At 35.8% G+C, this 144,179-nt stretch overlaps 1 protein-coding gene across 1 annotated transcript; it reads left to right on the top strand.

Moving 5' to 3' along the window:
* Window positions 1-42,648: 42,648 nt before the first annotated feature.
* LOC149552673 (DNA-directed RNA polymerase II subunit RPB1-like) lies at window positions 42,649-118,200 on the top strand. The gene is made up of 14 exons (XM_089788236.1): window positions 42,649-43,084; window positions 43,823-44,086; window positions 59,405-59,713; window positions 60,427-60,585; window positions 60,759-60,920; window positions 61,007-61,227; window positions 61,321-61,462; window positions 61,539-61,874; window positions 61,997-62,283; window positions 96,468-96,726; window positions 97,035-100,123; window positions 100,227-100,298; window positions 117,579-117,632; window positions 117,779-118,200. The coding sequence occupies exons 1-14, from the start codon at window positions 43,001-43,003 to the stop codon at window positions 117,879-117,881; spliced, it is 5,541 nt and encodes a 1,846-aa protein (XP_089644362.1). The 5' UTR covers window positions 42,649-43,000; the 3' UTR covers window positions 117,882-118,200.
* The last annotated feature ends 25,979 nt before the right edge of the window (window positions 118,201-144,179 follow it).

Raw genomic sequence — 144,179 nt, 5'->3', positions numbered from 1 at the left:
GTTTGAGGTTCTATTGCCTCCAAGAAATGATAGGGTTGGAGAGGCAATACATCCTCCTCCCATAATGGAACCACATTTAAGAACAATTAAGTGAAAAGTTTCTTGGAGAAATATCATATTTATCAACACTTTTTACTTCTTATTTCCCTAAATATTCTAATAAGGTTATTGAGAAAATCCTTAGAAAAAGGTTGATAAACACACTAGGGATTGGCATACCAAATACCTACACTTTATGGGCCTATAGAATGATTATCCATACTGTGACAAGAATAACACCTTAAAATCTAGTCTATGGATGATATGCAATTATGCCTTTAGAGCTAGAGATTCCTTCTTGTGAGATTCATTCAAGGGTGTAATTGACAAGGATACTTCTATAAAAAAATAACTACAAGAGTTGGAAATCTTATAAAAGAAATATATTAATGCTTTTGAATACATCATGACATATCACACAATTGTTAACAAAAGATACTATGGAAAAGTGATTGAGTGTTCCTTTTTTATTGATGATTTAGCTCTTTATGAAAATCATAGAAATGTGAATTCCCTAATAGGTGAAAAAAGAGAAGTTTAGTCCTAATTGTATAGGTCCTTACATTGTTATATAATTGTATGGCTCTAGTGTGTATATAATAACTAATATGAATGGTGTGCCTCGTAAGGAACCTATTAATATTATGCATCTGTGACATTATTATGCTTAGTTTTTATTATGTCATATTGTCCTCATGTGATTACATTTTCCTTTTTGAGTATTGTTTATGATTTTTCAAATTGGGGTGTATATTGTTTCCATTAAAATATTGTACTTTTACATGTTAGTGCATGTCTTCTATCATCGCCTCATATTTATTCCTTTGATTTTTATGCTATTAATTATATAAAAGAGTAATCATAGAGATCTAAGGTCAATTGCACTTCTTCCTTTTGGGAACATATCAAATTGGTGCAACATATACCTATATAGGTTGACTAGGTCAATGTGTACCTTGAGATCCACATTTTTTTTTAGGTTTATAAATTTTGTGTCTTGATTTTAGATCTAGTCACGATTTCTAATTTTTGGCTTCTACCTGCTATTTTCTAAGTACAAAGGTGTCTTTCCCTACACATTTTAGGTTAGTCACTTTCTTTCTCTTTTCCTTATGTCTTGGATCTAATTTCTTGCTTTGGTAGTGTTATGTGTGTTTTTCTTACATTTAAATCAATCAAACCTAGGCAAGTTAATCAATCTAGCACTTAATCAATATAATCACATTGCTAATCCAATGCTAATGAGAACTGCATGAAAGAGGACTTGATTGCATACTTCCTTGATATAATTTGGGTTTAGTATTGGCATCCATGCACCTCACTTAGGTTGTGCTAATCTAACTTGTGTTGTATTAAGAGTTATGTTTGGAAGGCCCTCTTTCTTTTTGTATTTGGTGTTCATTTTATTTTGGTGAACCTATCTTATGCACTTTTCTCTTTGAGGAGTTAGGTTTCTTTATCTCTTTTGTGCATCTAGACACCCTTTTCTCTTTTTTGCATTCATGGTATTTAGATCTTCTTGTGGTTAGATCTCCTTAGATTCTTCTTTGTGTGATCTCCCTTTGTATCTCTATATCATCCATTCTACTTTTGACATGAAGCTCTCTAAAATAACATGATTAGGATTTATTGTCTTCTTATATTTTATTCTCATCTCTCTTCATCGTGATCATGATTTTTGTAAAAAATGTTTTTATTTTATGAGTATCATGTTCCTTCATGCCTTACTTGAATATAGAATAATGATACTAGCTAACATTAGGGTTCCAAATCAAACTTCTCTAAAAAATGTTGTCAAGGTTTAATATTGTTTTCTAATCTCTATTTTGGATTGGATAAGAGGTTTAGTTGATGTTACTCCTATTCTTCCTCCTGTTAGTGAAAACACCTATAATGCAAATGATTAATATCACACACAATCTCTTCTTCATGACTTAGATGTTAAACAATTTTTAAAAGATTCCGCTCTGGTGTCATCACCTCAAGCTCCTAAAAATATAAAATATGTTTATTTTAAGAGAACTTCTACCATGCACTTCAATTCCAATGAAAAACCTATTTCTTCCAACTCATTAAAAGCTACCTTAAATATTGGATGGCATTATAATTAAATAAGGTTGCAATGGTTTACAACTTGGTATTTATGAACAAGCTATCAACGCTCTTATTAATTTTCCAAATACTAAGAATGGAGTGGATTATAAATAACAACACATTTTTACCCTAGTTACCACTATATTGAGTATTATCCAAGGCCTCCTTTGCATGTTCTTCTTCCTACTAAATTTGATGATCCTTGTTGTCCCCTAGTTTTCATGGAAGCTCAGCCTTGACTTAAACCTAAACCAAAATGGATAGATTTTCAAGTCCCTTTCACTTCTCTAATATACATCTATTTACAAAATGTGATTATTTTATATATTACATTCATGACAAGGTGGATCAAGGTCTTCTTCCTAAAACACCATATGTTATAGAATTTCCTCATAATTTTCCATATCTTGGCATAACAACAGTTCCTTCTGCCTTGTACCTCTACCCTAGGGGGAAATTATTATCTTTCTATCTCTCCCCTCTTTCCCTAGTATTTTCTTTTCCTCCATATTAAGAAACTCGTATAGAAGATCCTCTTCTTTTCATCTATTCTTCTTTGGGGGTAACATTTTTTATTATTTTGGATAAGATCCATCTCTTAGGAAACATCTTATTTGTCCAATCCTCTCTCAAATCTATTATCCCTTTGTTGGTCATTTCTTCTAAGATGAAGCACTAGGTAAACATAATTAGTTATCTGTCACCTCTTACTATCTATGGTGTTGCATTATTCTATGATCCATCTTGTTTGATATATGATGTATTTTTGGTGCAAGCTCTTATGGTCATTGCTTACAATTCTTCTTTATATCTTATAAGCTTTTATTTATCATTTTATAATCTTCCATGCACTAATCATTCTTCCTATTTCTTATTTGTGTTTTCTTATCTTTATACTTGGGGGACATGATTCCCTATACATTCTTTACATTTTTCTCTAAGGATCAACTTTCCTTTATGCAGTGGCCTTTGTTTATCAATTGACATTATTTTCCTATATGCAATCATTGTCTTGATTAGGATTCTCTCTTACAAGAGGTGTATGTCCTTGACCATCACCTCTTGTTTGTTTTTAAAAATATGTTCATTATAAACATTTATACTTTATTTGTGGTTAAAAAGTCATTCATCCTTCATCAAGAATTTGTATTTCACCTAGACACATGGGCTAGATGGGTGCATTCTTGTACTCATCCCCTCTTTCCTCATCAAGTTGTTATCTTTATTCAAACACTCCTCTTGAAGGTAGATATCTTGTTGAAAAGATCTCTTCCTTTCAAGGGTCTCTTCTCGTAGTAACATATCATTTCCTTAGCCTACAAGAGATAATGCTCTTTGCTAAGTTTGCAACATACATTATTGCTTAAGGATATCTCCTTGTTGGTAAGAGTAGTTATCCTTGATTCTCTTCCTTTTTATGTCCATGGCTACAAAGTCATCATAAGTATGGGGCATACATATGCCCTTTGTGTACTAAGTTTTAATTTTATGTACTACTTTTACATTGAAATATGTCACTCCCTAATGGGTATAAGTGACTCTTGTCCTTGATTCTCTTCCTTATGATGTCCATGGCTACAAAGTCATCATAAGGATGGGGGCATACATATGCCCTTTGTGTACTAAGTTTTACTTTTTATGTACTACTTTTACATTGAAATATGTCACTCCCTAATGGGTATAAGTGACTCTTGTCCATCTTAGGGAAATGCATTTACATACACACTTATGCCTATGAATAATGGACCCTTTTCCATCCAAAGAGAGTGCAAATACATTTACACACTGTGGTGATACTATGAAATTGATCAATGGGCCTATACACATACATGCAAAATCCACTAATGGACACACATGATTGGCTACTAGGCACGCAAACCTATTAGACTATTAAGTCCTACCTTTTTATTTTTCCTTTTGTGATCCATAGTATGACACACAAAACTTAACTTGGGAAAGATAATCGCACCTCTCTCTCTCCCTCTTGCTTTCGTGCTATTAGGATAGAATCATGGGGAATATCATCTTTTTATGATGCCTTTTTGTTTCCTATGTGATCTTTTATGCTTTTGTAATATCCTTTAAAACATGATATTAATGGGTAGAACATTTTCTTCAACTCAAGTCTCTTTCACTAATTAGTTTGGGTTTTGTACTAACCCCTTTTGAGTCATTTGATTTTGGTGTTGTTTTGTTTCTCTTTTCCTTTGTTTATTTTTCCTTTGTTTTCACATCCTCTTTTAATGGAATAGAGTTAGGATCCTAGGTTTTGGGGGCTTATATCCTTAATCTTAGTGATTTTATATCTCTTTGTAATTTATCATTTGCCTCCTCTATATTTTCTTCTTCTTCCTCTACCAAGAGTATGACTGTGGGGGCTAAACATATAATCATAGAATGTACGCACTTATTTTGAGACATTTTAGTCCTCCTTGGTGTGGATTTGGTCCCTTTCTCTTCTTCCAAGCTTGCTCAGATCTCTAGGTCATCACTCATTTGTTGGAATACTTTAGAATAACTGAGAGGAGGGTGAATTAGTTATCCAAGGTCCAGATGTGTAAATAAAAGTTTTCACAGCTTAGTGAACCCATAAGATTATCCAATCACTTAAAACTTGTAGGTTACTGTTAAATCAACTTGCGCCAGAAATGTAAACATGAAACATAATAGATTCATCAACACATTTGACAGAATGATTTATGTGGAAACCAAATTTGGGAAAAAACACTAGTAACATGCTACCCTTTTTCACTCTTTTGAAGTGATTCCCTATGAAAGGCCAACCCTATTAAAGGTCACAACATAGTGTTAAATGTGACCTTGTTAAAGGATTTCAATCACCTTGTTAGGATGAGCCTTGTTAGATTACCTTAGACCATTCACTTGGAATGTCACCTGGTTAAATGATTTACAAATGATTGTTAGGTTAATTTTAATCCAAAGGATTTTACTCTAGACTGATACAATTATTAGAGAGTAATAGTAAGGCTTGATCTGATAACAACTTACAACTCCATTTGCAGATCACAGATCTCTATTTTAGTCCTCCATTTTGCTTGACCTTCACTCATTTCAGCTCTATAACTTCTTCACCCTTCAGGCATTCATACCCTTAAGTCTTCTTGCTTAACATGCCAATGCAAACTCTTCTCTTAGGTCACTTGATGAAGCAAAACCCTTGACTCCTTGTCTTCCTTAGGTTCTTGCACATGACAACCTTGCTTCATGACCGACCATTCCCATAACTAGGAAATTAAGATCTTTTGCTGCTCATTCTCCATTGTCCAATTTAGGGTTAGGATAGATTAGGCAAGATTCAATGAATCTACCCCATTTTCCATATCTCTTCTAGAAACTTCTCCTTCAATCCTCTTTTAATTCACCTCAAAATGATTTACCTTGAATTCTGTGCCTCCAACTCATCAATCTTCTCTTCTTCCTAGTTCACACAATCCAAAAAAACAAACTTTTCAGCTCATATTCATCAAATTCATGATCTTTTAAATAATGTAGTAGCTTGACATTGTCTAGCTTCTAATACTCGGCACATACTATGTTGCTTGGCATCCTCTGTAAAGTTACTTGGCATGAACTAAAGTTTACTGGTGCTCAGCATCAACTAAACTTTACTTGGCATTCACTATTCTACCTGACATACACTAGAATAGACTTGTACTTGGCTCCAACTGATTTTCTACTCAGCTAGCACTGACTTTGCTCGGCACCTACTATCCACTTGGTCAAGCTTTGTAGACAAAGTTTGAGCAACTTGTTCTTCTAAAATTTCTTAATGTAACCATCCTTTGTAACCTTAAGTATATTATCAATACATTATGCTATCATTATCTTAATTGATTCTTGTACTCCTTTACATAATCATAACTCAAACTTTCCTCTAGGTGCTATTGTTACATCTTTTGATCAAATCCTCTTCATTAATCAAATAAGTGATAGTACTCAAATGATATAAGTAGTTGTCTTACCAACAAATAACAGGTTTGACATCAATGACAAAACAATGATTGAAACATTCTCAATAATCTCCCTCTTTCACAATCTTCTTCAATCTATTCTCAACAATCTCCCTCTTTGGCATTGATGGCAAACCAACTAATCGAGCAGATGACAAACAAAACTTGTTCAACCAAACTGACCAAGTTAAAATAGTAAGACCAACAAAATACCAAAAATTAAATAATTCCTTGTATTGAAATCTCTCCCTCTATCAACAACTTCCATCTTCTGAATAGGTTACAAAATTCTGTCTTATAACTCCTGTTGAATTACTACTTGCATCTCCCTCTTACTAGGATTTTTCTTTCTTTTGTTCTCCTAATCAATAACCATCTCCCTCTTTCTTGTATTTTCTCTTGATTAGAAATTATCTCTCTCAACAATTATCTCCCTCTTTGACAACAAGGCCAAAGACTTGTCATCTTAATATGTAGATATAAGCTTCTTCAGTTTCTCCTTCTGTCACTTTGCTTGTGACTGATTTGTAGTTTCAGTTCTTTGATTACTTTAGGCAGCTCCTAAAGTAAGATCCATTACATCAATGTGTAACATATGAAAATCAACTTGTTTGATTTAGGACACTCCTTTTCTTACTTAGATAGCCTCTGATAGGGGTATCACCCCTAGTTTACCTCTTAGATACTCGTGAGCATCCTTAGGTAATGCTTTTGTGAAGATATTAGCAATTTGCTCTTTGTGTTGACATATTCCATCTTTACCTCTTTATCTTGAACTAACTCTCTCAAGTAATGATACTTGATTGCAATGTGCTCAGTCTTTGTGTGCATCACAAGATTCTTTGATATATTGATAGCACTTGTATTATCACAATAAAGTGTCACTAGTTTTTTGATCTCTTCCTTCGTACCTTTGAGTAGTTGTTTGATCCATACAATGTTTGTAAAATTTACAGCAACAACAGCATATTCAACTTCAACAATAGATTGTCAAGTGCAGTTTTGTTCTTGCTAGTCCATGTAACAAGCTTCTTGCCTAAGAAAAATGCTCCTCCACTGGTGCTCTTTTTGTCATCAATGTTTCTAGCCCAATCAGCATCAATACAGGCTCTTAATTCAAATTTCTCATTTTTCTTATAATATAGACCAAACTCTTCTTTTCCTTTTAGATATCTCATTATTCTCTTTACAGCCATCGAATGCTTCTCCCTGGGATTAGCAAAGAATCTTGCAACTATCCCTACATATAATGCAATATCAGGTCTACTATGTACTACATATTGCAATTTGCCAATCATAGACCTATATAATTTTTGATTCACCTCAGTTGAATCATCATTCTTTGACAACTTGTGTCCTATCACCCTAGGTGTACTTACTGGTTTGGAATCCTCCAATCCAAAAGTATTCAATTTTTCCTTGACATATTTTGACTGAGTGATATATATACCATATTTCATCTAATATACTTGCAAACCCACAAAGAATTTGATCTCTCCAAACATAGACATCTCAAATTCTTGCTTCATTTCATTTGCAAAAGTCTTACATAAAACATTTTGTCCTCCAAATATGATATCATCAACAAAAAAATTAGATAACAAAATACCTTTACCTTTCTTTGTCTTCATGTATAGATTGTTGTTATCTTTAGTCCTTTCAAATCCAATCTTCATAAGATAATTATAAAGTCTCTTATACCATGCTCTTGGTGCTTGGTTCAAACCATAAAGAACTTTGTGTAATCTACATACCATGTTTTTATTGTTAAAGAAATCCTTCTGATTGTTCCATGTAAACTTCTTCCTCTAATATATCATTCAGAAATGCAGATTTAACATCCACTTGATAAACTTTGAAACCTTTGTATGCAGAATAAGCAAGTAAAGTTCTTACTCCTTCCAACCTTGCAACAGGAGAAAATATCTCTCTATAGTCAATTCCTTCTTCTTGTGCATATCCTTTGCAAACTAATCTTTCCTTGTTCCTTGTGACTTCACCATTTTCATCTAACTTGTTTCCAAATACCCACTTGGTGCCAATCACATTTTTGTCTGTTGCTCTATGAACTAGAGTCCATGTTTTGTTTTTCTCTATTTGTTCAATCTCTTCTTCCATGGCTTTACTCCAATCTACATCTTCTAAAGCATCTCTTATTGATTTAGGTTCCTTCATGCTCAAAAAACATGTGTCATTTATCAATTTGTTTCTTGTCATCGATTTAACATCTTTGTGCAATAGGATGATGTCTCTTGACATATTTGGACAATCTTGGTTGAGCTCTAGTTTCTTCATTTTTTCTTTCAGCTTAAGAATTACTGTGTGCATCTCTGTCAGGTAACTCAACATATCTTTCATGTACACTAATCTTAGAATCATAATGTGCTTCAACATCATTCTGTAACTCAGCATCTGAATGTAGCTCGGTTCCTGAATGTGACTCGACATTCATAGTATGTGACTTGATAGTCACTAAAACTTACTATTGATTTGTAGCATCTTCTTTAGTAGGCATACCTTCATAAAAGTATATAAATAATTTGTATTCTTTTGGTTCTTTCATAGGTTCAACCTCATATACTTCTGTATATTCATCAAAATTTACATTTTCACTTTCCACAACTCTGTTAGTGTTAAAATTTAAACACTTATAAGCTTTACTTCTTGTAGAATATCCTAAGAATATACCTTCTTCACTTTTTGCATCAAGTTTACCATTCTTGAAGTCTTTAAGAATGTAACACTTGCTTCCAAATACCTTAAAATATTTCACATTGGATGAGTATCCATACCATAGTTCAAAAGGTGTTGAATGAGTTGTTGGATACAATTGTATAATTGTGTGTTGTCTTTGATGTTACAAAAATATCATATCAGTTGTTAGTTAGTGCTTACCAAGCTCACTTGGTGAACAAGATAGTTATCTCTGTCCACCGAACGTTCCTAAAAGATTACTCTGTAAAGACAGTCTCTACCGAGCTCACTTTGGCATCAAAAGAAATTATGGCAGAAAGCAACATTAACCAAGTTCTCATGGTTAGTGAAGGAAAGTTGGTCAGAGTTAGTATTAACTGAGTTCACTCGGTTGCCAAAGGATTTTGTAAGTTCATAGTGTTAACCAAGCTTTTGTTGGTTAACACAAGAAATTATTTCAGGAACAGTGTTTACTGAGTTGGGTCGACTATCAAAGGATTTTGTTGATTTGGGATATGAAGTTTAATTGTTTCAAGTATTGATTCCAGTCAACTATGGTAATGATTATTGGTCATTGTAATTTGTATTGAGCCGACTTAACAATTTGAATGATATAAATATAAGGTCAAGTTGTGATTTTCAGTAGTATGCAAGTGTATTGATTGATTGAGAAGGAAAGTCTGTGAGTGAACTTGAAGGATGGTCAGATATCCTTGTGGAGCAGCAAAGTAATATTTGATTAGGAAGGATATAGAATGAAGCAGAATAGAGATCTGTAATCAGCAATTCAGTTGCATCTCAATCAAGTCATTTCATTGTTACTTTCTTACCATTGTAGCAATGATCTAAAATCTCTTAACAGAGTTGGTTTAACAGCCAGTCGTAAATCCTCTAACAAGGTGACAGTTCCATTGAATTGTTTTAAGACCTCTTACAAGGCCACTCCTAACAGGGTGATTAAATCCTCTAACAAGGTCACACCTAACAGTGTGTATTGTAACCTTTAACCAGGTTGGCTTCTAACAGGGCTCACTTCATAAGAGAGAAAACAGTAACTAGTTACATTGGTAGTTTTTCCCATATTAGGTTTCCACGTTAAATCCAGGTGTCTCATGTGTTTCATGTTATTTCTTTTATGCTTTCAAGTTAATCACTATGAATGTTTAAAATCAATTAAAAATAAATCACACTCTTCTTTTATCGAGTTAAAATATTTTCTGTGTGTTTACTAAATAACAGCAGCAATCAGTTTTATTGTTAACATCCAAGGGATCTAAAATATTTTAGTGGTAACTGATTCACCACCCCTCAGTTACTTCTTCTATATTTCCAACAATTGGTATCATATCTTTTGGTGCTTACAGGAAAGGTTTCAAGGACCTAAGCTAAAGATGAGGATGTCTTACAAGAGAGTAATTCCAAAGCTTAACAAAGACAACTTTTTAGCATGGTAGGGACTCATGAGACTTCACCTAGCTTCCATTAGTGATTCAGGATTGAAATACCTTGATGAAGAATACACAACTTCTACTAGTACATTATCTGTTGGAGATATTGCTGAGAAAAAGAACCATAACACCATGATGATAGATATTACATATGCTCTTAGCTATGATGAATTTAATGAAATCAAGGAATGCAAAACCGCTTTTAAAATGTGGAATAAGCTAAAGGACATCTATGTTGTTGATGACAATGTGAGGAGAGCCAAAGTAGAAAGCCTTCGAGGATAGTTTGATCAAATGAGAATGAGAGAGGATGAAAACATTGCCAAGTATGTTGAAAGAATCAAAGAAAACGTTAGTGCAATCAGAGCATCTGGAGGAGAAATCAAAGAAGAAACTGTTGTAAGTAAAGTTCTCAGAACATTGCTTCCTATTTATGCAATTGGAGTATCTGCTATTCAATAAAGGAAGTGTGAGACAAATCATACGATAACCTTCAATACCTTAGTAGGAATATTGATAGCTTTTGAGCTAGACAACTATGACAATTATGTTCTAGCTTCCAAGAATATTGAATCTACATTTAAGGCCAAGCTTTCACTTAAGGAGAAAGGCAAGAAAATAAAGGACATTTAGTTAGAAAGTGAAGAAGAATCAAAGGAAAGTTCTGATAGTGATCTTGAAGTTGTTGAAGCTTTACTTGCAAAGAAATATTCTAGAGGCAAAGGAAAATACAAAGGTAAAGTTCCCCTAATCTGTTTTTCATTGAAAGAAATTAGTCATATTGCTGCCAGGTGCCCAAACAAAGAAAGCAAGAACGAGAAGAGAAGAAAAGTCACAAGTGCAATGGCAAGAAAGATTTCAAAAATCACAAATCATTCAAGGACAGAGGTAAGAAGACTTGTTTTATGACTAAAGATTTTGATAACAATGAAGATGAAATAGTATACATTGTTGTGAAAGATGAATCTAATGAAGAAGAAGATAAGATGGCACTTATCTCTCATGTCATTAAGAATGACACATGGATCATAGACAGTGGATGTTCACATCATATGACTAGAGACAAAACAAAGTTTGAACACTTTGAAGACTATGATGGTGGTAGTGTAAGGTTTGGAAACAATGAACCTTGTTGCATAAAAGGGAGAGTTCGAACCTCAATAACTAAAGAACTTGTATGTGACAATGCCTACAGGGTTGAAGGACTAAAACATAATCTGATAAGTGTGGCACAACTTATCAACATTGGATTCAAGGTGGAATTTAGGCATGGCAAGGCAAGATTGCTAGATGACAAAGGCAATCTGATTGGATTAGGAAAACAAACAAAAGGTGACTTATTTTATCTTGATCTTGGTGATTGCTCATGTTTTATTGCTCAAGTTGAAGAAAGTTGGTTATGGCACAAAAGGTTATGCCATGTCAATCTTGATAGCATGGTGAAGATAAGCAAATTTAGAAAAGTGAGAGGTATTCCTAGTTTGAAGAAACCAGATGTTGGTTTATGCAAGAACTGTTAAATTGGCAAAATGGGAAAGACTAGTTTTAAAAGAAAAAACTATCAATCTGAAGATATCTTGAAAATTGTGCATACTAATTTGTGTGGACCTATTGGAATAGAAAGCTATAATGGAGAAAATTTCTTTATTCTTTTTGTTGATAACCATTCAAGAATGATGACTATTATATATATTAGAGAAAAGTTGAAAGCATTTGAGAAATTCAAATGGTATCTAGCAAGAATAGAAAAGGAAATAGGGAAAAGATTGAAATGCTTAAGATCAGATAGAGGTGGTGAATTCATCTCCAATGAATTCAACAACTTTTGCATTGAAAGAGGAATTAAAAGACAATTGTAAGCCCCCGGTACTCCTGAGCATAATGGAATAGCTGAAAGAAGAAATAGATCTATCATGGATTGTGCAAGGACTCTAATGATTGAAAAGAAAATTGCTATCAAATATTGGAAGGAAGCTATCAACATTGCAGTTCATGCCTTAAACTGAGTACAATTGAAGAATGACTCATATAAAGCTCCCTATGAATTATGGCATGGCTACAAACCCAATTTAAGTTACCTAAAAGTATTTGGAAGTAAATGTTATATCTTGAAAGAATCTAGAAAAGCCAAGTTTGATGTGAAAGGTGATGAAGGTATATTCTTAGGATATTCTTGCAGAAGTAAGGCATATAGATGTTTGAATTTGTCTACTCATAAAATCATAGAAAGTGCACATGTGAGAATTGATGAGTTTGCAGAAAGGACTGAAGAGGAAAGCAAGAAGGAACCGGAAGATTACAGGAAATTTGTTTACATTGAACCTGATACATTGTTAGACACATCTATCAACAAGGAGACTTCGACTTGCGAGTCTTCCTCAGTTACCAAGTTGCAAGAAGTTCAAACCGAATCACAAGGACCTGAGTCACATTCTAAAGCTACCAAGCCAATGCCTACCAAGTCTGAGCAACCAGAGCCAGAAGTTGAAATTCAAAATGAAGACAATACAATTCATTCAAAAGGTAAAGAACCTATATTGGCTAAGTATGTCAGAAGGCATCATGCACCAGATTAGATTATTGGAGATAAAATAGAAGGTACTATGACAAAAAGTAAGCTAAAAGGTACATGTTTACTTGTTGAATTTAAACCTAGAAGTGTTAAAGATGCATTGAAAAATGAAAGTTGGATGGAGGCTATGAATGAAGAAATTGAACAAATTGAGAAGAACAAAACCTGGACTCTTGTACCTAGGCCCAAAGACAAAAATGTGATTGGCACAAAATGGGTATTCAGGAATAAGTTGAATGAAGATGGTAAAGTATCAAGAAATAAAGCTAGACTGGTGTGTAAAGGATATTCTCAAGAAGAAGGAATTGATTATGGTGAAACTTTTGCTCCTATTGCAAGATTGGAAAGTGTCAAGACCTTACTTGCATATGCAACACATAAAGGATTCAAAGTATATCAGATGGATGTTAAATCTACATTTTTCAACGGTATTCTTAATGAAGAAGTCAACATTGAACAACCAGAAGGTTTTGTTGATCTAGACAAAAGGGACATGGTCTACAAATTACATAAAGCATTGTATGGTCTGAAACAAGCTCCTAGAGCATGGTATGAGAGGTTGCACAACTACCTTATACAGATTGGTTTTCAGATAACTAATGATAACAATAGTTTGTACATCAAGGAAGGACCAGATAACAAGATTGTATTGGCAAAGATATTTGTGGATGACACTCTATCTACAAGGAATGATGATCTATGCAAAGGTTTTTTAGAGAAAATGAACAAAGAGTTTGAAATGTCTATGTTTGGTGAGATTAAGTTCTTTGTTGGATTGTAGATACAACAAAGCAAGAATGACATCTACATCACTCAGTCTAAGTATATCAAGGAAATACTCAAGAAGTTTGACATGGAAGATTCAAAACCAGTTGGAACCCCCATGTGTACTAGATTAAAGCTTACCAAAGATGATGATTCAAAAGAGGTAGATCAGACCTTATACAAATCAATGATTGAAAAATTATAGTATGTAGTTCATACAAGGCCTGATATTGCTTTAGCAGTTGCGGTAGTGGCAAGATTCTCAGCTAAACCTAGAGAAAATCATATGATGGCAATCAAAAGACTCTTGAGATATTTGAAAGGCACTGAAGACTATGGTTTATGGTATAAACTTGGAGGAAATTTGGACCTAAAAGAATTTACTAATGCTGATTGGGCAGGAAATATTGATGATAGAAAAAGCACAAGCAGTGGAGCATTCTTTCTTGGTAAAAGGTTGGTATCTTGGACAAGCAAGAAGCAAAACTGCACAACCCAATCTACAACAGAAGCAGAATATGTTGCAACAACAGTGAATTGTTCTAATATTGTTTGGTTTAAACAGTTGTTGGAAGGCATGAAGGTTGAACTCAAAGAGTCAATTGTCATGTTATGTGATAACACCAGTGCAATTAACATATCAAAGAACCCATTAATGCATTCCAAAACCAAGCATATTGCTATAAAATATCATTTTGTCAGAGAATTGGTGTAGGATAAAGAAATCAGATTGGAATATGTTCACACAAAAGAATAGATTGCAGACATATTTACCAAGCCATTACCTAAGGATGCATTCTTGTATCTAAGAGGCAAGTTAGGGGTCATTCCCTTATCTGAAGCTCACTAAATAAAGTTTTAGTAATGCATCAACAGGAACCAAGTTGAAGATCAATCAGTTGATGTTGCATAGTCAAGAGAATATTGCATATGAATCAGTACTCAAGGTACATTGATACTAATTTGGTATGTGTTGTCAAAGAGGGAGAAGTTTATTGTCATATCTTTCTAAAATTTGTTTTGAGAAAAGTACACTATCATAAAAATTATGTAATTCCTTCACAGAGGGAGATTACTGCATCAAAGAAGAAATTTTTGGTAAAATCTAAGAGGGAGAAACTTTCTATTAGATAAAGTCTCATTTTCAAATTTCATTGTGCTATGACATGTTGTGTTGCCATCAATACCAAAGAGTGAGACTGTTGGATACAATTGTCTAATTGTGTGTAGTCTTTGATATTACACAAATGTCATATTAGTTGTCAGTTAGTGCTTACCGAGCTCACTTGGTCCAAAAGACAATTATCTCTATCCACTGAGTGTTCCTAAAAGATTACTCAGCGAAGACAGTGTCTACCATGCTCACTCGGACATTGAAGGAAATTATGGCAGAAAGCAGTGCCAACCAAGTTCTCATGGTTAGCAAAGGAAAGTTGGTCAGAGTTAATATTAATTGAGTTCACTTGGTTGCCAAAGGATTTTGCAAGTTTGCAGTGTTAACCAAGCTTCTATTGGTTAACACAGGAAATCATTTCAGGATTAGTGTTTACCGAGTTGGGTCGACTATCAAAGGATTTTGTTGATTTGGGATACAAAGTTTAATTGTTTCAAGTATTGATTCCAATCGACTATGGTAATGATTATTGGTCATTCTAATTTGTATTGAGCTGACTTGACAATCTGAATGATATAAATATAAGGTCAAGTTGTGATTTTCAGTAGTATGCAAGTGTATTGATTGATTGAGAAGGAAAGTGTGTGAGCGAACTTGAAGGATGGTCAGATATCCTTGTGGAGCAACAAAGTAATATTTGATTAGGAAGGATCTAGTATGAAGCAAAATAGAGGTCTGTAATCATCAATTCAGTTGCATCTCAATTAGATCATTTCATTGTTACTTTCTCACCATTGTAGCAGTGATCCAAAATCTCTTAATAGAGTTGGTTTAATAGCTAGTTGTAAATCCTCTAACAAGGTGATAGTTCCATTGAATTATTTTTAAACCTCTTACAAGGCCACTCCTAACAAGGTGATTAAATCCTCTAACAAGGTCACACCTAATAATGTGTATTGTAACCTTAAACCAAGTTGGCTCCTAATAGGGCTCACTTTAGAAGAGTGAAAACAATAACTAGTTAGATTGGTGGTTTTTCCCATATTGGGTTTCCACATTAAATCCAGGTGTCTCATGTGTTTCATGTTATTTCTTTTATGCTTGCAAGTTAATCACTGTGAATGTTTAAAATCAGTTAAAAGTAAATCACACTCTGTTTTTATTGAGTTAGAACATTTTCTATGTATTTACCGAATAACAACAACAATGAGTTTTATTGTTAACATCCAAGGAATCTGAAATATTTTAGTGGTAACTGATTCACCCCCCCCCTCTTAGTTACTTCTTCTATAATTACAACATGAGTACCTTTCTTGATTTGTACACAGTTCAAGGTATAGACAACTATACTTATAACTTCTCTCTAATATTTCAAAGCAATATTTTTCTCGATCATGAGTGTTCTAGCACAGTCCATTATGGACCTGTTTATCCTTTCAGCTATTCCATTTTGTGGAGGTGTTCTAGGGGCAGATGTCTATCTTTTGATTCCTCTATCATTACAGAACATCTCAAACTCATTTGATGTGAATTCTCCTCCTCTATCAGATCTCAAACACTTTAGACTTTTACCTATTTCTTTCTCAACTCTTGCTAAGTACCACTTAAACATTTGGAAAGCATTAGATTTTTATTTCAGAAACATAACTATCATCATTCTAGAATAGTCATCAACAAGTAGCATAATTTATTTATCTCCTTTGTAGCTTTGCACATCAATTGGACCACAAAAGTCAGTACGAACAATATCTAGTATTCCTTTAGAGGTATGAGCTTTACTCTTGAAACTTGACTTTGTCATTTTTCCTAACTAACATTGCTTGCACATTTTATTATTAGACTTCTTCAACTTAGGAAAACCTCTAACTTTTTTCATGTGACTAATATTGACTAGGTTATCAAGATTGACATGACATAATCTTTTGTGCCATAGCCATACATCATCAAATTTTACAACTAGACAAGTAGCATCCTCTATATCAAGATAGAATAGATCACTCCTAGTTTGATCACCTTTTCCAATTAGTTTCCCATCAGTGTCATATATCTTAGCAATCTTGTTTTCAAACTCAACCTTACATCCCAAATTATTCAGTTGTGACACACTCAACAAATTATAGTTAAGTCCTTCAACATAGTAAGCACTGTCACATAAAATCTTATCGATGAGTTTGATAGAACCTTTTCCTTTTATCAAACATGGTGCATCATTACCAAATCTTACACTATTTCTATCATAACAATTCAAGGTAATGAACTTACTTTTGTCTCCAGTCATGTGATGTGAACACCCACTATCAATGATCCATCTATCATTCTTGTTCACACAAGCCACAAGTGCAATTGCCTCATCTTCATCAGATTCATCCTTCATTGCAACATACACCACTTCATCATCATGTTCATCAAAATCAACCTTTGTTTCCTCTTTAGCAATATAGCATGACTTTTTGCCTTTGTTTTTGTAATTTTTGTTGTCTTCATTTTTTCTACCTTTGTACTTGTCACCACCTCTATAGTTCTTATTTTCTGGACATCTAGCAACAATATGACCAACTCATTGCAATTGAAACAAATGATAGGTAATTTACCTTTGAACTTGCCTCTGCCTCTGTGGAATCTTCTTACCAGTAGTGCTTCAAGTTGTTCATCCTCCTCATTTGTATCACTGTCACTAGACACATACTTTATCTTTTTATTCTTCTTCTCATCAGGTTCCTTCAATGACACCTTAGCTTTGAAAGCAGATTCAATCTTTCTAGGTTTGTAATTATCAAAGTTAGATAGCTCAAATGTAGTGAGCCTACCTACTAGACCTTTAGGTGATAGATCATTCCCTAGTATACATCTCAGTTCTTGAATTGCAAAAACTCTAATAGCATATATAGGCAATAGTGTCCTTAAAACTTTTCTTAGTATAATATCATCATCTAATTTACCATTAGCTCCTCTTATTACATTAACAAACTCTTTTATCCTTGCAACATATTGAGCAATATTTTCACCTTCTTCCATTTTGATATCATCAAACTTACCTCTAAGACTTTCAACTTTGGCTCTTAGAACATTGGTGTCTCCTCCATAGATGGTAGCTAGGACATCCCACATTTTCTTTACGCTATCAAGACCTTTGATATCATCAAATTCGGCATAGCTTAGGGTAGAGGCAATCTCCAACATTGCTTGGTTATGTTCTTTCTTTCTTTTTCATGTCCTTAGTAGTTGGGGCTCTAGCAGGGTCAACATGCTTGGTACTAATGGTATATTGTGCATAGTCTCCAAGTCCTCCAAGGTGTAGCTTCATCAAACTTTCCTATGCAGAAAATTTATCTCTATTAAGCTTGGGTACTTCTCTTTTTGACATCTTGATCTTTGTGCTTCTAGTACCTTCAAACTAGTCTTCTTAAGCAGATCGCTCTGATACCAATTGTTGGAATACTTTAGAATAATTGAGAGGGGGGTGAATTAGTTATCCAAGGTCTAGATGTATAAATAAAACTTTTCATAGCTCTGTGAACCCCATAAAACATTTATCATCATGCATGCATCCATAAGATTATGCAATCACTTAAAACTTGTAGGTTATCATTAAATCAACTTGCAAAAATGTAAACATGAAACATAATAGATCAATCAACACATTTGACACAATGATTTACTTGGAAACCCAATTTGGGAAAAACCACCAGTAACATGCTACCCTTTTTTACTCTTCTGAAGTGATGTCCTGTAAAAGGCCAACACTGTTAAATGTTACAATACACACTATTAAATGTGACCCTATTAAAGGATTTCAATCACCCTGTTAGGAGTGAGCCTTGTTAGAGGAATTTAGGCCATTCACTTGGAATGTCACCTAATTAAAGGATTTACAAATGACTGTTAGGTCAACCTTAATCCAAAGGATTTTACCCTAGACTAATACAATTATTAGAGAGTAACATGTTGCCCCACTTTTCATCTTGTACCCATTATGTAAAGTGGAAAATGGTCTTGTGTCTCCATTAGGTTTAGGTATGTTTGAGTTTTTTTCTTTTCCCCAAGCGCAAAGTCTCTCCATCAAGTTTTCATCTTCCTTCTTCTCCCGCATTACATAGTCGGCTGGGTTTCCCTTGTTGTCATGAGTTTTATGGGTAGTATAGGAACCTTCTGATGGATATTCTTGGGTCATATCATGATCTTTACAAAGTCATTTCCAAGAATGAACTTTCTCATGACTTATTATAGTTTGCACATAAAGAAAATGAAGTCTGCAAAAAACCTAGCATTGGCTTCTCCTTGGGAGAATTTCAAACTGTGAGAGTGATTTTTCGCAGAGGTTAACAAAAGAGGTATACAAGCTAAAACAAGGATGAAATTAGTTGTTTTATGGATATATTTTTCCTACATTGTAGTGTTCTACCTTGGGAGTTACTCAGAAACCATCATAATGATTAGAATAGCATTTGGTAGAAAACTCTAAAGTAGCTTCTCTACGGCAGGTTTTCGACCCAAGAAGTCAGTTTTCTGATAAATGCATTTGCAAGGGAGAAAAGCAAGTAAGTAGTTTCCTTTTTCATTTTCGTAGCCCTTTTAAGATTTTTCAAAGCTTAGAGACACATTGACTTAAAGGGCTAAGTGAAAATAAGAACAAAGGCAGAAAAATAGAAGTTGCCTTCTCCTCGGCGGGTTTTCAACCATTTGAAATAATTTTTCACATCCATTGAAAAATCACTTCTGCAAGCATGTTGGGCTCATAGAACAATCTCATGATGCTTAAAAAAGATAATGGAAGCCAATTGATCACATTTGGGAAGGAATCTTGAGCAAAATCTGGCTGGGCAGATTTTTCCCCATGGAGTACTCCGTTCTTAATTCTCTGCACCTTGGTGAAAAATGGGAAAGTAAGTCTATAATAAAGGAAAGTAACTGTTGGGCCAATGGCAATAGTGAAATGACATATAAAAATCCATTAGAAACCCCCACATTTACTAATCTAATAGATTTATCCTTTAATTCACTCATGTGGCACGAATCTTGCAGATTAATGGGTGGATTGGGATTTCTATATAGAGATGAGCATAACAGATTTTCAAATTACCACTTTCTTATTTGAACTATTGTGCTATTGAATTGAATAGTGATTTCAAAATCCTCATAGCTACAAATCTCTACTCTCTATACTATTTTCAATTTTAAGATTTATAGTTCATCTCTATCTCAGTTAAGATGGCAACAAGATTCGCTGGTTCTGATGGACTGGATGGGATTAAGTTGACATTGCAAAATGTTACAAATACTTCACTTTGCTTCTTCGACATGCAAGATTTCCAAAGAAGGTTGAAGACAGAGCCAATCCACCCAATAATAGAGAAACTCCAAGGAAGTAGGCTAGTGGAAGCAACTGGGTTTCTAGTAGCAATTCAAGCCCCCGAGCTAATCGTTGAATGCATTAACCATTACAATCCGGATACTAAAAAAATTCTATTGTTGGATCATACATTTTTTTATCTCAATTGACCAACAAATTGTAGTCAATTACCTCCGAATTCCAGAGCGGGAAGAATTTTTCAAATTGACCATGGGAGGAGCCATGTCCAAGTTCTCCTTGAAGAAGATGGTGTGGTGGAAAGAAATCACGAGGTCTTGGTTCCAAAAGCTAGGAGGACCTAAGAGTAAGGTTCCTAAGACCTTTTTTGGCATTGATCTCAAGCCCAAAATTTTGGACATCCTAGTTCTTTTGCATCGGTTGAAAGGTGAGGTAGAAGCACTCAATTTCGTAGAACAATATTTCTTTTTGGTGCAAATCATTTGTTTAGACACACATTATGTTGATTAGGTGTATGAGGCGAGTGAACATCTATCCAAAGCTCTTAGTGCTACAAAGTTCTACAATACCTTCTATATGTCTTCTTTCCTGATTTATATGTTGGCTTCTTTACAATTGTGGTCGGGCCTTCTCAAAATAGAGGATTTTCTGGATGATGTAAAAAGTTATGAATTTTATCCATGCTTGCAGTTATAGAATAGTTATGCAGAGTATGTTAGGGTTAATGACTCTTTTACAATGAGAATTTGTAGGGAGCTACAAGGATGCCCGAAGAGGAGGTTTAGCCCAGAAGTAATGGTAGCCATCAGTCAGTTTGGTAGCTTCTTCATTCAATTTTCATCCTTCTCATATTTGCATCTTGTAGCTTTCGACAGATTTCCTCTGAAGCTGCCCAGATACCCAAGTGACATGATTGTGCTCATACAGATCATAAGACAAGCTATCCAAGTGAATGTGTTGAGCGCCAGTCTAGGGAAGAAGGGATATGTGTTCACCATGAAGGTCGAGGCTTACAGTTGTGATTCTTGGTCTGATGCTAAAAACATGCTCAAGGTATTCGAGAATAAGTACAAATTGGAGGAATATGAAGTTGTGAGCCCCATGTTCAACCCAAATGGATATGTAAGGGAGGTGCTTCAAATTAGGAGTGTGATCAAACATGTCACTACTCTGGAGGATTATTGGGCAGATTGTAGAGATGAGTTGGAGAGTCATGTTCATGCATTTGCCAGACTCATGGTGGAACAAATAAAGACATGTGGCATTGATCTCAATGTAGAAGGATTAGAAGATGATGGTCAAAATATGTATAGCAATACATATCTGACTAAATTAAGGGGAATTCCTATCAGTTTCAAGCCATATGTGGATGTGGAGGAGAGTCTGGATATTATGATGGCAAGGATAATGAAGAGAACTGGGAAATGGGTTGAGTGGACAACCAAAAAGAGTCGGAGTAAGGGCGTAACCACTCAAGCCTCTCCAGCAGCTGCAACGCCTACTTCATCTCAAAGTGCTATAGTGGGTGTGACCATGGCTTCCACCCAAGGACTAGCTCAACCTATGAGAAGAGGTGATCAACCCCCAGATAAGAATGTTCCTATAGCCCCAACATGTCATGATGGTTCCTTGCCAGTTAAAGGAACCCAGACTGGCATTGAAGAGAAGAAAGCAGAAGAACCAAAGGACAGTGCTCCTACTCTAGTACCTTCCCCACGTACTACTCCTATTCCATCTCCTCACACTACCCCTATTCCTTCTCCGCATACCACTCCAATCCCATCCCCTCATCATAGCCCCGTGCCATCAGCAAGTGCTTCACTTTTGAGACCAAGTGGCTCCCCCATATAGATAGTAGACTTAGGGGATGGAAAAAGCAGCACCAGTGAGTCAACTAAATTAGATGAAGAGACGAAGAAGACTTCAAAGATGGAGAAGGGCTAGGATTCTTCTAGACTCATCTCAAAGGACTCAAAGATTCCTTTCTCTTCAACTGCTATAGCCATGACTCTAGTAAAGAAGAATAAGTTTAGCATCGAATCACTCGAAACAACTTCCAAGGTGATAGGAACTAATTCTTGGCTAGAAGATACTTTTAAAAGGAAAAGAAAGAGAAAGGATGAGAGTGTTTCTACAAAAGATACTATATCCCTTGCAGTTCGTTTTAGGATTGCATTGACAAAGGTTAAGAAGTAGAAGACTCTGCCCATACTTGGGCAAGATCTAGAAACGGGGCACTTGACAATGGAGATAGCAAAGCTGAATAAAGGAGGGAGAATCGAGGAGATGACTCCTGATGATTTTACTTTGCATTCAATCGACCTTGGGGAAGCCAGACATGATAAAAAAGTTGGCTTGTGGAGATCAAGTAATGAAGTGATAGAAGGACAATTAGAGAGTCTCAAATTGTCAAAGATCAAGATGAAGGCAGAAATAGAAGAATTGAACAAGTTTATTAGGCAACTAGTCACTCCACTAGCAACTATTTATAGTATCTCTATGACTTAGACTCCTAGTGCAGCTAAAGTGTAAGCTCTCATTTCCCAGCTCTAAGAAGATAGGCATTATGGGTAGATCGGTAGAGAGTGGATTGAGAGACTCAAATCAGAAGGAGTTTCTCTCATAGATCAAATTCGAAATGTTATCCTCAGACTGGAAACATAAAAGGATAACATATTATCTAACAGTAATACTCTGGCCAGAGAAAGAGTCAGGTGTGATGAATGCATCTCCCTTTTAAAGATGACCATCCAGATGAAAGAAAAGGAAGCAGTCAAAGCCAAGATTCTAAAGAAAGGGAATGAACCTTTGTTTGAATGGTTCCAAAGTATGCAATTCAAGCTAGAAATGATCCAAGAAGTTGAAAAGGGGCTCAAGGAGATAGAGGGTAAAATAAAGAAGACTCAAGATAGAGGATTTGAGCTGATGAGAGGGCTACACACTTACTCTCAAACCAGTGGTCAAGGAAAGGACCTCATTAGGGTAGAAGTGATGCAAAGTAACTTCTTTAATTTTTTGGATAATTTCTCTGCAGTGGCTTCCAGTAGCTAGAATAGAACTACAGAACTCCAAGCACTCAGTGGATGGATACATGTGGCTGCGGAGGAGTTGCCGGATCAATTGAATGTCATAAAAGAGTTGGCAAGGGAACATGCAAAATGGATTTTGAGATTCGCCAATATACACATGCCCAGTCATGAGGAGCTGATCCCAATAATGGTTGTTGCCAAGTCACATAGAGCAAAAACAAAAAAGGGGAAGAAGTCTAAATGATTCATGTTATGCCCTCTTTTTGTTTTCTTTTGTAATTTTGTAATATGACAAACTGGCACCTTGCTATTTATCACCCTTAAAAGATGAACCAATTAAACTTCCATTGTAACGATCATCTTAAAAACTCTATATGTATGAATTGAAAAGATTAATAAAAGGTCGGGAAATTTTTGGTGTGAAGTACTTTTTGTTGTAGAGACAATTGAATGGTATTTTATGTCAATCATTTTCTGTTCCAGTTAGTATTGTATTTAGTTCATGTTTTCTCTTTCATTTGAATTGGAACAAGGGAAGAATAGAGTTTTACCTCCCCTATTTTGAGGCAACGAATGAATGTGATAAGTATTGTTATAGTTCATTCAACGAAGAGATTCTGCTAGTATTTCCAATTTATTAGTCATAAGTTTAGATTTGAATTAGCTTAGTTCAACATCAGTTAATTATGTGGATGGAATTTATGGATTCATAAGATGTATGGATGCATAAATCTGTTTCAGTATTTAGAAGTTTTTATCTACCTAAGTTGGATTTTATTTAGGTCTAGCTTGGTTATCCCTCTACTGTTCTTGGGTTAGGAACATACCCCAAAGTAGTTTAGGAAGAAAACAAAATTCATTGCAAATCTATTGCAAGGAGTTGTACCTACCAATTCAGAGGAAAGCTAAAATATCCATAAGGAGCTTTCCAACTATTTGTGATCAGATATTGTTTTGAATTGGGCATTAAAGAGTAATAATCTGAAAGAACAAATCTGTTTACCAACATAACTGTAAGGCTTGATCTGATAACAACTTACAACTCCATTTGCAGATTAACATCTCTATTTTTGTCCTCCATTCTGCTTAGCCTTCACTCATTTCAACTCTGATAACTTGTTCACCCTTGAGGCATTCATACCCTTAAGCCTTCTTGCTTAACATGCCAATGCAAACTCTTCTCTTAGGTCACTTGATGAAGCAAAACCCTTGACTCCTTGTCTTCCTTAGGTTCTCACACATGACAATCTTGCTTTATGACCAGCCATTCCCATAAGGAAATTAAGATCTTTTGCTGCTCATTCTCCATCATCCAATTTAGGGTTAGGATAGATTAGGTAAGATTCAATGAATCTACCCCATATTCCATATCTCTTCTAGAAACTTCTCCTTCAATCCTCTTTGAATTCACCTTAAAATGGTTTACCTTGAATTTTGTGCCCCCAGCTCATCAATCTTATCTTCTTCTTGGTTCACACAATCCAAGAAAACAAACTTGTTGGCTTAGATTCAGTGAATTCACGATCTTTTAAATAATGTAATAGCTTGGCATTATCTAGCTTCGGATGCTCAACACATACTGTGTTGCTCGACATCCTCTATAAAATTACTAGGCACGAACTAAAGTTTACTGGTGCTCAGCATCAACTAAACTTTACTTGGCATCTATTATTATGCTTGACATACACTAGAATAGATTTTTACTCGACTCCAATTAATTTTCTACTTGGCTTGCACTAACTTTGCTCAACACCTACTATCCACTCGATCAAGCTTTGTAGATAAACTTTGTGTAATTTGTTCTTCTAAACTTTCTTAGTGTAACCAACCTTTGTAACTTTAATGTCCCCAGTTTAGTAGTTGACCAAGTGTGTGTGTGTGTGTTAGCCTTGTTCTACATGGTCTCGAGGGCTAACGAAGGGTTTAAAGGGATCCTGGAGTGTTTTGGCCTAGTCATTTCCAGTTTGGGCCAAAACGAAGTTGATTTACTCAGTTTCAGGCATACTTACTATTTTTAGTAAGTCAGCAGGACACAGTGCAGGTCAATTTTGGTGATTGGATTCGATACTCCTCGGTGAGAGCTTTCCAATGAGCTATCACTCGCATTATTCGAAGTCCGATTGCTAATACATTTTAATGCCTGAAGTTTTATTAAAGTAACGTCTAATTTAATTGTAAAATATTAAAGTGTTACTTTAATATTTATTTTATGGTGATGTGTACCCAAGGGAGACATAAGGGGTATTTTAATATATGTTTTATATATTACACATCTTTTATCCCACATTGCCCATATGAGTTGAGCGGACCCTTGGGAATAGAATAAAAGGAAGCATTTGTGGCTTCATTAGGCAGGTTGAACATGAGAAGAAATTGGTGTGTGAGTTGCAGCTTCGTTCTTGGCATTTGAGGACGTTTATCCTCTCTTGTAACATTCTAGACGTCATTCCCTTGGGGTTTGGCCTTTGGAATTCTTTGTTATTGGCTTCATTATCAGGCAGTTTAGTTCCATTTCTGGCTACAGGCAGATTTGGTATTTTGCTCATATCTTCTTCACTACTTGTCTGACGCTTATGCCGCTATGAGGGAATGGTATTACGAAGGTAGTGGACTGATTGAAGGACAAAGTATTGTAGCAGCAAGTTCGAAAGCATGGGCTGGAGTATTATGTCAATACTGCTGAAGTAATTATTTCTTTCTTGTTTATGTTGTATGATACCAATTCCATGCACAAAACACAACAAACAAATAAACATTTGATTTTCAGAGTTATAAGGGGTTTATAACATTAAATGGAGAAATAAGAGGTTGCATGCAAACTGTTTGACAAAATTCCTTTCAACAAATTGGTTTAGTTTTTTGGGACATCCAAGGGTGCCCATTATAGTAACCTTAAGTAGATTATCAATACATCATGTTATCACTGTCTTAACTGATTCTTGTACTCCTTTACATAATCATAACTCAACCTTTCCTCTAGGTGCTATTGCTACATCTTTTGATCAATTCTTGTTCATCAATCAAATAAGTGATAGTACTCAAATCATACAAGTAGTTGTCTTACCATTAAATAGTAGGTTTGACATCAGTGACAAAACAATGATTGAAACATTCTCAACAACCTCCCTCTTTTACAATATTCTTCAATCTATTCTCAACATCATTTCTATGCATGGCCCTTTGAGGTGCTATTTTATCACCCTTTTGTCCATATCTTATGGAACATTTATCATTTCCCATTTCCTTATGCACCATCCATAAGACTTTGGGACATCTATCCCTAAGATAATCCTGGTATAGGTTGACCAGGTTTGACCAATACTTATATAGGTTGACTAGGTAAACCTATACCCCATACTTGTATAGATCAACCAGGACAACCTATACACCAACCTTTTTTGGTCTCAAGGTCAAATTTTCCATAGATGTTTAATTTGTATAATTTGATGCCCTAATCGTCTCCCTTTATCTTTGATCCCAAAAACTAGTATGTAAGGGAGATTGGGCACTTCATTTTCATAAAACACACATGAGATATCAAACAAGAATATTATATACACTAAATCAAATCTCTCAAGGCATGCATCAAGCATTGTTCAAGCATTTATCAAGATCTATTATTTTCTTCTTCCATCAAGCTTCTTCTATCAACTAGGTGGTAGTGGGGTTTGGATTCTAAGGGGGATATCTTCCATATCTTCCATTTCTTTATTTAAGTTCTTCAATTCTTCATCAATCTCAATTATAAGCATTCTTATTCATGAGGTTTTTACATACATAGTTTCCTTTTGGGTTTTTGTGTTAAGTCGGGCCTTTTATATTAACATACTTAATCGCATCTACATTAGTATAATGTCTTTATTTTGTGTGCTCTTATTATTTGAATTTTGAATTTGAAGCTCTATTTGCAAGAATTCACATGATTCTTTCCTTTATTTAAGATTTGATTTGCCTTTTATGGTTATTAGTTTCCTTACACAAGTTATTTAAAAAATTGCAAGTTGTTTCTTGTTGAAGTGACCACAAATTTTGTACTTAAGGTGGATGGAATGATGGGGCAAGGTCTTGTTTAATAGTTTAAAGTGGTAAAATCTATGCAGGTAGTACTTGTCTTTGTAGTTATAATTTAGTGGAAATTGTTAAGACATTTTGGGTCGATATTTTTCATGTTAAAACATTTTGATTCTACTGTTCTTTGTGGTTGAGGTGACAAACATCATTTAAGGGTTAAATGATGACATGCATGTGATTATACATAATTTGTATTCAAGTCAAAAGATTTAGCATTTTTGTAGTGAATGACCCACTTTATCCCACATCAAAAACCATTAGTGAGATGGATTAGTTGCTTGTTTGATGTGAAAGAATCGAATATTATATTTGTTACATATAGAAAAACTAATACTTCTCATTATCTTATGCATATAGAAAGAAAATACTTATCATTATATGATGTATTTTATTTTATGAGGAATCAATGTTTTTATTTAACTTTTCAATCTATCATTGACATTTAATGGGGTCCAAATGGTTAAGTGTGGGCCGTTATTAGGTCTGCTAAAATCATGTATTCTAAACATGTACACTTATTAACTCCTCTTCCCTATATTGGTTTTTTGGTCAAGATTCATTATAAATATGAAATGAAAATAATATATTTTATGTATGTTCATGACACCAAACAATCTAAGAGATTTAAACATTGCAACACTAAGAAATTTCGATATTCCTTTCCATTTTTGATCTTTTGTTATGAATCATTAAAAAAATAATTATTTGGTTGATCTTATCTTCTTCAAATAAACTCTACATGTTATATGCTTTCAAGATGGCATCAAAATGAGCCCCAATATCATCATACCTTGCACATTTTGAGAGAAAATATAATTCCATTTCAATTGTACCCATCCTAAAAAACATGCCAGTTCTCTCCTCCCAAGCCTCCTTAGGCCTCTTCCATCTAATTGTCTTGCATCTAAGATGATCTGATCCAGTGCTCACTCGTGCTGATAATAGCCTTTCCTTTTTTTAATAGTAGCCCCAAGATATATTTTCTCACCATGCTCCCTAGTTGGGTTGGATTCTTGAATATAGTAAGTCTTTTTTCTACCACTATTATTAGTCCACATGACACTCTAAAACTTATAAAAAATAATTATGTCTACATTTGTGTTAGGACACTCATGTAGCTTATTGTTACACTTATCCAACTATTTTTTTTTCTTCATCCAAGTTTTTGTTCTATAGTTAAGAACCTCTCCTTTCACAACTTTCAACCAACGATGGTCATGCATGTTTTCAAATTTCTTTAAGTAACTAAGTAACTAAATTATTGCTAAAGCTTCTAATGGAAAAGTCAAAGCCATCGCTAAAAGAATTTCATAAGGAACAAAAGTTTTAACTTTGAGGTTTTTGTGATTAAACATTTTTAAATTCTGTCTAATTGTCTCTATCTATATTTTGACATGCTCCCTCCCCAAACTGCATATCCATAAAGAACCACCAAAATGATTGACAAACCAAAAAGAGTCTTCTTGGTTTTCCAAGCTTAAACTTGTGTTGTCCTGCATCTTTTTCAGAGAAAAAAAAGCATTATAGTCCCATGTATCCTTTTCACTCTACATCTCTCCCAATTGAGCTTATAAGGGAAGTCAATCCCAAGATACTTTTTGTACTATCTTAAAATGGATGCACTTAATTTTGAGACCTTTTATCCCTCCTCAATGTTGTTATCTCTTTCTCTCAATTCAGTTCATGCTTCTATATCTTTTATTGCCTTCTGATATGGTCCTTTAAGTGTTGCATTACTACATTTTTGGTCTTGTCTTCTAACGGACCCGATATTCCAAATTCTTTCTACACTTTATTTGAGACTTTTGAAGGTCCCTCCTCTTCTCTTCTTCAAGAATAGGTTGACCTATTCCATAAGAGGTTGACCTCTTCCCTAGTGATTGTAGAGCTTAGGGTCCAAATTACCTTGGGGTTGTGGATATTAATTTCATGTTTCCTAGTTGACTTGTATTGTTTTTAGCCCAGAAACTAGTATATAAGGAGGCTAGGGGCTTCTTTTTTACATACACACTCTTTATGATCAAACATCTAAGGTATTCAAGAGCTCAAGGTGTTCAAGCAAGTGAGAAAACAGCTCAAGCATTTTCCTATTTGAATCAAGCTTCTTCCTTCAAAGTGCTAGTGAATTTTGGATTCAAAGGAGGAGATCTATCATTCCAATCCATTCAAGTTCTTCTATAATTCATCCATAACATGTCACATACATTCTTGTGTATACTTTGATTTCCTTTTGGTTTCTTTGAGTCAAGATTATTACATTTACATACTTGATCATGTCTCAAATTCAATTACATCTACATAGGTAGTTATATATTTTATTTGATGTATTCAATCCTACTACATGTTAGGATTTCCTTTATCTTTACATTTATATTTAAATTCAAGGTTGATTCCTGAATCTAGGGCTTGACCAAGGCAAGCCCTCATCCACACCCCCTCCCCCCGCCTCCCAAAAAAAAACTCCAATTTACTATGTGTAGGAGCAAGATAGAGAATTTATGGTTGGTGATATGGAAATAAATCCTTCAAAGATTTTTGATGAATATGGGTTGACATTGTTACAGTGCCCCGAGAAGACAGTGAATCCATGGAAAACCTTCTAGAAGGATTTCCACCAAGTTGAACTATTCTATGAGCCTTGGTTGGAAAATCAAATTTTGGATTCTTTTTGGTTTTTTTGTTTTCTATAGAGATCTACAGTCAAATTTTTAGCTGTAGGTCCAAATCGACACTTTTCAAAGAAAAAAAACCCTTTCCTCTACATATTTCAAGGTGAGTCATCTATCTTTTATTTCAATTCACAACTTTAACATGATTTTGTATCTTAATTGAGTTGACTGTATACATTTGACACCTAGATTTACATTACTTAGCTAATTAGTTCAATTTTTCATTCACATTATCGTACACAGGCTAAAGAGAGTACTTCCTTATATTGCATTCCTCTCCACAGTTTGAATTCAGTATTGATATCCCTTCCTTCATTTGGGTCTTGCTACTCTAATTTGGATTCAAGAAGGAACCATTTTTGGAGATTCCCCCTTTCCCTGCACACATATTTGAATGCTTTAACAAGTGAAGTGGAGACCTACATCCTATTAAAATGCTTCCATTTCACACCTATTCTTTCACAAATTGCAACAAGTTGCCTTTAAAAAGGAATGCAATATGCTTTTCTCTTCTCGTAGAGAAAAAAACATGGCTTTGGTTTTGATAATATTCGCCTCATCCCAACTTCCCAAAAAATGTGCTCTAAGGCCCTGAATGATCTCTTAACTTTTAAGTTATTTTTATATCAATATAAGATCGTCAATGTACAAAAGAAGCTTCACCACATACCTTGTCAAGAACACTTTCCCCTTCTATTTTGCTTAACCAAGTTTCTAGTATAGCAATGTATAATCCAAATAAAGTAGTGGATAAAGGACATCCAAAATGTCACTAGAAAAACATCTAAACATTACTTCACTAATTTTAATTTTGGCTCTAACTTTGTCATATAATATGTGTATTATTGCTTTAAACTCATCTGTTATACCCAATTCTTTCATTAAATTCCATAACTTGTCTTTAGGCAGTTTGTCAAAGGTTTTCTTGAAGTCTAAAAAATAACAATAGCTTATTCTTTTTTATTGTCCCATATTTTATCTATTAAATATCGAAAAGTGATGCAATAGTCAATGGTGGAAGATTTAAATGCTGCTTGTCCTCTTACCCTTTTATTCTCACCTTTTGTCCAATTGCCAATTCTTTGTTCTATCATGCTACTAATAAGATTGCCAAAAAAAAAAAGATTACCCATAATAATGTAATAGCCAGATGTCTCGCTAAAGGAAAAATAACCACACTAGTAGTCTAATCCATTGGAAAATCACGAGTAAAATAAACATTAAAATATTGAAAATGTGTTAATCCTTAGTTTTTAGTCCTTCGGACCAAAACATTCGAGAGCTCTCTATCGATCTCCATGCAAATATGAGGGCCAAATAACGGTGTAGTAGTCTGTTGGAAGCATTTCAAATGTTTCATGTTGAATTTACTTTGTTTCTTCCTATTTGGCCTATGAGAAGGTGCCTACATTTTATTAGTCCTGCCTATTTATAGGCAAAGATTATAGTTTTCAATCAACTATTTTGTATTAATCTCTATTTTGGTAGTTGTGCAATTTTCAAAATTTGCCCTTTGTACTATGGTAAGCCTAAAATTTCATATTAAATGAAGATATTTAATGTAATTTTTTTGTTATTCTATTGGCTATATCCATTTTTGTTGGAAGTCCTTTTATTTTTCTTTAAAGAAATTCAAGTAAAAACGATATTGTGACATTTGGCAACGATGTCATTTAGAGTTGCTATATGGATAATAGTGTAATCTTCTCCACTTTATTTTTTTCATTAAATGTTATACTTGTATGCTTTTATGTGTTTTATAATCTTAATAAGCTCCATTAGTTAGTATTCTAATAGTAAATATTATAGTTTTTTTGTTTTTTTGTTTTTAATTTAAATTGATGTATAATTTGTAGTATCTATGATCATAGTGCAATTACCAACTAAATGTAAAATACTTGTTATTAATTTTTTAGATTATTATTTAGGTTTGAATAAATTTTATCTTTAATAAATTTTGGATATAAACTAATTAAAGATTCACTAATTTTCTAGTTTTTTTTAAATGATACATTTTCAAATATAAATAATAACTATTAAGTTTAATTCTTTATATAAATATTTTTATATAAGTTTATACACTTTTTCAAAAAATTGGCAATTTTTCATAAAAATTCTCTTTAAAAAATTGACAATTTTTCATAAAATATCTCTTTGTATCTTTTTAACTTTCACTCTCCATTTATATATATTTTATTTTTTACTTCCACTTTATTTTATTTATTTTGATCGGTAAACGACCAATGGCCATGATAATTGATTATTACTAGAATAAATACATACAATAGCGTTCCACTATTCAAACGTGCACTGGTAGGAAAGAACAGGGAAAGATAACCTCCAGTCTACCCCGGGACCATGGTCCTATATTATTACAACATAAAAGGGGCATACCCCAGTCAAATTATTCCTATCTCATCTTTTATAATGATTGAATTTACATACACTTCTTGGAGCATAAGCTCTTTGAAACATTACAAGTTTTCTTAACAAAGATCCATCACATTCTTTACATTTTGCATAGTTGCCAGATTCAAGCTTTCTTATCTATCCAACTTGCCAATCAAACTGGTTAATCATAAAACTTGCAAAATTCCTAAAACAACTACACTATTTAAATCTATATTTATATTTAAAAACTCATCTTGAATACCGAAGCTCCACACTATATCAAGAATAAACTAAAATACTCCCCTAAACTTGTCAAGATATATACCACAATTAGACCTGCCTTAAACAAAACTAAAAGCCAAAAATGAAATTCTCTATATAAGCCTCCATTATGAATTCAAATAGAGAGTTGAACTAAAATTGAAATTACCATAGTTGCATATTTGTTGTTAAAAGCCATCTAAAAGGAAGAGGCAATCAAGCCAAAACCACCTGTCTACATAGTATCAAAATCTATCCTATTTCAAAGGAATACCAGGTGGTATGGGCACACTACTGCCACCCATTCTCACTTCTGATATCAGGACATCAAAATTAGGCCCCTTAGCTATTACATATCATCCTTTAAATAAGCCCAACTAGAGGAGTTGTATGATATCCTAGTATCTATTGTATCATACTGAAACATCTCAACAAATACTTCAGTAGCCAAGCATACGAAATTAAACCCTCACAAATATCAATTAACCAATACTCAAACAAATATCCGTCATGATAAATATCTGTCGAAAGTAATACTAATAAGTGAATCAAATAACACCCTGGATGAGCTCAAATGAACTTAGAAAAAAATGATGTAATCCTGCTAAACAACATGCATCATTTCAGAATTTATTACTTGCGATCACCGTGTTGATTCTTGTTATTGCATTATCATTACTTGCCCTTGATACAAAGCATTGAAATAGAATTGACCTATAATGCAGCTAGCTTGTTTTACCTATCTCAATCATTTGAGAAATTAAAGGAAATCAAACCATTTTACAAGTATCGAGCATTATATCTAACTTGAGGACAAGAAAAAGAAAATTGTTGACATCCACTAAAAATCCCTAAATTCTAATGTAATTGTGGATCCTACCATAGTTAGAGCATAGAAACCCTAGAAATAAGAAGATATGCATACAATACCTAAAAAACCTTAACCCCTGCGGGCGTCCAAATCCAAATCACTTCAAAGACGCAAAAATATTAACCAAACTTCTTGTATTCCACATAGTATATATACATGATATAACTAAGTCCATTTCTCCATTCATCTAAATTTGTAAGCTTCTTAAATCTAAGATCAAAGTTCATACATCAAGATGTCATAACATATTGATCATTACATATACCTATCATATAAACAACGATCTATATGATATCTATCTACTGCTAGATTACTAACCCTATCTCAAAAATATAGCAAAATTCTTGAAAGGACACCAGTGATAACACCTTACTTCCAATACACCATGATAACTTCAAGGATATCATAAGGGTTCTCCACATAGAAGTTCGAAGGGAATTCGAAGTTAGATTTAGCCCTATTGGTTCTCTATGAGTTTGAAATGCAAAAGTTTAAGGCATCAAGATTGTCAAAGACCACTCCTAGTTAAATATGTGCATTGACCAATTTGAGGTAATTTGTTAATCATGCTCTACTTTTGTCCGCGATAATTTCTCTGCAGCGAAGTAAAAATTGAATGCTTGCCTCCATCTTGGGCCATTGACAATAAAAGGCATAGTTCTTAAGAATTACCAATGAAGGATAATGATAAGTCATTTCTAATTCAAGGGACCTCTAAGGAAGATTCATATATTTCTCTGGCATAGGAATTTGAAGCTTGTCATCTATGTCGTTAACTGCTTGCTCTAGACCCTTCCTCCATATTGGATCAAATATGTCATGACAGAGTCTAATGATGGCCCCCGCCTCAACCTTTTCTCTTGCCATGTAACCAATGAAAGAGCTAATGATATCACTATTAGTCCTCCATGTATATTGGTAATCAAAAACCCCTTCCCTAATGGTTCTACTCATGGCAATCCTAGTCATATCATCCACCAGATTGAGAATTTTGTTCCATCTCTCCAATTTAACATTTCCATAGAATGTCATTGTTCAATTTTTGGTAGCATGATAAGCACTGATATTAAATTCCATATTCAAGGAAAGAAATTATCAAATGACAGTGATGGAAGGCGACACCCAAGAAAAGACAAAGGCAAAGGAAGGTCCTAGAAACATGTTCTGTCGTGACGACATCAAATGATGTCACCTGCAAAATCTAAGCACGAGCTAGCCTTAACTGTAACATGATGATACAATCATGAGTAAAAGGCTAAAACTAGTAGGGTAGACAGGGATGAATAAATGTCCCACACCACTTCATGATGAGAAACAATCGGACTAAGGATCAGTTAAAATGCCACCACTAAAGATAGAGTAGGATATAATGATTAGAAACTTCAGAAAAGAGTCATTGTAAATAAAATAAAGATCAATATAAAAAGGTATTAAATATTAATATAGGAGGATATAAATAAATAAGTATAACTATAACTATATATATATATATATATATATATATATATATATATATATATAAAATATGTATGTATGTATATAAATCTGAATTTAAAAATATAAATATTAATTGATACATTTGAAGATGGATCTTGAGGAACAATTCTGCTAAGTGGCCATAATTAACCCAGAATAGTTGATATATCCTTGATAATCAAGGAATTGACCCCATTCGCCCCCAAATTTGCTAAATAATCCACTTTCAGATTACGTTCCCAGAAAATATGACAGATCCTGCTATCTGCAAACTTATCTAGAAGAAAGAGAACTTCTTCTAACTTAGAATTAAGTACCTAAGTAGGGGTTGTTCATTTTCTAATCGCATTTAAGATTATCTGCCAGTCTCCTTCTATGTTAACTTTTGATAAACTTAACTTATAACACAACTGAAGTCCTTAGTTCAAAGCCTCTAATTCTGCCTGATTGTTGGAAGTTGGTTGAATAGACATGGCTTTTTTGGCTACCTAGTGACCTGAATCATCATTAATGATGCATCTAATACCTATTGTACCTGGGTTACCTCTAGCTGCACCGTCTAAGTTGAGTTTGGCCCATCTTTTTGGAGGAGGACCCCATCTACATTTTCCCCTTGCCTCATTACTATTCTTTACATAGAATAGAGGAGGATTAATCAAGTTAGACCAATTCTTTTTGATTTGCCCATCACAAATGGAGAAGGGGCCTTCTTCTTTCTGAGCATTCCTAAGATGCAAATTAGTTGTTTCCACTATGCTAGCTTCCATTTTTATTATTAACTCTTCAGGCTTCAGTTCTAAGTTACAAAAAATACGTTGATTCCTTTCCTTCCAAATGTCCCATACTAGTCTGGAAGGACAAATGTTCCAAAGTTTATTATAAGTTCCCTTGACCAGGTTAGTAGGCCATTACTTGAGAAATTCAAAAAAAGATTTTGGGAAAGGAGTTGACCACCCCAACATGAATCTAAGTGATTCTCAGCATCTTTGGGAAAAAGGACAGTTAAATAAAATATGATCAGTGTCTTCACTATTTTGTTTACATAAAACACATCTAGATGGGCCTTGAAAACCAAGTTTATGTAACCTGTCCATGGTCAGAATTATATTTTGGAAAGCCAACCATAAAAAGAATCTTGCTTCTGGAAGGCATGAAGAATCCTAGTAGAGTTTAAGTGGAATATCCACTTTGTCCCATTTTTTAGAATCTAATAGTGCCCTATAACCATTTTTCACACTATACTTCCCATCATTTGAGGCTGCCCAAATAAGTTCATCTTTCTTCTCTGAATGTTTAATCCTCCTATCTTCTAAAAGTTTTTCATAATCTTTAATCATTTCAACATCCACACCCATACCATCCATAGATTTCCACACCCATTTAGATTCGCCTTCTACATAAACCACTGCCTTGTAATCACCGACTTTATTTCCCCATAGATTAATTAATTTGTCTCTAAGATCTTTAGGAACAAAGCTATGTCGTAAAAGGGGGTATCCTTCCCAAGAGCCCTCCTAAAACAAGGCCTCATCGCCCTTGCCTACATCCCAAGTCAAATACTTACAAACCAAATGGCAACATTTTATCATAAAGTTCCAACTCTCTGAGCCTCTAGGAGGATTTTTCATCCTAAAGATCGATAAGGGATCATCCACATTAAGATATTTATTGTATAGAATCTTAGCCCATTTGTGCTCTCTTTCCTTAAAGAGACACCAAATTAATTTCGCACCTAGGGCTTCATTTTGCCATTGTAAATTCTTGATCCCTAGCCCACCCAAATCCTTAGGTTTACAAATGTTCTCCCATTTGACAAGTGCCAATTTTTAATCTTCTTCACAATCCTTCCAAAGAAAATTCTGGAGTTTAGATTTGAATTTTAGGAGGTTCCGCTTGGATAAAGGGAGACAAGAGAGAGGGAAGGTTGGAATGGCAGATAAGACTAATATGATCTTGGTACTTTTTCCTACCTTTGTCAACCATTTATCCTTCTAGCAACTAAGCTTTGCATCCATTTTTTCCAAGGTATTGCACCATACCTTACTAGATTCTCTAAGGCAATTCCCAAATACTTACAGGGGAATAATTTTTTTTTGTATCCCATGACCTTGCATATTTGTTGTTCTTAATCAGATCTTGTATTAATAAAATAAATCTCAAATTTGAGCTCATTTACTTTCTACCCTAAGGCTTCCATATAAGCTTTAATGATGGCTTTTAGGCCAAGAGCTTCTTCAACTTTACTTTTTTCGAGTAGGATGGTATCGTCTGCATATGGTTGATGAGTAACGTTAGGCATATTTCTAGTAACAGTAATGCTTGAAATCTTTTGATTTTTATGCGCGTCAGCTACCACTCTCCCAAATGTCTCTACCACGATGATGTAAAGTGAGGGGGATAATGGGTCTCCTTGTCTAATACCTCTTGATATATCAAAAAAAACCTTCTGGTGTTCCATTAATGAGAACTGAGATTTTCGGAGTGGATATGAATTTGAAAATGAGGTTGATCCATTGGTGGGAGAACTCGAAGGCTTCAAGAATCTTACATAGGAACCTCCAATCAACCATGTCGTATACTTTTTGGATGTCCAATTTCATGAACATGCATACCTCTTTGTTCGTACAACCAGAATGAATTGTCTCTTGAATGGTAATAATGCCATATAGAATGGATCTACCTAGTACAAATCTTGTTTGTTCCTCCAATACTATTTTCAGAAGAATACCCTTAAGTCTATTTGCTAAGATCTTGGAAAAAACTTTATAAACAGTGTTATAGAGTGCGATCGGTTTGAAATCTCCCAGGGTCTCAAGTTCTAATTTTTTGCGAATCAAGGTGAGAAAGGAATGATTGATTTTTGATAAAAAAGCACCCCCATTTCTTGAGGCTTCAATTGCTTTTCATAGATCTATACCTATAATGTCCCAACATTTTTGATATAAGAAGGCCTGAAAGCCATCTGGGCTAGGAGATTTATTCGGATTCATATCAAAGACTACCGTCCTAACTTCTTCCAAGGTGATAGGTTTATTTAGAACCTTATTATCTTTAGATGTGATGATTTTTGGGATTACTTTGAGAAGATTATCTTGGGTTGTTCTATTTGATCCTTCATAATTGTTTAAAATATTCTGAAAGTATTCTACGAAGGTATCTGCAATTTCACTTGGTTTGTCAGTTAGAATGCCCAAGTGGTTTTTTATACAAGTTATTCTACTCTTTGATTTGTTATATAAAGTGGAATTGTGAAAATTTTTTGTATTCTAATCCCCTTCATCTAACCATGTCTCTCTTGATTTTTGTCTCCAAAAAATTTCCTCTTTGGATAATATATCCTCTTGCCTTGCTAATAATTCTCTTTCTAACAAATAGCTATCGTTGTTCATACCTTTCCTAATTACTTCTGAGTCTAAGTCCTTTAATTACTTTTCTATAGCTAATTTTTCTTTAATGATGTTATTGAAGTGTTCCTTATTTCATTTGAGAATTCATTCCTTAAGCATCTTCATTTTGGCGACAAAAATGAACATCTCCGAACCTACAAAGTTGTCTTGTGCCCACCATTCTTTAATATTATTGATGAAATTGGGGTCTAAAAATCACATTTCTCACATTTAAATGGATTCCTAGCTCAGGTTTATGTGGCTTTGAAAATCCAAATTTGATCAAAAAATGATCAGACCCAGCAATCGGCAACATAGAGGATTGAAAATTTGGATTATTAGCATCAAGGTCACCTTTAATCAAGAACCTATCAAGTTTTTTAACAATGTAAGCAAAATCCTTCCTCCTATTATTCCATGTGAAAGTCCCATTACTGGTCGATATATCAATCATGTTATAAGAATAACACCATTCTTTGAAATCTTTAGATGCTTATGATAATTGATGATTTCCACCTACTTTTTCATTAATATCTAAAATTGTGTTAAAGTCTCAACCTAATAAAAATAGGTTGCCCTTAAGATTATTCCTAAATAAGCCAATATCTTCCCAGACTAATTTTTTACCGAGATTACTAATTGGACCATAGACATTAATGAGAATAAACTTGAGATCTAATTTTAAACTCTGGACACTACCACTAATCTAGTTATTACTGATGTTTTGAATATCTATGGAAACCTTCCCGGGGTTCCAAAAGATACCTAAACCCCCTGAAGCTCCTATTGATTCTTGAAATACAGAATTCCAGAGACCTAACATCTTATCTAATTTAATTCCTTCTAATTTATTTAATTTAGTTTCCTGAATTAGAACAATATCAGATTCAAAGGATTTGAGGTTATGTTTTAATAACCTTTTTCTACTAGGGGTATTAAGACCCCTAGCATTCCATGTAGTTATCTTCATACCTCCCCGGGAAGGCACTTACCCTTCCCATTGTTGAATAACTAATCTATCTTTTGTTGTTCTCTACTATGCCCATCTACTTACCTGAGTTCCTTTAATGATCTTCTTCCTCTTTTACCTTTCATTTTGCCTCATATAGGTGATTTAAGACCTTCTTGATTCATATGAATCCCAAGTTGGTGTAAATTTGCTTTCGCCTTCTGAACAACAATAATCTTCTCACAAGTGTTCTTTTTGGTTTCTTCATTTTCGAGTTCTTTTAATATCTGTTTTATGAGACCAGCATGTTTCCCTAAATCTGAATCTAAACCCACTTTGCTATCATTGCTCATGTCCTTGTCCTTTTGTTCCGCAACTACCTTGCTCTTCCATCTGAGATTGGCTCATGTTATTATCCTCATTCTCGATGTTTAAAAGATCTTTTCTTAGATCTTCACAAGTGTAATTATTCCCACCTAATTTGAGGACTCTCTGAATTAAATCCTCCTTCTGAGCATCTGTTCTTTTTTCAATATTCTTAAAGCAAAATACTTGAACTAATTCATCAGTTAGGTGATTAAGGCTATCTTCTTCTGATTTTGATATGCTCAAATTCTCCATTACTGGATTCACAATACTCTCCCTGTTCAAGAAATCATGAAATTCCTTTATTGGAAACTTGTCTACTTTCTTTGTATCCATTTCCTTGTCCTTTTGGTTGCTGATTGGGGTAAATGATGAGTTTATTGCAGCAACTAGAGTTTGCCAAAACTTGTATAGGCTATTAGTAACCAGAGTTACTATTTTGTCATCAGGCTCCTATGGCTGACAATGCTCCATTTGGCTCTTTTCCTTCTAGATTTTATATTCCTCTTCATTTTTCCCAATTGGATCAAATAACAAAGAATTCTCTTTGTCCACTACATTGCTCTCTTTATTGTCTCCTATATCCTCTGCATGCTATAATTTTGAGATCACTCTGTGTTTGACATCTTCACTTTTGTGACTTAACTTAAACTTTGTAGACTTATCATTAGATGAGAACTCTGTCTCCATATGCTTTGCTATGGCAGTGTTGAATTTTTCCTTTTCCTTTTCTTTATATATCAACTGTTCCTGCAGATGCTAAGATTCTCTATCTCCATTGTTTTCCTTGACTGTGCCATTTTTTGCTATCTTATTCTGACCCCTACTACTTTTTGAAGCTTTTTTCTTTCCTTTAGATCTTCATTTCTTAATAGTGTTAAGATCATCAGTAATTTTTTGTTTCTCCTTATGGTCAGCCACTATGACTGATTTAAACTTAACTTTGTCTACTGGAGGATCCTTTGTCCATCTAGTGACTGTCCCTTCTGTACAAAATGGCTCTGTCTGGAACTCAAACTTCTCATGGGAAGTTGCAGAGATGTTCTGATCTAGGTAGCCTTGACTCCTCCTTTTTCTCATGATTCTCATCCATGGGATTTACTGTTGAAATCTAAAGTGAGAGGTAAAGTCTTGAATCTGATTTTGTTAATGCCATCTAATCTTATAATCTTTGATATTTTGCCTTCATAGATTTGCAGTTTTAGATCATATGTAGCTTTGTTAGTTATTACTTTCCTCTGCATCTATGTTGATTGATTAAACTTAGTTTTGATGAGCATTTTTAATTGTTACAGCATTGAAAGGTGGAATCAATACCAATAAGCTCTCCAGAGCAGATCCTATAGACCTAAGAATCTCTATTTGGAGAAGCTCTAGAGGTAAAGATTGGATATTAAACCACATTGGGATCATAAAGTCTAACCCTTCTACTCTAAAATCATGGGACCATTCTACAAATTTAACAACATGACCTTTAAAGAAGCACTCAGATACTAAAATGAATTCTTTCTTAACAGAATCATCCAAGCAATGCAAATAAAGAATCCTATCTGAGAAGTGAGATATATTTACCTGTTCATCACAATTTTCTTCTAACCAATCAGAGAGAAGGGGAAAATCTTTCAGAGGACCATTCCAAACTACAAAAATTCCTCTCTTTTGACATTCAAGCCAAGAATCTTTACTTCCTTATTGGAAATAAATATAGTGTTGTCTACAATTTTAATCGAAGATTGTGAATCATGATAACTCTTACGGTTTAACAGAGAAAGGGCATTTGCCATTGCATGACGATGATGCGAGGGGATGTATGAATTCGGGGTAGTAGTACTGGATGAAGGATGAAACCTAGACCTATCAGAATGTGGTGATTCAAAAGGCGGTTGAGATTCTAAACCTACTAGTTTTTGAGGCAATTCGCAAGAATGCGGACAAGCATACTTAATTAAATTGAAAACCCTGAATTGATTTTCCAGGCTCTCAATGGGAGAGAACAAATGAGGTCTGGAACTACCTGATAGATTTGAGAAGATACGAGGAATTTCGGTCACAGATGTCTAACCTTCTAATGTCTTTTGCTACAAACGTGCCCCCTGATGACTCTGATGGCTCTGTTGCTTTTCTTTGAAGTTCTCCAAGATGGAGAAGTTGTTTGCCATTTCAATGACATATTTAGATCTGTGCAAATCTTGGATGGTCGAATAAAATCGTGTTCTACTATGGTCGTTTGAAAAAGTTCGTGGAAAATTGCCATTCAAATAAGGCAACCTAGGGTTTTTGCTTCTATTTCTCTGATAATATGACTACCTTAACTTTTTTCGCTACTCTGTAAGAGTTCACCATCCTTTTATAAGTTTTACTTCCACTTTATTAGTTCCTACTAAAGGCAGGATACTATTGCTTTCATTCAATTCAATTTTTCAATTAAACTAACCAATCAACTCATAAGATTTAAAAGATTAAAAGAAACTTCAAATGTTTATATCTTTTTCTTATTTTTCATTATTTTATAAATCACATTTTTCATACACTCTATTGGACCATTCTATTTTTGATATCGAGAAAATACAATTTTCTCCAACAAAAATACAAATATTTTCTAACAATTCTATCATGCATTAATGAATCCATTAATTACAACTTTATCTTTTCCACATTTGTGACAAGTTCATTGATTTTCAAGAAAGTAATATTTTTATCTTCCACCTCATGCCACTTTGAACAAAAATAATGTCTAGTCAATATTAATTATCACAATTTTTTTTTTGCCAAGTTTAAATATAGATTTAAATATTTTATATTTCTTATTTTAGATATATTTATTAGTTTTACATTGATGTTTATTATTGTCAATTGTAAAATGCTATTTCTTTAAGTTTACTCTATGATTTACTACCTACTATTTTACAATCTTGCTCTTTTTTAAACCATTGTACAAATTGTTAAACTAATACTACCCCTCAAACTTACTTAATATATTTTGATAGTTTGAATTAAGTAATCAACAATTTATATTTTAAAATTGAATATTTCAATTTGTAATTAAACTGATAGAAATAATAGTTTATTCATATAATATAATTTCTATTGTTATTTACACATTTCTTAAAATAATATAATTATTATTAATATTTCCTTTTCATTATTGACACTCTGACATATTGGTCTGTGTCTATACTACACTAGGCGAGACTCTAGCTTCCCAAGCTCTTGTTTCACCATATAAATCCAATAAGTCGGAGAATAGATGTTCTTGCTCGTGATTAGGGTGCAGAGCAGCAAAACTGTTTTGTAAATTCTTTTTGGATCGTTTGAAATTTTAAGACAAGTTGTTTCCTGAGCACACCTAAATTTATCTTTATGTCGAACAACCAACCCTAACAGAGGTCTGCTCGCAGCAATACATGTGTTCTTACCTCGAGCTTGGGGTGATTGACAGGCCACACAAATATTCATAAACCATTTGTTACTTTTAATACTTGCAGGATTTGAGCATCTTAAGGGGTGTCTTGTTAAAGAGCTAACTATGGATACCCGATTTCCTTACTCCCCGGCCGAAGTGGCTAAGGTGAAAGTTGTGCAGTTCGGCATTATCAGTCCGGATGAAATTGTAAGTGGAAATTTCAGAGAAACTTGATTTTTTAAACCTGCGTAGCTGGAAAGATTTTTACTCTACTAGCTTTGAATGATCAAATTTAAAGGAGGAGACAAATGTGCCGCAAGTGAAAAGACGAGGAAATTTGATTGGCTCCATATACATAGTCAATACAGAATGGAGCATCATATAATCCAATTTGATTTTTATTTTCAGAAAAAGAGCTAAATAATTCATGAGACTGTCGGTCAGGTCGTTTAAGCCACAGTAAGGTTCACGTCTCAAATTACTGAAAAAATAAATAAACTTTGTTGGAGCTTGAAAGTTGAAAATACGGCCAAGTAAAGTTTTACTAGCAGAAAATGGCATGTTGGGCCCTAATTTAGTTAATAAAAATGTGTATTTCATGTATTCTAAATCATGTACTTTGACCTTACTAGCAGACAGTATATTATCTACGTTTCAAAGCAGAAAGTGTAGTTATCTATTTGAAACAACACTGCTTAATGTTCAGAATTGATTCTAGATTTCCAAATATGAAACCCATTATATTAGGCGCTCAAAATATTTACTGGTCGAATCGGAATCTGTAAAAAGATACGTTTAGAAATTTAAATGTGCTGGTTAACCCCTAATTCTAGCTTTTTTCTTGTAACTATCATGTGAAGTGTTAGGAAAATCAAGGTTATGTAATTTGCATTTGGTTTATTAACGAGGATTGAAACTGGAGTGGGATTTCGATTGTTTTGGCAGAGGCAAATGTCCGTTGCACAAATTGAGTACAGTGAAACTTATGAGCGTGGGAAGCCTAAGCTTGGGGGACTGAGTGATCCACGTTTGGGCACCATTGATAGAAAAATAAAGTGTGAAACATGTTCTGCTGGCATGGCCGAATGCCCTGGGCATTTTGGACATCTCGAGCTTGCCAAGCCTATGTATCATATTGGTTTTTTGAAGACCATTCTTTCAATTTTGCGATGTGTATGCTTCAATTGCTCAAGGATTCTTGCTGTTGAGGTATGTTGCTATCTTCTGTAAAGTTTTTTTATTTATATATACAGTCAAACTCAAAATGCAGTTTATGAAATGATTGCAATAAAATTGGGAAACAGATCTCTTTTTTTAAGGAATTAAGTAAATAATGGAGTTCCCAGCTATCTTTAATATCGAGGCTAGATAGTAATTATAATAGTTTTGAGATGACAGACAAGTTTCTATAATGTTCTGAGCAGTAAAACAAACAAGATTCATACAAATATGCCATTGAATGCATCTTTGGCAATATTGTAAGTTAAGAAGTTGCCTATTGTACATCATCTCTAAAAAAAATCTACAATCCTCGCATTCAAACCTCCATTTATTACAAAAGAAGCAGTCAAATTCCAATTATAGGCAATATTTTGTTGTCAAGACTCAGCACACCTAGGTTGACTATAGCTTATGGTATTCGAGCCAAAAACTGCCTAACAATTAATTCCTTGTCAATTTCTCCCAAATCACCTTGTTGGAGTAAACAAATACATCCTTTCAACAAGTTAACACGTCTAGGCTTAATATTATATTTCAATCGATCTGTTTGATGCAGTCATTTGGGATACAAACCACAAAGTCTAAGCTTTTTTGCTTCTTCGATGCACTTGTATTTGAAATCATGGCAGATGAATAATGTTAAATTCTGAACCAGAATATATAGCTTGCAATAGACTGAAATGCAACACATAATAGAACAAAGATCACAGGAGACTTATCCTGAGGAAACCCTCCACTTGAGGGCGAATATCCAGCCCATGGAATGATGATGCCATTATTTAGTTCTCAAAAAACAAATACAAAGTTTCTTGCTTATGGTTGAAGTCTTTAAACAGTCAATCAATAAGCATGTCTTGATTTTTCTTCAGATATCTCATTCTGTAATATATTGAACTCAATACAAATAAAAGTAATTCTCAGAAAAACATAATGATCTATAAATAGATTGGATACATAATAATCACATATTGCTTCAGGACTTCTTTTGAGTGTTCCTCAAATGGATACAAATAGTATCACTAAACTTGGCACACAACCGCACAGCCAGCTTTCGATAGACAACCACACAGACAGCTCTCAATACATAGACAGCCACACAGAGAGGTCACAATACACAGCTACACAGTCAGCTCTCAATAGCTTTTGATACGCAACCAAGCAAGGAGCTCTCGATACACAACCAAGCAAAGAGCTCTTGATACACACCAAGCAAGGAGCTCTCAATCTACATCCGGTGAAAACATACACTATTCTCTCGTTCTTGAACCACACTATATGTTCTATTAAAACATCGCATGAAGGTAACCAAACACCTGACATGGTGAAACCTCTCATACACAGGCCTTGACTGCCAATGTAGGAATGTGAATAGGCTGTCAGTGACGCAAGCCTTGACTGCTGATGCACACATCATGGATAGTAAAGGAAAGAAACCTGATGAGCTCATCAACACAAGCAGGGATAAGATATGGAGGCAGTGATGAACATATTAATTCCAATCAAACATGCAAAACTAATGAAAAACAGTTCTCAATGCAACGGTTCAGCTCTTCAAGAAAATCTATAGTGAACGACGGTTACGGAAGGAATCATTGAAGGTGGCAGATCAATAGAATAAGGCAAATATCCTTCCACTGTAAAAGTCTTCAAGCCACACTGCTAAGCCATAAGAAAGAAACATGGATAGATACATAGACATGATAGAGTCTCTGTCAATAATTAGAACCAGCTCTCGATAATACATAACAGAGGAACAAGAAATGAGAGAACCATTAACACAAGTGATCAAACCAAAGCATGATAACCACAATCCAGCATAACAAATATATATCTGAGAACCTTACAGCAGGTCATAACAGGTAATTTGTCTCCCTTGCTGCTACATAACTTCATCCACAAAGTCATTTGGGATACAAACTGCAAAGTCCAAGCTTTTTTGTTTCTTCGATGCACTTGTATTTGAAATCATGGCACGTGAATAAACCCAACCAAATGATTAGGTTCAATGAATGCTACTGCAATGCTATAATTATTCCCTTTCCAGATTTTATTTCTGTGCCACTTCTCCTCAAGTAGGCACTAAATTCACCGAAGGCTTCTTTAAGACCATGTACTTGACTCAAATCCATGCATTTATGCTTGAGAGAAACAACTTCTACATGATAATTTCTTTGTGACACATGGCACAAATCTGTTACATGTGATGCTACAGCTCCAGCATCAGTGTGTGATGTCATTTCAGTTCATATTTATACTGTGTGTGGTGCCTGTCATCTCTCTGGGTCCAACAGAGGAAGAAGGCCCACAATAATTTCCTTCTCTTTGCTGTGCCTAGGATTATAAAAGGTCTCTGCAAGAACAGGGTCTTTGTTTGCAACCAAAATTCTCATCACATATGCCTGTGCTGTACTTATAGCACCCACCAAGTCCATCAAGTCTCGATTAGTTGAAGCTCACTGATAATCAATGGGGAATCTCCCTTTACATTGAATTTCTTCCTATTGCAAAGTTCCATGCATCTCCTGCCATTATTGCGGTCTCCATCGAACTGACTTTTTGTTGTAGGACCTCACAACTTAGCAGTCCTTGAGTGTGATTCTGCCTCACTGCCTTAATCTGCCCCAACCTAACAGGCAATAATTCTTTATCTCTACAAATTCTTCCGAGTTCCTCCATAGCCACAAGCCACTGCTTCAAGTACAGGATATTTGATTTTGCAACATTTAAAACTGTAGTGCCTACCCCTAGTTTACTTTTCATGTTATATTGCCAAATTCTTTTAAGCCAGCTTTTATGGTTATGTGTTATGATTTAGTGGTACTTGGTTACCTGATTTGATTGGTGCTATTTCATACTGATGCAGTGCAAGGCAGGAGAATCCCCAATGGAGATGTCCTAACCCCCAACAAATAACCGCACAGCGGAAATAATACAACAATGCAAAATCTGATACCAATTCACAACTCTTTATTCATAATAACTGATTACATGCAATGTGCCGGGTTGTAAGGCCTTCTCAGTTACGGCCAAATACAATAACAATTACAATAATAGTTTTGCAAGTTCCCTCAAGATCCAACTCAATTCCTAGCTAGCCTAGATCTGTAACATAACAACAATCTGGTAGAAACTTCCAAGATCTCAACTTGTGCTCGCAAGCCACCAAACAACCTGCTTGTTTCTAAACTGCAGCCACTAGCTCTTATTCACAAACTCCCATTCCAGATTCCAATTCGAATCTTTTCTCTCCAGTTCCCACATTGAATTGAATTGCCTTCCTTATATAGCCAGCTAAGCCACAAGTCGGCTAGTCAAGCATTTAATTACAATATAGGCCCACCTAGGAAGAGTAAACCAAAACTATAACAAATAGAAACAAAATTTAATACAAAGTTATATTTAGGTCCACACATGACCCAATAACATGTCCCCAACTTAACAAGATCCCATTTCATCCTACGAAAATGTGCAAGACGAAAAACTCCACACATTTCTGCAAAAACTGCCCGGAAATCGATACCCAAGCAAAACGGCGATATCTCCTCACTCGATTGAATCAATACTTGTGCTCTTAATTGAAGGTAGTAATCTAGGTCCTCTACAACCCCTTAAGTGCGCAAAGGCTGATTCATTAAAGATAACTGCGTATTAATCACGAAAGTTATGCACAAGAATCAGATGCGTAAACTGACAGAAATTGATGTTAGCATGAATTCTGATGCTACGAGGGAGCATTGCAAAACGTTGATATGATGTATTCATGACTGTGTTTGTTATTGATGACAACATAGTAATAAGTTTGTAAAGACTGACAGAGCAGCAGGCTGTGATTTTTGTATTAAGAACAATATATTACTTATCTGTTCATGCACAATTTCCATCGCATACTACAGTATGTCTTTGTTACAAGGGTAAGTGCACAAAACCTAATTTGACAGTGTACGGAAGATATGATTGATCTACAAAGAACCGTATGGAAACAGAGTATTAGGAAAGCAATTCCTATTGTGTGATTGCTACAGTTCATCACAAATCTAGTGAAAGATTGCGCAGTTAACTGGAGACAATATACTAGCCGTTGATGACGATAGAGAGTGTGCATGTACGAAAGTCGCATGTGTGAAAGTTTTTTTATAACTGTGAGCCGACAGCGTTAATTAAATGTGTATTCATTTAATTCTCGTATTATAATTAAGTAGGAAGCCGACTCAAGGATTTATTATTGAGCATGGTATAAAGAAAAGATGTTTTCTGTGTTTAACACATAGAGAATAGATAAGACTTGTGAATTATTGAGCAGTAGAGCGCTACAGAAGCAGAGTGACTTACTAATGCGTGTAAGTGACCTTAAGGGTTATTGTTACTGACTACAAAGTTCCAGATCTGATTGCATAGTTTGAAGGAGAAGAAGTTCGATGTATTGGACATAGGAAGAAGTAAAAGCTCATTTCACATCTATTATTCTGAAAGGAATAGTACCAAGGTCAATTGGACAATGGGTTTGTTGATTTGATTCTGAAGCTGTTTGGATAGTGGGTTCAACTGCCTTCCACAACTTCTGACAGGGTTGGAATCTCCTTACAGGGATTCAAAGTCTCCTAATAGGGGACTCATATGTACTGAATGTTATTAATTAGACTCCTAACAGGGTCTAGCCTTTCACAAGGAACATTTATATTAGTACATCATCTTGTGGGTATCATTCCCACCGGGGTTTTCCCTAGTCAACATATCTGGTGTCACTGTGTATATCTATCTTTCATGATTGCTGATTACATTGCTCACATGATTAAGTTGGATTAAGGTTGATATTGAGTTTGATAATTGTATAACTGATTCACGCCCCCCCCCTAGTTATATTGTGAACATTAGTTACTAACAATTGGTATTAGAGCGTCAGGTCCTTCAAGAAAGGGTTTAAAAACCTAAGGAGATCTATGGCAAATATGTTTAGAAAGGAAAGTACGAAATTTGATGGCACCAATTTCAACAACTCCCCCCCTTCAGTTATATTGTGAACATTAATTACTAACAATTGGTATCAGAGCGTCAGGTCCTTGAAGAAAGGGTTTAAAAACCTAAGGAGATCTATGGCAAATATGTTTAGAAAGGAAAGTCCGAAATTTGATGGCACCAATTTCAACAACTGGAAGGACAAGATGAAAACTCATCTTTTGTGCATGGGTCCAGGATATTGGCTTGTAACCAAGGTATCTAAGGAGATTGTAGAAGAAGATGATCTTGAAAGTTGTACCAAGGAGTAGAGAGAAGTATTTATGTGCAACATAAGGACAAGAGAAGCAATATTGTTACCTCTACCTGAAAGTGAGTACAGTCAGGTAAAGCTAATCAAAACATTTAATGAAATTTGGAGAACTTTAGAAGCTAACTATGAGGGTGATACACATGTAAAAAGAGTTAGATTACAAAACTTGCATTGTGCATTTTAAGATGCTAGAATGATGGAAGATGAATTTGTAAGAAGCTATATTGGCAGAATATCTGAGATTGTTGCAGGAATCAAATCTTATGAAGGAACCAAATCCGATGATGAAGTCATATGGAAGATCTTGAAAAGTCTGACACCACCTTTTAAGACAGTAACATAGATGATTCAGCTGATGATACCCTGTACCGAAAATTTCACCAAAGAAACATTGCTTGGTAGATTGGAAGCTGCAGAATTCGATCTGAAACAATCTAGTGAATTAGCAAAAGTTGAGACAACATTCAATGCATTAAGTGTTAAACCTGGTCTAGCAAAGAATACAAGAGCACAAGAAGACATCGGCAACAGCAGCAAAACTGTTGAGGAAAAGATCAAGGGAGTAGCTCTTCTTGTGGAAAGAGAAAAAGATGGTAAGAACATTTTTAAGTGTTGGACATGCAATGAATATGGTCATTATGCATCTAAGTGTCCTAAAAGAGAAAAGAAGTATAAGGGAAGATTCAAACCTAGAAGACCTAGGAATTGCTTATATGCTAATGAAGAAGAAGAAGAAGAAGAAGAATATGGTCAAAGCAAAAGTGAAGATGAATTGGGATTCGTAGCTATGAAGGAGGATGATCTTGACAAAGAAATTAGAGAAGAAAGTGCATTGATTTCACAAGTTGAAAGGAAAGATTGGATCATTGATAGTGGTTGTTCACATCACATGACTGGTGATATGAGCAAATTTGTCAAATTCAAAAGCCATGATGGAGGGATTGTCAGAATAGGGAACAATGCAGCCTGACACATTACAAGAATTGGATCTATCACACTTGATGGTAAAACAAATACTGATGATGTTTACTTTGTTGATGGATCAAAACATAACTTGTTAAGTGTTGGACAGCTTGTGGACAAAGGTTGCCAATTATAGTTTGGTAATGACACATGCATCATCAAGGACAAGGGAGGAAAATTGTTTGGTACTGGCACAAGAACCAGAGGTAATGTATTTCAGCCGAACATATTCAAAGAAGAAAGTCCTGCATCTGACAAAAGAAAATTTGATACCCGACTTATGGAAATTCCTGGTGAGTTATCAGATTTGTGTAAAGAATAGAATATTGAGTTTACAGATCCAGAATCCTTTTGTTGCATAGAAAGAAACAACAACACAAGCAAAGATAGATCCAGAACAAAAGATGATACAAAGATAAAAGAAGGTATTGATCTGCTTACAAGGAGAGAACCTGAATGTATGAAGTTTCTTGTTTGTTGGACGTGTAAAGAGTTTGGTCATTTTTCAAGTAAATGTCCTAAGAGGTTGAGAAAAACTAGAAAGAGTTTTCTTTTTGATAAAGATGGAGAATTCTTGAGTGATTGTGATAAGGTTAAGAAAAAGGAAGTAGTAGAAGAGATAGCTTTGGTAACTATTGTTGATCTAGAGGCTAACCATGAAAATATGGAAGTCATCACAAATAATGACTTGCAAAACAATGTGTTGAGAGAAAGAAATTAGACTAGAGTATGTTAACACCAAGGAACAAATTGCAGACATTTTCACAAAGGCCTTACCAAAGGATACATTTGAGTACCTAAGAGGTATGCTTGGGGTTATGCCCCTCTCTACTTCAAAATAGAAGATGCAAAAGTGCATCATTCTAGGGAATAGAGCACCATTGTTAGATTGGACTAAATGCTGATGCTTCCTCAATGGGGGATTATCTATGATGAATAGAGTCAACAAAGGACTCTTGGTAATTGGTAATTGGTATGCAACAATGTCTCCAAACACTTGAGTTGTTTATGGATTTATATACAAAAGTTGTAAAGCATTAGACCGGCTTGTGGTTGTGCTGGTAAATTATTTTATCTTCGAGCAATTGAACCATTTGTGTATTACCGTTGACATTGATGTCAATGGGGGAGAGAGTGACATGAAAAACATTCTATGTAGTTCAATTGGGAAGAAAGCAGAACATGATGATGAAGAAGATGTATATTTAGTATTCTTGGAACTTAGATGTTTTTCATCTATGTTGCCATCAATGCCAAAGGGGGAGATTGTTAGCATGAATGCTGATGCTATGGGGGAGCGTTGCAGAACGTTGATATGATGTATTCATGACTCTGTTTGTCATTGATGACAACATAGTAATAAGTTTGTAAAGATTGAAAGAGCAGGAGACTGTGATTTTTGTATTAAGAACAATATATTACTTATCTATTAATGCTCAATTTCGAGTGCATATTACAGTATGTCTTTGTTACAAGGGTACATGCGCAGAACCTAATTTGACAATGTATGGAAGATATGATTGCTCTCCAGAGAACCGTATGGAAACAGAGTATTAGGAAAGTGGTTCCTATTGTGTGATTGCTGCAGTTCATCACAAATGTAGTGAAAGGTTGCGCAGTTAATTGGAGACAGTATACTTGGCCATTGATGAAGATAGAGAGTGCGCATGTACAGAAGTCGCACGTTTGAAAGTTTGTTTATAACTGTGAGCCGACAACATTAATTAAATGTGTATTCATTCAATTAACGTATTATAATTAAGTGGGAAGCCGACTCAAGGATTTATTATTGAGCATGGTATAAAGCAAAGATGTTTTCCGTGTTTAACACATAGAGAATAGATAAGACATGCGAATTATTGAGCAACAGAGCGCTACAAAAGCAGAGTGACTTACCAATGCATGGAAGTGACCTTAAGGGTTATTATTACTGAGTACAGAGTTCTAGATCTGATTGCATGGTTTGAAGGAGAAGAAGTCCGACATATTGGACAGAGGAAGAAGTAAAAGCTTGTTTCACATCTATTATTTTGAAAGGAATAGTACCAAGGTCAATTGGACAGTGGGTTCGTTGATCTGATCCTGAAGCTGTTTGGACAGTGGGTTTAGCTGCGTTCCACAACTCCTTACAGGGATTCAGAGTCTCCTAACAAGGGCTCATTTGTACTGAATGTGATTAATCAGACTCCTAACAGGGTCTAGCCTTTCACAAGGAACATTTATATTAGTATATCATCTTGTGGGTATCATTCCCATTGGGGTTTTCCCTCTGATCAAGGGCTTCCCTAGTCAACTTATTTGGTGTCTCTGTGTATATCTATCTTTCATGATTGCTGATTACATTGCTCACATGATTAAGTTGGATTAAAGTTGATATTGAGTTTGATAATTGTATAATTGATTCACCCCCCCCCTCAGTTATATTGTGAACATTAATTACTAACAATTGATACTCCAGGAGAATTGTCATATCTCCCAACTCGTAATTAATTAGGATTTGTGCCTTTGACAGAAGGTAGTACTCTAGGCCCTCTTCAATCCCTGAAGTGCGCATCATCTCATTCATTAAGGATAATTAGTTATGCCACCCGCAAGTTGCCTACGGAAACTAGAAAAATATAGCTCCAGCTGTGAGGTAAAACAACTCTAACTTCAAGTCAATCCATCCAATCTCTATGCACTCATGAGAAAAGGTTCCCCAATGTGTCTCCAACACATTCCCAATCATGTAAGCCATAACTCCACCAAAATCCAAGCTCGATGCTCATGCATCACGTACTTAAATTATATATTTGATGAGCTACTTGATACTCGGTTATTTCATGTGTACATGGTTGTTTTTTCGATGATGATGCATTGTATGTTTCATATAGTGATTTTAGTTGTTTTCATAATGACAGTTAGATGGATGATTTATATACGGTTTTTATGGTTACCCCATACTTGCATGTGTATGGTGTACATGTGTGTTTTACTTTATGTTTGATGTTTCTGATGTGGTTGAGGGAGGGAATCGTAGTCACCTGCTAGTCGGAATTTACACGATGTACCACTCCCCACCATTGCTTGTTTAGGTTAGATATATATATGCATATGTACATGTTCGACTTTTATTCAAATTGTAGGTATTGGGCACCGACTTCCTTGAATTGCCAGAATGAGCATCCCTTATCGCAGTATCTCAATGGTAAAAGAGGGGAGCTTAAGTCCAAATCATAAACCTAAGCCAATTGTCCTAAAATATAGGACAAGTATCTGAGTTAACCACCTTTCTGGATTCGTCAAGTGACGTGAATTTGAGATTTTGATCTTTGAGTTTGAATTCGTGTTGTCTTTTAAATAAATTTTCCTTTTCAGTTTGTGGGTTTGCTGTGATTTTTAGTTATAATTAAATTAAACAAAGATATATTAAATGATTTAATTAAACAAAAAATTTATAAAGAAAAAATCAAATTTTAATTAGATTTAATTAATTAGGAAATTAATTAAATAGAGGAAATAAATTTAAAGATTTAATTAAAAGACCAAATTTGGCGTAATTATATTTATCTAATCTAATAATAATAAATTTAGAAGTTTCATTTTAAAACCGAAACCCTAGGTTGAGAAAATTCTTTAATAGGAGATTAGAGCTCATTTCTCCACACACAGATTTAGAGGAGCAATTTTTGGAAGGGTTGTGGAAGACGGGAATTATTGCATTCGTCGATCATTCATTAGATTTTAGCATCAGATCGAGGTAGGAATTCTATAGAGTTTATCACAGTAAATTTTTTGATTTACCTTTCTTTTCTTTGTGCCAGTTATATGGATCTTTGTTATGGAAATCATATTTTAAAATTGAAAACCTTGTTCTCAAAACAATCGCTCTTCATAGTTGAATCATTTGAGAGGAAAGTAAATTGAAAACCTCATTAGAAGATTGATTTTAGAAAAGAAAAGATAAGGTTAGGGTTTGAAAACAAGAATCAGAATTGTATTGAACGGATTTGATTGTTTGAAATTACTCTTCGTATCAAATTTTAGATCGTTTGTTTGAAATACTACCACAATAAATATCTTTTACTGTGATTATTATTCGGATTTTTTTTTAAACTAGTATTGGCTGGGCACTGGAGGATTTGTTTGTTAAAAAAATAATAAATTAAAAAAAACAATTTTTTTATTGGAAGACAGAGGCCATTTATTGCAGCTTGCAATAATAGCCTCTGTCTTCCAATATAAATGGCCTCTTGCCTCCCCCCTCCCCCCCTGTTGCCTTCATTGTAGCTTGGCTGCGAAGCCGAAGCTACTACAACAACTGAGGCTGTCGCGACGACTTCTAAAGGACCGCATGCTGGCAGCCAACCGTTAGGGCTATTTTATTATTATCATTAATTTTTAAATTATTTTATATTAAAATAAATATTATTTTATTAAGATTCTAATAATTATTATTAAATTTTAATATTATTTAATTAAAAATTTATTATATAGTTCAATATTAATAAATTAAAAATTGAAAATTGTATTTCAAATTTAATTAAGTGTAATTTAATAAAATTTTAAGGTTAATTTTTTTGATCGGTAAAAGGCTGAAGCCATTTGATATATATATTAAAAAGAGGAAAAATTACATAATGTTATCTTCGTTCAAACAGGCACTGGTATGAAAGAATGGAGAAGAAAACCTCTAGTCTTGCACGGGACTTTTGTCCTACACTCTTTTACAAATTTTAAAAGGGGTATACTCTAGTTTACATGAAATTTCTTTAAACTTAAATAAAATTTGATCAAATATTAACTTTGTGAGTATTTGCCTCCTACTTTCCACAATTAGCGGAGTGACATAGGATATATCACATTCTATAAATAATAATGCTGGAAAGGGTTAGAGGTCCCTGTGGCCGTCGAATTGAACAAAGTAATATAAGCTTTCCTCTTCTTGCCTGCTGCCATTAACTTCAAACTCGTTTAAAAATGTTAGCATTATTAGAAATCCAAAATATGTTATCTTGCTTGGTCACAATTATGCAAAATAGTTTAACTTGCTTGGCAATATTATTATGCTTATCATATGTAATTCTTATACTCCGTTGACTGACATTTTTAGATATGAACAGATATATACCTAAAGTTCTAGCAGAAAATAATCCCCATAAGCCAGAGCTCTATACTACATTTGAAAATAGGTTAATTGCTAAAATTTTAAATTCTTTTGCAGAAACTTATGATAAGCAGGAATTAATTTACCAGTTTAAATTCATATTTACAAGGGGAAGAATTCCGGCTATATGAAGTTACTAATCGAAAGATGAAAATAGAAGCAGAGACAATGCTATAAACTAGAGATTAAAAGAGAAAGGCAAGAAAAGAAGCAGGGATCGACAATATCTAATAAATGACAACCTCTGCAACAGGGAGGAAGGGCCAGCCAGAGGAAAAACTGAAATGATTTAAACGAAGAGAGTTAAGAGACTAAGGGAGAAGATTAAACAAGATATCGATTAAGCATTAAAATGCAGATTAGTGATCTGCCCAAGTCTAAAACCATATCGAAACAGTGTAAGATTAAGATTCGTTAAAACGAGTACTAAAGAAAACAATCAAAGAAACATCTCTACCTCTGCCTGGTGCTCATCCATAGTAAAATTTACTAAAATGCTTAAATCTAAGCTCTAAAATTTTCATAAAATCCGATTCAGATTATTTAAAAAGTTGAGATGAAATTTGATACTATTAAATGGTAATTAAAATTTAATGATTAAATTTTAATTACCATTTAATAGTATTAAATTTTGTTTTATTTTTAAAATGAAATTTATTATATATTAAGGTAATTATTATTGGATTGTTATAATTGGATCTTTTGAAATACTAGTAAATGGGTTTTATTGGTGGAGTTAAATGCAAGAATTTTTCCACATAGATTATCATTGGATTGATATAAACATTTATTTTATTTGGTAAACATAGAAGATTGAGATTAAACGTGAAGCTTTTATTTTGATTGATCCAACCTGGAAACCGGTATCACCTAGAATAATTTCAAAAGCGAAAACTTGAAACCTTGCCTCGAATTGAAACTTTAGAGAATTATTATGGAAAACTGAAAACGGCTAAATAACTACACTTGTCTTAATTTGCATGATGAGATGTTATGTTTTATTTCATGATGTGGTTTGAGAAGACCTAGTATTTTGACCAGAGGCTTGGGAGGTGTTTGATTTATGATGTTGTTATGTAATATTGTGATTTTCGTGATTTAACCTTTGAAGAATTGAGCAGTTATTTATTGTGATTTGCAGTTGCTTGTATAGAACTGATGTAGACACTGTGATTTTATGAGATTCTTTGTTACAAGCTTAGAGTATGTTATCTTTGTGTATGCTGGGAAGTGGCTTGCAATGGAGGCTGAAGCCCTAAAGAGGCTGCCTGGGTAACCCAGTGTAAGTTGTATTTTAAGTGATAACATAATATTAATGGGGTTAAAATGAATTAACAAGAGTTAGTGTATCACCTCGCCCATGCCTCGAGTGCTAGTACAGGCTAGGATGGGAGTAGAGTGTATGCTTGGTTGTGACCTTGCCTCGTTAGTATGCCTTGTCTTAAAGAAAGGATACTGATGCCACATAGAGTCACTAGGGGGTTGGAGTCCAGAGATGCTGTCAGGGTAACCTTAGAGTTGGCTCATGCGATGACACTTGCCCACTTACATATTTGGTTTCCTACGTGTCTTTGTTGCCTTTGGGATTAGATGTTACTTGTGTACTTGGTACCTTTGAGATAGATTGCTATTTGGATTCCTTGACCTAGATTCCTGTTACGACTTTTGGATTGTTATCCGTTTGAGACTTGAGATTATCTCCTCAGCACGGTGGGAGTGGGCCATTTAGGTTCCACGAGGTCTGGTGGTAGTGTTTCTTATACCATTGAGATCCGATAGTTGGATGCCGATGTTGGATGTATTTGTACAGTTGTTCCATTCTTTTGCTCTTGTGATTATGTTCTATGGTCATATTCTCTGATTTACTGTACTTTGATTTTTTGAGATTCTATGAGATGTATCTTATCGTGATGTATATTCTTTTAGCATTTCATACCCTGTGACTTATGGATGATTATGCATTTTGGTTATGCCATGTGGCATCTTATGTACTTATATATTATTTCTTATGATTTTGTACTTATGGATTTTCTATGATGTGGACTTTGTTTATTTATCATATTGAATCTTAATAAAACTTATGTGTGCGATTCAACGTCATGGAACCCTTGAGTGATGTAACTGTTATTGTTTTGCTTATGTATGTATGTGAGTTATTGTTTCCACTATGTTATCTCTTGTTGTTTTAATCTTTCAAAAAAATAACGTTTTCAGCAAACTTAGTGACTTAATGGGTTAATTTCTTTTTGGTTCCGTGGCGGGGCATTACAAAAACTTTCATGACATTACTGTTTGTTGAGAAACTCTAGGTAAAGATAGAACTAGGGCATGAAGAATTTCTGTACTATTCCCATAAATTTTTGAAAATAGTGAAAAGTCTGTCATGACTTATTCTTGCTCCTCCTAGATTGGCTACCTAGCACATTGTTTCCTCTATAAGCTATCTCTGGCAATATTCTGAGTGATCTAATCACGATTGAGATTGCACAGTTGTTTGCACCCAGCTGTGTAGACATTGTCCCTGGTAGTGCCAAAATACATGTTTGCTAGTTACATAATAACCTGCTGAGCCATGACTTCTGCTAAACGGGGAGTACGCACTAGTTTTGATCTTTCTCCTGTTGCATCTGAAAATCTGTATGTTCCCTTATTTACAGGCTCTCGATAACGAGGAACAAATGAACCGCCAAATCTACCTTCTGAAGTCTCTATCGTTGGGTACATGAATAAGTCTTGACCATTATACACTTTCCTATTGATTGCCAGTATCCACATGATCATTGAATTAAATAATGTAATCTTGTTATATAGCTGCCGCTTGAAAGAGTTGTTCCCTCTTACCGAGGATTTTCTTCATCAATTGTGCTGCTGAATCGCTGTTAACCCCAAGAGCTACATTGAGCTCCAGTGTATAATGTCAAACTCGCCCTAAGCATGAAGGAGGATGCCACAGTTTCTCTATCTATTATTATCCAGGAATGGCTTTGTTCCACACCCCAGCAGGCTTTAAGATTATAAGGAAAGATCCCAACCACCATATCTGCCACGTACAACCAGTAGGCTATAAGATCACAAGGAAAGATCCCTACCACCTTATCTGCTTCGTACAACCAGTTTTAGCATACCCACCAAATACAATGATCAGAGACCTTTCTTATATCTGAATAGTGGATTACCATGCTAACCTGGCCGGTAGTGTTGCCTGAGGACCTGTTTCCAGCATAATTTGACCCATCCTAGAAACTTGGAAACTTATGGAAACCCCATCCCTTGGGTGCCGATAAAATTAACACTTGAATTTTGTTAATGTCTTTGACTCCCACTCTCATGTGAACTCTCAATATAAATTAGTTAACTCAACTTTTATATGTTAAGGTTCTATAATGTATATAAGCATGCTTTATCCATGTTTTAATATTTAAAATTTCCCTATATATTAAAACTTTCCTTATTTTTTATATAGCTGTCCCCGCTGCCATCCCCTGCCCTCCCCTACTCCGGCAGAAAAAAATCTGTCCTCAACACCTTTTTTCCCTGTTGCAGAAACTTGGGGTAACATAGCTGTCTGGACAACTTTTCATCATCAAAATCAATTTCTTGCTCCCAACCTGAAACATTTTCTTCTGCAACTTTATTATTTGTTTCTCTAAATTACCTTTGGTACTTCCCCGTGTGGATTCCAAGCTGTCAGCATACTCAGAAGCAGCTTTCTAAGACATTTCACCAACACAAATCATTTAAGTATATATTGTATGGTGTGAGGATAAAGTTTTTTTTTATGCCATGTTATAATATGCTGACGTGTTAATGCTGGCAAATAAGTTTATGTAAGGAAGAGAATTTTCTTCTTTTTCATCCAATGTTCAATTAATTTTCTTGTGGCCTTTTTATGTTATTTAAACTGAGGTTCTATGTTTTCTTCTTTTTACAGGATGATCATCGCTTCAAACAAGCTTTGAAAGTAAAGAATCCAAAACACAGGCTCAAAAAGGTTTTGGATTGTTGCAAGAACAAAACAAAATGCGAAGGTGGAGATGTCATTGATGAGGATCAAGGTCAAGATGGAGATGACGAGGTTAAGAAGAAGCGCCAAGGAGGTTGTGGTGCCCAGCAGCCCAAGATCTACATTGATGGAATGAAAATAATGGCGGAATATAAAGCTCCACGCAAAAAAGGAGATGACCCAGAGCAGTTGATGCCGGAGCCTGTTGAGAGGAAACAACAACTATCTGCTGAGAGGGTAATTATCAGAGTTGCAAGAAACTCCTTTATACCTCTTTGGGCGTGCGTATCCCCGTATCCAATACTGCCCAGATACACATCAAATATTGTACCCATGTCTGTCTAAAAAACTTGATTTTCCAACTGTGCCCAATACTATGCGATTTGATTTTCTAAAAGATTTGACGTAAATCTTCCCAAATTCAATTAAAAAAAACTTTATTAAAGCAAATTTTTTAAAAAATGGTATAAACAAAACCTGCACCAAATTAGAAAGACAAATAAAATGTTTTTCTATTTCAGCAACCCGTTTTTTGGGTTATCTTCTAATGCAATTGTACTATGTTTACGTATTGTGAAGTGTTAAATTAACTTGCAAATACTTATGTAGCATTTATGTGTCAATATTGCTTTTGAAGTAATGAAAATCTTCTATATTAACTTAGAAAACTGTGTTTAATATATGTGTATGTATTATTTATTAATGTAATAATGTCGTGTTCAGCTGTATCCATTTTGGGGTGTTAAAAATTGGCCGTATCCATATTTGTATCCGTATCTGTATTTGTATCCGTATCCGTATCCATGCAACTTTGGTAATTATGTTTAAGAAAAGTTAATTGGATGTTTTGACTTTTCAGTATCAGAATGCAAACTTTTCAGTATCAGAATGCAAATAGTCTCTTTATATTTTTGTGTTATCTCAATGCAATTTTTCTCAACTACATGTAGGTTTTGAGTGTGTTAAAGCGAATTTCTGATGAGGAGTGTCAAATGTTGGGATTGAACCCAAAATACGCTCGCCCAGACTGGATGATTTTACAAGTGCTTCCAGTTCCTCCTCCCCCAGTCAGACCTTCAGTTATGATGGACACCACAAGTAGGAGTGAGGTATTTTTCACATTTTCCTCTGGTGTTTTAGATACACATCCTCATAAGTTTAGGTTAAAATGAGCAGATCTGGTATTTATGCTTTGTGAAATTAAAAATTTCTGCAGATTGGTATTTTTAATCTCATTGATGCATGAAAAGTTTTGATAAAGTTCATTCTTATCATTTTGCAGGATGATCTCACTCATCAGCTTGCTATGATTATTAGACACAATGAAAATCTTAAAAAACAGGAAAAAACTGGGGCTCCGGCACATATTATATCAGAGTTTGCACAATTGTTGCAATTCCACATTGCTACTTATTTTGACAATGAGCTGCCTGGCCAGCCAAGGGTAAAACAGATTATTGCTGTCATTCATTATGTTTTTGTATTTTAATTTTTAGCGCTAAGTTAATGTTTTATGCTTTCTATAATCAGGCAACCCAGAGGTCAGGACGACCAATTAAGTCAATATGCAGCAGGTTGAAAGCGAAAGAGGGCCGTATCAGGGGAAATCTAATGGGGAAGCGTGTAGATTTTTCTGCACGTACAGTCATTACACCTGATCCTAATATTAACATTGACGAATTAGGAGTCCCCTGGAGCATTGCTCTGAATCTGACATATCCAGAAACTGTCACTCCTTACAACCTTGAAAGGTGAATAGCAGAAGATGTTAGTTTCTTAATCATTGTTTGTTCATGACCATTTTTGTATAGTTTATGCTGATCCAGCTTGTCTAAATCAAACAGATTAAAGGAACTTGTTGAATATGGACCTCATCCTCCACCAGGGAAAACTGGTGCCAAATACATTATCAGGGAGGATGGGCAGAGACTTGATCTCCGTTACTTGAAAAAGAGCAGCGATCACCATCTAGAGTTGGGCTATAAGGTACAAGATCAACTATTGTGATTTGCATTTTCCGAAACACTTTCAAGCAAGGTGCTTATATTAGCTTGTCTTGTAGGTGGAGAGGCACTTGAATGATGGAGATTTTGTTCTTTTTAATCGACAACCAAGTCTTCATAAAATGTCTATCATGGGGCATAGAATCAGAATCATGCCCTACTCAACTTTTCGATTAAACTTGTCAGTCACATCGCCCTACAATGCTGATTTCGATGGAGATGAAATGAACATGCATGTTCCTCAGTCTTTTGAGACAAGAGCAGAAGTTTTGGAACTAATGATGGTGCCAAAATGCATTGTCTCTCCTCAGTCCAATAGGCCAGTTATGGGTATTGTGCAAGATACACTTTTGGGTTGTCGAAAGATTACAAAAAGAGACACATTTATAGAGAAGGTGAGTAGTGTGAGAAGTTTGGTAAAGTCTGCAGTGTTTTGTCTTGCAATTTTGCATGAGAAAGAAGGAATTTGTATCGGTGCAAAGTCTATATAATGATGACAAACTTGGTTTCTTTGCAGGATGTGTTTATGAATATCCTAATGTGGTGGGAAGATTTTGATGGGAAGATACCTGCTCCAACTATTTTTAAGCCAAGGCCGCTTTGGACTGGCAAACAAGTTTTCAATCTGATTATTCCAAAGCAAATCAATCTTATAAGGTACTCTGCATGGCATGCTGAATCTGAAACAGGATTTATTACACCAGGGGATACATGCGTACGGATTGAGAAAGGGGAGGTTATTTCTGGCACTCTTTGCAAGAAAACCCTTGGGACTTCCTCAGGAAGTCTAATTCATGTCATCTGGTATACTTCTATCACTGCATGTACACCTTAAATGAGAAATTAGCAAAAATAGAGAGCAGTCATCTATTTGGAATGACATGCTTTGTTTGGGTGCTGTTGAAATATGCAAGTTTTCCAAATTTTTAGAGGAATTTATGAGTTTTTCAGGGCATTGTGAACAATCATAAGAGGTACTATGGTTCAAGCAATTAACACCCAAGAAAGATGGGAGAATAGGAGTTCATGTATTTAAGAGTGAGCAACAGGTAACAGTCAAATTTTTATAGCTGATGTCTACAATGGGCTCCTTGTTATCTATTGATAGTATCATTCAAAATAGTAGAGACAGAAAAGGGTACCCCGAGCACACCCTGCATGTCTGTAAAATTGCTGTCAGATCTGATAACTTGGATTGTTGTTGAATGTTTGATTGACTGAATGAATTCTTTAGATTGTATGATTTGAGGTATTGGTAATTGATGGTTAAGAGATTGTTAATCAAATGATACATGAGTGATGATGTAATGAGTGCTGCTTTGATATATTGGTGAATTGAATGAATCCTAATGTGATAGAATGGTTTGCTGATTGACTGTTTGCTTGATTTGATAATTGATGATTTCTTTTAAGGATTCATGAGTGATGATTGATAAGTCATCATTGAATGATGTTAAGAATATTAACCAAGATAAACCTGCAGGTCTGACAGTACAGACCGTACTTTCTCTTAATAGTAATATATCTCTAATGTTGGCATTTAATGATATATATCTCTCTCCTATAGGTGCCAAGTTAGGAAGGGTTATGTCCCTTGAGGGACATACCCTTTAGAAAGGATATATAAGTAGGTTGTAAGTGCAGATTATAGGACACACAGTTACAGCAGTCTGCTCCTATAAGCATTTTATATCCTGCAATTTATATCTGAGATTCTCTATCACAATAAAAGGTTAAATATTCAGTATTGTATCTGCATTATAATAAGCACTAATTTCATTATTATTCATACTACTTAGAAGATCATTCTCAGCATATAAGACTGGATTAAAAGTTTGATTAAGAGATAAGGATTTAGCAGAAACTTTACATGGTATCAGAGCTCTGGTAATCAAACCTAGGCTCTGCTAAATTTCAGTAATCAGACTTTGTACACATCAAGAAACAATCTTCTATCTTCCATGGCTTAGACAATCGGACTCGAGGACAAGTTTGATGGGAAAGAGCACTTTGAAGCCTGGAAGTTCAGAATCATGATGATTCTTGAAGAGAACAATGTAAAACAATTCATTGATGGAGCATCCAAACAACTCCCAGTTGAACCTCACAAATCTATCTGGAGCAGAGGAAATAGAAAAGCTATTCAAATCATCTTGGATGGAGTTAAAAATGATATTGTACCTATGCTTACAAAACATCAAATTGCCTTTGATATGATAAATGCATTACGAAATGCCTATGAAGTAAACAATGCAACCAGGGTTCTTGCACTAAAAAGGCAACTGAATCACATTCAGATAAAGAAAGGAGAATTGATAAGTTCTTACTTCTTAAGAGTTGCTGGCATTAGAGATGAACTATCAAGCATAGGAACCATCATTAGTGACACAAAATTAACACTTATGGCTATAGATGGATTGCCAAATTCATGAGAGATATTCGCACAAGGAATAAGTGCCAGAGATCAGCTCTCGGACTTTAACAGACTCAAGAATGATTGTCTTCAAGAGGAATCCAAAAAAGTAAAAAAAGGAGGGAAACCAAAAGTAGAAGATGAAGAACTTCACGTTCTTAATACAAACTCCTATAAAGGCAAGAAGAAGCATTTCAAGAAGAAAAAGGGAAATCAAAAGAATGGAAAGCCCAAGAAAGATCTATCTAAAATAAGGTGTTTCAAATGTGAAAAATTTGGACACTATAGATCTAATTGTCCTGAAAATTTCAAACAATAGGCAAATTGTACAAATGTCATTAGAGAAGAAGTTACTTATGATCCTGAGAATTGTGTTTTGTATTCCTCTCTGTCAAATGAAATTTCAAATAAAGTATGGGTAATTGATAGTGGATCTTCTAGACATATAACGGGATACAAAGATACTCTAGATTCTTTATTAGAGAAGGTTAATGGTGAAGTTATCATTGGTGATAACTCAACACACTCCGTTGAAGGAATTGAAAATTGTACTTTGAAACTAAAATAAAGAAATACTCTTCTTCTTAAAGGTGTACTCTATGTACTAGGGATTAAAAGAAACCTAATCTCAATTACAACACTTGAAGATGATGGACATAATGTTGCATTCGTGGATGACAAAGTATTAACTTGGGCAAAGAACTCTTCCATCAAGAAAGAAAAGTTAATTGGTCAAAGAAAGGGATATTTGTATGAATTGAATATAGAATCTAGTCAATCCATTCAAGCCCTAGTCCATGAAGCTAAAGATTCAAGTGAAATATGGCATAGAAGATTAGGGCATCTAAATTTTAAAACTTTATCAACTATGGAAAAGATGGTTACTGGATTACCCAAATTAAATAAAGACCACCCTAGTATTTGCAAAGGGTGTGCTCTAGGTAAAAGCACCAGAAGTCCCTTTCATGATAGTACTAGGAAAACAAATAATGTACTAGAATTAACTCATTTAGATTTATGTGGACCTATGTCTGTTCCTTCTCTTGGAGGATTTTGGTATTACATCTTGTCCATAGATGACTTCTCTAGGAAAGCATGGATTTACTTTTTAAAATGCAAGGAATTAGAAGAAATCCTACAAAGATTTAAAGAATTCAAAGCATTAATTGAAAAATTTTCAAGACATAAAATTAAAGCCCTTAGAACTGATAACGAAGGAGAATATACCTTAGACTTGTTTAAAAGGTTTTGTAAAGAATCATAGATTAAGAGGGAGTACATTGTTCCTTATAACCTAGAGCAAAACGGGGTAGCAGAAAGAAAGAATAGGACAATTATAGAAGCTGCTAGGGCTATGATTTTTGACCAAAACCTAGAATATTATCTTTGGGCAAAAGCCTCTTGTACTGCTGTATATATTCAAAACATAAGTCCTCACTCCTATCTTAAAGATAAAACCCCTGAAGAAGTATTTACTAAAGTAAAACCCAATATAAGTCATCTTAGAATTTTTGGATGTCCTGTATATATCTATGTTCCAAAAGAAAAGAGAACCAAGTTAGAACCCTTTGGGAGGAAAGGTATTTTTGTAGGGTATAGTGAAACTTCTAAAGCATATAGGATTTTCATACCTGGACAAAAAACTATTGAACTTAGTAGAGATGTAATCTTTGAAGAAGATGAAGATCTTGCATTCAAAAGAGCCATAAGTTCTAATGAACCTTCTCCTTTATCTAGTTCTGAAAGAAATAGTGAATCTGGGTTCCAGAGGGAGAACTTAGAAGAAATCGAAGATGAAATTCAAAATATGAACCTTGAAGAAAATTCAAAGAAAAGACCACTTTGGGCCATTAAAACAGTTGAAGCAGCTCAAGACTTTGCTGCACCTTTCAGAATAGTCAGAGAAAGCAAAAGACCTAAAAGATTCTTTGGTTATACAACTAACATAAGTGATTTATCCAAAACAGAGCCAATCAATCCCTTTGATGCTATTAAATATACAACTCGGAAAGAAGCTATGATAGAAGAATACCAATCTATCATGAAAAATGATGTTTGGGAAATTGTTCCAAGACCTAAAGGAAAATCTATTGTTTCTTCCAAGTGGATATTTAAAGTAAAGTATGCTGTTGAGGGTAGCATTGAGAAGTATAAAGCCAGATTTGTAGGTCGAGGATTTTCTCAGAAAGAAGGGATTGTTATGAAGAAGCCTTTGCTCTTGCTGTCAGATATGCCTCCGTAAGAGCAGTCTTAGCAATTGCCGCATCAAAGGGATGGAAGGTACATCAAATGGATGTGAAAACAACATTCCTAAATGGAAAGATTTTACAAGAAGTATATTTGGAGCAATCTGAAGGATTTGAAACTCATGATCCTAACGCTTTTGTTTGTAGGCTCAAGAAAGCTCTCTATGGGCTTAAATAGGCTCCCAGGGCTTGATACGAAAGAGTTGATAAGTATCTCACCAGCTTAGGATTCTCCAAGAATGAAGCTGATCCAAATTTATATTATAAAAGAGATAAAGATGATATGGTAATTCTGATATTGTATGTTGATGATCTACTAATAATAGGTGATGATCATCTCATAGATCAGTGCAAGAAAGATCTAACTAGAGAATTTGAGATGAAAGATTTGGGAGTCCTTCATTACTTCCTAGGACTAGAAGTACAACAAAATTTTAACAGTATCATACGAAATCAAGGGAAGTATACATTAGATATTTTAATGAAATTTGGAATGTGGAATTGCAAACCTATGTCTTCTCCAATGGAGACTAATCTACATAAGCTTAAGGAAGCAGCTGAAGAATCACCATCCATAGATTCTACTCTCTATAGACAGATGATTGGGTCTCTTATGTGCTTAATAAATACATGACCAGATATTTGCTATGCAGTTAATGCCTTAAGTCAGTTTATGTGTGAACCGAAGGAGATTCACCTAGTTGCAGTTAAACACTATGAGATACTTACAAGGCACTCTTAATCTCAGACTCAAATATGAGAAAGTTGCGTTAGACTTACATGGATTCACTGATTCAAATTGGGGTGGAAGTGTTGAACACAGGAAAAGTACTTCAGGATGTTGTTTCAGTTTAGAATCAGCAATGATATCTTGGATATGTAGAAAGCAGTCTTTAGTAGCATAGAGTTCCATAGAAGCCGAATACATTGTAGCAGCGATGGCCTCCCGAGAAGCAGTATGGTTGAGGAAGTTACTTGTGGGATTATTTGGGCAAGCTATGAATCCCACGATTATTCATTGTGATAATCAGAGTTCCATCAAGCTCTCAGTGAATCTAGTTTTCTATGACAGGTCCAAGCATATTGAAATTCCTTACCATTATGTAGGAGATATGGCAAACAGGAATTCTGTAAAATTGGAATACATTTGCACTGCAGATCAGACAACAAACATACTCACCAAACCTCTATCTAGAGTGAAGATAGAACACTTTAGGAGGAGACTTGGTATGGTTGAGTTGTAATCCATCTATACTCTCTTGATTATTAATATAATAATTTTATTTTGTCAGGCTATTGACTGTTATGGGCTCGACCATTTGTATTCATTATTTTAAGAGGTGACGATCTCTGAAAATAATGAACACTTGTATAAAACATTAGGAGAGGTGACAATCTCTTAGATAATGTGCTAAATAGTAGAGTTCTACTGTAAGATCTAGATGAGTTCAAGATCATATTGTGATGTTGACATTGCTATGTTCATGGGTCACAAATTGGATAAAGGAAGAATCTTAGTATTCTCCGAGTTTATCCTGTATTTTGGTAGATCTTAAAACTCAGGATCATGTTGTGATATGGAAATACCAGTTTCTATGAAATCATAACTTGGATAAATGAAGAGATTACTCTTCAGATTTATCCTGTATAATATCACCAGTGGCAGTGATTTGTCATATCACAGGTTTAGTAATATGACTTTGTATCATGTGTTCTATGATACCACATACTAAGAAGAGACAGACAGATATAGAGTATTAATTCTTGCTTATTCATCTATATTGGTGTTGCTAGATATAATATCTCTCTGTAGAATTATTAGGTTAAGAGGGAGTGTTAAGAATATTAACCAAGATAAACCTACAGGTTTGACAATACAAACCGTACTTCCTCTTAATAGTAATATATCTCTAATGTTGGCATTTAATGATATATATATCTCTCCTATAGGTACCAAGTTAGGAAGGGTTATGTTAGAAAAGGATATATAAGTAGTTTGTAAATGCAGATTATAGGACACACAGTTCCAGCAGTCTGCTCCTAGAAGCATTTTATATCTTGCAATTTATATTTGAGATTCTTTATCACAATAAAAGGTTAAATATTTAATATTGTATCTGCATTATAATAAGCACTAATTTCATCAATATTCATACTACTTAGAAGATTATTCTCAGCATATAAGACTGGATTAAAACTCTGATTAAGAGATAAGGATTTAGCAGAAACTTTACAAATTATTAGAATGATCTTTTTTTTACTTCATTGGTGAAAGGGTGACCACTTTTCATAAGACTTAAGTTACCACCCTTGATTGTTCCTCGTTGAGAATAATAAATTTGTTTCCCAATTATTCTATCTTTCCTCCCCTCCTCAAACAAAACCTTCTTCCCTTTATATCCTCCAATCTAAGGGAGAGGTGACATCTCTTTATCATGTCTACTCCTTTGTAATGGTCACAACCTTTCACAATTACCACCCTGTGAAAGAATCACATTTTTCTGTCATTTCTATCCTTCGAGAGAGTCACAACTTTTCATAATTACAACCTTTTGTGAGAGTCACAGCGCTTCATCATTTCTATCCTCTGGGAGAGTCAACCATTCATGATTATACAACCCTTTGAAAGAGTCACAATCCTTCATAACTTTTACCTTTTGAAGGAGACATTTCCTTATTTCTTCTCTGTTTGATTCTTTCTTGATTCACCTCTTTCCTTTTCTCTTCTTCTCGACCTTTTAAACGTAGTTCTCTTTTACCTTTTATATATCATGTTTGAGGGAGTCACACTCATGCCTTTTGACCATTCATCGAACTTAATTAAATTTTAGTAATGGTAATGTTTAATTTTATTCGTTTACATTTATAATTTTTTTACTATTGTGATTTTATTATTATATCCTATTTGAGAAAGGGGACATTGCAATATGTTATATCCAAAGTCTGGCAAAAATTTGATTTGATTTTCAAGCAAATGTACCCCACTACCTGTAATGATAATACGAAGACAAATGATATCATTGCCTATGCTTTTGATGTATAATTTTGGATTTGAAGGACTTCTTTGAAACCATTGTTCACCCGAATACCTTTCAATCTTTATGTACCATGCTGGATGCCTGTTTTAGGCCATAAAGAGTTTTCATCATTCTACATACTTGATACTCTTTTCTTGCGACTTGAAAAACTTGAGGCTGTGTCATATGTACTTCCTCCTCAAAATCACCATTGAGGAAGGTTCACTTCACATCCATTTGATGCACTTTCCAGCAAATTGTGCTGCCATGATTGGAACTAGACAAACAGTGCTCGTCTTTGTTGTAGATCTAGGGTTTCCTCATGGTCTATTCCATCTCTCTACAAGAGTCCCTTAGATACAAACTATGCTTTGTATTTCTCAAGTGTTTCATTAGATCTGTAGTTAAGTTTGTACATCCTTTTGCAGTCAATAGGTTTCTTCCTTAGTCGAAGATTTAAAAGAACTCAAGTATTATTTTGCAAAAGCCTTTGATGTTTGAATTCCATAGCCTTTTTCAATTTAGGTTTTGCCTTTTGCCTTTTAAATAATCTTGGGGCTCATAAACACATTGAATGTTATTATTAAGAGAAAAGTTGATTATATTCAGCTTACTCTTACTCTGGACAATCGACTCCCAACCAGTTTTTCATCTTGAATGTAATGTGCTTTCTTGAATATTGTTAGTAATTAAATAAAAAAATATTAGTTTATTTTCCTCTCTAATAGACTAAGTATTGATTAACATAGTTACACCGTCTTGGGGGGCAAGGGGATAAAGGGGCCTTAATATGGGGATGGCGGCGGATGGTGGTGATGGATAGGGATGTTTATATACTATGCATATGGTACTTAACATGCTAGTTATGAAAAGATGGATTGCAATATAAGATATAAAGATGTAAAAGAGTGAATACTTGAACATTGCATTGAATTGGAACATCAAACACTGAATGTAAATAGTCGAATCAGCAAATAGTCAACACCAAGACATCCTCCATCTTCAACGGAGGTGGCAGAATCTGGTGGCACCATTGGGGACGGAGTCTCCAAGTCCCTGGTGTGTCCCCGTGTCCGAGATGTGGGGAAAAAAGAGGAGGGGTTGGGATTTCATGTTACCGTGGTATTTAATAAATAAGGGTTGGTGGTATTTAAAATATCTGGCAAAAAGTTTTGGTGCTAAAGTGAGTTTTTATAATTCACTTAACCACTCAAGTGGGTTCGAGTGAAGTTTTTAAAGATTTAGGAGAAGGTACGCCTTTACTTGCCTTAGACGTTAAGTTAGGGGTTTAAAGATGCGATCACTACCTTTTCTCCTATAAGGCTAGCGTTTCGGTAAGGAAGATGTATTCTTTTCATGCAATTTTTTTCTTATGATTTTTATCTTTGCAAATAGCTTGAACTTAAGACGAAACCCTTGTAGCATGTCCTTGGATGCAATCCCAAGGTATTTATTTGAAATTCATAAAACCTTGAACACCTCTGGCATCAGATTTGTAATCTAGACAAGTCTTAGAGAAGCGGTACAGGTTAGAAGTTTTCTTTGGGTGATAATTTGAAATATTTCTGTCATTGGGGCAGCTCAAAAGGTTGAGTAAGGAAACATAGTGGCTACTGGTATTAAGGAAGGATGACTAGAACTGGGTCCGCAATTACAAGTTTTTCCCAAAACACCACTTATATAATTAGGTTGGTACTTGCCTGCTATTTGCCAACTGTACACGAATAATAAGAATCTCAGGGAAATAATAAAGGATTCTATTCTATCTACTTGTAACATTCTATCTGGGAGAAATAAGAGATTACAACACATAGGGGGAATTAAATAATCAACTTAATGATTCCTTGACAAGTTTTGCCCAACAGTAGTAGTATTAGTAGAGCTGCAAAAGTGACAATAGTAGTAGGAGCTACAAATGCAACGATAGTAACAAATGTTGCAACAATTCTAGGATTTTGATCACAACAATGGGACAATTGAGAGTTAGACGTTCAAGGTCAAGAAGGTCTAGTAGCCGACACAACAAAAGTGAAGTTAGACATGAGAATTGAGATAGAGTAACTTCTAACATTGTGAGAACAACAGATACAAGGTCTAATTAACCATTGTGCCCTACTTCTTTACCTCATTCGATTAAAAGAGAACTAATTCTTGAGGTTGAGATAGAAGAGACACACATTGCATATGATATTATGGAGGCTTGAAATGAATATATACAACTTCTTGTTAATATAAGGCAGATGATGAAATTAAATCAGCTCATGAACCAACGTAAGGATGAAGCTAGGAATCGTTTGGGAAGGCAATACAAGAGGCCTAGAAAACAAGCTACATGGCTTCCAACTAGTAGAGTACAAGCGTGTCTTGAACAAAATTACAATTCCAACTCTCAGTGGAACCAGAGAAATAACAACTAGATCATGGGTTTATAGGTTGAATACCTTTTTGGCACTCAAGCCCATGAAAGACGAAAAGGTGATTTTGTTAACTACCATGAATCAAAAGGAATAGCATACAATTGGTGGCACCTCGGTTTTGTTTCCTAGGATAATGACATGGCTTATGAAGAGTTTGTCTAAAGGTTGATTACTCGCTTCAACTAGAAAGACATAGAAGTCTATTACGAGGAATTGGCATAGCTCAAGCAAGGACATCTAGAGTCTTACATCATTGAATTCCAAAAAATTCCGTAATGGTCCCTGATATGCCTCAAAAAGGGGAACAATGCTCTTAGTTGATGGTCTAAGTGACAAATTAAAAGCCTTGGTTAAGGCTCATAGGCCTAATTCATTAGATCTGATTACCGAGAGACCCGTCTCCCCCCTCTAGAGGCATCTTGGAGATGGAGACATGTCTCTGAGACTTTTTGCACCTCCCGAGTCTTCAAAAATGGTTGAATCTAAGTCTCTAATTCCAAAAAATGAATTCTTCTGCCCATCTCTTGATAAAAAACAAATTTAAAATACAACCAGATGACCTTGATGAATTGCACATGATGGAAATATTGGAACCATGGTGGAAGAAGCGGTTGAACCAGATGGCCTTAATGAATTGCCCCCAGTAGTACCATCATTAGAGGAAGTTGAGTTGGAGAGTGATGATTTTCTGGACAACATCATAGTTGAAGACCTTGAGATGGATGATCACAACCTTGTGGAGTTGATGATACTAGACAGATTTCTGATTTTTGTTTACACTTCCGAGTTTTTTGTTTTAGAGATTTAGCATCAAACTATATATTTTTGAATTTCATCATCAATATGTTGATAATCTCAGTGATTGTTAATGTGATATGATGATGCTCATATGCGATATTCAAAAATCAGATAATGAGTATGAGAAATGCATTAAGAGTTTTGGACTATTTGACTCTATATTAATATGACATTACTATTTAGTATTAGCCTTTGACTCTTTAAACTTTTAATGTCAATGTTCATACTTATAATTTTCCATTGTTCTTGTTTTCAAAGCACTATGTTATGAATCTATGGTATTTCTTAGAAATTATTAAATTATGTTTAATTTATTTTGCTGTCTCCAAGTAACCTATTTTTATAAAAATAGCCATACTGGTATTGGTACCAGTACCAATACTGGAGATCTCCAAGTCTCCCCATCTCCAGGTAACCTTATCATTAGATGATGCTATTGGGTTAGCCACGGACTTAGACCTTCCTCTCACTCACCAAGAAGATTTCAGCCCTTGAAGATCTGATAAGAAAACTTCAAATCAACAAAAGAACATGAGTTTCAATCAGCAAAGAAACGTACCTTCCAAAACTGAGCAAGAGACACAAAATGAATTAGTATTACGAATAAGAAAATTATGTTCCGTTTGTAAAGAACAGTGGAAACCTGGTCACTGCTGTCTTGGAAAAGGCAAGGTGCATTTAATAGAAGTCCATTCAGACGATGAAGAACAAAATGAGCAGGAAGAGAACACTGATGATGATGTTGCACAAGGGGTAAAACATCAATAGATTGAGTTGGAAGATACTGCGGACAAAGCGACTCCTTGCATTGCCACATTTTCAGGAGTACCTTGCAGTTGTCCTTTTTGGCTGAAAGGTGTCCTTAAAGGACAAAGAATGGTATGTTTAGTGGATATTCGAGCTACACACAATTTTATAGATGAAGGATTAGTTAGCAAGCATTGACTAGAAGCTGAGAAATTCCATGGATTTAGTGTTATTGTTACAGATGGTTTTTCGTTAAGTTGCAACCGAGCTGTGCCACAACTGAACATACAGATGGGAGAGTACCTAGTGATAGGTGATTTCTATGTACTCAAGTAATGTGGATGCTATTTAAGCAGTACAATGGGTGGAGTCACTTAAATGTCATGTTCAGGACTTCAAACAAATGTAGTTGGAGTTCATGGTTAATGGAAAGAAAACAGGTTATAAAGCCATGCCTGATGGTGGGCTACATGTGGTATCTACAAAGAGGATGAAGGCTCTTTTTAGACTTGATAATGTTGAATAAGCACCCCAGTATTTTGTTTCCAGCAAATCTTCCGTTCACAGTGAGTCATCTTATCATATTGAATATCAGGCTGTGTTAGGTAAGCATAGTGCAGTATTTGGAGATATTCTTCCTGGCCGTGCACTTGATAAGGGACTTGAGCATGTAATTGAGATGGAATAGGGTTGAAAACCTATTGTCACAACATCTTACAGGCATCCAGGCCATTTTAAAGACAAATTTGGAAAAACCAATCAAAGAGTTGCTGAAAAATGGGTCACAGTTGCCCTAATTCCAACCTTTTTGCTTCTTTCGTTGTGCTAGTCAAGAAGGATGTAACGTTATGCTTGTGCATAGACTACAATGAACCAAACAAGAGAGCCCTCAAGAATAGATAACCCATCCCTAAGATTGATGAGCTTCTAGATGAATTACACAGGGCTGTTTTCTTCTCTAAAGTTGATTAGCACTTAGGCTGTTGCTAGATTAGTGTAAGGTAATAAGATATTCAAAAGACTACTTTTCTTTGTCACTTATGGACATTTTGACTGCTTTTCATACCCTTTGGACTCGCAAATACTCATTTTAGTCCTACATCAATCACACTTTTTGGGAGCAATCGTGTAAGTTTGTTTTGGTATTTTTTGACGACAGCTTGATACAACAAGGCATGTAATGAACATTTGCAGCAATTGGATCAAGTGTTGGGTCTAATGGAAGCACAACCGTTCTTTGCAAAGGCTTCCAAATGTGAATTTGGGATGACAAAGATTCTCTACTTAGAACATGTGTTTGGAGTTAATGGTGAAAATTATATGAAGAGAAAATTTAGGCAATCTTGGATTAGCCACCACTGAAAAACATATCCGAATTGAGAGGATTCTTGGGTTGTGCTGGTACAATAGGAGATTTGTGTATGGGTTCTCACGGTTGGCATCACCCTTAACTGATCTTACTAAGAAGGGGGCATTGAAGAGGTCTAGAGAGGCAGAAGGTACATTTGACAAACTCAAGGAAACATGCCTTGTGTTAGCATTACTGGTGTAGGAGCACCTAGGTAGGATTCCTAGTCAAGTTTTGGCTTGTAGTGGTCTTAGCCAAGCCACTAGTGAAATAATATGGCTAGTTAGTCCTAGGACATGTCTTCATCATGAGGAGGTCTAATTAGGTCATTGGAAGTATTCAATGTCACTTGTTGGTCCAATGTTGCTAGGTATTGTGCAATGTTGTCATTATTGTCAAATATGACATTTGTGCATTTAGAGGGCTAGATTGGACCAAGAAAGGGTGGAATGGTGGTTTCATGTCCTAAGGTTCATGTTCAAGCATTTGGTAGAGTTTCATGAGGTTTTGACCAAGTTTGGTCTAACTATGCAAAATGTTGTCAATTTGCATGACAACTTTTGTTGCTTTGAGTGCATCTTCGAGCAAGGGGTTGAATAACCCCTTAAAAATGGTTGGGACATGGGTGTTGGACCTATATGAGGCCTCCCTTGACTTGTGACAAGGGTTGGAGGACATTTTGAAGTAAGTTTGATTTATGAACAAGCAATTTTCTGAGTGATTTTACCACAATCAATGCACTTTCCTTCCATTGGGCCATTTAATGGATTGACCTCTGCACTGTAACTTGTGCATGAGTTGGTGGATGTAAATACTTGATTTTGTGTGTGATTAGTTAGGTTGTTTGTTTACATTTCATTGCATTTTGTAAAATCTTTTTTTTTTTTTAACATTGTCGCTGGTTTGAACCAAGTAGTTTTTGGTTATGGAGTCATAACTCACCTTCCTGTCGTGGCATCTATACGGTTCCTTGGGATGTGTGAGATGACTCTTTGTACTATTAGTGTGCAAAAGTTTGGGCCTTGGAAAGCAAGCTTGCTATTTTCAAAGTGATGCCCTAGGCAAGCTAGAGTAGCATGGTTAGGGATCACAGTGGTTGCAGTAGCACTTGATGGGATTGAATGCATGGGTTGCTTCAATCCAAGTGGATGGAGAGGAGGATATGAGTGTAAACAAGTGCTATGCCAAAGGAGTCAGGATGATGGGTTTTTCTCTGTGAGTGAACAAACCCTAGTGCAAAACCCTTGAATTTAGGCTTAAATTTAGCAACCCACTGTACAGATAGGTTGGGGAAGTGAGACCAGGTAAATTTGAAAAATCTTCCAAAAGGGTGTCAGAATATGGAGTTTGTTTGCCACCTTGTTAAGCAAGGTTGTGAGTTATAAACCAAAAAGGGTGTTTGGAGGCTTAATTCCTTGTAGCCCTATTAGGCCTAGTTTCAAGCAAAATCTTGAAATCGATAAGGATTTGAATGTATTTTGGGTTGAAGAATAATGTCATGGACCCAATGATCTAGAGGTAAACCTTCCTCTCCATTGTTGATTGGTTTTGGTCATATTTGATCACTTGATGTGGGTGAAGCAAGAAGGCATCCATGAAGCATGTTAGGGGTTGAGTGGATTTCATCATTGGTGTGGACGATTTGAAGAGGTGGAGAATTGGGGATAGGATCCTCTTGAGTTAGGGTTAGTAAAGAACCCTAATAGGCTAGAGAAGTGGTCTAGTGAAGACCCTAAAAGAAGTTAGGGTTGAAGCGCAAGACTTGTCCTTACATCAATTACTATACTTCACTCAACCATTTGTTGTTGAGTGTGATGCATCGGGATAGGGAATGAGTACAGTAGTACAATACTAGTGCGGAATAGGCATTCTATTGTATTCGATAGAAGAAATCTCAGAGATACAAAGAGACTGTACTCCACATATGATAAGTAGATACTAGCAATTATGCATGTTAAGTTCAGACAATACTTGGTGGGATCCAAATTTGTGGTCCAAATGGTTCACAATAGTCTCAAGTACTTTTTGGAGTAAAAAGATCTAAATGAGAGGCAGCAAAAGTGGGTAAGCAAGATTCAAGCCTACGATTTTGATGTTGAGTATATACTATATGAAGGGTAAGAAAAATGTGGTTGCTGATGCTCTGTCTAGGAAATGAAGTCTCTGCTCTTTCACTGAGATTTCAGCTAATTGGAAATCTCAACTCTTGACTAAGTATTTGTAATGTCCCCTACTTAATGTGACCATCAGGGTCAGTAGATTAGCCTATGATAGGAGCTTCCGTAGGCTAATGAAGTGATTAGGGAGCTCATTTGGCAGTATTTTCAGGAGTTACAATTTTTAGTAAGTCAATGGGAGTCAAGTAATATGGAAATTTCCAGTGTTCGGCTTGGTGGATTTAGTTGAGCTCTTTTTGACGAGCTATCATACATGGTATTCTGAGTTCGACTCTTATACGATTTTAATGTCGAAGTTAATTTACTTTATCATAAAGTGATAATTAAATAAAAGACTTATCAATTAAGTCACTTTATTATAAAGTTGTTTTAAAAAAGGTGTTTCCCATTTATCCCACATTGCTTATGCAAATGAAGTCGACTTCCTTGAGAACTTTATATTCCCTTGGTTGGAATGAGTTGAGGCATGCTTGGATGATATTACTATTATGCTATTGGATTTCCGGGAAATCTAATTGTTAGGCTCGGAGGACGAAATCCCTCTTTGCTAGCATTCTCTTCATTGTTGAAAGACATAGTTAGGAGGATTATCGGGTGTTTTCATTTAGGAAAACATAGTGGGTTTTATTGGTGAGTTTGCACATAGTAGAAGAGAGCTCTAAAGTTCAGGTCAGAAGTTGCTACAGTCTCATGAATAGTGATTTAGCTACAGTGCGTGTGAATAGTGATTTTGCTACAGTGTGTGTGAATAGTGATTTTGCTACAGTGCACGTGAATAGTGTTTTGCTATAGTGCGCATGAATAGTGTTTTGCTACAGTGCCATGAATAGTGCTGCTACAGTACACAAATAGTGTTGCATTGAGTTTCTTGTTCACTCTTGCTGATTAAAGGTTGAGGGGCTGTCATTTCATCAGCAGATCGCTGCGGCATCTACTTCCAGGTTCCTTCCATCATACTGATTTTTTTAGGCATTGTAATTGTTAAATATTAGTCTGAATATTTGCTGCAGCCTATAAGGCAAGTGTATGTAAAAATTTCTATTGCAAAATCAATATTTTATCAGCAAATAAGGAGGTTCTAGACTTCGCATATTTACCGCTGTATGTTTGCTAAGTGTTTGTCAAAATGCCATGTTGAAAATAACACTCTAATTGATAATACTTAGTAATCTGCAAGTTTCCTCAAAAAACAAAAAAGGGGTGGTTATTATAGTATTCGAAGGATACATTTGCTTTTGATTTGGTTGATGACAAGGTACAAGATGACAGGTATGCAGTGATGGTATTATTTATTACAAGGACAAAATTCATCTTGTACGAAATTCCAAGTTGAAGGCCAAGATTATGAGAGCCTTACACTATGCACACTTAGCAGGATACCCAAATTTCTTCAAGACCTATTGCTAGATTGATGAGTGTTTTTCCTAGAAGGGATTGAATGATAATGTATTACAATATGCTAGAGAGTGCTTAGCTTGCCAACATTTTAAGTCTGGACAAACATTCCTTGCAGGCCTATTGCAACCACTTGCGATACTTGAGCAGAAATGGGAGGGATATTAATGGATTTTATCACAGTTCTATCTTGAGTCAATGGAAAGAATGTATCTTCGTAGTCATGGACATGTTAACAAAATATTCTCATTTGTCGTGGCTACCAAGTTTTCAGCATCCTAGGTTGTTGAATTATTTTTCAAGGAGGTCTTTAGGTTGCATGGCCTCCCTAAGACCATTGTAAGTGATTAAGACAACATATTCATTTGTATGTTTTGGCAGGAGTTGTTCTTTTTAGAATGTGCTAAATTGACTTAAGCATTAGTTACCATCCTCAAATGGATGGGATGATGCTAGAGATTGTAAACAAATGGGCAGAGGGATACCGTACAAACTATGGTTCAGGGCAGCAACGTGCTTTGGTAAGGTGGTTTCATTTAGGTGAGTATTGTTACAATACCACCTATCACATGTCAATCGGAATGTCTCCATTCAGGGCCTTGTATAGGTATGACGTTTTATCATTCATAGAGCTGACACTTCATGACAGTAAAGTTCCACATGCAAAGGAGACAATTCAAGTTATTAGGATTATCTCAAGGCACTGAAAGATAACGTCTACGAGGCCCTAAATCAATAGGAAATGTATGTATACATGCATAGAGTGGAGACAACATTTCAAATTGGGGACTTCTTGTGTTCACAACCATACAGGTAGTCATCTTAGAAGAATAGTGGTTCAGAAAGTTTTAAGCCACATTTTTATGTGACCTACAAAATCCTTAAGAAGATTGGTGAAGTTGCATATGAATTGGATCTTCCTGAAGGATGTAAGATTGAAATGATTTTTAATGTGTCTTGCCTAAAGAAAGCATTGGGTTAACATACAGTTGCATCTCCAGAGCTGCCACCTTTGGATGAAGAAGGGATTTTTGGTAGTGGTGCCCGAGGGTATTGGCAGATTGGAGGCAGAGGAAGTTGAGAAATAAAATAGTCTGATAGTATTTGTTTAAATGGAAGGATCTACCTATTGAAGATGCTATGTGGGAAGGCGAAGAGATTCTACAGTATCCTAGTTTATGACAGCTAGAGGACCAACAATCCCGTGAAGGGAGGATTGTAATGCCCCCTCTTGAATAGCTGTTTGTAATTAAATAAAAAACTTACCTATTTTTGTTCCTCATAGGCTAAATAATTTAAATATTTGGAAGAAAATTTTAGTGCTGAAGTAAGTCTATTTAAGTGGGGTGGAGTGAAGTTTTAAAGATTTAGAAGAAAGCATGCCCTTGTCTTGGATGTCAAGTTAGGGGTTTGAAGATGTGGTTGTTTCTTTTCCAACTAAGTGCTTTCTTTTTCTCCTGTAAGGCCGGCATTTTGGTAAGGAAGAAATATTCTTTTAATGTGATTCTTTTCTAATTATTTTTGTCTCTGCAAACTATTACACGATAATAGATAGTTTCTAATATCTTTGTTTAGTATCTAATGGTTATCTATTGTAATCTTGTATAAATATTAGAATGTTTCTATTATTTAGTTTTCCATTTCTAGAATAGAATGTTTCTATTCTTTACGATTGTTTCTCAAGGAAACATTGTTCAGTCTCTTGTATAAATTGATCTCTTGATCACTGTTAATAACAAACAAATATTTTCAAATTACTTCGTAATACGGTATCATAGCCAATACTCTAATTTTTTCGAAAATAATTATAATTTCTTTGTTGAAATTATGGCCTTTTATTTTTGAAATTATTTTACATGCATATTTGCTTTCAATTCTCTCTATAATTCAACTAGGGTTTCCATTATGAGAGATTTGAATCCGCCGACTTCTGGTTCAATTTTGCAACCCATTTTTGTCCAGATCCGTTTGTTTTTCTGCACATTTTTACCATTTTTTTGTGGTTTTTTTGCAGTGGGGCCATTTTTATTCAAAACCCTAATTTTCAAGTTCAGGAATTATTTTTGATTCCAGATTCTTGTTGGGTTTTTCAAGAGCTCAGTTGGGTTGTTAGATTTTTCTAGGTGCCTCGATTTTTGTGCCTCAATTTTTGAGCCAGCTGATCCAGAAACTAGCAACATATTCTTTTTGGGTTTTTTTGAGCTCTCTTTTGGGTCACCCTTCAAATTTTCTGCGTCTCTACTTTTTGAGGGTTGCATGTACTTGCATGTTGTTTGCATGCGCTGCTTTACCATGGAAAGTCTTGTGTTTTGCCTTCCTTAAAAATTCTGGTGGGTTTTCATAAATTTTTTCCTTAAAAAAAAATAAAATCTGATGGGTTTTCATATTTTTTTAATATGGGTTTCTATAAATTTTCTCTTAAAAATTTCTGATTTTGTAATTCGCAAAATTGTGTGGGATTCCTTTTTGGGTTTGTAGTTTTTAACTCAAAAATTATCTGTTGGGTTTTACCGTTTTTCCAAAAATAAATGAAGCTTTGTAATGTTGGGTTTTGGTTAATTTTTCACCGTAGAAATCATGTTGGGTTTTGATTGATTTTTCACCTCAAATATCATGTTGGATTTTGATTGTTTTTTCACCTCAAAAATCATGTTGGGTTTTGATTGATTTTTCACCACTAAAATCATGTTGGGTTTTGATTGATTTTTCACCTCAAAAATCATGGCTTTTTGCGGTTTTTTTTTGAGTATTATGCTCATTTGCAAAGTTTTGGAGCATTTTTCAAAGTACCATCAACAATCTTCTCAACAAACATCTTTGCTCTAGATTCAAAAGGCTCCCAGAAGAAAAACATTCAATGCAACTATTGCCACAAATTTGGGCACATGAAGGTTGAATGTCGAAAGCGCTTAGCTGCCCTATCTAAGCAATCTGGTTTGCAGTCCACAGCGAACAGTGCGGAGCACCTTGAGCAGATAGAATCTACTTTTTATGCTTTTTGCAGCTCCATGCTCTAGATAGATTAACCATTAAGGGAGGGTATTACGATAATAGATAGCTTTTATTATCTTTGTTTACTAGCTAATGGTTATGTATTGTAATCATAGTTCCAAGAATCACGGTGATTCATGCGATTCACGCGATTCAGCGATTCGATTCAAGCCAAACGATTTTTTGTGAATCGGTGAATCGAATCAGCGATAAAGGGTTTATGAAATAAGTTACTCACTAAATTTCAAGGGTTTTTTAAATTTTTCGATTCATGGCCGATTCGATTCCGATTCATGGCCGATTCACGATTTGATTCTGCCTTGCCGATTTCAATCCGATTCCGATTCTTGTTACTTTGATTGTAATCTTCTGTAAATATTAGAATGTTTCTAATGAAGGTTGAATGTCGAAAGCGCTTAGCTGCCCTATCTAAGCAATCTGGTTTGCAGTCCACAACGAACAGTGCGGAGCACCTTGAGCAGATAGAATCTACTTTTTATGCTTTTTGCAGCTCCATGCTCTAGATAGATTAACCGTTAAGGGAGGGTATTACGATAATATATAGCTTTTATTATCTCTGTTTACTAGCTAATGGTTATGTATTGTAATCTTCTGTAAATATTAGAATGTTTTTAATATTTAGTTCTCTGTTTCTATTCTCTACGATTGTTTCTTAAGGAAACATTGTTCAGTCTCTTGTATAAATTGATCTTTTGATCACTGTTAATAACAAGCAAATATTTTCCAATTACTTCGTAATACAAACAGCTTGAGCTTATAGGAGGAAACCCCTTTAGCTTGTCCTTGGATGCAACCCCAATGTATTAATTTGGAGTCACAGAAACTTCAGCACCTTTGGCATTAGATACAAAATCTGGACAAGTCTTAGAGAAGTGCTGTAGGCTAGAAGTTTTCCTGGGCAATAGTCTGACTATTTATGTCATTGGGACACCTGCAAAAAGCCGAGAAAGAAAACACAGCGATTACTGGTATTAAGGAAGGACAACTAGAAATTGGGTCTGCAATCACATGTTTTTCCCAAACCAGCAATTATGTAATCAGGTCAGTAAGTGCGTGCTATCTGTCAATTTTTCATGAATAATTAGAATCTCAGAGAAAAGGAGTGTACTCTATTTGCTTATAACATCTGTAATTAGTGGGGTTCAATTTGTTGATTGTATGCACAATGAAATACAAAGTTGGAAGGGAACTGTATGTTTATGATTAGATTTAAGGACATAATTTTTATATTTTGTAGAAAGAATATTTATCCAAACATCATCAATTAGTTTTCCCACCACTTAGGTCACAGTGTAGAAACCTTCATCCGAATCAACATGGTAAACATGACTTAGGGCTGCCTTGAACTATATCACTAGATTGATGTAGGCTTCCCTGAATAAAATCATTCGGTACTGGTACTTGCTTGGGAGGTTCCACAAGTTTGGAATTGTCAGAATCTCCCCCTTAGGTGTATTTAATGGAAGGTAAAGACCCAAATCGTCTGCCTTCAAAGGCTGATACACAGGACTCTTGATGTCTGAAGAGAGCTGAAAAGGTCCACCCTCTTCGTCAATACATCCCTGCTGAATGTTAGGCAAACAATGTCCACATCAATTGGCTTGTATACTTTATGATTGTCATTGTACCCTCTAAACATATAACTTCTAATTTTTGAAGTCAAGTTTGTTTCCCATGACATTTGGAATCCAAACATATGTAGCAGAACCAATATGCTTATGATGCCTGATTCATAATTTTCTTCCAGACCATGCTTCCTCTAGGGCCTTCTTCTTGAATTCCTTGTGTTGGAAACCTATCAAAAAGGTACCCTGCGTAAACTACCTCAGCCTTAAACATTTTTGGAATGGGTTCTCCAACATACATCGGGTCATTTCCGTAATTGTAGGGTTCATCCTGTCAACTGCACCATTTTGTTGAGGGGTATAGGGCATTGTAATCTGGTGATTGATAGCTATTGTTGTGTTTAGAACAAAGATCAATGAATTTGTTGGAACAAAACTCACTCCCATTATCAGACCAAAGAGTGATGATTGTACATCTTGACTCGTTTTCTTCTAAGGATTTAAACTTCTAAATTTTATTAAACACTTAAGATTTTGCTGCTAGGAAAAAATACCCACATTTTCCTACTGAAATCTTCAACAAACAAGAAATTTTTTTTGGCACCAGTGACCGACGCATTATTCACTGGTCCTTCTACCATATTTTCTTGAGTCAATTGAGAAAGATAAGACAGGTTGAGATGCCCATACTGTTGCTGACAAAGATTACTGATAGAAGCTGAACTCTTTGCAGCCAATGCATATTCCTGAACCTCCCTAGTGTCAACAAGCCGCCACAACCCATGATCTTTGGTGCCCACTTAAATGAATTTTTTGGACTCCTTGCCAACAGTATCAAACTAATGTGCAATAAAGATGATGTCAAACTTGGGACATGGCACATAATCTGACTCACTAAGAACAAATTGAACTCCATGCTTGGAACATAGTATGGATTGAGGAAAATAAGATTTCCCCCCTCCCGAGTTAATCTAAATGTTGCAGTTTGCATCGAGGAAAATGAGATTTCTCCCTCCAGAGGTTATTTGAAACATTGCCTTTATCGAAAACTATATACTCTTCACCACCTCCAAAGACCATTGAATTTGAACAAGCCTTTACTTCATAACCGATCTTTTCTGTTTGTAAAATATTGAGACACTCAATGCACCATGCAGAAGGCTTTGCATGATTTGTTGGTTGTTTGGCCATGAAGGCATAGAAGACAAATTCTTGATCCTCTAAATGCTCTGCAACATCAGCCTTCTGTTGAGACCCACCTTAATTGGGATTTTGAACCAACTGCATTCTGTAGTACTTCTTCATGTGATGTAGTTTACCACAATAATGACATGTGATAGCCTTCACGATTCTTTGAAGCATCATCAGGTTTGCCTTGTCCTTAGCTATGAAGGCCTGTTCTATACTTATTGAATCTCTGTTACTATCGAACTGCTTCTATCATCTGTCTTGCTGCACAAATCATCAAACTTCACGTCAAAATTGGGAGAGGTGATGTTGAGTATTTCTATGAAATGCTCAAATGATTGGTTTAGGCTTTTCAGTTTCCAGCATTATGATGACCATATCTTCTTTTTCCATCTTTGGACCAGTGACCTCTAATTGATCCAAATGTCTTCGTTTTCATCAAATGAGCTTACAAAGACATTTTATCATCCATCATTATGGAGAAGATGTCTATAAGGAAGAGGGCCCTGCTTTTACCTAATGTTTCATGCAGATCTCATAGGTTTACACATTTTTCTGCAGAAGTATTATCGGATGGAACTTTTGATGAACATAATGAATTCACAGCTGTCGGGTGAGGGGATTCACCAAGAACAATCTATTCAAGACACTTTTACTTGAAGATTTGAACATCTGTTGTTTCTAGGTGTTATAAGCCTTTGCCAATGAGCCTCTGGCTGCCTTTTAAGTGATGTTGGGCAATGAAGCTACCCCACTTGCTATTCAAAGTCATGGAAAGCGAAGTAATTTGCAGCTTTGACTAAAAAAATTTAAAACCAACAACAGCAATCAACAACCATTATGTTGAGAAATAATTGTCAAACAAATTTGGCAAGTTCCAGAAATCTGTCAAAAACCCTAGGTGTGTGCACAAGGATTGCGATTTTTTTAAATTGTGGGAAAATGGCTCCAAATTTGCGCTTACAGAAACCTCTGTAATGTGGCAAAAAAGATAGGCTCACTGCATGCAGAAAACTGCCCATAATACTCCTGATGAAAATCGTCAAAGGGGCACTAAAAAATCATGATTTCTTAGCTCAGAAGCTGATGCAATCTGCAAAAGAAAGTCCACATTTTTTAGGGAGAAAAATGTGCATTTTCAGGAGTATTTTTAGAAAAAACTCTACAATTTTCCAGGCAAAAGAAACTGCAATTTCAATGAATTATAAAACCTCAAATTTAATTATAAAATTTCCTGAATTTTTTTTAATGATGATTTATTGTTGCTGTCACAGTCCTGGAACTGACATGTTCACCGATGTAAGCTTTTGAAACCTGATCTCTGATACCATAAAATATTGAACACAAAGAATTAACAAAAAAAATTGATAAAGGAGCGAAAGTCTCCTTAAATAAGAGATTACAAAGATCTTGCCATAATTGATAAGATTGACAGCTAAGAAAACTGGAGTATAAGAACTTAAGAATAAAAGAATGTTTTTAAATACTATCCTGTAACATAATTTACCATTGACAGCTAAGAAAACTGGAGGATAAGAACTTAGGAATAAAAGAATGTTTTTAAATACTATCCTGAAACATAATTTACCATTATAAACTAAGTAAAACAATATAATTCTAATAATATGTACTGCTGTATATATAGATATTTGTGAATGTGTATATACACACACATATACATATAAGAACATATATATATTTGTATATATGTATATTTGTAGATATAATATACCCTACCAAGGAATTTTTTTTACCTATATCCCATACTCATACCCATTACCGTACAAGTACTGGCAGCTTAGGTTTTCAACTTGTTTAAATTTTAATATTGAAAAAATTATTTTAAGTTTAATATATCACAACAAAAAATGCAGATTTATATATTTCAAATTCAATCAAGATCTTTTTGTTCAAATTTGGCTGTCGACAAATTTATTCGAAATTCTTTCTTTACAACTGAACACAAGCTCAAACCTTTTGATGTACCTCACAAACAATTTTGTAAGAGAAATTACAAATCATATACTTAATTTTTTTCCAGCTCAGCCACATGAAAAATTGCATTATTATTTTTTTAAAACTAAAAACCAAATGGAAACTTTGATAAATTGGAGAGTATAAAGGGAACAATACATGGCAAAAACAAGACCTACATATATCAAGATAGTTCATGAAAGATGAGAAGAGTGGCAAATAGACATCTGCATATACAAATGTAAATTCGTTCAAAGGCATTCACTAAGAAGTGACCTGAAAAAAGGATGCAGCATTCAGCACTTTCTGGTTTGGATGTGAAGTGAATTTTTGAAGCAGAGCCCTTTTGCTAATCTTCTGTACAAACTTGGTATTTTTTTTCCTGCAATGCATCTTTAAGTGGCACTGGATCTTGAGTTTCCCTACGATGCTTTGAATCCTGGACCACAACATTGTTGATTCCATCTGTGTTTGCAAGAAATTGTCCCTCTATTGTTTGCTCCTGTGGCAAAAAATGACGAGGTAAATAACTCTGTTTTTTGGTAATTCTAAGATCAATAAATTTTTTGTTATTTTACTAATTTTAAAGTTTTTAAACATGGCCAAAAACTTTCATAATCTTGGAGAATGGAAAAATATGGATGGCTATCTTTTGAAGATTAGGCATGCCAGCACCATAATTCTCCCACCATAAATCTACAAAAAAAAATATTTAGAAATATTAGAATTAGAAACTTTGTAAAATTAACAATCATTATCAAGTTTTTTATTTTTCCTTCTAGTATTGAACAAAATATTTTACATGGTTGTTTTTCTCCACCTGTCAATTGCTTCTTGTGAATTTTCCCCTTTGCACCCATGAACAATGAACATTTCCAAATTCATAAATAAGAATTGTCAAAGACTCAAAAAATCAACAATGAACATTTCCAAATTCATGAATCATAAATAAGATATAACAAATGCCAATTTCACCTCCAACTCATCAAGAACCTTATCTCTCAAGTCATGGTCAGGAGCTTATCAATGCATGTAATAACACCTGCTATGACCTTCTCATCAATCTTAAATGAATCAGAGAAGTAGAATCTCACTGTTCAAGTAGTATGCCAAGGCATGTATTGGTTGGTGGAGTTGGTGTGTCCACCTACGATCAATGATCCACCAAAGGAATTTATATATATTTTTGAATATCCACCATAGTGATGTGAAATGGCCTCTTTGGCCCTATCCATGGCCTCATAAGCCTCATAAATGAAACCCATTGGCATTCACTCTCCATACACCATATGAAGAACCCTCACCAAAGTGTCTATCACCTAAAAATATGGAAACAAATTTTAAATTATTACAAAATTAGCCACTTACAAAATAGCAAGTAGATTATCTTGTATAAAGTTTATATTTGGGTTTGTTACTTGCCTCGATCAAAATTATTACAAAATTAGCCACTTACAAAATAGCAAGTAGATTATCTTGTATAAAGTTTATATTTGGGTTTGTTACTTGCCTGGATCAACTTGTCTCCACTTTTGTTGAACCCATCATCAAAGACAATACTTACTATCTTCTCTGCCTCAGGTTTTTTGGCATATGAGGAATGACACCAAGAAATCTTTGCAATTGGAGGTAATGCCTAGCAAATTGTGTCTCCTGGTCACACAAGGTCCTTGCCATTTGTGTGTTTTCTTATCAAAGCGAGGACCCAAGTATGATTGCAGATGAATTTGGTGATACTTTTAGCATCTTCAACCATCCTTTTCACTCAACTAATCTTTTCAATATCCTCTAACAACAAGTCCAAGCAGTGTGCAGCACAAGGATTCCATTGTGGGATGTCTCTCCACAAGCATTCTATCTGCAAATGCATATGCAACTGCACTGTCTATGATAATTTGGAAAACATTCTCACCTCCAACTTTTTGGGTCACCCAATCTAACAAATTGCACAAGTCTCAACAGGTCTTATTTCATTTGAGGCATCTGTGGTCTTGAGGAATACTGTTGCACCATTAGAAGCCACAAAGAAGTTGAGGACAGTCCTATTTCTTCCATCTGCCTGTCCTTTGGATAAGATGCTGCATCCTTTTCTCTTCCAACTTTTTTTGGATCATCAACTTGTGTATTTTGCACTGCTTTCTATAGCAATGGCCCATTGAAGTCATAAGCTGTTGGGGCCTTAAACCCCTTGCCTGCAACTGTAAATGCAATAACCAAACCTTCCAATGTGGGATGTTTACCACATTTAAAGACATTGTTGTAGTACCAAAAATTTCCAAAAATTTCTTGCTGCTCCCATTGCTTGCTGCTTCCTCATATTTTCCTTTTTCCATCCTCTACCTTCAAGTGAAGGTTGTGCTCCTAGAACAATTGGGCCTCATGAAAGAGTATTCTGAACCTCAGTAACCTCATCCTCATTGTCAGCAGTAGATGCATTTAGTTGATGATGAGAGGAGGTTGCACTTTTGCGAGTGCGACCTAGGGGAGCCGAACTGGATACATTTGGATTTATTGCAGCTATCATTGCTTCGTTTGTGTTTTCCCTTCTTTATGCAAGTCATATTCAGCATGAAGGGCCTTCGTATAATCTCTAGGGTTGTCTCGGGGCAGCCTTCCACACAAAGTGGTATTTTCATATATTCACTCCACCCGCCATCCATTTGCCACATTCCCTGCAAGTCACCTCTCCCTTTTTATTTCCCCATATTCCATACTTCCATGCCTCATCTTTCTTTTTTCCTGAGCTCGGGGCTGTCTTGCCTTTTCTAGTTGAAGTTGACATAGCTGTTACAAATGAAAAATAAAATTAAAAAATTGTAAGAATTTGGCTTTGGCCAGAATTCACCCAAGAACTAAAGAACTCAACACAAGCACACAGTAGACCAAAATAGACAGAGTATGATAAGAATGATGATATTCATTCAATATGATGGCTTAGCCCACTTGAGAGTATACTAGGAGTGCTCGTATATAAAGGCCTCAAGAGAGCTTATAAAATGCATAGAAGTCAACAACATGATAAGTCATACAACTAGGCACATGTCCACCAGATATGAGTTATCCTCCATTGAGCACGGGATTAAGTGTGATGATGTGAGGATAAGTCTACAATGGTGTAGCACGCAAATCAGTGGTGTAGACAACATGTGCTAAATGAGGAGTGCAGAAAATCGTGTTGTCAACATGACAACTCAGTGAATGATGCAAACTCCTATGTTGTAGACACCATGTGCATAATTAGAGTTGCGTAACTCAATGAGAGTACACAAACTCCTAAGTTTCTCACCTAAAATAATAATAAAATAATGCAAAATAATTAAATAATGCATTAACCTAAGTAAACTTAAGTAAGTATAATAAGTGAAATACTTATTTACACCAACACCCCCCCTTAAGTGCAACTTAGGGGAATGCCCTTAAGCTTACGAAATCTAGGATGAAATGCAATATTGGTCCCGGCTACTAGGCCATGTTAGGTACCCATGTACATAATGATATGCAATCTCTCATAAAGAGGGGAAAGAGGGAAAACCTCATGGGAAAAATCCTCCCCCAAAAAGAGAGATAAATAGGGATGCATGGATGGATGGAGTAATCAAGACCCCCCCATTACGACATACATCCAGTATATACATAAGAGAATGATGAGAAGAGGAAGAGAGATAGGATAGGCTCCCCCCCCCAAAGAAGAATGCCGAACAGTGATTGCTCCGATGAAGAAGCGGATCCAAGACTGCAGAATGGTGTTCCTCCCCTTAGGAAGAAACAAGGCCAAAGGTACAAATGAGACGCTTCCGCTGTGCGTGGAAAGAATCCCATGAATAAGTGATGTCTTTGAAACCTGCTCAACTGGCTGAAGAACCTATCCCAAAGAACTGTTTATCTCTACAACTGATGAAGAACCTTGCTGCAACTGCTGATCATAAGTATCCACAATCACTTCAACTTGTGAGGATCGATCATGTAGAGAATAAACAAGAGAGTCGGATGGAACCCTCGTGACAATTGAAGAAGGAACTTCTGCATCAAGAAGAAGAGGCAGATCATCAACACTGTCCCCCAAATCTGTCACTGAACCTGTATCTAGAAGATTGGATGTACCTTGCTGTTTTGGACCTATCACTGTGGCGATGTATGCATGCGGACTGAACTGATGAAGTGACCCCTTACTGCAACTGTCGATGAAACCCCACGTGTCTGAATCTGTTCAAGCACTATCGCTGAAATCACTATCAGTTTCCACACTGTATGATGTGCGAAGAGGAGTAGAGGACAAGCTTGGTGAAGTTTCCTCAAAGTATACATCCTTCTCCACAAATATTTGATGAGTCTCTGGATCTAGAAGTCCATATGCCTTTACACTGTCTTCATAACCAATGAAAGTACAAGGCTGAGATGGATGTGCCTTGCATCCCTTGGAAGATTTGTTTGCCTATGCAGGACAACCGAAGACTTTGAAGTGTGTCACAATAGGTTTTTTGCCGCACCATGCCTCAAAAGGAGTATTGTCATCTAAGGCTGGATGAGGAGAACGATTAAGAATGTGAGTGGCACTAGAGATTGCTTCGACTTCTAATGATGGATCTAGAGACTTGGCATGGATCATGCAACTTGCCATAGATTTGAGAGTCCTAATCCTCAGTGCTGCAACCTCTGTCTTCTGCGGACTGAATGCTGAAGGAGTCTGAAGATCAATGCCCTCATGTCTGCAAAAGTCCATAAGTCTTCTGTTCATATACATGCCTCCATTGTCCATTCAGAGTACTTTGATGGCTTTCTTGGATTTCTGTTCTACATGAGCCTTGAAGGCTAGAAATGTGTCCAACACTTCATTCTTACTATGAAGAAAGTAGACCCAAGTGAACCTTGAAAAGTCATCAACAAAAGTGAGTATGTAGTGACCCTGGCTGAATGCAAAAGGCCCTGCTAATACCATGTGAACCATCTGTAGAACACCTGTTGCTCTTGAAGACTTCCCTCTTTGTAACTTCCCCTCTGGATGGATATCCATTGAATCTGTTGAACATTCACCCTTAGACAAGTTGATTTGAGGTAGACCGTTCACCATGTGGTATGTGCAAAGTTGCTGAAGGTAGCAGAAGTCAAGTTGACCATACCGCTCATGCCATAATTGCATGTTTGAATTAGATTGAGATAACAAGGCCTTGGAAGAAGACTTGGGTACAAAATGAGAGAAAGAGTACAACCTCTTGTTATGATTCACTTTCCCCACTGCAACCAAGGAATCGTCTTTAAGACTGTGCACTTTTACTGAGTCTGGAAGGAACTCAACTCTATGTCCATCTCCGAGGTGAGTGATTTGGTAGATTGAAAGGAGATTTGAACTTAGGTTTGGAACATAGAGAATATCTTGAAACTCTCCATTTTCCATCTCCACATTTCCTTTTCCTTCAACTTCCATTTTTCTATCATCTCCCATGAAGATGTGCGGTACCTTTGAGTGATTCATTGAAGAAAAATCCTCCTTTGAAGAACCCATGTGATATGAGGCACCTGAGTCAAATATCCATTCCTTTGAAGAGTTTAAATTAGCCATGAGTGCTTGCCCTTTGCCCTTTGAATCTGAAGATGATCCTTTCTCCTTATAAGCATTAGGCAGTAGAACATTATGTTTCTTCATGATGTTGGTCAATTCATCAATCTTTTTGAGATAACACTCATGCTCTTCATGACCCGATTTTTTGCAATAAGCGCACTTCTTTTTCTCCTTATTGTTGTCCCCTTTCTTGTTGGAATTCGAGGACTTGCCTTGTTGATTGGATTGTGGTGTTGTCGTTTTTGCATCCTCTGATTTGCTCTTCCATTTCTTCTTACCCTTTCCTTTATTTGAAGATTGTGCAGCTGAATTTTGAGAATCCTCATTGTTGGCCACCAATGCTTTAGACGGAGGTGTTTTGAGAATGCCTATTGATTTCAACTTCTTTTCTTCATCATCCAACAGTTTAGCATATTCATCAAAAGTGACTTTCTTGTAGGCAGACCCTAAGGTAGTCTTTGAGGTGTTAAAAGAAGATACAAATGTGGAATACTCCGATGGTAGCTTGTTATGTATGAGATAGATCAGTCTGTCATCTTTGATAGAACTCCCACAATCAGTAAGCTTTGTCCTTAATTCATTCACCTTGATGATGAAATTCTGGATAGAGTCATATGACTTAGGATCTAAGGAAACAAGCTCATCTTCAATTTTGAACACATCCTCCTTAGACACTTTACCATAAAGGCTTTCGAGGGTATTCCAATCTTCCTTGGATGTAGTACATTTCTTGATTTGATACATGATCTTATCATCAACCCCCAAACATATATCACCTAGGGCTTTCCTATCCATTGCTACCCATGCTGAAATATCACTTGCTGATACATTATTACCTGTTGGTTTAGAAAGAGTACCATCTACATATTGTGAAACTCCATTATGCATTAAGTGATACCACATTTTGATTGACCACGTAGTATAGTTATGAGGAGTTAATTTAGGAAACTTAAAGTTGCCCATAATGCAGAAAATGAAATAAAAATGCAAAAAAGAGAGAATACAATACCAAGAACACACCCCCTTTTCACTAAATCAAGAAACCCCCCCAAAATAGATGCTTTGGGCACTTTATCAGTAGTGCGATTACAATGGGCCACTTGCCAATTTTGGCCTTCGTGGACTTCTGATTTTGCTTGTTACAACCTCTTAATGGAGTACAAATCTGAAACTTTACAATGTGCTACAATTCTGAAGCATTACAAAGCAAAGAAAGACCCTGTTGCTGAAAGTGACACTTTTGTCCACACAACCCGACAATTTGATAGCAGATTTGGAAAGTAGACGAAAAATAATGCACTTTAAAAAAAAACAGAACCTGTTTTCGACTCTAGATGTGCCCGGACGAAGCTTTTGAAGTTGCAAAATGCAGGATTTTGCAGGTACAGTTGCCAAAAAATGCAAATATCTGAACAATCCATTCACCAATACCAAAAAATAGCTACTCCACTGAAATATTTAGAAAATTCTGCCCAATTTCAAAAAAAATCGCACCTGATTTGGAGTCCAGATGTTCGAGTTATGGCCTCCCGAAGTGGGACTGCAAAAAAAAAAATCAATTTAGAGAGGGGTTGCATCAACGAATTACGGGGTTAAATTTGACGGTCAAATGACTATCGCGGTAGTTATAATTTGCCTTGTTTTGACGTCCAAACGAGCATCAAATTTAAGCTCATGAAAGAGATGACGTTAGCGAAAATTAGACCCCCTACTGATGTGGCAGTATCGCTGGCTGACATGTCCCTTGTACGGTCGTACAGAAGGTACGAAAAATCCACGTGGCAACCTGCGTGTACTGTACGGAATGCCTACATGAACAGTGATTCAGCGCTACCGTGGACCATTCAAATTTTTCCACGCGTCCACTCACAATTGGGCCGTGTGGGCGACAAGTCAGCGAGCTCTCCCGTGCTGATGACACAGTAGATGGGTCGGATGTTGACTGGATCTGACGTGGCGGCTGTTGAGTTGTACACGTGTCCTGTCTGTGCTCTGCCGTGTGTTTGGGCAAATGTTGGGCTTTGCCAGGAATCGGAATCAACTCTGCGGTTGTCGGATTTTTGCCTGGGTAATATCCCACATTCGTTGGGATAGCGCTCAAGGCGCTGTTTAATAACTGGACGCCACGGGGTTTAATACAAAAGAACCCATGGTGTGTGTGGACCCTCGTTGGGAAGTGGGCTTGGTTGCCGGTGGACGCGCCGAAAATTTGTGGCTTTGCCGAGGCTGGTGTCAGATTTAAATGGTACGGCTAAGCGCAATATGGCCACTGATTTAATAATAAGCCTGCAATATGTATAAGCCTTGCAAAACAATTAAATTCCACCACCAAAATCATAGAGCCGAGTCGGAGTGTCATTGCACGGTTCGGCAAATTTTTTTTCTCTGCCTGTAGAATTGATGGAAAAAATAATTCTGTAAAAAATAATTCCGAAAATAACAAAGAAATTCAGATCCGAAAATCAAATTAATTAGATTTGAAAAAGATCATATCCGAACTGCAAATCGGGGCCTTCGGGTTCCAATTTGCAAATTTTTTTGGCCTTACGATCAATTTTCACCCAATATAGGCAAATTTATAGTATATTCACCGAATCGACGCTTTGGACGCAACGGTGAGGTCAGATTTGACTCTAGACGCTCCCAATTTTTGCGGATCTTCCGGATTCGTGTCGAGGTGTTGAAGCATGAATGGACTCGAATGGCTATGTGATGAGAATCTCCCTCAGAGCTTTGATACCATGTAAGAATTTGGCTTAGGCCAGAATTCACCCAAGAACTAAAGAACTCAACACAAGCACACAGTAGACCAAAACAGACAGAGTATGATCAGAATGATGATATTCATTCAATATGATGGTTTAGCCCACTTGAGAGTACACTAGGAGTGCCTGTATATAAAGGCCTCAAAAGAGCTTATAGAATGCATAGAAGTCAGCAACATGATAAGTCATACAACCAGTCACATGTCCACCAGATATGGGTTACCCTCCATTGAGCACGGGATTAAGTGCGATGATGTGAGGATAAGCCTACAATGGTGTAGCACACAAATCAGTGGTGTAGACAACATGTGCTAAATGAGGAGTGCGGAAAACCGTGTTGTCAACATGACAACTCAATGAATGATGCAAACTCCTGTGTTGTAGACACCATGTGCATAATTAGAGTTGCGTAACTCAATGAGAGTACACAAACTCCTAAGTTTCTCACCTAAAATAATAATAAAATAATGCAAAATAATTAAATAATGCATTAACCTAAGTAAACTTAAGTAAGTGTAATAAGTGAAATACTTATTTACACCAACAAAAATCAATAGGGTTTTATGGGAAACAACCAAAAATTGGTAATGAATCATTTGATAACAATAGTATCCAAAAACAAGATAAAAATGCAAGGAAAGAAGTCAAGAAGGGAAATAGAATTTTTTAGCCAGTATTTCCCCTTGTTTTTTCTTGATTTCTAATGGAAGGGGAAAAATAGTAGATTTTTTATTTTTATTACTTGGATATATTCTGCTAATTTGATGCTGATTCTTCAACCTCTCCACAACTCAAAACCCTGTTATGACCAAAAACTAAGAGGAAATGAGAGAAAAGAAAAGAAAAAATCACTTCATCGATGTCCTGGTGCATTAACTGAACAATGGGAGTCTAGGAGGACTGGCGAGTCATGATGCAGGAATCGCATGAATCCAAGGCAAAAACTTTTGAGTCAAAACGTAGTGACTCACCTGGACTCAAAATGCGAGTCTGTGGTGAGTCAACTCGGCTTACCATTGGACTTGTGAGTCTGCGGCAATTCCTATGAGTTTTTGAACTATGGTCATACAAGACAAACATGCCTCCCCCAGTTCTTTTCTTCTTCCCATTTCCTCCATTCTAGAGGCATGTGTCCACCATGAAAAGTGACACATTAAGGCTTTACTACATCTTTAGCTGGCTAGTTTGCCATTTGAACATCATAAAAAGGCATAAAAGCCTCTCTTTGAATACCCTCTCGCTTTTCTGAATCAATCTCCTAGCACTTTCTCTGTCTCTGTTCTTTGTTGTTATTACTTTGGTTGTATTCGTTTATTTTCGGACACCTTTGTGTGCTCCTGCTGCTGTCAGCCTCACTGTTGTAATCTCTCAGTCCCATAGACCTCTTTTTGGTCTTTTGTTGGACATTAGTATCATCATCTTATCTTATCTCCAGCAATTCTTTCTCACTCATACTAAGTTTTACTGGGCGTACTACTGGATTCTCCTGCCATTTCTTTACCAAAATTTTGCAAAAATCTTCTCCCACAGCTATGGTATCTTGTTGAATTTATCTCGTGCTTTCCTTCATTAATACATGGAGATATACACATTGGCTATCTTTTATAGGTTTTTTCCTGCAAATCTTGAGCACCCATCATCTCTCAAAACCGGCACCTAGGAGATTCACATGACCATTTTTCTATCTATTTTAAGGCCAAACATGCCCTTAGAGGGAGCTGACTAAGGTAGTCTCTAGCTTAAATATCACCGGTTTTTGTGTCCTCCAGAACTTTTGTTAGCAATATCTCATCACAGAATGTCTGATTCTGAAGTCTGGAAATACAATGAGGTTCAACACCATGAGTGTCTGCCAATTTCTTTCCAGCCTTCGACACCCTCTTCCAATCATCTACCTTCGCCAATCTTTGAATTATGGAATACCTTTTTGAATTAGTGACACCTTCTTAACTCTTTTTGTTTTCAATAGCAGTTACAGATTCATTCCAGCTCCGTGTTATATAGTTAGGATACAGATCTCGTGGATTTGTTATCCTAGAATAACTAGTCTTAGTAGGCTAGCACATCAGGGGATAAAGTGAAGACACTAGACAAGCTTTTTATTTTCCTTTCAGAATAAACTCTGAAAAAACTTGAGGGAAAAAAACTACTACTGCATGACAGAACATGTACAGCCCTGTAATGGTGTGCACATTGCAGAAGTATACACACACCTAACATAAGTAATGCCAAGCAATATAAGACTGTCGGTACTATAGTAATGCTGAGAAATATAAGATTACGGAAGAATTCTACAAGAATATAATTATATTTTGAGATTTGCTGTTCTAGATGTATGCCATGACTGCACTGATATATTTGCATTTCAGGGAGGAAGTTGGTCCAGATGCTGCTCGTAAGTTTTTAGGTCACACACAGTGGCTTGTAAACTACTGGTTGCTACAACAGGGTTTCAGTATTGGTATAGGAGATACAATTGCTGATGCTGCAACCATGGAAGTCATCAATGAAACGATTTCGAAAGCAAAGAATGAAGTCAAGCAACTTATTAAGGCTGCTCAGGACAAGCAATTGGAGGCAGAACCTGGCCGAACAATGATGGAGTCCTTTGAAAACAGAGTAAATCAGGTATCTTGAATCAGTTAGATATAAAAAATTTCCATTAAACTTGAATCATAGTTCATTGAAGTTACAATTTTTAGAAATACATTTTTTTAAACATTTAAAATTGAATCAATTTACAAACTTATGATAACTGTTGAACATATAGCTCATTTGAAAAATAGTAGCAACTTAGGAACTTATAACATATTAAACATTAAAATTGAAGCAATTTAAAGAATCATAACATTTCTGTTAAATGTATATATACAGTATATCAAATTTTTACTTAATTCCCTGCCTCGTACCAATGTGTCTTCTATTTTCCTTTTCAGGTGTTGAATAAGGCTCGTGATGATGCAGGAAGCAGTGCACAAAAAAGTTTATCCGAGAGTAACAATTTGAAGGCTATGGTTACTGCTGGGTCTAAAGGAAGTTTCATTAACATATCTCAAATGACTGCTTGTGTGGGACAGCAAAATGTAGAAGGGAAGCGAATTCCTTATGGATTTGATGGAAGAACTCTACCACATTTTACAAAGGATGATAAAGGCCCAGAAAGTCGAGGATTTGTGGAAAATTCCTATCTGCGTGGTTTGACTCCTCAGGAGTTCTTTTTCCATGCAATGGGAGGACGTGAAGGTTTGATAGATACTGCAGTAAAAACATCAGAAACAGGGTATATACAGCGCCGTCTTGTGAAAGCTATGGAAGACATCATGGTTAAATATGATGGGACTGTTAGGAATTCACTTGGTGATGTCATCCAGTTCTTGTATGGTGAGGATGGTATGGATGCCGTTTGGATTGAGTCACAAAAACTTGATTCTTTGAAGATGAAAAAGAAAGAGTTTGAAAATGTTTATAGATATGAAATTGATCAAGAAAACTGGAATCCTAGCTACATGTTACCAGAACATGTAGATGATCTGAAAACCATCAGGGAGTTCCAAAATGTTTTTGATGCAGAATTGCAGAAACTAGAGTCAGACAGACGGCAGTTAGGCACAGAGATTGCTCCTAGTGGTGATAACTCATGGCCAATGCCTGTAAATCTGAAAAGGCTCATCTGGAATGCCCAGAAGACATTCAAAATTGATCCAAGGAAACGATCAGATATGCATCCTATGGAGATTGTAGAAGCAATTGACAAGCTTCAGGAAAGGCTAAAGGTCGTTCCAGGTGATGATCACATCAGTATTGAGGCCCAGAAGAATGCTACTCTTTTCTTCAATATTTTACTGCGCAGTACATTTGCAAGTAAACGCGTATTGAAGGAGTACCACCTTACAAAGGAAGCATTTGAATGGGTAGTTGGTGAGATTGAATCCCGTTTCCTTCAGTCTCTAGTAGCCCCAGGGGAGATGATTGGATGTGTGGCAGCGCAATCTATTGGTGAACCGGCTACACAGATGACATTGAATACTTTCCATTATGCTGGTGTTAGTGCCAAAAATGTTACTTTGGGTGTTCCTCGGCTTAGAGAAATTATAAATGTGGCAAAGAAAATAAAAACACCATCACTTTCAGTGTATCTAAAGCCAGAGGTTAACAAGACAAAAGAAAGAGCAAAGAATGTCCAATGTGCTTTAGAGTACACAACCTTACGGAGTGTTACAGAAGCTACTGAAGTGTGGTATGATCCAGATCCAATGAGCACTATCATAGAGGAGGATGTTGATTTTGTCAAATCTTATTATGAAATGCCAGATGAGGATATTGCACCTGAAAAAATATCTCCGTGGCTGCTGCGTATCGAATTGAATAGAGAGATGATGGTTGATAAGAAGCTAAGTATGGCAGACATTGCAGAAAAAATAAACCTCGAGTTTGACGATGATTTGACATGCATTTTTAATGATGATAATGCAGAAAAACTTATTCTGCGTATACGTATTATGAATGAAGAGGCTCCTAAAGGTGAAGTTCAAGATCAGAATTCTGAAGATGATGTTTTCCTAAAGAAAATTGAGAGTAATATGCTCACAGAAATGGCTCTCCGGGGCATTCCAGATATTAATAAAGTGTTTATAAAATCTGGAAAAATTAACAAGTTTGATGAGAACGAAGGATTTAAGCCTGAGACAGAATGGATGTTGGATACAGAAGGGGTGAACATGTTAGCTGTTATGTGTCACGAAGATGTTGATGCTACAAGGACAACAAGTAATCACTTGATTGAAGTAATTGAGGTGCTTGGAATTGAGGCTGTGAGGAAATCTCTTCTAGATGAGCTTCGTGTTGTGATTTCTTTTGATGGGTCATATGTGAACTACAGGCATTTAGCCATTTTGTGTGACACAATGACATATCGGGGCCATCTAATGGCCATTACTAGACATGGTATCAATCGTAATGATACAGGGCCAATGATGCGATGTTCATTTGAGGAAACAGTTGATATTCTTTTGGATGCTGCTGTTTTTGCTGAAGCAGACCCTCTGAGGGGTGTTACAGAGAACATCATACTTGGCCAGTTGGCTCCGATTGGTACAGGTGATTGTGCTCTGTATTTGAATGATCAGATGCTACAACAAGCAATTGAACTCCAACTACCCAGCTATATGGAAGGAATGGTAGACTTTGGCATGACACCATCTCGGTCCCCAATAATGGGAACACCACACCATGATGCAATGATGTCACCTAGCTATTTGCTGAGCCCAAGTCTCCGTAGTTCACCAATTACAGATGCCCAATTTTCTCCCTATGTTGGTGGGATGGCCTTCTCACCATCCTCATCTCCTGGCTACAGCCCTTCATCCCCAGGTTATAGCCCCTCATCTCCTGGATATAGTCCCACGTCGCCTGGATATAGCCCCACATCTCCAGGCTACAGTCCCACATCTCCAGGATATAGTCCTACATCACCATCCTACAGTCCAAGTTCTCCTGGATACAGCCCTACGTCTCCAGCATATTCCCCCACTAGTCCTTCTTATTCTCCTACTTCACCAAGCTACAGCCCTACATCTCCAAGCTACAGCCCTACATCCCCAAGCTACAGCCCCACTTCTCCAAGTTACAGCCCCACTTCCCCAGCATACAGTCCCACTTCCCCAGCATACAGTCCCACTTCTCCAGCATACAGCCCAACATCACCTTCATACAGTCCCACATCACCTTCATACAGCCCGACGTCGCCAGCGTACAGCCCGACGTCGCCAGCATACAGCCCAACGTCGCCAGCGTACAGTCCCACTTCACCAAGTTATAGTCCAACTTCACCAAGTTACAGCCCAACGTCACCAAGTTACAGCCCAACATCTCCTGGGTATAGTCCCACTTCACCAAGTTACAGCCCAACATCTCCGAGTTATAATCCAGCATCTACAAAGTACAGTCCGACTTCACCAGCGTATTCTCCAAGCAGTCCGAGATATACCCCATCAAGTCCATACAGTCCAACATCCCCAAATTACAGGTAAAATTGCCAATACAATGCTTCTGTGTGCTGCTTTGTCATGACAATGGAATTTTTACATGGTTTTTTTTATCTTTATTGATCCTTAAAGTCTTTTTGACAGTCCTGATTCACCATCTTATTCGCCAACATCTCCTTCATTTTCTCAAGCGAGTCCTACTTACAGTCCTACAAGGTAAGGCTTTACTCCTCATTTGCTCAGTTCTTTGAATTGTTGATATATGGTACTACAGAGTTCATTTTACTAGATGTACTGTTTCCTCGTTTCTTGAACACAGCTGATGATGAAACTGTTTTCTCATTTCTGTAACATGGTTAATAATCTCCAGCAATTTTTTCTGTTGATGCATGCAATGCTGATAGCTGCCTGTTGATTTCTAACTTGCAGTCAACAAACTAATTGAAACTAAATTCAGGCCTATAGTTAGATTTTAAAGTCTTGATCTGCTTAACAAACTTAAAAATGTGTAAATTCCTCGATAGTGACATGGCATTTGGTAATGAAGATTTGTGTGGTTTGAAAGGCCTGATTTTGGGCTTTGTGGTGGGGCTTTTAGCTCTCGAACCTGCCTGGTATCATGATAAGGGCACTGCCCCTTCATCCCATTGAGTGCAATGAGAGGCGCTGCCCCTTCACCCTTCCGGGGGCATTGCCCCTAGATCCCTATCAGGGGCACTGCCCTTCAATTCCATCAAGGTTTCCACTGCCAAATTGCCATTAGTTATTATGGGATTGATTGTTAAATAAGAAACTTGAATTGGGATAGAAATTTTGAGTGTGCCAACTTAGGCATTATTATCGTACAATTTGTCAATATCTCTTTAGATGAGGCAACATCTACATATGACATGGCCAGTGGAAGTAGCATTGTATTAGAGGTTGAACTCATTTTTTGGACTTATATGATATTTATCAAATTCAATTTTGATCTATATAAGATGGAAAGCAGTAATATGCTTTACAAATTTAGTAATAAATGTTTTTAACAAATTTTATGTATTTTAATGTGTTTGATAAAATTTCTGAGTTTTTCTCCAAGTTCTTAAAATTTGGGCCTGCTGAGTCAGCGGCACAATTGCATGTCTGGAAGGTTGTTTGTTCCCTTTAGTTGGTTTCTTGTTCTGTGCTTTCCCAGACACCGTTTGGTGTGCCAGCTGTTTCGTTCTTTCTTGTACTGTTGTATCCTTCAGTCTCTTAGACCACCCTAGTTGGTCTCTTGTTGGACATTAATATTATTATCTTATCTATGACGTGTGATGCCATCATCAAGAATCAGAGATACTAATCTTGTACTATCTTCTACAAGCTTCACAATCTAATCTCCTATCCCTTAGGCATTTACTGGCACTGGGGTCAAAATTAAATGTGTAACTGCCTATATATATGAATACTGCAAAACCACAAGAGCGTGCTTTTAAGCTACACCATCATAATTGACAATATTGACCTGATTATTATTGTGCTTGGATTGTTTCTTTATATCTTTAAGCTAGGCTGATAGGTGTTCCTTTATTGAGGAGCACTAGGTGAAATAAGTAAATAGATTGATGGTGGACATTTGGACTATTAAATTTGACATGAATACATTATTGTGTACTACAATCCTGTCATTTTGCAACATGACAATGATTCTGACATTTGGAAAAGATCTGTTGGTTGTTCTTTAATCTAGTTACTAGATAGAATAAAGCCAAATCTTTAATTTGATTTTATACTGGTTGGCTTGTCTTGTTTCCATCTGTTATTTAATTCTATAAATTTTCGGAAGGGCTTCAGTCTTTAGACATCCTCTTCACTGAAGTGAGTCATTAATCTATCAACCGAATGCCTCCCATTTTTCAAATATGAGGGTGAAAGTGGTGGAGTGGCCCTCATAGCTGTGTCTTCTACTGCACACAACAATCTGCCGGCTGTGATTGATGCAACACTGCACAAAATTCACCAACTTTACTTTCTTCTGTGATAGAATCAACACATATGGCTTCCATGTGCTAAGTTCTGTTTACCTCCGATTCTGCGCAGAAAACCTCAGTAATCATATTCAGAGGGAAAAGTGAATGTTGCCAAATTTGTTATTCCCTTTTGTTGCGTGAATGATAAGAGCTTCTTCTCAGCTTGCGTGGATGCAGATACGCTCAATAGAAGTAAAGTGCCACCCAGTAAAATGATTCCCAACAAGTCCATGGTCATGGAGATCTTCATCTCCCCAGCTCTTTGTAAAAGTTGTTGAGATGATTTCTTCTTTGAAGAAATAACCAAGCTTGCTTGTGGTTTTGCCTTTTTGTTTTCTCCATGTTGGATAGTTAATGAAGCCAGCTGTCATGGACTTTGGAAAATGGAGTCACATGAATAGAAAATCATTAGTCTTGTCACTGTTCACATGAACACAATCAGAGTTATTGGTTTGCAATACTTGATCCTGATAAAAACCAATTTTCATTTCATGAAATGGTTGTGACAAATGGCTGAAGTTTATTTCTTATTTGCAAGTGTTTCAGTAGTGGGTGGGTACGTCCCTCTTCTGAAGTCTCTACAAACTATGGTCTTGACCATGCATATCCACTACTCAGAAATTCTTAGTAATTTTCATTGTTACCTACCCACTTCTGAAGTCTCTACAAACTATGGTCTTGACCATGCATATCCACTACTCAGAAATTCTTAGTAATTTTCATGGTTACCTGTAGACCTGTCTTCCACCCCCTGAGATGCATCATCTGTACTGGAGGTGTCGAGAAACTTCTCGATGCATAGGATTCTTTTGATTGCTGTCTCTTGCTGTCACCGAAGTCTACCAACCAGATATTGACATCTCCCGCCAGAAAACTTAGGCCACAATGCGTTAAAAGACAAAAAATGAAGGCAAATAAATAAAATAAGCCTGCATAATGTTTCATACTGATATTTTGGATGATACGAAAATTAATCCAAAGTTATAATGATCAATGATCTAATGACGGTGGAGACTTTTTGAGAGGGAAAAAAACAGCTGTATGACTGATTTCTTGTTGTTGTAATGGTCTAGAGGAAAATTGCCTTTACCATTTACTGTCTGACTGATTTACTATTATTGTTTTCAAAATTCTATCTCATGATATTTTCTAGAAGTATATATTTTTTATTTTAAAAAATAGCGTCTCTAAGTATCCCCATCTATTTTTGAATATTAACTGTATCAGTACTGTTACCAGTCTCTGGCGTCTCCAAGTAACCTCATCTCCTGGTGACTATGGTCATTTTAAGTCATGATAAAACTTAAGGCTATTTGTTAGTCTTCCAGCTTTTGTACACAACATTTAAATTAGAATTTTAGCTCCACCATGAGCAGACACCAATGTCCAATTGTCATTAAAACAATAAAAAAAAACATTAGATGTCTGGTCAGTATTAAATTTATGGTCTTACATCTCTAATGACTTATTGGCCATCAATTTGGTACTAAAATGGTACCTCTCTTACCTCTCTTTCCCACCAAAGGAAAGCCTTTAGTATAAGTAGCTAGGACATAAATGGAAACAATTTGTCAAGTCATAAAAACTTTAAAATTAGTATAATTAACTCATAGAAATAATAACTAGCATTTGGAAATACGCACATCTAGATTGAAAATAATAGTAGTACTATTGATCCTTTTCCATGTTGATATGCCTCCATGTTGGCCTTAAACTTGTCTCTAGACTCTGTTGATGTCTGATTTTTTTGATATACTTACAGCTTTTGTATGCATAACTTGTGCACTTACTCAATTTGTCAACAACCTACAGAAACAGATCAGGGTATGTTCAAGCAAAAACAGAATTCTACATATTACTTTACTTGTAATATACACATATCTATGATTTTTCTGTCTGACATCTAAGTTGCTGGTTCGGATTCCAATTCAAGATTCGGGTTTGACATTAACTCAGACATTTTTTAGGTTGGGTTTGGGTTCATCTGTACAAGAATATATTTAAAAAATATAATAATATATATACAAAAATATGCTGCGAGAAATAAGTTCATACCTATGCTAATATTAAAACTTTGCAAAATACACCACCACATATATTAAGGATTTAGTTCTAATGACATAACAAAATGTCAAAATACACCACCATATCAATGTTTCAGTTTAAAAACAATATTATCAACATTACTAATCAGTCATATGTGATCAAATATCATCAAACAAATCATCATCATTATGCTGTTGCAGATTAGAAGCACAAATAGTGACCCTAGCATCAGTACTAGCAGTCTTAGGCCCAGCCTCCAGACCAACTTCAACATCATGAAGTATCTTGTGATCACCATCATTAATTGCAAGTTCATCGAAGTGGGCTTCCAACTCCACAAACTCTGGTTCAACATTCCAATATTTTGCCTCCACGATTTTATAAGTATTCTTTGCGTGTAGGGAGCCTCAAGTTTGAATGCACAAAGACCAAGTTATCTACCTTCATATAGTTTAGTCGGTTGCGTTTTATTGAGTGGATGAAGGAGTACGTGCTCAAGTTCCTCTCACATGATGATGAACTAGCAATCTATTAAGATTCACAATTTTGAAATTAGAGAGTTAAAGAACATGTGATAAAATTTTGATGTCAATGGGTTGCAAGTGCAGCTACATTTGTCCAAGGAAGTACCACCATTTATGAGCATCAACATTGTTCTTGTCTTCAAGAGCTTCAAGACCACAATCATCGATGCTCGCAAAACTCATAAATTCAGACCACACTGTAGGTCATAGGTGCTTGGGAAAGAGTCTTCGAAGGGCTGCCTTGTACCTTTGAGAAACTTCAGGATCTTTGTATGTGGCAATTCTAGTGGTACTCCCTGTGAGGATTGATTGGCTATAGAACCTAGGGCTCAATGTAAAAGCAAGTAGATGCAAAGGGGTAGTCATTTTGTTAAATCTATCTACCATGATTACCTGTAGCTCCTTGAAGAACTTTCCATCAGGATCTTCCTGTCTCTCATTTATGATATTTCTAATATCCTCAATCATGTACTCAATGCCATCAAATACCTCACCCAAGCAAAGGCTTATCCATGTTAGTGTATCGGATCATTTTCAATATTGGCTCAAGGAACTTTAAAAGGTACTCAACATGATCCCACCAAGAGTCATCTAGTATTGATACCTTAATAGTAGTTGCCTTGACACTATTAGATTGCCTCAATATGCTCCAATTAGCACTAATTACCATTCTAGACAGTGCCTCTTTAGCTTTTACAAGGTGTCTCAGAACTACAGTGTTGGAGGCAAAGCAGGTTTTGACAACCTATTTTAAGATCAAAGCAATAAAGAAGTAAAATTAATATTAAAATTAAAATTTAAAAACATAGAAAGTTTCCTAAATTAAAGTGACTAGATTTCTAAAATATATTTAGATTTCGATAATTTAATTTACCTTCAAGAGCTCCAATTTCAAGAATTATCTAAATATGGCTTGCCTCATATGGTGGTTCGTGACAAACATTTGTATCCCTATTGTCTCTTCATAATTTTTTTTTAATCCACTCAATCTTAGTGCCATTTTTTTGCAGCATTAGGTTGAGTGAGTATAGAGCAAAAGGTATTACGAAAGAATTGGTAAATACTTGCTTATTATTAATACAGATTGAAAGGTCATTATATACAAAAGAATGGAATGATGTTTCCTATCCTTAGGAAACAATCGTAAAGAATAGAAACATTCTATTCTAGCTAAGAAAGTTGAAAAAACTACAACTAACTAAAGCGAACTAGATATTTACAATAGATTACCATTAACTAATAATAGACGATTATCTATTATCGTAATACCCTCCCTTTATGGTAAATCTCTCTAGAACACCAAGCTCTCCTCTGAATTTGACAAACTTATCAGGACCAAGAGGCTTGGTGAAAATGTTTGCAGTCTGATCTGTGGTAGGAACATACTGCAAATCTATTGTCCCGTCTTCAACCAGCTGTCATATGTAGTGACAATGAACATCCACTTGCTTGGTTCGTTCATGGAAGACTGGATTTCGTGCTAACTTGATAATGCCTTCGTTATCAACAAACAAAGTAGTTGGTCCTGCTGGTGACATCTGCATATCCCCAAGCATCCGACGAAGCCAAACAACTTCACATCTTGCCTTGACAATCCCTCTGTATTCAATCTCAGTAGAGGAGAGAGAAATTGCCTACTACTTCTTACTGGTCCATGTGATTGCATTGGATTCCAAATTGAACACATATCCAAAAGTTGTCTTTTTATCATCAATAGAGCTTGCACAATCTGAATCTGTGAACCCATTGAGTTTAGGATTAGAACTTCGAGAGTACAGAAGTCCATAATCTGAAGCACCCTTCACATAACGAAGCACAAGCTTTGCTGCCATCCATCCAATGATCAGCCTTAGGAGCTGCCATAAAGCGTGAAATATAGCTGATTGCAAAGCCGATATTAGGCCTAGTAGCAGAGAGGTAGATTAGGCTGCCTACTAGTTGCCTATATGTAGTATCATCAATGGAAGGAGAATCAGGCTTTGCAAATAACTTGAGACTTTTCACCATAGGTGTAGATGCATGCTTGCAATCTTGCATACAAAATTTGTCTAACAGGGCCTTGGCATATTTGGACTAAGAGATGAATATACTAGAAGACTGTTGCTAAACCTCAACACCTAGGCAATAATGCATGTGCCCAAGGTCAGTCATATCAAAAGACTGGCATAAATTCTGTTTGATTCCTTGAATCAAAGATGCTAAACTGCTAGTGATGATCCAATCATCCACATAAATAACCAAAAGGATGATGTAATTGTCAGTAGTCTTCATGTACAGATTTGAGTCTGAAGAAAACCTCTTGAAGCCTTGATCACTGAGGTACTTATCAATTATTATGTACCATGACCAAAGGGCTTGCTTCAAGCCATAGAGAGCTTTTACCAATCTGAAAACTTGATGGTCTTTACCAACAACCTTATAACTAGGAGGCTGTGTTATGTAGACCTCTTCATGGAGATCACCATTTCGGAAAGCACCTTGACATCCATCTGATAGACCTTCCAGTCAAACTGTGCTGCCATGGCTAGGACTAATCTGATGGTGCTCATCTTTGCAGTAGGAGCAAAGGTCTCCTCATAATCAATGCCCTGACGTTGAGAGCTCTTTGCAACTAAACAAGCTTTGTACTTATCCAAAGTACCATTTGATTTGTATTTAATTTTGTAAAACCATTTGCAACCAATGGGTTTCTTCCCTGGTGGAAGATCAAAAAGGACCAAAGTGTTGTTCTTCAGTAGGCTCTGGTGTTCAGATGTCATGGCCTGTTCCACTCTGGAATTCATTTAGCCTCAGAATATGTTTGAGATTCAAACACATTGTGAATGTTGGCCATGAGAGTAAAGTTGACAGACTTTGTAGGTTTGCTCTTTTTTCGAGCAGTTCTCCCATCAATGAGCTCATCATCACGAAGATCAGCAAGTGTCTTAGCCCACCACTTAGGCCAGATAGGAGAATGACCAACATTAGCATCAGGAGATGCGTGATGATTAGATTCCTCATTAGAAGAATCTGGATCAAACTCAGGTAAAGCATCTACAAAGTGAGGTGATCCTACAGGAGAAGCTGGAGGTGTCTCTACAGGTATCACTGGTATAATTGGAGCTGCAGGAGCTATTGGATCCCTCCCATCAATTGGACCTAATGGAAGCCTAACTCCCAAATCACGAGCCTTCATAGGCTGGTCTGCTGGATCAAGTACAAGAGAAACAGGCAGGAAAGGTCCTCGCTGCTCATCAAAGACTACATCACAACTGTAGATGAGACGAGATGTCTTAACATTGATTAAGCAGTAGGCTTTGTGAAGACTGCTATATCCAGCAAGCATGAATTTCTGACTCTTGGCATCCAACTTGGTGCGTGACGCATCGGGGATCCAAACAAAAGCAAGGGAGCCAAAAACCTTCAGGTGACTGATTTTGGGCTTGCGACCTGACTAGGCCTCTTCCAAAGTTTTACCTTTGACTGCCACTGTGGGTGACCGGTTCAACAGATAAACTGCAATGTTAATTGCTTTTGCCCAAAACATCTTCGGAATATGTCTGTGTTCGAGCATGGATTGAGCCATCTTAGTGATTTTCTGATTTCGACGTTTAATTACATTGTTCTGTTGTGGCGTGTGGGGTGTGGTTAAGTGGCGTTTGATGCCATGTGTATCTAAGAAGTTAGAGAAAACAATAGAACAAAATTCCCCCCCATTGTCTGATCTAAGAGCAATAATAGATTTTCCGAACTCTTTTTCAACTAAAGGTTTAAACTTCTGAAATATAGGAAATGCATCTGATTTCTTTTTAAGGAAATATACCCACATTTTTCTACTGAAATCATCAACAAACAACAGAAAATACCTGGACCCAAGAATAGAAGGAGCAACCATAGGGCTGCAGATATTGACATGATCAAGCTGAAGTACCTGAGAAACTTGCCATGAATCAACACTGGTGAAAGGTGTGCAATATTGCTTCCTAGCCTGGCATGTATCACAAACTCCAAGCTATTGATTCTATATCTCTGGCAATTAAGAACAAGCTCATCCCGAGCAAGTTGTGAGAGATAATGCATATGAAAGTGCCCATATCACTGATGCCAAAGTGTGCTAACAGAAGACCCCCGAGCAGCCATAGTTAAGTCCCGAGAATCACCAGAATCAGTAAGTCTGAAAAGACCATGATCCTCAAGGCCTACTGCAATAGTAGACTAAGTAGCCCGATCAGTGATGGTGCACTAATGTGAGCTGAAGGTGACATCCAAGTGTGGAGAATGGCACAACAATTGACTGACTGAGAGTAGATTTAGTTCCATCCCTGGAACGTAGTACTCATCGAGGAAAATGAGATTCCTCCTAGTAGACTATATCTGAATGTTGCTTTTGCCGACAACCATGTACTGTTCTCCACCACCAAAAATAACAATTTGAATAAGGCTAGTAGTCAATAAACCAGTCTTTGTGGTCAGTGAAATGACGAGAGGCACTTGAATCAATGTACCAAGCAAACAACTTCACATGATTTGTAGGTCTTTTAGCCATGAAGGCATAAAAGGAAGACTCCGTCTGCTCAGCGTGCTTTGCATTGTTCGCTTTGGGCTGGGAACCTGATTGCTTACATTGTGCAGCTAAGCATTTCCAACATTCAACCTTCATGTGTCCAAACTTGTGGCAATAGTTGCATTGAATGTTCTTCTTTCAAGAACCATCTGATGCTGGAGTAGAAGACTTCTGTTGAGACAACTGAAGCTTGCCTTTATCCTTCTGAAAGGATTTAGCAGCAAATGTTTTCTTTGTGGAGGTGGAGGTGGAGCTACTATTGAACTGTTGTTTCCACCGATCTTGCTAAAGAAGAAGTGTGCAGAGATTAGTGAACTTCAGATGAGCACCGGAAGACATGATGTTGAGAGTCTCGATAAAATGCTCATAGGACTTTGGTAAACTCCAAAGAGCGATAACCATAATGTCCTCTTCCTCCATCTTGCGACTGATGGCAAGCAACTAATCACAGATTTCTTGAATTGTATTCAGGTGTGCCTGGAGTGAGGTTCGCTCATCCATGACAATAGAAAACAGAGTGTTCTTCAGAAACAAAGCTTTGCTTTTGTCAGAGGTTTCATGAAGACCTTTGAGATGTGTCCAAATCTTGGTAGCTGTCTTGCCCGATGGAATTTGAGAAAGTTGATTGTCGGCCACAGATTATTTGAGAAGCATCACCGCCTCTCGATTATTCAAATCCTATGTATCTTGATTAGGATCAGGAGTAGTCAGACGCTTCTTAACACCCATAACAAGTTGATTGGTGTTCCGATATTCAAAAATTGTCATGATCCGCTGCTTCCAACTGCCAAAATTTTGACCATTGAATTTGGAATTGTGCTCGAGTGGAATGTTTGTCAGAGATGCCATGGCACATTTTTCAATGAAAAAACATGAAAATCTGTGAAAGCACATTCTTTAAGGCAAGAAAAACGGAATACCCATAAATTTTGGAGTGACCTAGAAGAGAGCTTGGAAATCCCAGAAGGAATATGTTGTTTTTTGGATCCATTGGCTCAAAAATCAAGGCACCTGAAAAAAATGGACAACCCAATTGAGCTCTCGAAAGCCCACCAAGAATTTGAAATCAAAATAAATTTTCGAGCTCAAAAATTAGGGTTTCAATGAAAATTATAGCCGGTGGCCATGAATGGTTGAAATTGCAAAATAATGGTGTTTGCAGGCCAAAAAAGTGATGGTTTTGAAGGCAAAAACCGTCAGTTTGATTTCTAGATTGCAGCTACAGAGATGGACGCAAATAATGGTGCTTTCTTCAGTAGAAACGCGGCCAAAAAAATGGCGACTAGAATTAACGAGAGCACTAATGATGCCGCGAGTTGTAGACACGAGTTGAGTAGGAAATTGCACGGGTTGCATATTGGAGCAATTGTTCCAGTTGCGATTTGCCAAGGGAAAAAACCACCAAAACAAAACACCAAGAAATTGTTTGGTTGCAGTTCCGAGCTTGAAATTGAAAATCGTGATTTTGAAACTGAAAAACCTTAGCAATTTACAGACTGTGTTCTTCCAAAAAAACAGAATTGTGAAGCAAGTCTGTGAGGAAAAAAATTATTTCAAAAATAATGATCTTTGAATTTCAATTAAGAAATTATTATTTTCGACAAATTTAACCATGCTCTGATACCATATTATGAAAGAATTGGTAAATACTTGCTTATTATTAACAGAGACCGAAAGGTCATTATATACAGAAGAATGGAACGATGTTTCCTTAGGAAACAATTGTAAAGAATAGAAACATTCTATTCTAGTTGAGAAAGCTAAAAGTACTAGAGCTAACTAAAGTTAACTAGATATTTACAATAGATTACAATTAACTAATAATAGACGATTATCTATTATCGTAATAGAAGGTTTCCAAAAAATGTGTTCGAAGTGCTTCTCAACCAATAAGCTGGGAGCCATACAATTCTTGGCATATTCGGTTACTTCCTAAACATTGTTTTGAGGGCCAACTTGCTCAATGGCTTGGATGAGAATGTTTTCAACGTAAGGGCCATCCGTCACCTCTCCTTCACAATCCACAACTTTCAGAAACATTGCACCTCTTGTGGATGCTGTAATAACATTCACTAAAGGACGATGTTTCACATCTTTCAATCCACTTGATACTATTGTCACACTTGTTTCGATCCATGACTCCTTGATGGGCTGCATGGAAACCTCTACATTGAACACATCTCTGTCCAATAATGTGGTGTGTACCTTCATAACCAGGGCCTTGAACCCCCTTGGAGCCTCACTAATTGCTCTCACCATTCGTTGCAATACTTAAAGTAAACAACATCAAATGACAATCCATTTGTATAGATGCATCGTGCTATGGCTTGCTCGGTGTCTCTAGCTTCATTTTGAAATGATGTTTCCAAGGGCCCCATTGCTCTCCTACTTACAACTAGTTCTTGAGGAGAATGCAAGAATGGATGGCCCGCTGCAGTTGGTGGGAGTGGTAGTTGAAGCCATAGATGATGTTTTTCCATTTTTCGTAGTGTTTTGTAATGTATGAGAAGAATTTGCTCTCCAAGCAGCTTCATTTGCTTGTTTTTGTTCTTGAATGTTTTTGTTCACAATGTGGTTTGGAAGGAGGGTTTTAGGTAGTACTCTGTTTACTCTTGGTTTCCCTATACAAAATTTAATGCTTTTTTGAGGAATAAAGTACAAATGTGCTTTCACTCTACTATAAAAGCTACTTGATCCCCCTTTGAAATGGCTGCAAATCCACACATAACCTCCTCCACTTGGCATTGTTGGTCGAATCATTTCCACATATTTCCATAATAGGGAGCATCTGTCTATTTTGAAGTGGGGGCTTCCGGTGCTAGAAGTTCTTGTAGCCATTTTTTGAATCTACAAAGAACACACAGCAAACAAAGTAAAAAATACAAAAATGAAAAAAGTTCATTGCATTTTGTAACTTATGACCAAGGTTGCAGGGGGACGGGGGTACTTAGGGTACGGGTATGCATACGGCTATTTTCCATAATAGGGGACGGGGGCACTTGGGTATGGCCAATGTTATTTTTAATTATACTTTTATGTTTATAGAAAATCTGAAATTATGAGTCATGATAATGGTTTTTCAAAAACAAGAATAGTGATAAAGTTTGCAAATGTAATGTATTCTTTTCAGTTTCAGATTTGCTATATGTTTGTAGTAATAATATATGATAAATGTTTAGATGCATAACAGAGAAGGCAGACTTTAAACATGAACAAGAAGATCATAAATCATACGACAATGACATTGCAAATGATAAACTTCTGACTTGAACAGCGATAAAGTTTATTGTTAATCAATATTGTATCAAAGTATCAAACTGATTAGGTAATGAATTAAGCTTGATATATAACAAGCTGATACGCAAACAAAAAACTGGAAAAAAAAAATCAGAAATCTTAATAAAAGTCCTAAGCTATGATGCTCTCCACTGAGTACCCAGTACTTGGGGTACGTGTACCTGGTACTTGGGTATGTGGGTACCAGTACCAGGGGTGTGGGTACGAGTACCCATGCAACCTTGCTTATTGCAAACAACCAAAAACAAATAGAACTTTACAAACTCAATTCAGAATCGCAATAAAAGAAATGTAGATGAAAGTTCTGTTGAATTTTTTTTGGTAAGTGCCTACTGCTTTCTAAACACAGATGCTAGTAGCCACTAAACAAGAACCTTACCTGCTGGAATTGCAGACCTTAGCAAACTGTTGTTGCCTTCAACACAAACGTCTCAGTCCTTTGTTATTGTTGCCTACACAAACATCTGCCTTGAAAGTTTAAACCAATATCCACAAATGTCTGTTATTGTTGCCTACACAAACATCTTCCTTCAACTGTCACCCTATATTTGGAAGAAATGCCAAACTGTCAGTCTTTGGAAGAAATGCAAACCGTTCTGCCTGCCATTGTTGGAAAAAATGTTGTGAGCTTGTCTAAACGAAGACTTCAGGTTAACTTTAATCGTTTATCCCATGCATAATACTCTGTGTGTGTTTCAAACCACATATCAAAAAGGAAAATGGTAAAAAAATCAATAAAAAATGTTATTTGGAAGTCAAAGCGGTCAATTCATTGCCCAGTCACCGGAAATTCATTCCAGGCTTGCAAAGGTAGAAAACAAAGTTGGTCAAATTCACACAAAAGTCGTCCAGGGTCACGTGTGGTGTATTTGGACCAATCGATTTTGAATCGAACCAGAACCTCTGGCGAATTGAAACCCGACAGCTTTCATTCATGACTATGAACTTTTGTTCTCTCTGCAATGTCATCCTCTTTGACAAAAGTGAATTTCTGTCAAATCATTCTTTCCCACTCACTCTTCTTTTGATGACTATGCCCCAGGGCATGTCCTTGTTTCTCTCAGCAAACCTCTAATACTTAGTTCTCCCAGATTTCCCCAGCCGACTCTCCCTTGTGCATCATGGCTCTGCTCATTGCTGTTGGTATGACTTGGCCCCATTTTGGTGACATGGATCTGCTAGTTACCAGCCGTCCCCTAGACAGCAGTGGCAGACCCTAATTACAGGACTTTCTATTATGGGAGTTACACTAGCCTTATGTTTGAGGAGTTTATAGAGGAAGTGCTTTGATTCCCCTAGGATATTCTGTTTGGCTATCTGATTTTGGATACTCTTAGTGAGCATTATCACTCACACGGACTGATGATGGCTCACTCGGCACCTCCATTTCAGACACAGGCAGGTATATATGAAATGATTTCTTTCTAGTCTTCACTGTACATGGTATCTGTTAGGAGCACATTGCTTTGTTTATCTTATTGATTTCAGATATTTGGTTCTAGGCCTCTTCCATCCTAAAGCTTTCTATTGTTAACTTATGTGATCTCTTGTCCCATACATTGACTTTTGGTCATCTGTGGATGTCAATATTACTTCTTTCTCATATGTTTAATCCGTAATTCTGACATTAGCCTCCGAGGTCCGTTGCATTGGGCTCTATACTACACAATAGGAGAAAATAAAATCATGAGAGAATAGCAAATCCCTTGAACAAGTGTTACATTCAGATGGCAGTTGAAATAGATGCCAAGGAAAACAAATTTATCACAAACTTTTGCATATGGCAAGACACTTGGGAGTCCAGGAAAATGTCAGCTGTAGGGGCTTTGTCAAGAAGCTTAGGTAAACAATTTAAGACTTTTGGCTTCACTGGAGGATATGTTCTAAGAGCTGAATGGGAGTAATACCAAATATAAATGAGTATTAGATGGAAAAAGGACTCTCAACACAGAACAGGGAGGTGATAGGAAACAATATTGGTAATTTCACAGTGTCAGTAAGCCTAATAAATAATATTTAAAATTTGAATAACTTCTAATATAATTAAGCCGTGAGTTTATTTGCAGTGGCTTAAAAGTATGCATTGTTGTGAGTGTTTAAACTTTAAATCAATGGAAAATATACATGGCTGAGATATTATAAAAAATAATACAATTAAAGTAGATTAGAGATATAAATTTAATGTATGGTCGACATAATTGAAAAAATAATGCAAATGTGACATAATCACATTTTTGAAAAAAGATGGGAAATGAAGTCAAACAAGAGCGCTAGTAGAGCTAGAGTCCTTGTAGAAAAAAATAATACACTTAGATTAAATTTTTTGAATATGTAAATTAACATATAAATTAAGTGTATAAAGTGAATGTGTCATATTCATTAATTGAAAATGAAATGAAATCAATTTGAAACCAACCCAAAAAAAAATAGGCAAGTAAAATCATATATTGCCTAATATAAAATTTTGTAATGCATATTAATTTATAAGGTGGGTATTTTTTTAATTTTTAATTTTTAATTTCTATAGTAAATATAATAATAAAAATAATAATTGAGAAATATTGTTTCTAAAAATAAAATATTTTTAATTTTTTTAAAGTTTAATTTCTATAGTAAATATAAGAATAAGCAAAATTAAATTAAATAATAAAAAATTAAATTAAATCTTATAAAAAATTAAATATAATATGATGTATTTGAATGATTTTAGAGGAAAATAATGGACAAAAGTGAAAATCATCCAACACGGGATAAGCAAAAAGGGGGCCATTTTACTTATGCAGATTCTCAACAAAGAAATCGCATCAGATTGACTAGGAGTTTTTGTGGGTCCCGTAGGCTTATGGCCTCATGGACGTCACTAAAAATCATTCATTCAAATCTCTATAGGACTGTAATTTGGGCTACAATAAAGACACTTGTTATTGTTTTCTTTGTCTAAACTCTACTTTTCCATATTTGGCTTGATTTTTAAAAAAGACCAATAACACCAGCAACACTATAAATTGGCTCTATTTACTGAAGTTTATAAATAATCTATTACAAAATTATATTAAATTTTATAAATAAAAACTTTATAAATGATCTATTAAGAAAAATTTAATACAATTTGTAAGTATATAAACATCTATTGTTAAAATTGTATTATATATTTTCATTGCTCAAATTTTTTACCTCAATGAAATTAGAACATAATTTTATTTAGTAATTTTTAATTCAATTTAGTATACTAAAAATTTAAGATATTTAAAATGGTTAAATGTATTTTTTAAAATCAAATGAACACGAGAAAATAATATTAATAGATATATTCTTTTAAGTTTTCAAAACTCAAAAGTAGGATATGTTGTAATATTATATATTTGTTGTAATATTGTAAATTGGTTGTAATATAGCCTACATATTTAGTAGGAAAAAGGATAACGACTATAACCTAACAAGAAATCCACTTTCAAGTGCGTCTCAACTTTGAAAAAATATTCTTGTTTAACATCCATTAAATTTATATTTGAGAAAAGAATGTTTTGAATTCAAATTGTAACATTCAATATCTACTATTCAAAAGTGTTGCTTGTTATTTGGTGACTTACATCCATAAAACTTTTCAGAATAGATTAATAAGAGTATAGTTTCTTTTTTTGGCACAACTTGAAGTGAGAATTGAACACCTATCATTCTATCAAATTTACTTACTTTGAGATTCAAGTAAACTTAGAAATTAGAAGAATAAAAAATAGTACAAACTCAAACAAACATAAAATCTTTAATTAATTAATATAATTAAGAACTTATATTCTCACAATTTAATTGATTTTTTTCGATATTTTAGTTTAATTATTTTATTAAATAATTATTTTTAATATTATATTTTTCATTTTATAATTCTTTTAATTTGTTGTAATGCATAATTTACTTTATTAATTTAATAATTTATATACTTTACTTTTCACTTTTTAAAATTAAAATAAAATCGTCTTAATTTTTTTTTATTATTTGGCTAAATTCTGATTTGTATACATTGCAAGTCACGGATATATTTCCATTCGGATGTTAAGTGGGCTTATATTTCCATTCGGATGGGCTTATACTGGCCTCTTTACCGTCTAAATTTGAGGTAGCTATGTTGCAACACTGCTGGAAAAGATTGTTTTGGTGAGATGCTTTGGCGGACAGTGAAGAGAGATGGAGCAAAGTAGTTGCTGCCTTCTCTGTAACTCTGGCATTTCATAGTGGCCCCGTCACTCCCACTTCCTGCGGCATTGAGAAATGGAGAGGAAAGAGATGTTGTTGGGGGAGGGGGTTGTTGACAATCCCCTTCTCCACCCCGCCGCACCAGAGGAAAATGGCTTTAAAAACGTCAGCGTCATTCTAGTGCGGAGGAGAAGACGGAGGTTGTGGCGTGTTTGAGGAGATCAACAGAAGTTTAAGAAGCCAAAGTTGCCAGGGGCGCTGCTGCCTAGCACTCTCCCGCGGATGTAGATAAATATGTTAGTCATATAATTCTTTTATTTTATTATAATTTTAATTCATTTCTAGGCTACTTATAAATTATATATTAATATTCTTGAACTTTGTAATATAATAAATATGCTCCACATTAAAACAAATTTTAGATATTAAATATAACTTTTAGCCTATAAAATACTCATGCTTATCAAAATTTGAGCGCAAGGGCAAAAAAGTGAAGGTCCTTGTAAGCTTAGAAAACATACCTAATAGTCTATTACAAGTAAAATTTGAATTTTAAAGACAGATTTTAGAGTACACAAACAATTGATTGGCATCTAATGAACTTCTTAAAATGGAGTCCAGAGGAGGACCACTTACACATTAAATAATGGGTACATTTTATGGTTTTCTATCTTTTCTTAGATGAGAATTCTGCATGGGATTGGGAGATTAAATTTTATTAGATTATATTGGGTTCGGAAAATAACAGTATGTTGCAAGAAATGTTATTCCTGGTTTTACAAGCTAGGTATCCAATTATTAAAATGAGTTGTGCTTTGCCAATTCTGTTATAGCAACCCTCTAATGATTCAGTTAAATTTCTACTTGTTTGTTACCATTTCTGATGCTACTTATATTGCAGTCCTCCATATTCACCTGCAAGTCCTGGATTCAGTCCCAGTTCACCACAATACAGGTAATTTTTTTCAAAGAATCTGGAACAAAATAATCAGCTTGTATGCTATGCTGTGTGATAAAACCCATGTCTTGATTTAAAATTGACAATTAATGAAATCTCAATTAGTTATTGACTTATGAATAATTGTATTACACTCTTAACAGTCCCAGTGCTGGTTATTCTCCAACTGCTCCTGGCTATTCTCCGTCTTCCACAAGTCAGTATACACCACCGTTCAGCAACAAAGATGAGGGGAGTACTCGGTGACTTGCATAAAGAGGTTGGGCCAACAGATTTTTGTTTTGTTTTGTATGATCTAGCAAAGAGATGTCGAACATGGCGCTTCTCTCACTTACTAAGAAATGTATCATTAGATTTGGAATTCACAACATTTCTGGCAGCAATGCTGTACTCAGTAACAAATGTATCATTAGATTTCATATTCACAACATTTCTGGCAGTGGATTTTGATTGGTTTCTTTTTCCAGCCAATCAGTAATGGTTTATAATGAATGCATGTGCAAGAGTTTCTGGAAAAAACTAAGCATTCGTTGTATGATTTAGAATGAAGTAGCCGGTTTATCAATTTTCTGCTGACTCAAATCTTTTCTCATCTGCTATTGCATCGATTTTCGGTTAGCATGTATTCCACCTGAGTAAGGTGACGCGATGTTCATATGGATAGATTTGTGTTGCAATGAGATTTGCTGGAGCATTTGATAGTATGGGGATATTTTCTTGCATATCGTGGATAGTTTTGCAATTTACAGACATTTTCCGTAAGGACAGTATTTCTTTATAATTTTTGCTATGATATTTGGTGATTTTTGGGAGCACTCTTAGGTTGTTTACAGAAGTTGTACAAACGATCAACCTCAATTTCTGAAGATTTTTATAACTACATTCAACCTAAAGAAAACAATAGTTAAATTGGTAAGTGTGGAGATATTTTCTACAGTAAGTCAAATTATGATATTGTCATCAGGATTTAACTATGTAGTTTTTGAGTCAAACTCATTGACCCATGTTTCATGAGTTGTGATTCATGTGAATCCATTTCTCATGGGAATAAATGAAACACTTAGCACTCATTGGTTCTAGCTTATGCTCACATAGGTGAAGGATTCTTTAAGGTCTAAATATTACCAAACAATTTCCACTCATTCACAATTTTTAGGTGACTTATGAATGCATACTTACAAATAGATAGAGGTACCTGTGTACTTAATAAGAGTAGACTATTCATTTCTAATATTATTATTTTCCTAAAACCTGCAAGAAAAAAAAAACTTAGCTTTCCACAATTTATAGAAATCTCTGAAAAGATAAATTATTAAAAAAATTCAATTATTCACAAATAATTCTAATATTCATCAATTAAAATCTCTAAAAATAATAATTAATTTATTAACTTGAATTAAATAGATATAATTATCCTTATCAAATGATCCTCATAAATCTCTTTAAAAAATCAAAAAATATTTCATAGAAATTACCATAGCTAAATTTTCTAATATTAATTTTTTTTCATAATAAAAATATAAAAATAAATCACGAACTTATTATAAAATTACAATAAGGTCTAATCAATTTATTTAATATTATTTTAATAAAAATATATTTTGATAATATCTTTTATGACCTCATAAAATATCTATAAATAATAATAATCAATTTATTAATATTTAATAATGAATTATAATCATTGGTATTTAGTGATTATACATCTATAAATATAAAATGTTCATTATCACAATAATCATTAAAAATAAGATTACCATAATAACAAAACATCTAATAATATTATTCACTAAATTTCTTTCTTAATATTATAAACATTTATTTATGTAAAAAAAAAATTATTTTATTACTAATCATTATATTAATTTAGCGATAGGCTATTTTTGTCCCAGAAATTAAAATTTTGACGTAAAATTTGCAAGAGTTTGGCCGGAAAATTGAAAATCCTTTCTGTTAATTATTTGCCAGTTAGTTTTTATCTCCCTTCACTTTTAACTCTTGTTTTGATATTTATTAGCTGTTATCTCCAATTTTGACTATTGTTTTTCTTTTTCTATTTATTAGTTGTGATCTTTACATTAGCTCATGTTGTGATCTATTCAGTTAACTTTTGATTTTTAAAATTGATTTAGATTTTAGTTTTAAATTTTTTTTTTTTATATTAGTTTAATTTTTTCTTTAAATATTATTTTTTATTCTCTATAATTTATTTAGTGAATAGAATATTTATTAGACATTTTTTTTCTCTTGTTAATTTTTCATAATAGAGTTTTTGATGGGTTTTTTTTTAAATGGTTTTTTTTTCATATTTGATACATTTTATTAATCTATTTAAAAGATTTAAGTAAATATTATTTTATTTAAATTAAAAATAATTAATAGTTTAATTTGTTCACATAAGATTATAATTTAATTATCCACTTTTAACTATTGTTTTTCTTTTCTTATTTATTTAAAAAATAATTACTTGTGATCTCCATATTAGAACTTTTGATTTTTAAAATTGATTTAGGTTTTAGTTTTTAAATTACTTAAATTATTTTTTATTAGTTTAGTGTTTTCTTTAGATATTATTTTTTTAGTTTTTATAATTTATTTAGTCAATAGAATATTTGTTAGAGATGTCACTATTTTTCATATTTGATAAATTGAATCTAATTGTAAAATATTGAAATTATTGAACACGTTTCTTACGCAATATTCAAATTTCTTAAATATTGTAAATTTTATATCTATGTTTTAATCTTGATTTTTTTTTTCATTTTTGTATTTTCATTTAAAAAATAAAATTATATTTACATTATTTAATGTTCATTCTACATTTTTCTCTTAAATCTCATCTCCTATTGGCGCACTTGTTACATGTACAAAAGCATGCGACTGCTAGTTTAAACTATTTCATATTATAAGTATGATAATATATATTTATTATAATAATATTATTAGTACAAAACTAGTAAGTCCATAATACACACTTTAACTAGGCCTTGATAGACCATAGAAAAATTTAATATTTAATGATTAAACATCTATAAATATTAATGATTAAACAACTATAGATATTAAATTGTCATCATCACAAAATATCTTATAAATGTTAAGCAATAAACCATTTCTTAACATTATTTTGATATTATAAAGTTTATTTACATAAAGATATAATAATCTCTATTATCTTTATAAACTTGCACCAAAAAGGAATCCAATAGTTATGCTGTTCTACTAAAGCCTACCAAATTTCAATAGAAAGCCTACCAAATTCAATAGAATATCCATATATATTTAGAATGCATGTTCATGCCATATTTGCTCACACTAAAAATTAATAGTATAAAGCCAACATCTTAATAGTGGATCCATTGGATATGGTCATTTTTCCCAATCGACAAGCAATACAAGCATCTGTTGTAGCTAACCAAGGCAATCCTTTTAGGTGATAAAATGACAAAATCCATCAAATACTCCCAAGAATCTAAAGTAACTATGACATCTTCTATCATGCCATCATGCTTAATTGTGGAACTATCATCAAGTTGAAGTATGATAGGGGTTTCCTGAATACCAATGATATTAAGGTGAAGAAGTACCTCCCTAGTCACAACATTAATAGATGCAACTAAGTATATCAAAGCATTTTGCACTTGTACTCCATTGATATGGACTATGACAATTGGACTCTCTAGATCATAATATTTCACGAGTATTGAATGTTCAGCATAAGGTCAAATAACTATCCCACGAGATGGACAAATTGGGGATCCTGTCACTTTCTACCAGGTTATTTTATATAGACTTCTTTAATAGCTTTGGTATATACTGGGATTTCCTTGAGGGTATCTAGCAATGGTATTTTGACTATCATTTTCTTCAATTGGGTGAGCAATTCTCCTACAGTAGGATTTTCAAGAGGACTTGATGTTTGAGTAAGTCATTGTGGAAATGGTAGTGACTTAGCCAAATGAGGTTGTGATGGAATAGGAAGGGATTCCTCATTCAAGACTTCCTTAGAAGTAACCTCTGTTATTACTGGTCCTTTAGGATTTGGAAGAGTGGTTCCAAACTTAAGGTGTATATCATTGATTGAATAGGTTTGTTGCTGAGTATGATTGGAAGAATATACTTGCTTTTGAGAAGTCACACTACTCAGATTTGGTGTTGGCTACGTAGGTAATTGAGTTTGTTTGGGTGTATGATTATTGACTGCAGGAGGTGGTGGCATTAAAGCTTGCTACAAAGGTTTTTTCAAGGCATTATATTGTTGATTAGGCTACCATTGAGATGACTATTGCCAATTATTCTATGGGGCTTTCCACTGATTGGATTGCTACTGCCAATTTGGATTAGGTTGTTGCCAAGGTGGTTGTTGTGGAGGGGCTTTCCATTTTGGTTGTTTCCATCGGTTAAGTGGAGGATATTTCTAGGATTGGATATTCCACATAGGTTGAGACTAAGGAGGCCAAGAAGGATCCCAATGGTTTAGGTTTGAAAATTAGGATTTTGTCATTGATAATTAAAATTCTCAAAATTTTGGAAAGGGTCTTGAGGCATACCTTGTCTCTGAGCCCATGGTCTCTTTTGAGCGACGTACGATATCTCTCCATTTTCATCAATTTCTTTGAATTCCATTGGCATCTGTTATGATTGAGTCTCTAGATTAGCAACCATCTTACACTTGCAATTCCTTTTCTTCTCTTGACAGTTGTAGGAGAACTCAACTAACATAGCATTAACTTCTTCATGTTTCCTTTTTTCTTACATTGTATCCAACTAGGTTGCAACATTATTGGTAATGTCGTTCTTGAAATCAGATAACAAATTTGAAAGATCCATTTTAGTACACCAGCTCCACCAGTCTTCAAGGAATTAGAACGAATTCCTCTTCCTTTTTTTTACATTGGCCCTTGAATAATTTTTGCAGTATCTCTTAATATCCTCCCATGTACTTTGTGTGATATCTCCTCAGCCATGAGGTTTAGGGATTGTACACAAGTCTCCTCTATACCCCTTAAGAAAAGGTGCTTTTGAGATGACCCATTTAACTGATGTTCAATATTCCTTTGCAAATTAAAAGGAATCTTGAAACATAATCTTCAAGAGTTTCATCTTCTTTCTATTGCATCTTGAAGATATCTTCTCCTCCCATACTCCCTCTACAATAATCTTTATATTTAATAAGAAACAAGTTCTTCATTCCATCCCAGTCCACTTCAACACTAGCTCCTAAACCCATGAACCATCTTAGGGCTACCTTTTTCAGGGTAGAGGGAAACAATTTCAATTGATGAGCATTAGTTGTATAGTCATACCCTCTATAGAGAATGCCGAATTCAAAGAGAAAGGTTTTTGAGTCTTTAGTAATTAAGCAATAGAACTTGGGATGTGCAAAAGTAGGGATGTTTTAAATATTATTGTTATCCTAGAGGTTAGGTATGGGAAATGGAAATGTAGTTTGAGCCATTCTAGGTGGTGTTGGTGGATGTTCTTGCTGATAAATGACAATGACTAAAGGATTATCCTAATATATAGGGGCATAAGAAATATTATTCAAACCTAATGATTCATTAGAGGACGGTGAAGGGAGGTTTACATGATAGACTACAAAAGGATTTTCAAATGGTGGCTCTTTTGCAGCAGTTAGATTTTCTTCAAGGGGTTGTTCTTCAGGGTGTTGGTCTTCTTGCTAAGGATATACAATTTCTTCTATTTGGAATGGATTGTTTTGAGGAAGAAATCTCTTGAGATAGTCTCTTCGCCTATGCATGCAGATAAAGTAATACTAAGTTGAACTTGTAATAAAACTTGAACAACTAATTATTCATACAAACTCCTAAAAATGACCCTTAGAAAATGTTTAAATTGACATCATCCCCGACAATGGTGCCAAAAATGCTTTGTAAAATGATTGAACTAGAAACTAAGGTTTGTGCATATGGATTGCACATCTGATATAGTGTCCAAAACTATCCATTAAACCCATTTACTTAATTGACTAAGGACATAAACTTGAAATGATGTTTGCAAAGTATATGCTTTAAACCTCTTTGACTGTCATTTTATATCCTATGGAATTAAGAATAGAAACACTTAATCTACATGCGAATGTAAGAAACTTTTAGTTAAATGACAAAAATGAAATACAAACATGACTCTACATTGTTTACCTTTGTTGCAGGAACAACTATTAGCTCTATTACCAATGACTGTAAGAACAACATAGATCTTACTTAATCATGTCACAAGAAAAACTAATTCTACCAACTAGGTTCACTCACCAAGTGGGCTTCCTTGGATAAGTGAAAAACTATAGATATAAACCTCAAATACTAAAGCACAATAGTAACAACTTATATTGATATCAACTCATAGAATAATACAAACTAGAAATGATAGCTTATATTTGAAAGAAAATGCTATTGCAATTACAAACTCCACTGAACTATATTCAAGGTCTTATTCAACAACTTATTTAAAGCAATTACAATAACCAACTTTCTAAGATCTAGCTTTAACAATGAGAACTTAGTAATGCAATAAATTATTACATCATGGTACACATTGCAATGGAATGAGTCTTAAACACATGACATAATGGCTTCTGGATTTGCGTAGAAGTTGGAAGTTAGGCTGACCTAATCTTCAACAACTCATAAATATCAGGTAACCACATAACTGTACTATTAATGCCTTCACATGCAATCCTCGCTTTGACTTATTCCTGCAACAAATTAGTACACATGCAATAATTCACATCACAAATTTACTCCATTAATTCATGATAGACATTTAATGTGTATATCGATCCTTTCTCACAATGCATAGTTGCGGGAACCTACCCATAATAAATAAGAAAGGAAAAAGGTATGCACATCTATAAATCATACATATATAATCCCATTCTTCTATATAAGTTCTAAACATAGTAGTATATCCAAGAAATCATATAGTGTCATGAAAATCATAGAAAAAAAAGGCAGTTATAGGTTTATACAAAACATTATGGTATAAATTATTTCAACTTAAACATGAAATATCTCATAAAAACCATAAAAACCCATAGACTTATACCATTCCTTTAGCCAATCAACCATTCCATGGCTTGTCCCTTCAAACTCCTAGGGGAAAACCTCATAAAATATGTGTCCTCATGCATGAAATCCATGCTATGAGCATAGAAGTGCCTCACATGATCACGTGGATCACCATTTCCATCATATTTTTCATACTTACGAACCTCTATATCCATATGAAATGGCGTCATGTAAAGACTCTTATTGAAAGGAAGAGAACATATAGCTTCAATGAATAAGGTTGTAAGCCTCTCCTTTTCCATTTGCATAAGTGCAAGTTAGTTCTACAATTCTTGAACCTCTTTCTTAATAAGCTCACTTTTAGTTGGCTCTTTCTTTTGTATAATGCGTTGAACATCAACATCATGTGGTATCCTCCAACCTCTACTCATCATACATGTGAAGTATTGATCTCCATTTTTCTCTAAAGCCTTGTGCATAAGTTTTTGGAGATATTCATCTTCTAGGAATTTTACGAGGCCTTCACTATTGACCTCAATGGCTACCTCACTTCCATGGTGAGAATGTTATGAGAATCTAGGTGGCTACACATGCCCCTCAATATGTGATCTATGAGTTCTTGGAGGAGTATTGTTTTCATTATTACCAAAAATTGGATGATTTGCAAAAGGTTTTCTATAAGTGGTATTGGTATGCCAATTCTCAAAGTCATGTGTATGAGCATCTCCAAATCGTGTTGATATAAGATTGTTTTGAAGAGAAGAACCTATAATGGAACAATCATTATTTTGTTAATGATGTCAAAACTTCTACCTGCTGGCAAGACAATTGCTTTTTGGTTTGAAAGATATCATTTAGTTGATTAATGGAGAGGATTTGAAAAGAGGAGATAACAATAGCACCTAGAGAAAGGCTAAGTTATTTGGTATGTAAAAGCAACAGTAAGACCAAGTAAGACATTGATACTATAGTGTATTGTTTATCTACTTAAAGTTCGAAAGGAAAGATTACTCAAGTTAAGATTGGAAGAAGATCAAGTAAGAAAAGTGTTTTCCAAGCCTTGCCGAGTAGTTTGTGCAAGCCGAGTAGAAATTAGTGGAAGTTGAGTGAAAAACAAGAGCTGCCAAGCAAAGATGAAAAATAGTGCAAGCTGAGTGATTGTTAGTATATGACAAGTGAAGTTTAGTCGGTGTTGAGCATCAATAAACTTTAGTTTTTGCTGAGTGAACTAGTGTTGGCCGAGTGACATAACACTATAGATGCCGAGTGACAACAAACAATGTTAAATTGAAGATTTGACAAATCTAAGCTGACTATTTTGTTTTCTTGAATTGTGTAAAGTGTGTGAAAGATAACTATGATGAGTTGGTGGTAAAGAATTCAAGGTAAACCATTTTGAGGAAAATATAAGGAAGATTGTAGAAGAAGTTTAGGAACCAAATGGAGAAGTGGGTAGATTCATTGTATCCTACCTAACCGTAAAATGGACAATTGTGGTTAAGCGACATAAGATCTAGATTCTCTATTTATAGAGATAGATTGTTAGAAGCAAAGGTTTTCATGTGCGAGAACCCAAGGAAGAAAAGGAGTCTAGGGTATTGCTTCATTCAGTGGCTGAACAGAGGTGACTGCAGTTGGCATGCAAAGAAAGAAGGCTTAAGAGTATGAATGCTTAAAGGGTAAACAAGCTATCAAAGCTGAAGAGTATGAATGCCAAGAAAAATGAAGGAATGAAACAAAGATCTATAATTTGAAAGTGAGTTTTAATTTGTTATTAGATCAAGCCTTACTATTACTTTCTAATCATTGTATCAATTTAGGGTAAATCCTTTGGATTAAGGTTGACCTAACAGTCATTTGTAAATCCTTTAACTAGGTGACATTCTAGTGGAATGGTCTAAAGTCCTCTAACAAGGCTCACTCCTAATAGGGTGATTGAAATCCTTTAACCGAGTCACATTTAACAATGTGTATTGTAACCTTTAACAGGGTTGGCCTTTCATAGGGTATCACTTTAGAAGAGTGAGAATTAGTAGCATGTTACTAGTGGTTTTTTCCAAATTGGGTTTCCATATAAAATCCTTGTGTCAAATTATGTGAATGTTCTTATGTTGTTTCATGTTTACATTTTTGCAAAGTTGTTTTGAACTAGTACAATAACCTATAAAGTTTAAGTATTGTATGATCTAATGGATGCATGCATATTGAGGTTTTATGGATATGGGTCTACTAAGCATTAAAAAGTTTTATTTTTACATATGGATCTTGGATAACTGATTCACCCCCTTCTCAATTATTCTAAAGAATTTCAACAATTGGTATCAGAGCCATAATGCTTGAGAGGACTAGTTTGAAGGTACTAGAAGAAAAAGATCAAAATGTCTAATAGAGAGGTACCTAAGCTTAACAAGGAGAACCTTGCAACTCGAGCAACTAGTAAGATTGAAGATGAGACTGTGATCAACAAAGTACCGAGAACCCTACTGCCCATCTATGCTATTAGAGTCTCTGCTATACAAGAACTAAGGTGCCCACCTGGTAATGACATGACCCTTGAAGGATTGATAGGTAGAATCACTACCTTTGAACTCTCTAATTTTGATAATTTCAAATCTGAGAATGTTGAATCCACTTTCAAATCAAAATTGTTATTAAAAGAACCTAAAGAGAAGAAGAAAAATGTCAAATATGTTTCTAATGATAGTGATATAGATGAGGAGGATGTAGAACAACTTGAAGCGTTGCTGGCAAGGAGACTTCACAGAGGCAAAGGAAAATTCAAAGGTAAGTTACCTATCATGTGCTTTAATTGTAAAGAGGTTGGTCATATTGCTGCTAGATGTCTAGAGAAGAAGCACAATATAAGTGGAGACTGTATGTGTGAATTTGTGGGCCTCTGAACCTCACACACACTTCAACATGGTCATTACTTGTGGAGTCATCTTGGGATAAACATGAAGTTGTTTATCCAAGACACCCGACAATGTGACCCATTGCCTTCTATCTAGAAGGATTTTGCTTATGAGCTCTCAGAACGAGATGCAGGCAACCAGACCTTTCTAGAATGAAGGATTTATGCAAAAGATGAGTGTGCAAGTAATCTATATGAAATGCAATCTATTCTATTGAACAATAAAGTAAACTAAACTAAACTAGATGTATGCATTCTTTAATCTAAATGACAATCTACAGTGATAGCAATGTAAAAGCCTAGAAAGTGAGTACTCAATTCGACATCAATTCAAGAGCATAAAAATCCAACCTCTATAATGAGGAATTAGGAGTCTCTTAAATAGAATTTTTGAAATCCATCAACGGTTGAGATCAACTCATATTGACGGTCAGGACTGAAGCCAAGATTCAGTCAAAGTGGAAGATTCCCAATATAGATGCAGTTAATTGACTCAGATCCCGAGTGCAAGAAACAGTTAACTCAAGTTCACTTTAGTGTGAGAGTAAGTGAATTAAGTCACTTCTAATTCGAGAAGTAGTTAACTGAGAATTTCCATTTTGAACTCAGAAATAGAATTTGGGAAAGATATTCAAATGAGATATGACCCCATAAATGCCTTTTCTATTTAATTGAATAATTACATTCAATTAATTAAAATAAGCATAGTTATTAAATAAAATATTTTTAATTCCTTAGTACATTAGCCTTAGGAGATAATTTAATTTAATTAAAGCACAAATACTTTAAATTAAATTAAATCTTAATCAATAGGTTTAATGTGACTAATGCAAGTCAATATTTTAGGAATTAAATAAATAGCATGATTAATGCAGATTAGGATTTTTTGCATTTGACAATTAAGTCAAGCAGCGAATATTAGAGTAAGAATTGCCTAGTGAAATAGGACTTTAGAATTGATCAAAATAGACCAAAATTGGTAATCATGAAAATGAGCCAATTTTGGAGTATTACATTTTGCCCCTCTTTGAATGAATGTGCGAGCAACACGTTTGATTCAAAGAAAATAAAAAAGTGTGATGCACAGATCAGGAAATAAGATTGGTTTTGAAGTTGATGTCACATAGACCAATTGAAAAGCTTTTAAGGACCATCTCTAGAATGGAGCTTAATCCTAAAGAATCCAAGTAGAGCACCTAGATACCTGAATTGATAAGCATTTTACAATTTTTCTCTAGAACAAAGTTTAACCTTTAAGGATCCAAATAGAACATCTAGATACCCAAGATTGATAGCATTTTAAAGGTTTTCTTTAGAACAAAGTTTAACCCTTAAGGATCCAGATAGAACATCTAGATACTTGAATTGATACATAAGCTTTTTAAGATTATCTCCAGAATGGAGCTTAATCTTAAGGGATCTAGATAGAACACCTAGATACCTAAATTGATAAGAAAACAAAATCCAATTATTAGTCATAGAATCATCCCTAGAACAAGGCTTGATCCTCAGGAGTCAGGGTTTAGATTGTTTTGATACTTGTCCATTAAACTCTTTATAAGATGTAATAGATGGCAAAGATGCTAGAAAGAGGGGAATAACATGCCCCGAGTGATGAGATGCCCCAAGTGATGAGGACATAAGATGGGAACAAGATGTTCCTAAGCAATAAAGATTTAGATTGATTTGGAATTCCAGTTCAATGATGTAATCATTCCTGCCCCCTCGGGAGTGAAATCGAAAGATGACACACCGGAAATATGATGTAAAGTAATATGTTGAGAGATATAGAAGAAATATGAGATTTAGCAAAATGTAGAAGAGATCAAAATGATTAGAAGAAAATTTAGAGTCAATTTAGCGTGATTTCAAGGTCTAGAATACCAAGTTTGACCAAAAGTTGACCAGAATTGATCAAAGTTGACTTGAGTTGACTTTTTTGAAATAAATTTTGAAAACATGATAAATTTTGAGTTGAAAAGATTTCAAGAATCACAAAATGTCAAAAAAAATTGGACTGCACAAGCGTTCGATCGCGTTGGTCCCAAAATTTTAAAATGCATTTTTGAGCTGCTTAAGTGTGCCAGATTTCGAATTCGGCCCTGAAAATGGATTCAGAGTAGTCAAATTAGCTAGGGGGTGACTTTTGCGCATATCAGAGCACTTTGAAAAATCAGGTCAAAACCTATATAAGGGCCCAAGGGGTCATTTTAAATCATTTGTGCTTTTTGTCTTTAGTGAATAGGAGAGCTTTGAGAGGAAGATGGCAGTTTTTGTGCGATTTCATCATTTTGAGTGCTCTTGACGACACAGCCAGCTAGCGGACTACGCACATCTAGTGAGTGGTCGATAATCTTGCTTTGCATTTAATTTTTCACGCATTTTGAGGTATTTTTAGCATGTTTTTAGCATGTTTTAGGTTTGGTTAATCTGTTCTCATGCGGGATTGTCCTTCCTCACGCAAAGCCAGTCTTTTCTCGCACGAAGATCCACCATCTCGATGTTTCTTTGCGTGCACTGGTGGGAAATCTCACATGAGAGATACCCACCTCTCGCACGAGATGTGCAAGATTATGGGCAAACTTCATTCGTGGTCTTTTCATTTCTCGCACGAAGATGCAAAATCTTGTGCGAAGAAATGCATTCTCGCACGGAAATATGGCAGTGCATGTGAATTTAAACTTGCACTTTTGATGTGTTAGCCTTGAATTTGCGTTCATTTTGTCATCATTTTGAATTGCTGAGTGAGTACTAACCCTTTGTGTGTTGTTCATGTGTGTAGGATGTCTTTGATGATGTCGCATTTAGGTCCCACTATCTGCCATGCGGAGCTCTATTACAGAGCCTCGACGATGTAGAGATGGCCCACATAGATAGATTGGGTTTATATTCTTTATGCCGGATCCCAGCAGTGCTGGTGAATCACAGCTTGCTGACTGCTTTGGTGGAGTGTTTCCATTTGAAGACGAACACTTTCCACCTACCACAGGGAGAGATAACGATCACCCCTGAGGATATTTATCGGATACTGTGGATCCCTTCATGGACCAAGAGTGGTATACGACATAGTGCCCCGAGCAGGCACAGAGGCACTGAGGGCCATATTCCAGTGGGAGTTAGCGATAGGGCGAGCCATTACTTGGGATGAGCTCATCCATACATATGGCCCGATGTACAGGTTGGCTTCAGTGTTAGCCATTTTCATTAGCTGCTTCCTCGTGCTAGACAATGGACAACACAGACTGGAGTGTGGGTGGGGGGTTATGCTATAGAGGATGCTCGACTCACCTAAGCAGTTTTGATGGGGCTAGTGCATGCTCGCCCACATGTTCTATGAGATGCACAAGATTTTCTACCATGGGCGAAAGAGCATGGCCGCCAGTGTTTATGTGCTTCAGATCTAGGCTTGGGAGCACCTTCTTGTGTGTAGACCAATTTTTGAGGATGCCCAAGAGCCTATGGAGCCCTACATATGCAGATACAGAGGGCACCTTAGCTAGGCAGGTTTGAGTAAGACAGAGCATTGGGGGACCTGTCTTGATGACCTGATCTTTGTCGTATGGTTGCCCTAGGGAGAGACCAAGGATTGGGATAACCCTCCTAGAGAGCTGAGCTAGATGTTCTCCTTGTGACCACTATTAGGCCAAGTGACACATATTATTGAGAGGTTTCCTATTACACAGGTGTGGCTATAGTACGATCGACCTCAGGATATGTCACAGGAGCACTACACATATGCCAGATTGGCTCGAGACTTGGAGTGAGGTTGGTTGGTGAGGTTAGATCCTGGGCGGTCTATGATTGATGTGCACAACCTAGTTGTGACACAGTAGGATTACCTCCCCGAGGTATCAAATGTAGGGATGATGTCTGCTTACCAGATGTACTTCATTAGCCACCCCTTCCCACGTTTCACAGATCCTTTGGGGATGGCAGCACAAGCACCTCAGCAGGCACCCATAAGGGGTCCAGTACAACAACAGCCAACATAACAACAAGCACCACAACAGTAGCCACCACAGGTGTGACATAGAGTTCGACAGGTGCAAATTCCCCCATGCCAGATGGGGTCTGATCTAGGTGCTGGTGGTAGTGGTGGGGAGTAGGGCTGATGATAGAGGCTACGAGTGGAGGAGCAAGCACTTGAGTAGCAACTCGAGATGCTAGATGAGGAGATGTAGGAGCAACCTGCTACTGGGCCTTAGGATGCCTTGAGGAGGGAAAGGGAGAGGATTAGGCAGACCTCTTGACAACTGAGAGAGTTGCAAATATAGGTGGCGGTGAGGGATGCACGGATCGTAGAGAGATCATGAGATCTAGAGGTTGTGGGAGCAGGTACAGGCAGCCAAGCGGAGGGCGAAGATGCTCCAGATGAGGTGAGACTACAGTCAGCCCGAGCGGCCTATTACTATGCAGAATATTCTATAGTAGTGCCCAATAAGGCTCAACAGGTGCCTTTCTTTTCTCAGTATGTTAGAGATTCTGGAGATGCATGCCCGTAGCTAGGCTAGACATGCTGCCTCTTCCTCCTCCTCCTCTAGGAGGTGAGAGCAGTGATAGAGTTAGACATTTGATGCTCTTACCTCTAGTTTTTGATGATTTTTGCTATGTATTGATTGGTGTGCTAGCACCATTTTGTACCATTTTTGATTGATAGTGCTCGAGTAGCACTCATTTTTTGTATTGACACATTCTTTGATATATATATATGAGATTTTGAAGTCGAGTATCATTGTGTTCATGTCTTTGTCATTGTCTATCTTTTTCTTTTGATATACATGAGATGTTTTATGCTTGTGATTATGAGATGCAAATGTGATGTTGATGTATGAATGCATGTTTGATTTGAGGTATTCATGTAGATGAAATGACTTTATAGATTTATGAAATGAAATGCACAGGTGAATGGACTGACATCTCATGTAGTGTTCCATGTTTTTGCTTGACAGTGACAAGCATCTCAAGGAGGAGTGCGAGTGGACAAACCAAAGAATCAAATGCTTATGCAGCCGCAAAGAATTTTGATACTTTGAAGAAATTAAGAATCCCTCATCACAGAAGACGAAAGTAGATTTGCAATTGAATCATATGCTGAACCAAGTAATACAATCTTAAACTAGATGCAACCCTAGGTCTAGTTACCAAGTCTTGACAATTTATCATCACCGAGCATAGGAAAAAATTCTATATGTCATACAATTCCCATGGACATTGCAATCATTGAAATATGAATAGGACATATTATTATATGTTTTTCAAAATGAAATGTAAGAATTTGAGGCACAAGAAGCCAGAATGACTAGAACATGTATCCCTTTTAATGTAGCAAGTTAACATAAGCATCAAAACATAAATGTTAGGATGAACAGAATGTCGCTTGCATGGAAGACACACCAAACACACAAGAGATCCATCTTATGCTAAGTATTCAATACATATTCTGTCTGCAATGACCCTTGCATTCGTAACCTGAGACAGAAGTGTGCTAGGTATACTTGTAGTGATCCATAGGTTCACTTGACAGGACGAGTATCAGTATGTACTATAGCAGGAAGAGTTCACTACAATAGACAAGGAGAAGAACCAACATTATTAACATATCCATATAAAAGGAGTTGAGGTACACCCGACCATCCAATATGAGATGGAGGCTCTTATAGTGGACACCCCTCTTATAGGAATATTTCAACTTATTGGAACTAAACTGCAAATAGAAAGCGAAGAAAATATCATGCCCGTGTCATTACTTCTCTAGCCAAAAATGACATCTTCGAGTTGCTCAAGGAGACATGATGAAAGCAAAAGAAAAACAAACAAAGAAAATGCTCAACATATCCAAACAAGTATGTCATTTTGAGTTCAATATTTGTCATGGGATTGATGTCAAGTGTCAGTGTCCAGAACATGGATGGAATAAATCTCTTCAGTAGTGTGACAATAGTAGATGGACGTAGTTAGAATGACTAGTGACTGAGGTCAAGGAGGAATCTTCGAGGTGAAGAACCTAGAGAGGACTGAGCGACCATAGAAAGACAATGAAAATGGGCGGTGATTGATGTAAGAGAGATCTTCCATTAAGGAATCTTGAAATGTGACCCGAGCAATAGTAGGTAGACACAATTGAAACAACTGGTGACTATTGCGAAAGAGATTCTATGAGGAGAATCTTGACAAAGAGTGACATTAGCGACAGTAGGAAGATACAGCTAAAATAATTGGTGATTGTCGCACAAGAGATTCTATGAGGAGAATCTCAAAAAGAGTGACACTAGCAACAATAGGCAGACACAATTGAAACAACTGGTGACTGTTGCATAAGGTTCTATGAGGAGAATCTCGAAATGAGTGATAGTAGTGATAGTAGGTAGATGCAACTAAAACAACTCGTGACTATCATGCAAGGTTCTTATGACACTCAAGGGGAATGCCCCTGAGCTGTGATGAGACTCAATCCATGGATACATGAGAAAAAGTGACAAACTAAAGTAGGAAAGCAACTGTACAAGAATTCGAAGATGCACTACAAGATAGAGCACTGGGAACAAGAGGCACCTATTTACCAGGTTTTCACCTTCTTGGTAGAGCTTTCATTTTTTTTGCTACCATGATGCCTGTTTCCAGGTTCTCACCAATGACACTTTTCTTGTTTTTCAATATTTTTGTATTTTTCTCTTTTTTCTATTTTTTTTGTATTTTGAAAATTTTTAATTTTTTTTGGTATTACCAAGGCGCCTATTGCTAGGTTTTCACTATGGTAACACTTTTTTTCAGGACTTTTTCTGATTTTTAGGATTTTTTTCAGGACAAATAGATATGTATAAAGAGCATTTGAGATCAGATTAGCTATAAAACTGCTTTAGGTGGAGAGTGTTAACAGGCTCCTTGAGCACCTCTTCCTCAGCTATAGAAAGCTGGTAGGCACCAGATCAGTATACTGCAGTAATAATGTATGGACCAAGCCAGTTTGGTTCAAACTTTCCTTTTTGGACTCATTGTTGTTGATTCTAAGGGTTCTTTCTTAGGATGATATCACCTAGTTGGAAGTCACGTGGCCTAACTTTTTGATTGTAGCTTCTTGACATTCGCTGCTAATAAGCTCATAGATGATCACACGCCACTTGTCAACGTTCATCTAGTAGCACTAGCTCTTGAAGCTGAGCTATCTTATAATCTTCATTAGTAATAAGGCCTTTCATAGAGATTCTCAAGGTAGGAATCTCGACCTTTATTGGAAGCACAACATTCGCTCCATAAACCAGAGCAAAGGGCATTGCACCCGTTGGAGTCCTAATGCTTGTCCTGTACGCCCACAAGGCTGGATTATTCTGGAGGTGCCAGTCCCTCTTAGATTTGCTAACTATACAATGGAGGATCTTGAGGATCGCCTTATTGGATGCCTCGACCTAGCCATTACCCTGGGGGTAATAGATGGAAGACCAAAGTTGTGTGATTTTGAATTGCTTGCATAGTACCTTGAAGTCTTTATTTTTGAACTGTCCTCCATTGTCAGTAATGATGGAGGATGGTACATCATACCTGCAGATGATTTAGTTTGTGATAAAAAGAGCTACTGATTTGCCATTTTCTATTGTGAGAGGTACTACCTCTACCCACTTCATGAAGTAGTCTGTAGCTGTGATAATGAACTTATGTCCATTAGAAGAAGTTGGGTGAATTTGACCCACCAAGTCAAAGGCCCATTGTTAAAATGGCCATATTATAGTAGATGGAATCAACTCCCTGGCTAGAGCATGAATTAGATTCCCATGGAGTTGGCACTGCTTACAGGATTTAGCATACTTGATTGCCTCTTGCTCCATTTTAGGCCAATAGTAACCAGCTCTAATGAGTTTGCGAGCTAGTGTCAAGTCATTTGAGTGGGATCCAAAAATGCCCTCATGAATGTCAATTAATATGCATTTGGACTCTTCAGGTTCTAAACACCTAACGAGTGTTCCGTCAAGACCTCTCCTAAACAAGTTGTTAGCAATAATGACATACCATGAATCATTACTGATTAGGTAACATTTCTCATTCCAAGTTAGACCGTCCAGAATGGTTTGGTTATGAAGGTAGGAATAGATGTGATGGTAGCGAGATGAGTCTTGTCCTACAATAGAATAGATCATCCTAGAATCAGGGGTGTTGTAGGCTAGGTAGTGTAACACTTCCACCAAGAACTCATGTCAGAGATCATTTTCAGGCATCTGTAGCACAGAGGCCAAAGTAGCCATAGCATCAACCACTTTATTATCTGCATGAGGAATTTTCTAGAAGGTGATGTGTGTGAAATACTTCTTCAAGTCATCAACCATGCATTTGTAAGGAACTAATTTCTCATCCTTTGTTTGATACACATCATTAACTTGGTTGATTATGAGTTGAGAGTCCCCAAAGATGTCTAATTGATCCACTCTCTATTCAACTGCAATCTTCATGCCATTAATCAAAGCCTGATAGTCAATAATGTTGTTTGTACAATGAAACAAAATCTTGTATGGTTTGGGTAATGAATATCTCTGTGGCATTATGAAGAGTAATCTAGCACCAAATTCCTGTTGTGTGAAGGACTCATCGAAGAACATTACCCACATTTGGTGTGTGAGTGTCAGAATTGACTCATTAGGGAAATCAATGTTCATCAGGAGAAGACTCTACATAGGTGCATCTACTAGCTGATCCGCAATCGCTTGTCCCTTGATGAATTTTTGTTTAACATACTGAATGTCAAATTTGATGAGTATCATGACCCACTTAGACAATTATCTTATGAGAGTTGCCTTACTGAGCAAGTACTTCAGTGGATCTATTTTAGCCACCAGTCGTGTAGTGTGGGAAAATATGTAGTGTCTCAACTTCTGGGAAGCAAAGACAAGTGCCAAGAAAGCTTTCTCAATGATGCTGTAATTCCTCTCATAAGAAATCAGTGTGCGACTCAAGTAGTAAATAGCTCTCTCCTTGTTATTTCTATCCTCTTGAGCTAATAGGATTCCCAGAGATGTTTTAGTTGCTAAAATGTACAAAATCAAGGGCTTCCCATAGATAGGAGGCATAAAGATTGGTGGATTGGCAAGATATTGTTTTATCTGTGTTAAGCTTTGCTCACAATCCTGACTCTAGTTGAATTTCACACCCTTATGTAAAGTCTTTGTAAAAGGTTGTGATCTATCAACCAACTATGAGATGAACCTATGAATATATTGGAGTCTGCCTTGTAGGCCTCTCATCTAGCTGGTGTTTCAAGTTAGAGGCATATCCATAATTGCTTGAACTTTCTCCGGATCCACTTCAATTCCTTTCATAGACATGATGTATCTCAACAACTTTCCTGATGTGACACCAAATGCACATTTCTTAGGATTGAGTCTGAGACTAAACTTTTCCATGTGATCTAGGATGGGTCCCAAATCTTGTAGATGAGTATTTCATTTTGCACTTTTGACCAAGGTATCATCCATGTAGTCCTCCATGGTCTTGTGCATCATGTCATGGAAAATTGTAGTTACTGCCCTCTGGTAGGTCACACCAGTATTTTTCAAGCCAAATGGCATTACATTCCAATAGAAGGTTCCTCATGCACATGTAAAAGTAGTCTTCTCCTAATCTTCTCATGCAATTTTTATTAGATTATAACCAGAAAACCCATCCATGAGTGAGTACATCTCATAACCTGTTGTCATGTCCACTATCATATCAATGTTGGGAAGTGGAAAATCATCCTTAGGACATGCTAAGTTGAGATCACAGAAGTTAGTACAAACTCTGATAGATTTATTGTGCTTGGAGACTGGGACAATATTGGATATCCATTTAGCATAATCAATTGCACAGATGAATCCTGCTTTCAAAAGTTTCTCCAATTTTGCTTTGACAAGCAATGCAACATGAGGATGCATTTTTTGAAGTTTCTATTTAACTGGTTTAATGCCTGGTGCAATGGAAAAATGATGCATAATAAGATCAGGATCTAGTCCTGGCATGTGAGAATATGTCCAAGAAAAATTGATCTTCTTCTCTTGGAAGAAGGCAATGAATTCCTCCCTTTCTTTAGGAGACAATAACTGTGCCCAATGTATCATATGAGGATTTTTTTCTGTGGCTAGGTTTATTGGCTATGTCGGCTCTATCAACACTGATGATCTCTCTCAAAAGTGACTTGAAAGTGTATCAAATATCTCATCTGCAGGTGCCTCAGAGAAGTTTTCACCCTTGGATACATCTTTTGTTTTTACTTTTTTGGGTTTTGACACTACCACAATGTGGTTTTCGCCATCGAACCATTTGCATTTTTAATTTTTAATTGTATGACTAAGATATTTGATGTTAGCTTCAGTCATGTTGACACTCTGCTCACTGGTGGAAGATGTTACAGGTTCGACAATGATTAGGTAGCAGCCAAGAGCATAGTCATTCTGGAACGTGGGACTTCACTAGATGCATTAGGGTTTGAGTCTATAAGCTTAGGATGTGTGAGTGAAAGAGTAGTAGCAGGTTTGATTGCGTTCATGGTATAGTCACTAAATGCTTGGACCAGCAATTCGAGACCTACAATGACTTTGTCCACAAGTGTGTTTGAATACCTTTGAGTACTAACATTAGGAATTGATGACTCGAGGACACTAGTTGGATCAGACCCATCCGAACTAACCCTAGACATTTCAACCACTTTGAGTTGACTTTCATAGACATGAACTTGGTCAATGTCTTTATCTATGGTCACTTCTGAAAGAAAGTCAAACTCATATTCCTTAGAATTAGTGCTACATGGCGACAGGTTGTAGAATTCCCCGATAGTGATAGGGACATAATTGCCTTCATCATCTGGGTTCTTACACAAATACTCAATATGAAATGACTGACTAGACTCTCCCTTTTCTGAATGATTACTATGTGGATCAGTATTGTCTATAGAAGAATAACTAGTATGAGCTATAGTGTTGACACGTGGCACAAAGTTATCTAGCTCAACAAAGAATTTAGCAAGATCATGAGGAATAAGATAAGGATAAGGATCCTCATCATCTAAATTATCTTCTTGAGTATCTAACTCAACTTGTGACTCATTTTTAGATGAACCCTTAGACTCTGGTATGAATTTATTAGCCCCCAAATGGAAGGGAACCTTCTTAAAGCCTAGGCCAGGTGTATCTCCATTTCTTTGTGCTATTGCCTTGATAGGATCAACTAGCCATTGTTATTGCACCTAATAGGGCTAGTTCCCTTGTAGCCAAAATGCTTCATGAGTCTACGACCAGGCCCATATTTCTCAGTAGTGATCTCTCGAGCTTTCTCTGTTAGGTCTATTGGAGTGTCTTCTTTGTAAAGCCATGAAGCAATGGCTCTATTTTCACTTTCATCCTCTAAGGGAACTGTAGCCTTGATAAAAGTGACATCATACTTGGTTTGAGATGTTAGCACAAACGAATTCTTTGCTTCAGATGGTCTCCCATAATGATGAGAAGACTCAGGAAGAGATGTTAATGACAACACTAGTTTGATATGATACTCCCCCATGTTAGTTTCTTTCAGCTTGAATGATCGCTCAATTTGTTTTAGCTTGTTGTCATGATAATCAATAGATTCCCTATTAGTAGGGACAAAATTCTCAGTAGCTTTGAGCATATTTCAGGTATAGCTAGTAGTGGTAGGAATAGTGACTTCAGAGCCATGAAACGAGAATTTGACACATTGGTGATATGTGGAGAGAACAACATGCATCTCATGTATCCATGGTCATCCTAGGAAAATGTTATAAGCCAAGGGAATATCGAGGACTTGACAAGTGACATCCCTTTCTATAGGACCGACGTGAAGGGGTAAGACCACAAGACCTAAAGATTTTTGTTCAACTTTTTCATATGCTTTGATAGTGATCTTGTGACGAGGATTAATAGAGTCCTCAAAATAATTCAATTGTCTAAGCAAAGAGGTAGAGACAATGTTCAATCCAATGCCATTGTCAATGAGAACCTGATGAACTTGTGTCTGATGTATCATGACCTCGATGTGTAGGGGTTGATTGTGTGGGTGACTTAATGAGTTATCATCCTCCTCAAAGGACATAAAGTAAGGCAACATCAAGTGACCTACCATAGATTGAAATCACTCAAGATCAAGATCTCGAGGAACATTTACCTCAGTGAGGGCTTTGTCCAGAATCTTCCTATGAGCAGGCAAGATTTTAAGTAGCTCAAAGATGGAGATTTGAGAATTAGTCCATTTCAATTGATCGAGAACACTATAGCTATTTGTTTCTGAATTTATTGTGAGTTTTTCATGTTTGCTAGATGGACCAAAAAGGGTTTTGTCTTTATGATGTTCAAGATTGGGAGTAGAAGGCATAGGGCCTTTGAGCACCAACTTGGCTCGAGAGCGTGTGACAACATTAGCATAGTGTTGTGAAGGTGTGTTGTCTATTGTGTTGGAAGTAGGGCCCTTCAAGACAAATGGTGTCTTGGGTTTATTATTATCTTGCTTGCCCTTAATGGTAATGATGTCACAGTATTCAAAATTCACAGGTTCACCAATGTTGATTATCTCAACATCATTGTTAGAATATGTATAGTTGACCTTTTTGTTAGACTTTGGTTTTGAGGTCTCCCCTTTTTCATAAGCTAGGAAGGGTTCTTTGAAAGCCTTAGGATCTGAGTTCTTGTTATGTCTGTCTACCACAATATCACTAGAATCAATCATGTCCTAGACTTTGTGACGCAAGTTTATACAATTGCTAGTTTTGTGTCCCTTATTTTGGTGGTACTCATAGAACACAATTTCATTCCACCATGGTGGACATGGTTGCGGATCATAAGGATGAGATTTGTCCAATGGTGAAATGAGCTTGTTTTGTAACAAGGTTTTGTAAACCACATCCAAAGGTTCACCCAAAGGTGTATACTCTCATTTAGGGCATGTGGCCCATGAGTTTCTCAAAATTTTCCTAGATGTTTTATTGTCAAGAGGAGACTTCTCAAAATTTTTGGCCACATTGAGACCATCTATGAGATTAAAGGCTGCCTTAGTAGGTTTAGGAGTGACATTGTCAACAACCCCATCATGTACAATTTCTTGGTTTTGTCCTTGTTTGAGGTGGAGCCTTGTTTTGTGTCCTTTTGAAGAGTGAGTTCACCCTTCTTGACCATGAATTCCTCTATGTGGATGGCATGTGTGATCATGTCTTGAAAGGTACATGGACCTTGAAGTTGGACTCTATACCCAAAATTAGGTAAGAGATTATCAGTGAAGATATCAAGCTTTTTCATTTCTGGAATCTTGCGTGAATACTTAGTGCAAAGTTGTCTCCACCTTTTAAGGAATGCAAGGAAGGGTTCCTTGAACTTCTACTTAAGGTTGCATAAATCTCAAATATTGATAGGGTGTTGAATGTTATGAGCTAGAAAAACAAGTTGGCTATTTTGTCAAACATGTTGATACCGAGAGGCAAGTGTGAGAACCACTCCAAAGCCTAGCCACCTAGAATTTTGGGGAATAAATGCATGAGATATGTTTGGTTATACATAAATTCCATAAACAAGGCACCAAATTCCCGCAAGTGATCTTGGAGATCAGTGGTTCCAAAGTATTTGTTATACTTAGGCAGTTCTACTCCTCTTGGGAAAGGAGGCATGTCTATGCTCTTGTCAAATGGAAATGGACAAAGAGCATCTAAGATGTATGTTTTTGTGGGCTTTTCTTTCTCACGCATCATTTGAGCCAGTTGGTCTTGCATGATTTTCAATTGTTTTTGGAGTTTGGAAGTCTTAGTTTTCTCTTCAGGCATGATGATGGTTTCCACCTTGAAATGAGAGGGTAATATAGCTCCCTCTTGGGAAATTTTTAGAAAGTACTTTTCTTTCTCTTCATTGAGTAGGATTTCTATGACCTTTTGAAAGTTTTTGTCTTTTCGGCACTTTGCTACGTGTTCAGGAAGTATTTCTAGCTCTTCCTGTTCCTCATCTGTGTCATGGTCTTTCTCTTTGTCATTCCTAAGTGGATCTTGGTTTTTGCTGTGAGTACCATGTTTAGGTTCATGATCAACCATTGTAGGAATGTGTTCATTTTTAGTGTGTTGCAATTGAAAATGTCCTTTGAAAAGAAAATCAAATGTTTTTTTTGGAGATACATGACCTTTGCTAGTTTTAGGATCCTCTTGATACAAAGGGTTCCTGGTTTTTCATAAGTTTATGGAGAATGTTCACTGGATTCGAGGTGATCTAATAGGCGAGGGAGATCGTGAAGATCCATCATTGGATGAACTAGGTACAGATTGTGTATAAAATGGAAGGTGACCTCTTTTGTAATTATGACCCCTAGCATGACCTCGCCTAAGTCTAAGAGGATAAAATATATTTCCACTTCTTGTTATGTCAATCATAAACAGGGACAAGAAGCAAAAACCAAGACAAGGATCATGCTAAAACATAGTCTCAAAAAAGAAAAAGGGAAGAGTGTTGTATACTAAGGTACGAGTAGTCTAAGTGGATGCTAGAACATCCAAGGATTATGACTATCTCAACATGGAGTATAAAAAACACTAGGAAATATGAACAAGAAAATGAGAGATGAGACTAGTTAAAGTATAGACCACAAGTCATCAGTCAAGTGAAATGTCACTATTTAAGACTGTTTATAGACAGAGAAGAGGTAACTTGTTGCAACAAATAGACTAGACGCAGATCGTAAGTTGTATAAACAAGGTAATTTGACAATCCTGACTCAAGTTCTCATGTGAAGATCCTCTGGGAGGTGCACGAAAACATTCACAAGTGGGCGCAAAATCTCAAAAAAATAATTAGAACTCGCACGAAGATGTACTTCAGACTGCACAAAGAGATGACAAGTTTGACAAAAGACAACTAGCAAGATCTCATGTGGATATATGCAAGTTCTTGCACAAAGATCTTGATAGACCAGCATTAAGAAGTGACAGGACAAATGGGCTCGCGCGAAATCTTGCAAAACTGTGCAAAATTTGAGACTAGACAAACAATAGACTTGGATTTCAAAGAGATTTTGACAATTATAGATAGTTTCAAAAAGATTGTATATTTTTTTGACAGATAACAGGCAGATTGTAGGGTTGATTTTCAGATTTGTGAAGTAGCGTTGGGTTTCAAACAAGACAAAGTATTTTCAATAGTTAATGGGAAGCAAGCAGTAGTCAAATACAATCCAACTGAGGGAAAAAAAACTTAGAGGGACAAGGGAGTCTTGACTTTCAGTTTGTTTAAGTAGGTTTGGACATGTTTAGAACTTGATAACAAACACACTGTACCCCTAGAAGCAAAAAATGGTAGAGAACGCAAAACCTTTGTCCCACAACTTATGTGCATGCATGCACCTCACACAACCATGTCACCCCCTAGAGGGCGCCCATGTTTTTGGTGTATTCAAAGGGCTCAATAACATATACCCTGAGTGAACACCCTTGTGGTAGGGGTCAAGTGCATATACCACCTTCCAACACCTAGTAGCATGCCTATGGTGAGTCCTACAGGAGAGATTCCCCCCCTCCTTGCACAAAGATTATGCTTCCTTTCAGAGGTGAACTGGGTAGCTTCTAACTAAGAGGCTTTTACTTGGCTTCTATTTGTATTAATCCTTGGTGGCTTCGCAAGCAAAGTTGAGACCAGTAGCCCACACCAGCATCTGAGAGTGCACACACTTGTTTAGCAAGACTAGGGCTGGTACTAGCGAGTGCAACAGACAGAGCTTCCCCTTGATAAGTGACATCAAGAATCAAGGGAAAGAAATTAATATGGCTTTGGAGTCTTTTTCTCTACAAAGCATCTTGATTATAGTGAGTTGGAATCTCTGGCTAAAGGAGTGTGTTCACTTGGGTCATTCCCGAACGTTGGATCACTCCAGTAGACCCTCTAAAGGATTGACTCAGACTGGTGGTCTAGATCTAAGGGTTTGAGTTTTTGATTTCCCTCAAGGGGAATGAGCATAATCCTCTACCTTATCACCTTGCCCAAAGATGCATAACATGATAATTACCGACTTAGTTTAATCAATCTAGACTTGTCCTTTCTCAAGATTCTGATTCCCTAAAAGGAAATCATCATCCCTTCATAGAAAAAGACTCGTACTAGAGAACCACTAAGCTACTTGCCTCCCTTGGAATACCATATTTTAGAGGCTTCTGGTTTCTAATTTACCCTTGGTCATGACCTCCAAGTGGTAAAGAGCACACTCCCCTCTTCCACTATCTTACACCCTAAGAAGTTCACAAGCCCTAATTAGACAATGTTTAGAAAGTAGGAAAGAAGACACATTGTTTATTGAGTTTTAATATTGTTCTTCGACAAACATATCTTCGACAATCGTCCTTCAAACAAATAGTTAGTTCATGTTTGGAGAGTTTGTATAAGGAATCTTCGTCAAACATCCTGCAGACAACTGTTAAGCTGTAGAGAACCATAAAAATAGAATAATGATGCTTCAAAGAAAAACACATCAGTAAAAATTAATGAATAGCATGCTGAAAAATGACAAATTAACTATGCTATTTTAAAACTTCATGTGAAATCTTGTGCAGGCCTGTGCAAGATCTTTCACCAACCCACGCGAGAAAATGAGGTGCCGCACGAAGACTTGCACAATATG

The sequence above is a fragment of the Cupressus sempervirens genome, chromosome 6 (assembly GCF_028749045.1).
Source record: "Cupressus sempervirens isolate cs-2001-9-10 chromosome 6, ASM2874904v1, whole genome shotgun sequence".
Classification (NCBI taxonomy): domain Eukaryota; kingdom Viridiplantae; phylum Streptophyta; class Pinopsida; order Cupressales; family Cupressaceae; genus Cupressus; species Cupressus sempervirens.
The sequence above is the reverse complement of the archived record's forward strand: the minus strand, read 5'-3'. Positions and strand labels throughout refer to the sequence as shown.

Coding starts and splice junctions, on each gene's coding strand:
- LOC149552673 (XM_089788236.1), top strand. CDS start 43,001: ATGGATACCCGATTTCCTTACTCCCCGGCCGAAGTGGCTAAGGTGAAA. Junction 43,085..43,822: donor TTATCAGTCCGGATGAAATT/GTAAGTGGAAAT, acceptor TTGTTTTGGCAG/AGGCAAATGTCCGTTGCACA. Junction 62,284..96,467: donor AGTCTAATTCATGTCATCTG/GTATACTTCTAT, acceptor TTTGCATTTCAG/GGAGGAAGTTGGTCCAGATG.